Source organism: Actinia tenebrosa, unplaced genomic scaffold, assembly GCF_029948245.1.
Source record: "Actinia tenebrosa isolate PJP-AT-01 unplaced genomic scaffold, QUT_ActTen_1.0 PGA_scaffold0__85_contigs__length_37466705, whole genome shotgun sequence".
In the NCBI taxonomy this organism is placed as follows: Eukaryota; Metazoa; Cnidaria; class Anthozoa; order Actiniaria; family Actiniidae; genus Actinia; species Actinia tenebrosa.
In genome coordinates, this window is record NW_028292569.1 from 19,511,647 (window position 1) to 19,630,068 (window position 118,422).

General features: G+C 36.7%; 8 protein-coding genes across 15 annotated transcripts; 4 read left to right on the top strand and 4 right to left on the bottom strand.

The window, feature by feature from the left end:
* The first annotated feature begins 7,771 nt into the window (after window positions 1-7,771).
* Window positions 7,772-21,340, top strand: LOC116287030 (uncharacterized). 2 transcript variants are annotated; one of them, XM_089034720.1, is made up of 9 exons: window positions 7,772-7,898; window positions 8,700-9,160; window positions 9,704-9,821; window positions 10,780-10,905; window positions 12,521-12,595; window positions 12,880-13,105; window positions 13,845-13,911; window positions 15,734-17,145; window positions 20,926-21,340. In XM_089034720.1, the coding sequence occupies exons 2-9, from the start codon at window positions 8,756-8,758 to the stop codon at window positions 21,080-21,082; spliced, it is 2,586 nt and encodes an 861-aa protein (XP_088890846.1). In that variant the 5' UTR covers window positions 7,772-7,898; window positions 8,700-8,755; the 3' UTR covers window positions 21,083-21,340. The 2 variants fall into 2 exon arrangements, with proteins under 2 accessions (XP_088890846.1, XP_088890850.1); XM_089034724.1 differs by lacking the exon at window positions 7,772-7,898 and adding an exon at window positions 8,149-8,388.
* A 97-nt stretch (window positions 21,341-21,437) lies between these two features.
* Window positions 21,438-23,236, bottom strand: LOC116287031 (uncharacterized). The gene has a single exon (XM_031693643.2). It carries the CDS (start codon window positions 22,965-22,967, stop codon window positions 22,074-22,076), a length of 894 nt encoding a protein of 297 aa, XP_031549503.1. The 5' UTR covers window positions 22,968-23,236; the 3' UTR covers window positions 21,438-22,073.
* Window positions 23,237-25,211: 1,975 nt separating this feature from the next.
* Window positions 25,212-50,485, bottom strand: LOC116287027 (EF-hand calcium-binding domain-containing protein 14). Of its 3 annotated transcripts, XM_089034738.1 has the most exons (11): window positions 50,265-50,485; window positions 49,981-50,126; window positions 44,778-44,938; window positions 39,577-39,716; window positions 37,712-37,933; window positions 36,806-36,979; window positions 35,644-35,757; window positions 34,257-34,433; window positions 32,782-32,962; window positions 30,688-30,825; window positions 25,212-28,260 (listed from the first exon to the last, which is right to left on the bottom strand). In XM_089034738.1, exons 1-11 carry the CDS (start codon window positions 50,283-50,285, stop codon window positions 28,100-28,102), a joined length of 1,635 nt encoding a protein of 544 aa, XP_088890864.1. In that variant the 5' UTR covers window positions 50,286-50,485; the 3' UTR covers window positions 25,212-28,099. The 3 variants fall into 3 exon arrangements, with proteins under 3 accessions (XP_088890864.1, XP_088890859.1, XP_088890867.1); XM_089034733.1 differs by having other exon boundaries at window positions 49,981-50,485; XM_089034741.1 differs by lacking the exons at window positions 44,778-44,938; window positions 49,981-50,126; window positions 50,265-50,485 and adding exons at window positions 41,607-41,752; window positions 41,860-42,129.
* Window positions 50,486-51,043: 558 nt separating this feature from the next.
* LOC116287024 (uncharacterized) lies at window positions 51,044-83,766 on the top strand. Of its 3 annotated transcripts, XM_089034742.1 has the most exons (9): window positions 51,044-51,241; window positions 71,233-71,773; window positions 72,079-72,150; window positions 76,267-76,335; window positions 77,904-78,176; window positions 78,571-78,915; window positions 79,456-79,763; window positions 80,756-81,020; window positions 81,880-83,766. In XM_089034742.1, the coding sequence occupies exons 2-9, from the start codon at window positions 71,347-71,349 to the stop codon at window positions 81,930-81,932; spliced, it is 1,812 nt and encodes a 603-aa protein (XP_088890868.1). In that variant the 5' UTR covers window positions 51,044-51,241; window positions 71,233-71,346; the 3' UTR covers window positions 81,933-83,766. The 3 variants fall into 3 exon arrangements, with proteins under 3 accessions (XP_088890868.1, XP_031549494.1, XP_031549493.1); XM_031693634.2 differs by lacking the exon at window positions 51,044-51,241 and having other exon boundaries at window positions 70,927-71,773; window positions 80,756-81,069; XM_031693633.2 differs by lacking the exon at window positions 51,044-51,241 and having other exon boundaries at window positions 70,928-71,773.
* A 7,041-nt stretch (window positions 83,767-90,807) lies between these two features.
* LOC148913660 (uncharacterized) lies at window positions 90,808-92,951 on the top strand. Of its 2 annotated transcripts, none has more exons than XM_089034753.1 (3): window positions 90,808-91,106; window positions 91,307-91,532; window positions 91,615-92,951. In XM_089034753.1, exons 2-3 carry the CDS (start codon window positions 91,307-91,309, stop codon window positions 92,949-92,951), a joined length of 1,563 nt encoding a protein of 520 aa, XP_088890879.1. In that variant the 5' UTR covers window positions 90,808-91,106. The 2 variants fall into 2 exon arrangements, with proteins under 2 accessions (XP_088890879.1, XP_088890883.1); XM_089034757.1 differs by having other exon boundaries at window positions 91,386-91,532.
* On the bottom strand, window positions 92,761-95,635 carry LOC148913661 (uncharacterized). Of its 2 annotated transcripts, XM_089034747.1 has the most exons (4): window positions 95,338-95,635; window positions 94,944-95,137; window positions 94,652-94,815; window positions 92,761-94,460 (listed from the first exon to the last, which is right to left on the bottom strand). In XM_089034747.1, the coding sequence occupies exons 1-4, from the start codon at window positions 95,351-95,353 to the stop codon at window positions 93,278-93,280; spliced, it is 1,557 nt and encodes a 518-aa protein (XP_088890873.1). In that variant the 5' UTR covers window positions 95,354-95,635; the 3' UTR covers window positions 92,761-93,277. The 2 variants fall into 2 exon arrangements, with proteins under 2 accessions (XP_088890873.1, XP_088890871.1); XM_089034745.1 differs by having other exon boundaries at window positions 94,944-95,635.
* Window positions 95,636-99,097: 3,462 nt separating this feature from the next.
* LOC116287038 (uncharacterized) lies at window positions 99,098-103,961 on the top strand. Its single transcript, XM_089034764.1, has 6 exons — window positions 99,098-99,308; window positions 99,448-99,589; window positions 99,845-100,072; window positions 100,815-100,914; window positions 101,717-101,827; window positions 102,959-103,961. Exons 1-6 carry the CDS (start codon window positions 99,237-99,239, stop codon window positions 103,038-103,040), a joined length of 735 nt encoding a protein of 244 aa, XP_088890890.1. The 5' UTR covers window positions 99,098-99,236; the 3' UTR covers window positions 103,041-103,961.
* Window positions 103,962-106,490: 2,529 nt separating this feature from the next.
* Window positions 106,491-108,554, bottom strand: LOC116287035 (uncharacterized). Its single transcript, XM_031693648.2, has one exon. It carries the CDS (start codon window positions 108,390-108,392, stop codon window positions 107,424-107,426), a length of 969 nt encoding a protein of 322 aa, XP_031549508.2. The 5' UTR covers window positions 108,393-108,554; the 3' UTR covers window positions 106,491-107,423.
* Window positions 108,555-118,422: the final 9,868 nt, after the last annotated feature.

Below are 118,422 nucleotides of genomic sequence, written 5' to 3' on the forward strand. Positions count from 1 at the left end.
CCAAAGACTTCGTGTGGTCTTAACTGTTGATGGTAAGTTATATCGTATAATATTAAGAGAGAGCATGACAAGAAATATAAAGACATGGCTTTACTAAGTCTTGAGATTGGAATGAGCACAACTGAAAACCTTTAGGAAGGATTCATTGGAGGGCAAGTCTGGATTTTGGGTTCATACGGCCAAAGACTGCGTGCGGTCTTAACTGTTGATGGTAAGTTATATTGTATAATATTGAGAGGGAGCATGACAAGAAATATAAAGACATGGCTTTACTAAGTCTGCAATTGGAATGAGCACAACTGAAAACCTTAAAGGAGGATCCATTGGAGGGAAAGACTAGATTTTGGGTTCACAAGGCCAAAGCCTGCGTGTGATCTTAACTGTTGATGTGTAATGTTGTTGTTGATGTACAAGAAATAACAAGACATGGCTTTTCTAATTCTTAAAATTGGAATGAGAACAACTTAAATACTTTAAGGAGGATCCATTTTACTTATTGGATGAAGTGGAGGCGAAGCGCAAGGTTCACGTTCTGGATTTAAGGTCTCTCTTTTGCAAGCCAGTCCGAATCGAAGACACTGTCAGGTTGGGAGTTTGGCGGGGCGGGACATCTTTCAAATGATAACGCCAGGTTTGCTAAGGTGAGCTCAATGAGAACAGAAATCTCATGTAGAACAAAAGGGTAAAAGCTAACTTGATTTTGATTTTCGGTATGAATACAAACTGTGAAAGCATATTCACAGCGACGTTGCTTTTCGATGCTACAAAGTCGGCTCTTCCTATCATTGTGAGTCAGAATGCGCCAAGTGTTGGATTGTTCACCCACTAATAGGAAAAGTGAGCTATGTTTAGACCGTCGTGAGGCAAGTTAGTATTACCCTATTGATGAAGTGTTGTTGCGAATAGTAATTCTACTCAGTACGAGAGGAAGAGCAGATTCAGACAATTGGCATTTGCACTTGGCTGAAAAGGTAACATCTGTTGGATTATGACTGAACGCCTCTAAGTCAAAATCCGTGATAGAACGTAACGATAATTACCTGCAGATGATTTTAGGCGAACAACGAATAGGGGGCGCGCTTGCGTGGACCCCTGCGTCCCAACGTGACAAGGCGGACAATAAACGCCAAGGAACTAAAAGATATCAGAGTTTAAAATTTCTGGAGTAGCTTTGTTGTTACGATCTTCTAAGGTTAAGTTTTATTTTTCACCCAACAGAACATACTCCTCCTTGAGAACACTTGGCATATCTGGGCCTACCTTCGTCCTCTCGGGCGTCGTGAACCAGGCCCGGATGTCGCGTTCTCTTGGACGATAACTTTTTTACCTTTTTATTATCACTACGTCAATTGCCAACATACACTCATGTCATTCAGGGTTAGTGTTAAAAAGGGGTAATAGTATAACCGTGCTGATCTTTCCATCCAACGGTCTTTCTGGTTTGAATCAGCCGTACGTACGCTCTGAATATTTACCGCTGTGCGTGCCAAGCAGCGCCGGCGTCACTTCGTTAGCGATTACTCTCCTTTAATAAGTTAATCAAATTTACCTTCAGTACAGTAAAATATTCTGATTCAAACCAGAAAGACCGTTGGTGGACGTGGTAAATATATTCATATCGTACAGCCGATTCAAACCAGAAAGACCGTTGGTGGACGTGGTAAATATATTCATATCGTACAGCCGATTCAAACCAGAAAGACCGTTGGTGGACGTGGTAAATATATTCCTATCGTACAGCTGATTCAAACCAGAAAGACCGTTGGTGGACGTGGTAAATATATTCATATCGTACAACTGATTCAAACCAGAAAGACCGTTGGTGGACGTGGTAAATATATTCATATCGTACGGCTGATTCAAACCAGAAAGACCGTTGGTTGGAAAGGATGTTTATTTTTAAAGATAAGTGAACACTATTTAGTATCCATTTAGAAACAAACATATATCAATTCAATCAGAATAACTGAAACAATCACACATACATCTAAAACCCAATCCGTCTGTCCTGACGCTCGATCATTACTTGTATAGAGGATAGCGTCGTCAGCATAAAGACCATTGTCATAACAAGTCATGTATAGAATTTAACAAAATCTAGGGGACTTTTAGAATGTTCCTCCGCGCCGCCTCGTGTTCACTAGTTGCTAGTGAGTTATCATCCAGCATCAGAATTAACTAGGAAATTTCAGCTTTTACAAGGTTTTTCTATTTCACGTTAGCAAACTAGAATTAGGACCATACTTCCAGACATCGAGTGCTGAACCGTCGTATGGCAGCGCGAAGCATTTACGGCTACGCCAGAGATTTCGACCCCGACACCGCTATCCAGTGACTAATCAGGGAGCTCGGCCAAAGCCTAAAGGGAGAGGTTAGTCGGCCCCTAGACCACGTAAGATTAACCCCTTTTTGTTTTAGCTTCGCACCAGTGTCCCAAGATGTGCAAAAGGGACAGCATGGTGGTCTTTAGCAAGGGGGGGTCCTACATGGACGCCAGAGACACGCCGGGGTGATGAGCCCCGCCCCCCTACACACTACAGATTACTACAATAAACACTAATACAAAAAGATAATCAAAACATCATTTACATATAGAGTATCATCCTGGTCTACCTAGGATTATACTCATCAAAACACTTCATAGGTATATTCAAGCGAACACAACGTTTTCCCTTGCATAAACGTTACACAAGTACAAGTGAAAAGAAGACAAAGAAAACTACTTTTAGGCTGACCAGGATATAACAGTAATATCCGGAGAAAACTTTCCCAAAACATTCCAGGATCTGTTGAAAAAACGCCTTGATTTTCGACTAACCGAACGTTTAGAGTAACAGAGCAGATGGATATTAAGTCGTTTCACAACCTTTGCTTTAACCACAGAGGCAACAGGGAGAGTACCTTCAAAGCAATACTCATTCCTAGCCAACCACACAAAGTACTTCAACAGATTAAGAAAATAGGAAAAAACAGGTGGAATAATCTGCCGTTCATGATTGTCATATCCAAATAGCATATGACGAGATTGAAGGGATGGCGACAAGGGAGTAACACGCAGAAATAAGGTCTGAGCCCATAGTAACAGTTCTTGCATGAGGTTACATTCAAAGAATAAATGAACTGGAGTTTCCAAAGGATGTCCACAAAAGCATGAAGGATCAGCAATGTTCATGCCAAACTTGACAAGTCGATCACAGGTATAGAGCACTCCATGGCAAATCTTCCACGATAGATCACGAACTTGACGATCCAAAGGCATAATGTTCACTTGTGACCATGTGTCTGTCCAATAGAGCTCGCCAAAGATTGGGCGAAATTTCAGAACGCAATTAGGAAGCATAACATTCCTTTCAATGATATTTGAATAAACAGATTTTGTAGTAAGAGATGAGATAGACAATGCACTACCATCAGAGGACCGCAGAATAGCAAAAGTTTTCAATTGAACTGAGAAATGGCCACCGACGTATGCCCAAGCATCTAAAAGTGAGGCATAAAAATCCGGTAGTAAATGAGAAGGATAATATGCAGGATATGAAAGAACAGAACGTAAATCATCACCAAATACTTTCTCCACAAAAAAGGAGAAGAAAGCACACCATTTCGATGGGGACAGGGCCCACCGCTTTATCCACTGACAATGAAGTGCGCGCACCTTTGATTGTATATCAATTAAACCAAACCCACCTTGAGTGGTGGATTGGAAAAGGACGTTTTGTGACACCAAATGCTTTTTCCCTGACCAAAAAAAATCCAAAGTACACTTGGAAGCTTGCGCCAAGACCCAGTTTGGCATGGCTAGTACTGAGGCACAAAACAATAGACCTGCCATGCCAAGTGCATTCAGGACAAGAGCCTTACCAGAATAGGAAAGATTACGATGTTTCCAAGAATCTAGTACACTAGAAAGTTTGTTTAAGCGACCATCCCAATTTGGATGAGAGACATCATCATTTCCTATACATGTGCCAAGACAAGGAATACTGTCTGAAGACCACTGCAAGTCAATGGGAGGATCACTACGACCTCTCCAAGAGCCTGCCCAAAGCCCTTTAGATTTCTCTTTATTAATCTTAGCCCCAGATGCCTTTTCATATTCCTCATAGATGGAGAAGACAGTGGATATTTCATCGTCATCTGTACATAACAAGGTCGTGTCATCAGCGTATTGGGAAATAAGTGCTGGTTCATAATCAGGGTGCGGAAGAACCAAACCTCTTAAATAGATTGACGCACGGATACGACACGCTAAAGATTCGGCAATCAGTACGTAAAGGGGCGCTGACAGTGGACAACCTTGTCTTACACCCCTCGATAAATTTATAAAAGGTGTAAAGAAGCCATTTACCAATACCGAAGACTGAGGTCCAGTATAGAACAAGCGTACCCACGAGCAAAAGGAAGGTCCAAACCCCATGCCTTCAAGGACTCTGAGCATGTAGGACCATTCCACCCTGTCAAAAGCTTTTTCCTGATCCAAAGACAATAAGGCCAGAGGGGAATTAGTTATTTTGTAAGATTAACCCCTTGCTATGATTAGCGAAGGTTCCAATCTCTCACTAGCCACTACACTCATATGATCGCCTTGCTCCATGTGAGATGCCCATAGAAAATATAGCAAATCTGTTATCGACATTACTTAGACATGCGCATGAGTGAAATATGATAAGCATTTAGGATTGAACTAACGGCTGTTATTGGGGAAGGGGGTGGGGGTATTTATGATTAACACTCCAGCTGCTATAGCAGTGCCAAGGTCTGATTGATGGACCAACTGGGCACTCAGGCGATGATGAAACCATCAACCAATTCAGTGGAGTTCGCTTCAAGGGTCGACTGAGTATTATCATGTGCAGTGGTAAGAAATACTCGGGGATCCTGTGGAAGAGCTAGCTGGTCACAGAAAATGCTATAGTGACATTGTCAATGTCATAGTTTAGTGCGTTTAGTGCTTTAATACCTTGATCCGTCATGTTGTCCAGAGGAATTTCACGCGAAATGGCGCTTGCAAATACTTGGAACGAGATATATGTATCAATCATGTAGCAGTCATGTATACAGAGTCCCCCGGCCCTTTACTGCTTTGTCGTGGGTGCCAGTCCGCTGACCAAAAAGCCGAAAGACTCTGGGCTCGATATTTACGCGCACAATATTGGGTTATATTCTAAGTGCCGACAATACACATGAATAACTAATGAGATATGGATAGAGCTCGATAGTGCTCAGTGTTGACAAACCAGGGAACACGTGTTATCAGATTAAGCCAATAGTCTTATATGCCACGAAGCAGGCAGGTCCTTTCCTTCCATTCTCCAAGTAAAAAAGGGGATGAAAGGTCAGGCAGTCCCGCCCGTCCGTGTGCTTTCCTGGGGAATACCGTGCAATCTCTACCCATGTGGGCAGAGGTAGTATGGTTGACTTGTACAGATCAAGGGGGTGAAAATCAAACTATATCGGACTCGGGAAGAAAGTGGAACTGCAAAGATTGAACAAATAAGTAAAAAGTTATGAGCGCGAAGAGGTAAAATAGTTGTAATATAGCGAACATTATCATTGGTTGATAGATTTTTATATTTGGTGTTAACAAAAAGGAATAAGGACCATACTCAGCTTCCAGACATCGAGTGCTGAACCGTCGTATGGCAGTGCGAAGCATTTACGGCTACGCCAGAGATTTCGACCCCGACACCGCTATGCAGAGACTAATCAGGGAGCTTTGCCGAAGCCTAAAGGGAGAGGTTAGTCGGCCCCTAGACCATGTAAGATTAAACTCTTGCTATGCTTAGCGAAGGTTGCTATCTTTCACTAGCCACTACACTCATATGATCGCCTTGCTCCATGTGGGAGGCCCTTAGAAAGATTATTAACGAAAATCTATTACTTAGACATGCGCATGAGTATTATAAGATAAGCAAATGCAAACCAATGAATAGACCTATCCCGAATTCGCTTGACTGACCACGAAACAATGGTTTGAAGTTGAGACTGAACTTGATTATTTTGTTCATCAAGTTCAACCTCGACTTGAAACCATTGTTTCGTGGCTAGTCAAGGGGCGGATCCAGGATTTTTTCAAAGGGGGGGTTGTAGCATTGATTGAGGTACTTGTTTGACGGGAAAGTAGCACAGGGTTCCCAAACGGAAGTAGGTCTTATGGTAATGATTATTTGCTGCAGGCGAGCATAGTTGTTTCAGGTCCCACACACGGTGTATAGAAAAAAAAGCGAGCGAAATGTGTTCGGCACCCCTGTTTTAATAAAACTCGCAATGCTGTTGGTGTTGTCATGAAATAATGATAATAATAAAAAATCACGATGGCTTAATTTTTCTTTATTTAATTTAATTTTTAATCTATTTCTTTATATAGAAATATTAGGACCATACCTCCAAACATCGAGTGCTGAAGCGCAGTATGGCAGCGCGAAGCATTTACGGCTACGCCAGAGATTTCGACCCCGACACCGCTATCCAGTGACTAATCAGGAAGCTCGGCCGAAGCCTAAAGGGAGAGGTTAGTCGGCCCCTAGACCGTAGATGATTAACCCCTTGCTATGATTAGCGAAGATTGCTATCTTTCACTAGCCACTACACTAATATGATCGCCTTGCTCCATGTGGGAGGCCCTTGCGAAAATCTATTACTTAGACATGCGCATGAGTGTTATAAGATAACGACAAATGTAAGCCAATGAATTCTTGTGGTGCAACTAGATAACTCAAAATCCCTTGAGATATATATAAATAACAATGAAACAGCCGGCGTGTCAGTGGTTGATCTAACGCAAGAAAAGCTAATGAGGAGTGCTTAGTTATCGTTACCAACATGGCGGGTTTAACATTCAGCCCAACCCGCTGACCTGAAATAGTGACGTAGAAATGAAGTTAGGTTTCATCATAGTTAATAGAGGGGAATGGTTAGGGAACCTATTGTTATCAGGTCTTTGTTCGCTTGTGAAGTTGAACCGGTCTTGACCGTGCAATATGTTTGATTTATGCTCATCCGAAATTGCAAAATAAGTAAACATAAACTTTGTCTATGGGATTGTTGGGGAATATTCAAATATCTCTTAAAAATCTTTAAGTATTTTGAACAAGCTGCCAAAAGAAAGATTTTGGCCTGTTCACTCAATGTTCAACAATGGTCAAACAATGCTAAAACAAAGGATTGTGCACGGTCACGCTTGAAAACAAGTGAACAATAATAACCTATAACAATAGAATTTCCAAACCATTCCCCTCTATTAACTATGGTTTCATCAAACACTCCATTTGCATGCTACAGCAGTGCCAGGGTCTGATCGACCAAGGCTCGATACTCAGGCGAAATACACCGTCAACCAATTATACTCGGGCATCCTGTGGAAGACGGCTAGCTGGTCAAAGAAAATGCTACTGCGCGTGCGCGAATTACGTTATTTGTCGCTTCTCATGCCTTCCTCTGTCATACCTCTGTTATGATGTCCAGAGAAATGGGGGAGGGGAGGGTGCTGAGGGATTCGTCCATCCCCCTTTCACTCAATAAGAAATTCTAATTGAGTCAACAAACTGTAAAACAGCTTCCGTCAAAGTAAAAAGGTTTGACACAAAAGTTTATATTTTTACTGATGTTCCTGCCCTATGAAGCTCTAAATCGCAGATTTTTACCTCTTCTTAGATACGAAGAGCCGATAGTTTTACCTCTCTCCACAGCTTGACCTATAATGCCTTGCGTGCGTTGTTCAACAGGACATGATTGACCTCACGTCAAATCTCGTATTATTGGATGTGTTTGTGTCACAGCTTTCTAACTAATATGGCAATCCACCAATCCACAGTGGTATAGTTAGCTGTGAAGTTACTGGATAATTTTGTTGTCCCAATATATCTTGGCCATTGGCATCACATCGAGAGCACCCATATGTACGTATTCACGATCATATCCTTCATTATCTTGTTCAATCGTACAATGTTTAGTTTCAAAAGAAGCGGCGCCAACATAGAACAGCTCGAACAAAATATCCCGGAATAATTTTATAGTTTTGCTTCCATTATCAGAGAAAGCCATTCCCTTGATGAAACAATAATGATTTTGAAATATTCCTGATTTATAAAGTAGTGTCAGATGTTGTGGATGTAAGTTTATCTGCTAAACTGCAGCGATGTTTGTTGAAGACATTGTTAAACATTGACTGGTCATGTCGCTTCGAATTAAAATATGTCACTGATGTGTAAACTTATAGTTTGTCTTTGGATGCGATTTGAAATCCAAGCATTCCAGCTACGACCAGCAGTCTATGAAAGTTAGGCATTTATTCTTGAACTAAGACGATTTATCACGACAGAATAAGGAAATTATTGATGTTAGTGAAACCAATGGAAGTGTTTTAACACTGCGAGAACTAAGATTCTTGTAAGTATACTGCGTTACAGAAGAATTTAATGGTAGTATAGTTTAATGGTAGCTTCGTGACCCCGAAGGTATTACAAGATTTAGGATCAAACATTTCAAAGTTCATTTCATCAACAAAGTCTCGTTAAACAAAGCCGGATTATGAATAAAAATATATTTGTCGTAAAGGTTTTTTTGGTACGGCGTTAATCATTAAGTCAGTTAATATAATTAATCTTCCAAAATACTTTACATATTTTACGTTACATTATCTAGAATATTAACGTACACCTAGAGCCGTATCTTGATGTGGTATTTGTTTTGTTTTTTAGCACGGAATTCAAGTCTATAGATCTGACTAGCAGAACCTAGCAGGCTAGGGAGGATCATGTTTGCTTCTGGTTATACTGATGACTCTACACTGCCTTCAAGCACTTTAGATAGTGACACAGATAGCTCAACTCAATCCTTTTCATCTTCAAACGAGAGTCTGGACCAAAGCTTGATTTACTTTAATCAATCTTGGCCTTTATCGAGGGATAAGACTGCAAGTCTCGATCAACTCTCTTGTAAAGTTAACAGCTATTCATGGTGGAGTGACTTAAAGACAGTTAGCCGAAATGGCTCAAATGCCAGCACCCCCCGGACAAGACCAGATGCCAGCACCCCCCGGACGAGACCGGGTCAAACAGCAGCACGAGGGTGTAGTCCAGATGCCTCTGCACTGTACAGTAACCCTACCAAACACTATAACCCATCAGTATCTGGACAACATGCATGCCAGGAAATGTCTGTACGTATATGGGTATAATATAATACAGTTGACTCTCTCGTACTCGTAAGCGAGAATCTTGGAGTAAGAAGTGTTCACTAAAGGGAGATGGTCGTTTAAAGAGGGTTAGTTGTCTGTGCTTGAATGGTGTGGGGAAGGGGGCGGGGTGTGACATTTGTAAGCTGATTGACCAAAATGAAATATGAGTTTGATTGATGACCAAGTGACCGACCAACCGACTGATTGTCTGTCTGCTCGACTTATATCGACTCACTGATTGACCTACTGACCGATCACAACTGCAACATCAATCTACTGACGGACTGCCTGTCTGTCTATCCACGTCAATGACTGACTGCCGACTAACTTACACACCGACCGAATCACTGACAGACTATAAAATCACCCTGCTTCCTCTGGGCGACCTGACTAACAGATTGACCTAGTAACTAACTGACACACATATAGATTGAAAGAGTGACCGAATAGCTGACTCACTATTTGAATCAATTAAATGACCAACTTCGTAATTTAATCAGTACTTTGTCATATCTTGTTACTAAGGACTACCGTGAGTGGGCTAACACCTATCTTCAGTACTCTCCACACAACACACTCATTACTGACCTATCCAGGGACCTGGCTGATGGAGAAACACTGTTATACTTAGTACAAGTACTGCGTAAGTAATTCGTTAATCTACCTGTATAAGATAACCTAGTAATAACAACGCGAATGATGACGCGCGCTACCTCTCGGTGCTGATTGGTCGAAATGCCTTTGCAGAAAAGAGTATATATATAAAATTAATTATTTCGCTGTTGTATCACAGCGTGGGACAATCACAACAGAGCTAGGCTCCAAATTAAGTGAAAGTCCAAAGATCAAATTAGAATTTAATAGAAGTTGATTTTTGAGGAGGGAGGAAAACCAGAGAACCCAGAAAACCCTCGAAGCACAGGAGAGAACCAACAAACAACTCTACTCACATGCGATATTGAGATCGGCAGGACTCGAATTCGGGCTGCATTGATGAGAGGCGGCGCATTAGCAGCGCACGCCACCAGTGTTCCCCTTGATATTTTTGCTCTTGATATTTTATTTTTCGTGCGCTCTGAATTAATTTGGAGTGTTTGTTTACCTTTTACTGATTACCTCATTTTATTTCGCCTAATTCCTTTCCTTCCTTTCCTTTCCTTTCCTTTCCTTTCCTTTCCTTTCCTTTCCTATAAATCTAAATTAAGAGGGAACGATCAAATTGAAATACCATACATCCCCAAAACAGACTTTTTCAGGAGTAGCTTTTATTACAGAGGGGCTAAGATGTGGAACTCTCTCCCCTCTGAAATTAAATCTGCTCCAACAAAGAATGAATTTAAAAAACGTCTGATGAGATGGCGTGCTGTCAGTTCTCAGTAGGATTTTTCTCTTTGTTATTTAAATCATTTCTAATATTTTTCAACTTTTTAGGATTATATATTTATATTTTATTAATCAATAACGACTTCCATGTAAAGAAGTTTTATACTTATGGAACTATCGTTTTCAAATAAAGGTGTGTCTGTCTGTCTGTCTGTCTTTCCTTTCCTTTCCTTTCCTTTCCTCTTAATCAAAGACTGAATAATTTCAATTGATTGTAGTTGGTGTTACCTTGTACCCAGTACACATCAAACCAGCTCTAGATGTACAGAAGATAGAGAACACCCAAATATGCCTGGATGTGCTAGCAAGACACGGCATTCCAGTAAGCCATCTTTCAGCAGAAGGTATTTTGCGCGCATGCGTGACTCTGTCTCCCTTCGTCGCCCGCCATTAGCGTCGAAGCCATTCAGCTCCTCTTGGAACGATATAAGAATATGGCGAAAAACACTACTGATTTCTGCTAGAGAATTGGATTTAAATAGTGCACTTCCGGTTACGGTGGCTTTGAAAGTCGCTCGCCTTTCAAAGCCATCGATCGTAACCGGAAGTGCACTAACTGAATACGAGTTTGAAACGGAAAAAATAGTGTGCGAGACTTGGACCAAGTCTACCTCAAAACAGGCTTTCAACTCCATATTTCTTCCAACTGATCTTAGAAAAAAATTCTAGCCAATCAGAATCGAGAACATTTGTAAAACTGAGGTGTCACTTTTCCTCTGGAAATAATGGATTTACAGGACAACAAATGAAGAAACTTATAGTTGCTTATAAGCACTTGATAACAGTGATATGATAACTTTTATTGCTTCATGAAACTTCAGTTTTGTAGTGACTTCATTTCTACGTCACTATTTCAGGTCAGCGTGTTGGGTTGCATGTTAAACCCGACATGTTGGTAACGATAACTAAGCACTCCTCATTAGCTTTTCTTGTTAGATCAACCACTGACATGCTGGCTGTTTCATTGTTATTCATATATATCTCAAGGGATTTTGAATTATTTCATTGTTATTCATATATATCTCAAGGGATTTTGAATGATTTAGTTGCACCTCAAGAATTCATTGGCTTACATTTGCCGTTATCTTATAACACTCATGCGCATGTCTAAGTAATAAATTTTCGCAAGGGCCTCCCACATGGAGCAAGGCGATCATATTAGTGTAGTGGCTAGTGAAAGATAGCAATCTTCGCTAATCATAGCAAGGGGTTCATCATCTACGGTCTAGGGGCCGACTAACCTCTCCCTTTAGGCTTCGGCCGAGCTTCCTGATTAGTCACTGGATAGTGGTGTCGGGGTCGAAATCTCTGGCGTAGCCGTAAATGCTTCGCGCTGCCATACTGCGCTTCAGCACTCGATGTTTGGAGGTATGGTCCTAATATTTCTATATAAAGAAATAGATTAAAAATTAAATTAAATTTTAAAAAAATGAAAAGAAATAAAGTATAAAGAGACGAGCAAAACAAAAAAACACAAAAACAAAAAAACACACAAAAACAAACAAACAAACAAACAAATAACAAACAAACAAAAAAACAAAAAAAATAAAACAATAAAACAAAACAAAAACAAAACGAAACAAAACAAAACAAAAACAAAAAACAAACAAAAACAAAAAAAAATACAAAATACAAAAAAACAAAAAAAAACAAAAAAGAAAACAAAAAAAAAAACAAAAAACAAAAAAAAAACAAAAAAAACAAAAAAAACAACAAAAAAACAACAAAAGACAGTAAGCAAAAACAAAAAAATTCTGATTAATCTGCACTTTTCCGTGTCGAATCTTGGTTAAGTGTTAGACTTGGGTAATGTGTCGCATCGCTATATTGGGAGATGCTGGAGATAACTCACTAGAACTGAGTAAACGCCTCCCCTCAATATGAGCCCTGATCATTATGGTCCCTTCTACACCAGGTACTGCTCTCGTGTCTTAAAGGCTGTTCTTTTACCTTCTTCAGATATCGTGGAGGCGAACCCCAAGGTGACATTAGTCTTGTGTAAACATCTTGAACAGCACTTCGGGTCTAATCCAGGTAACGCCTTTAAACTAAACCTGGTTCAGATTCTACATCCCAGTTAAATTTAGTGGGAAGAGAGACACTCTGTTGAATCTCTGGTAAATCCACTCACTATATGAACCAAGTTCAAAATGATCTTCAGTTCAACTTGAGGTTAAACTGAAACTTAAAGAAGCATCTCGTATTCCAGCGAGAAAAGTGGCGGTATGATAACCTATATGTACTTCTTTGATATAGTCGGCACTAATCGTCGTATTAAGTAGTCACGTGATTTTAGGAATTCTGAACTTCTACTGTAGGTTCTCCGCAAGGAACATCGGATTTGATGACTGGCATCAGTAGACGAACACCGTCCCCTAGAACTAAACAAAGATCAAAGTCACCCACTGTCACTCTACCAGTCGGCGGTCACGATACACCCTCTCCACCAGCGACAAGTAGTCATCCAGTGATGGACATCGAAGATGTTGCTCTGCTTGACTGGGTGGGTCAGATGACTGGACAAATCGTTGCTGATTATAATAGGTAGTACATGCGTATCATTCACCCTGTGACGTAGTGAGGCACGCGTTTCCAACACAGTTTACAGTTGCAACAGATTTTCTCTACACTGCAATACACCAGATGGTGTGGGGCTATATGTATATATATATATCTCATCTCTTTTCGGTATTGAACTATCAGTATTCATTATTGTCTAATATTATGCTTAGTTCCTGGTGTAACATCTCTTCAATCAACTCCTTCTGACGCTCTAAGTAAGACTAGTAACGACATCGTGGTACATGGAATTGTGGGTCTGAAGTCAAAATCAAAGCTCTTTCATGTCACGTCTCCAAAACACAGTCTTACAGCTCTCTCTCTCTCTCTCTCTCTCTCTCTCTCTCTCTCTCTCTCTATATATATATATATATTAACCAGTCTTTTTAAACTTTGTCAAGGCGAACAAGATGCACGCGCGGTGGTTATAGGAGCTCAAAGTTAGGGAGATTCCATATATACTTTAAAATACTAAAGATCCTACTAGTCTTCCTAGATCTTTTGAACAGATTGAATAAAGCTCATGTCTTCGGCGGCCATTTTGTCTATCACCTTATCTTACAGTGATAGGCCCCTTAGAAATACACATGCTAATGCAAAACTATCGGTCGCTATTCTAATTGGTGGAATTACTTAGTTTGACCCGGACCGGGTTACTATAGGTGTGTGCCTATCATGGTGTGCATATATGCGCTTCTAATTGTATTCTTATTGGTTCAATCAGTTTGCAGGATGGCCATATCTTATGTTTACTGATAAACAGGTTGACTGATGGAGCCATACCTGATGTGGTAAGTACCAGTTAGATGATGCATGTTCTTGTATACAGGATATAATACTGTCCATCCCTCATAGAGATATAAGCCGAGTAATGTAGACTCCTTATGAAGGCATGCTATACTAAATATATGGAATGATTATCCAATGACAAGAGAATATGAAGTAAGAGAGCATATCCCTGTGACCCATGAAAGTTTCTTGAAAATCTATTTTTAGCTCCACGCGCTAGTCTGAGCTATTTTAGCATGCGATTCCTCATTGGTCAGATTGTAGTGACGTCATGGGTACACAGTTGACAAAACAAACTTGTCATACAGTTGACAAAACAAACTTTATTCAATTTGACGAGAAAATGTGTTTAGAGGAATTCCTTGAGAAATTCTGAAAAGTTTTTGAAGGAATCTATAAACAGCATATGTAAAAAATACTCAGCTGAATCAAAACAATGGTCGCTCGATTGAGACTCATTCATTTTGGAGTTGATTGCAGTTATAGATGAGACTGTAAGTTATTCCACAATTATCCAACTAAACTGAAATACAGTAAAGATTGCTGTATCCCAAGAACACGTACTTCTGACCTGAACTTCAGTGTTTTCAAAATGGCAAGTTATCTAATGGACATCTAAAATGAAGGTAGATTGGACTCGTTTACGAAAGAGCCGGATTTTCGATGAACAAACTCGTTGAATTCACTGAGTCAAAAGTTTAAAAACTTTAAACTTGAGAGAAAATTTAGCATTTACTGTTGGAATCAGTTGTTTACCAGTAAAAAGAAGAGGTTTTAAGAATAGATAGCTGAAAACAGTCAAGGTGCTTGGAATGGAAGGATTAAACATAAAGGCACAAATACGCCGAACTGAGAGCATCTGGCGGAAAATATCGCAAGTAAAATGCCCTTCAATCAGGTAAAAATAATCTCTTTTTTATTAGTTTGAATCCTCAAATACTAAGTTTGATTCACTTTTTGTATTTGGCCGATGTCGTGATTGTATTTCTATTGTCTGTTGGGGACTTGAGAGTTTGAAAAGTTAGGAAAAACGTGTGTGAATAAATTGAATTGAATTGAATTGAACGTTGAGGCGGAGCGAAAATTCATGGTGCAAAATATGAAAGCAAGTTCTGGTCTTAATAGTCAAACTTTTTCATTAATTCACCTTTTCTCAATGGGCAATGTCTTTTGCATAAAGTGACATATCGTATTTTGGCAAGCTAAACATATTGAATAATTGTGAAAAATCAATTCAGATTTCAGAGCCTCTTGTAGTTTTTTCCTCTGTGAAAACAGAAATTTTTCTTCGGTACATTTCGGTGCAAGTTTGTTCTGATTCGTGTGTGAAACAAAATACTGGTCTTGTTCATCGTCTTCTAAATCAATTTAACTTAACTTAGAAAACACTACGATAAATGCTTTTTTGGCTGTCTTCACTATAGGTTTTTCGCTATTTTCATCGCATTTTTTTAATCGCAGTTTTCTTCCCCATGGCGTCTTCGCTGTTTTTAGCGCTTGTTCGTATGTGACTGAAAATCATCCTGATTTGATCTTTTTCGATGTTCTTTTACATCAATTGTTAAGTTTAATTTTTAATTCGTCTATGAAGAACACGCGATACTTTAATTATTTCAAAACTTGCATTTTTCTCGTCGGAAACTAAAAACATTTTCCGCTCGCATTGAAGTCACTACAACTCTGAGCAATCAGGAATCTCATGCTAAAAATAGCTCAGCCTTGCGCGCGGAGCTAAAAATAGATTTTCAAGAAACTTTCATGGTTACAGACCCATGTATGGGAGATGTGCTCTCTTACTTAATATTCTCTTGCCAATGATTATAGGTACTAGAATATGGTCTTCCATCGGAGAAGGTTAGCCTTGCGCTAATGTTTTCAGAAGACGAACTTGGAGTGACTTCTGATCTCTGCCCTGATGATGTTGTGAAACTGAACGATGCTAGTAAGATGTCATCCTTTTTTAAAACACTACACCAAGTCTTTCTAGAGCAAGTACAAGACAAGGAACATCACTTGAAAATAAAGAAAATGAATAAACTGGACAGGAATTCCAGGGAAATAATGACCCAAGAAAAAGAGGTGAATATCGAGTTGGTTCGTAAAGCAGATATCGTTCCAAGGAATTTTAGTGAAGTAGAGACTTTGAAGGAAAGTGGACGTTATTCAGATCCGAGTATCCTTAACCCTTGTATACGTAAAGGCGAGGAGGGTAGTTCGATACTCAATGCAGATAAAATGTCTCCTCGTTCTTCATCATTGGCCAAAGTTAGGTCAAAACGTCGTGAAATTTTAAAAGAAAGAAACTGTTCAGGAGAAAACAGGTTTTCTTCATATTTACAAGACAGTACTGATAAGAGACCACGTGATAATCGATTTTCCTATTACACTGAAGATACTAGTTATCGTCTTGAAGACCTATCCAACATGGACAACTCCTACAGAAGTTCATCTTCAACGTCTCTTCACCATCCCTATCATTCTGTTGACGTTTCTTTAAAAAACAGTCGTAATAAATCCTCACCTCATAGAAAAATAGATGATGTGCCTTGTTTTGATGAAGATTTGATGTATGGCCTGTTACCCAAGGACACAGTTTTCGATTCTGACGACTGGACATATTCTTATACGATGCCACACGCGTCAAAATCATGGCAAAAAGAGCGGGGAAATGCTCAACATCAAGTCAGGGATTTTAGAAATGAGTTACAACGCTTGAAAGAGGAATACTTTAGACTGATGAATATGAAAGCACTAGAAACATTCAGCCAAGATTCCTTTACAAAGACAGAGAAACCCTTCCCGCCTAAAGTGTTTGTTTCAGAGGAAGATAGCGGAATTTTAAATATAGATAATGTTGATTGTAGTTCTGTTGACAAAAAGGCAAATAAGTGCACAATTCTAACAGAAAAACTGGTAAAGAGATCTAGTCAAACCAGTTCAAGTGTGATGGCTTACATGAACGTAAAGAAAGGAACCTCGCCGCCATACAGAACCTGGTCCAAGTATGAAAACACTGACGGTGACAGATATCGTTATTGCTCCACCAAGAAGACTCTCAAAACTGACAGGAATACAACACGAAACGACGCCATTACCACTAAGGTGGCGCACTTGGCTGAGGTGGCTGTACGTAGCTGGAATGGGATGGAATCGATGAAGACGTCTGTCGAGTGCCGAGGCAAGGGGCAAACAGACGACGTAAAACAGGTTATCTCGGATTCTAACTCCTTAGTAAGGTAAGAGGAGAAAAATTTCTATAATATAGAAAGATAAGTCATACATGTTTGGTATATAGAATAAATACAAACTAATCTCGACTTAGTCGCTGCAAAATCGCCGAGGATTTATGCACTAAACAAAATTGCAAAAATGCGCGCTAGAAGGTCTTTCTCCGAAGGAGAATTTTGGTTTTAGTACTTTCATTTTTCGCGTTCAATTAATATTCATTCTCGAGAACCTCGTTAGCGAGAAACGAGCGAGAAACGGGTTCCCGCTGATGCCAAGGTGGCGGCCTCGGAAAGAAAACTGAAAATGGGTTTCAATGTCAAAAGCAACCAGCACCGGGTATAGTGCTACGACGGACACTAGAGAAAAACGTTTGCGCATGAGTGCATTTCAGCACGTTTTCTAAGAATTTTGAAGAGTTTGAGTGAGAAAATAAATTGTTTTCTCCGAGTATACAAAAAAGTTCGCGAGTATACTTTTGTCAGACCAAGATACTTTCTTAATAAACACAATATGAAAGAATTAGCCTTAAGTTTCAAACGTGGACACTTAGTTTTGGCATTTTGTGAAGTCCAATTTATCAGGCATGTTTGAAAGTCAAATTTACTTATGTTTTGACTAATTTGCATAAGGATTAATAGCATGCGCAGACGGTTTTCACTTGTGACGAGTAGGATGCATAAGTCTTGTGCGCATGCCAAGAGAATATGAAGTAAGAGAGCATATCCCTGTGACCCATGAAAGTTTCTTGAAAATCTATTTTTAGCTCCGCGCGCAAGCCTGAGCTATTTTAGCATGCGATTCCTGATTGGTCAGATTGTAGTGATGTCATGGGTACACAAGAGATCGGTGTAGTGACAAAGCAAGCTTCACGCAGTTGACAAACCAAACTTTATTCAATTTGATGAGAAAATGCGTTAGAGGAATTCCTTGAGAAATTCTGAAAGGATTTTGAAGGTATCCATTGGCAGCATATGTAAAAAAATACTCGGCTAAGACAACATCATTCAAGCTTGTTTTTAAATCAAAACAATGGTCGCTCGATTGAGACTCAATCATTTTGGAGTTGATTGCAGTTATAGATCAAAACTGTAAGTTATTCCACAATTCTGCACCTAAACTGAAATAAAGTTAATATTGTTGCATCCCAAGAACACGTACTTCTGACCTGAACTTCAGTGTTTTCAAAATGACAAGTTATCTAATGGACATCTAAAATGAAGGTAGATTGGACTCGTTTATGAAAGAGCCGGATTTTCGATGAACAAACTTGTTGAATTCACTGAGTCAAGAATTTAAAAAACTTTAAACTTTAGAGAAAACTTAGCATTTACTGTTGGAATCAGTTGTTTACCAGTAAAAAGAAGAGGTTTTAAGATAGCTGAAAACAGTCAAGCTGCTCGGAGTAGAAAAATTAAACAAAGGCACAATTACGCCGAACTGAGAGCATCTGGCAGAAAATATCGCAAGTAAAACGCCCTTCAATCAGGTAAAAATAATCTCTTTTTCATTAGTTTGAATCCTCAAAAACTAAGTTTGATTCACTTTTTGTACTTCGCCGATATTGTATTTCTATTGTCTGTTTGGGACTTGTTGAAAAGTTATGAAAAAAATACCTGAACATTGAGGCGGAGCGAAAATTCAAGATGCAAAATTTGAAAGAAAGTTCTAGTTTTAATAGTCAAACTTTTTCATTAATTCGCCTTTTCTCAATGGACAATGTCTTTTGCATAAACTGACACACCGTATTTTGGCAAGCTAAACATATTGAATAATTGTGAAAAATCACTTCAGTGCCTCTTGTAGTTTTTTCCTCTGTGAAAACAGAAAATTTTCTTCGGCACATTTCGGTGAAAATAGTTTTTCTGATTCGTGTGTGAAACAAAATACTGGTCTTGTTCATCGTCTTCTTAATTACTTTAACTTAAACTTTATTTACTATAGAAAACACCACGGTAAATGCTTTTTTGGCTGTATTCACTGTAGGTTTTTCGCTATTTTCATCGTATTTTTTATTGCGGTTTCTTCCCCATGGCGTCTTGGCCGTTTTTAGCGCTTGTTCGTATGTGACTAAAAACTATCCTGATTTGATCTTTTTCGATGTTCTTTTACATCAATTGTTAAGTTAATGTTTAATTCGTCCATGAAGAACACATGATACATTAATCATTTCAACTTTTTACTAATTTTGAAGGCATTCTTCTCGTCGGGAACTAAACATTTTTCGCTCTGAGCAGCAATAAGGGATCGCATGTTACAAATAGCTCAGGCTTGCGCGCGCAGCTAAAAATAGATTTTCAAGAAACTTTCATGGTTACAGACCCATGTATGGGAGATGTGGTCTCTTACTTAATATTCTTTTGGCGCATGCTCATTAGCGGAACTACATGTACTGTGTTTAGGGACTGTGCAATAATTATCGGGAGAGGGGGTTCTAAAATCCTCCAAATTGGGCTTAAATTGAAGCTAAACCTTCCCCTGTGCTAAACGCAAAATAACTTCTCACCCCTCCCCCTTTTGAAATAAAATAACTATCAACCCCCACCCCCCCCATGCATCGCCACCAACGCCAAAAGCTGGCAAATCCTGCCCCTGAGGGATCTTCTTTCTTTGAAATTTTTTGTTGGGGAAGCCAAGGAGCTTCTGTTTTTACCCTTGACATAGCATTAAATACATAAATATCGTCAACATAAAGCTAGAAGAATTATTACAAAGCAAAACAAAAAAGACATGACATAGGCAGTTGTCTTATATACAGTCAATCAATGTGGCATAACTTTACCACAGAACAGTATAGAAAGTTGAGACTGTTTTTTTTTTGTATTGTTCTTATTACAAAGGATACTCAGTTTATACATTATATTTCAACACATATGGTTTTGAGGTTGCACCTGTGACAAGTTGTGTCCTTTATACAGTAAAAAATACTAACAGTGAATGTTATATGCATCTTTTCAATTTTATAGTGAACAAAATCCCAAATTGACTTATGATCCCCCCTCTCCATATTGACCCCCCCTATTGATTTTAGAACCCCCCCCCCCCCTTCCCGATAATTATTGCACAGTCCCTTATAGTATTTTTGTTGTGGATCATAGTAAGTTTGCAGTGAAAATCGATTTAACACAATATGGAACTGCAGCAACATGAAGTCGCAATAGAAATAGTCGATCAAATGGACACTAAAGAACCGTAGAACCCATGCAGAACCAATACGAAAATTCTGCTCAATATGCCATCAGGTGATAGGTCCCACTTGCACTAACAGGTGACGTAACACTAACTCCCTTAGGGCGAGCAGTTTTGTCCGAAATATATAAAAAAAAAAACAGAAATGAAAAGAGCATCTCGGCATAAGTTGGAGACGGAGTTTCAGCTCATAATGAACGAAACAGGAGAAATGGCATTAGATATGAAATTGAATGTATTATAAGGACTCGTATGGGAAAATGTGCGCGCTGGAGGGCAAAAGTTTACCAGCCAACACTTTTCCCATACAAATCCTTGTAAGATATTTGATTTTATATTAAATGTCATTTCTTCTATAGTTAGCATCTAGAGCTGAACCCTCTTACCAAATTTGAGGGGCTCTTTTCATTTCTGGAGTTTTTAAGGGGAATGGGGTCACGTGACCTGTTAGTGCAAGTCGTCTATTGACCCCACGAGTAGCGGGCAGTAAGAGGTGGTGCATAAGCAGTGCACACGACTGACCCTCTTTTGCTTTGAGTGTGCTTAACCGATCGAATCTAGCCATTCAAACAAGAACGATTTCCTCTTCTCTTTTCTTTCAGTTCTCCAAAGAAGGAAACGCAAGAATCACTTGACAAAGATGATGGACCAAGACGAGTCAGCAGTCAAAAGTTCAGCGGTAGACAACTTTATGGTATGACTGCACTCGTCAGACTGAGCTCCAAGAAAGCCAATGCAGTGTCTGATACTGACAGCTAGTTAACCAACCAATAGTACTAAAGAACTTAATTTATCGAAAAAATGAAACTAAGTTTCTTCAAAATTTTCCTAAAACACTTCCAGGGTTAGGTCACAGTCGGAAGGCTAGTTTTTTTCTTTCTCCTGCCACCTTTAACGTTATTCTTGTCTAAATTTTATTAATCGTTTGTAAATTATTGTATTTTCAGTTGTATACCGCATCTCTTGTGTAAATGGTGGCGAATTTATTCAACTAAATGAAATATTCAAATAGTAAAATGGACTCCGGGATATAATATTCTGATATGATAAGAAATAATATGATTGCATGATATGATACTGTATGAACTACTATAGTGCAAGTGGCGTGGTCTTTTATTATATATATTTAATATTCTTTTCGATCTCTAACAGCGAATAATCAGGGAGGGGCCGGAGCAGGGAGGGCACAGCCACTCCCCCATCGCTTTCCTTTTTCCCATACTCGTCTCTTATATCTTCCACCCTTAGCCCCATTTTCCCCATACTAGTCTCATATACATTTTCTAATCTTGCCCCTCCCCCCCTTATTAGGCTGCTTCACAGCCGCCCCAGCTAATGGTCACATTTCGGATGAAAGAACAGTAATAGCGTTTTGAGTATGTAAATTATGATCACAATCACAAGGGCGTTGTATTACTCATGTCCACCTAGCGCTGATAGGAAACGTAATGATATAATACGACGTAATCCGGCGGCTAACAGAGCCGACCCTGCCAGTGAGTACAAAGCCTTCAACATTACAGCACACAACATGGAATTTCTTTCTCTAGCCTATGATAGTTTTAACAAATTTTAGGTTCGACCTAACGTTCTCTCTGTTCAACAATTCTAATTCCCGTTAAGTTTTCTCTTCGTTTAAATCGGTTAATTTAGAGTATTTAGATCGTAACACAACCCAATAGAAGTCATACCGGCCGTGATGTCGACTAGCGCCGAAGTGGATCGATACAACTACACTACATTCAAGGTATTAATATTCTGGTTCATCATTTTGCAGTTGGCTTCTCAAACACTGGATTTCTAGCGAGAGTTTTTCTTTTTCCAACATCAGTTTTTCTTTTTCCAGCACAATCTTTTCTTTTTCTAAAATTAACTTTTCCTTTTGAAGTTGTTGTAAATCGAAAGATGTCGTGCCGTTAGCCATGTCTTGGTTGGCTTGTAGCCTTCGTCTTTTGGCGCTGTACAAGATAGATTGAATGTTGTTTCTCTTGGTTCTGAAGGCAATATTATTTGGTCTACGCATACTCTGTCTAGTCTGTTCTGTCAGGGCAGCAGCGGGTGGACCAGGTTGAACGACTTCCATCCCACATCCTTCAGCAGCCCTTACTTCTTCCATCCGTGGATACAACTGTTCGTTAGCGGGCGGTTCATGATCAGAAGTCACTGAATTCGACTGCGATGTTTCCATTTTACACAGAGAGTCGTCTTCATTTTGATGATGAACCAATTTACTGTGGGAAGGCTCCTCAGGTGCTGCCGAATTTATACTCCCCGTGGGGGAGGTACAGATTATTGGTATCTGCGAGGGATTATGTTTGGAGTCGCTACTGTATCCTCGCATAATCCTTTGGCTAACCTGTGATGGTGGCTTGGTTGGGTTATAGTGAGCCGTATCTTTTCGTGCGATTGTCACCATGTTTTTCCATTTTCTCCTCACTTCGTCCACGCTCCTTCTAACCAGGGGATTTTTTGTGTTCAACGCAACACAAATGCTCTGCCAGACCGCTAGTTTTTGCCTGTTCATTTCCGTACTGTTAATCTTCGAACGAAGAACTTCTTTATTCTTCTCGAACTCTTCGATCAGAAAGAGATTTTCCATTTCAGTGAAGTTAGGTTTTCTTTTCGATCTAATGTTTTCTTCCATGACTATGACTAGGCTTGAGGTATTACTAGAAACACAAAAACCGACGAGTTTTAAATATTCTTTTCAGTCCGCTAGTCTAGAGCTTAAACCAGCATCTGTTCTTTGTGATTACTTTTCTATCATGTCGCTTCGTAGTCGTGGAGAATACTTCCCAAGGTTTTGTAAAACTCTGAGATGAACGATACAAACTCTCGGTAAAGCTAACAACTGGGAAAATGAGCTTTGATTCACGAAGTACAAGCGTCGACTCGGCTAGCGCCAAGACAATATCTAATACCTGACTAAAGCGTGTTTGTGACTCGATCTATTCTCATTTGCAATGCTAATACCAACACTTGAAGACAAAGGATCGCTAATCCAGGTTTAGCCTCGGCTCAATTAATTAATCATTTTTCATTCCCTTCACTATTGTACATGGATTTCGCTCGCTTCTAGACAGTCTTAATAATTTTCTAAGGTTAAGTGTGGAAGATTTACCTTAAAGCTCTGAGATTATGAGTGATCTGTGCTTGTTTATGGAGACACGTTCGAGGGATTTTACAACATTCAAACGAACAAGACTAGAGGCGGTAATGAATAACAGGAAGTGAGGCCATATAATGTAACAGAAAAAACGGAGAATATACTATTAGAAAGACAGAATTTAGAGTATTTAATTTCTGTATAAATGTCTCCCGTGTAGGCAGGTACAACGACGTACTGAACTTAGCACATCACATTAAAGAGAAAAAAGAAATGAAGATGCGAAGAAGTCACCAATGTTCTACAGGGCGCTACCTGTTTTTATTCTGCTAAGATTCAAGGTGCTCAACGTACGTACTAAATCGATTGAAACTGTGTCTGAAATTCTAAATCCAGTCTATCTATGGTCTCTGTCTGTTACACTAATGATGTATACGATGACGATAATGATGATGATGTTGATAATAAACTAGGTGACACGTGACAGTCACCACTTAGCACTGATAAACTTGTGGCCCTCAATCACGGATAATGATAATGATAATATTAATGATGAAAATAGTGATAATGATGATGATGACGATCAGGATGATAATGATGTTGATAGGAAAATATATTTAGAGGGTGACACGTGACAACTTAGCAAGTACCGCGTGATAAACTTGTGGAATCTGGCGACTGGAAACATATTGTTCAAACTACTCATTAGCATTTTTCAAAACGGTTTCAACGTTTACTGAATGTTCAAAACGCTAGTTACTGAGTTGTAGAGCGTTTTTACGTGAGAAGGTACAGTTTTTGCCCTAAAAATAGAGTTCAATTCCCGAAGGGTAGAATATTTCAGTTCTTGGTATACCAACATGGCCGCTGTGAGGTCAGTGAAACTTGCCCACAGCCTACGACTTGGCTAATGAGTAGCGCCTGGGTAAGAGAAAGGGTGCACCCCCCAATACTATCCGCCCAGACTTGTCCCAAGTCTCTCTCTTGTCTTCCGCGATAGTACTTTATTCAAACGAAGCGAGAATTTGTTGAGCACAGCGATGGCGCAGAGGACAGCGGACTTCGCGAAGGTCTATCCGGCACCCTGCGTTGACCACTCATTGTACTTGAATGCAATGCTTTATTTAAGAGGCTTTGAAACAGAAGAAAGTTCAGGGAATAATAAGCTGAAAAAGAACTCGAAGTGTTCAGGGTTTGAGTGTCCTGAATGTAAGATGACTTGTGTATGAACGGTTTGAATAGGCAGATTAAGATTCCCGTTTTTCCTTCCCGCAAACGGCAAACGTGACCACATTTTCATCGTTTCGCTACATTTCAATTTAACTTTTGCAAACCTTCTCGACAAAGGCAAGTATCCATTTGTTTATTTACTACTTGGAGATTTTTGTGATTCCTTTTCATTAAAACTGACGTTTCACGTTTGCCGTAAACGAGAATCTTAAACTCTTTGATAACGTTGCAGCATGAGCTCTTGTTATTTTCTTTTTCACAACCAGCTGGACAGAAGATTAAATCATAATCTTGTGAGCCGCAGTAATGAGGTTGGGTCTTTATGGTAATCACAGCAACAACCATTACACATTGAACTACACCATACAAAAAATAAATAAAACAAACAAACACACACAGAGACACAAAGCAAACAAACAAACAAACACAAAACAAAATAAACAAAACAAACACACACACAAAAAGCAAACAAACAAACACAAAACAAAAACAAAAAACCATAAAAATAAAAGAAAAGGAATAGAAAGCAAAAAAATAAAGATAAATCATATCTGTTATAAATGCAAATAAGTTTTTTTTATTCATGTTCATAGCTTATTTCTTCTATCAATTCATACCCCCTAGTTTTGATGATGGAGTGGAGTGCAATTTGGTCTGAAATCAAACGCGCGATTACAAAATTGCACGACCTTATAGCGGGAGTGCGATTTGTAATTGCAAGTTTGATTTCAGACCAAAATTGCGCGACACGAAGTTCAATTACCACTTAATCATATCCTTTTTTGAAATCATACACAAGAAAGAGACACAATAAAGAGTGCAGAATAATCAATTTAATGTAGTAGAAGAACTAAATGCAAACAAAAAAAACATCTAAAAAAAATTGTTTTTGTTGATTTTTTTGTTTTATTTTATTGTTTAAAAAACATATTTTTACGATGCGATTAAGAGCTCCTAAGGATGCGATTTGGGAATTAATCGCACTCCTTTGAACCAATCAGATTGCAGGATTTGGTAGTGATTACAAAAAGGATATGATTACGTACTAATATCAGGCCGAGGTCCATTATTTATTTAACTAGTGGTGAGACAAGTGGGTTTTTACAGACAGACCACTAATCTGAAGAAAATGTCGTGTTGAGAATGATCATGTCATCAACCACTTTTTAAGTTATTTAATATCCCCCAATTACAAACACCTTATCAAAGGCTGCAACACAAAAACAAAATGTGAACAATAATAGGGAACTGTTAAAAAATGCCGGCAACATCTTTTTCATATTTTGAAGTACCGTGTCCCGTGAAATAGTGACGTAAACATGACGTCACTGCAAAACTGAGGTGTCATAAGGTCTTTGGAAATTGACAAGAGAAAAATAAAAACCTGTCCCCCATTGCAATAAAAATACAAAACTAATTAATTATTATTTAATATCCATTTTGGATTTTCGCTCGAGGTGATTATCGTGTGATAGTGTGAGTTTCTTGACCAATCAGCGCTCGAGATTCTCTATAATCACCCGCGTATTTTTACTAAGTCACTGTTATCAACCTCTTATTAACGTTATTTTTTTTTCGTTTGGGGCCTGGAAATCTGAATACTTTAAGAGGAAAAGCGACATCTCAGTTGTGCAAATTTTCTCTATTCTTATTGGCTAACATTTTCTCACAGATCAGCTGGCTGTGCTACTGTCTATCGATGCCACTTGATTGGTGTAAATAGCGATACCCCATCGTTTTCACGGGTCCCGAGGGACTAGGCTGCCTCTCAATACAAGAATTTTGCAGCCAAAAATGTTTCTTATAAAAAGTCCTTTGAGCTTTTTAAAATTGCCTACCCGTTCTACCCGAGCATTTCACTACAAGGATCACGAGCTATCCCCACCCCCTTCCCCCAAAGAAATTCCTGGATCCGTTATTCTGCGGAATAGGTTAAGCCACGTTCAACTTGAACGTAATATAAATTCTAGAACAATGCTACATTTATCCACATTACATGTAAAATACCGATTCGTAAAAATAGTGTCCAATCCTTTCATATCTAGCGATCTTTCATTTTATCGTTCTTATAACTCAATTGTAAATGAAAATTAACTATAAATTTTGAATCCCCCCCTTAATATTCATAAACGATTATGTACACTTATCAACATAAATACTTCGATTCTTAATGGCTACGTCACACGTGACTATTGCAAACCATGCGTTCTGATTGGTTAAGCTACCTGTCAGTAGTAAATGATAGGAAAAACTCTCAGGTTTAAAAAAACCCCAACTAAAACCTTGAATTTTTTGGTCATCCTTACGAGTTTAAGACTATTATAATGTATATTTAAACAAATAAAACCCTTACTCTCATCAGCTACGGTTTAAATATATAGCACACTCAGTTGTCCAGTTGTCAGTGTCTTATGGGCAGTTGACCCGTAGCTCATGAGGTACAAGGGTGTAATTGTCAAACAGTCTATAATGAAAGCCCTTTATATCATGGGGGAGCATAATCGTTCTAATTCTCTTGATCTTCTCAAATGAGCTTTCCTTATCGATTAATAAACAGTATAATACTGACTTTCACATAATCCATAGACCATATAAAAAAGGGCAAAAAAACAACAACAGTGCTTTCATTAGAAAAAATATACCGGAATTATTGATCTTGCAAAATTTCAGTGTAGTATCATTTAAAGATAAAAAGCTACAGCAGTTTGAAATTAGAAAGGTTTGTATGGAAACAACAACCAAGGGCCTACCAGCCTTGCTATCATGTTTTCGTTACTTTTTAAATGCTTATAGCTCTTCAGGGATTTAATATATGACAGCAGAGATTACCGAAGTTGCTAAATTAGACATGACATAGTAGTAATGGTCTTTCTTGTAATGAAAAAATATTTTTGAAATTTTTAATTGTTCGTGGTGCTCGTTCCCAGTCTTACACTCGTTTTTCATATGGTCTATAGCTTAGCGCCGGTTATACACCTAATTCAAAAAACGTTGTCATCGCCAAAGGCGATAGGCAATAGGAGATAGGCGAAAAGCGATAGGGGATATGTCATTCCAAGATCCAAGAATAGCTGTAATGACTTGTGTTTCTTCTTATTATTATTCTCGTCAAGAACATGGTCCTTCGTGTTGAGACTGATCGATTCGATGTTCTTTGTATTCAACGAAACCATTTCCATGTCGGAATGACCTATCGCCTATCGCCTTTGGCGCTGACAACCTTTTTTGAATTAGGTGTATACACTTTCCAGAGCACCGAACCAAGGATGCACTCACAATCCTCGGATCTCATTTGAGATTTGGATGATATTAATTTCATCAATCTATTTACAAATTATTTATTACAAATTTTGAATTGAATAAATGTTCATTTAGTATATCTGCTAACAAAACTTAGGGTCAATTTAATACTTTGTTTTATCGCTAAAAACATCACCATCTTAAGGTAGCTGGTTTGTGTCATCCTCATTCCATGAATCCAGGTCAATCTGTTCATCTGTCATACGTTTGTTTTCTTTCAGAGTCTGTTCTTCTTCTTCTGTTGTTGGAGCTACAGTAGCATTAGTGGAAGACGCTGGTTTTGATGTGGTGCTGCTAGTGCCTGGAAACAAGTTAAACACGATTAAAATCACATAACACAAGGAAAAAAATTATGGAAACCAATTTCATAGTAACATCTTAAATAAATAATAGTAAATAGAAGAGATAACTAGCTAAAAACTAGTTTCAGCTGCGTCGGTGTTTCTGATGAAACAGTAATGATGAAAAGGTAAATTATACACCGTGAAAAGACGAAAAAACTTACTGACGTTTCGGACGCTAGTCCTTCCAGCTCTTTTACTCCGATGAAGGACTAGCGTCCGAAACGTCATTAAGTTTTTTTCATCTTTTCACGGTGTATAATTTACCTTTTCATCATTAATAGTAAATAGTTTCTGCAACGCAGGTTACCTCCAAAATTCGATCTCAGGGCTTCTATCAGCCATTGTGATCATAAAGCAGAGACAAGAATGTCAGAAAGATCCTATGTCTCGACATAGCAAGCCAAAATAAATCTAGAGTAATGATCTCTATATCTTTCTTTCTTTCATTGTTTTTTCACTCTTGTTTATTCGTTTCCATTCCAGTTTTTTCTTTTCTCCTAGTTCGTAAATCATTCCTCTTAGAAACCCTGATGGACGTTCATGGGCAAAAGAACCCATCGTCAGATACTTTTGAAATTTTGCATGATGACAATACATCATACTAGACGTAAAATAAGCAAATAAGGAATATTGGTCCCTACTTCGTTTATCACTCAGAATTCGTGAAAGTTCACCTTTTTACGGTAAAGATGTACCCAAACTAATTCTGAGCGAATTTTGGACAGAGTTAATTGTCGCTCGCCTTCGCAAAAAATAGTGTGCCAATTTAACTGGATTTTTCATGTAATGTGCTTGGATTATCCTAGATTCTAACAGTGTGTTTTATTTTAAGATCTTTGAAATGTGTAGCCTATTACGGCCCAAAATCAAACAGTGCTATTTTTAGTTTTTGGCTTTTTTCTTCTCATCCTTTGGTACGATTTTTCTTAAAAAATTTCAGTACCAATCTCCTAGTACTAATGCAACCTGTGTGTAAATTTTGATAGAAAGTCTAGGGCAGAAAAAAGGTATGACGCCGCTTGAAAGTTCGATCCAATATCTGAAGCATATGAAACATCGCGCTGTAGAAACATTAACATTGAATGGATTGCCTTCAAGTTTTCACATATCTATTTCCAAGTATTGCGGATGAGCTTTAAGAAAATTCAGCATCAAATCTTGAAAACTCAAGGCATAATTTTTTTTACTAATTGTCGTTGTAAACCTCAAATATGAGAGTTTTGCTAAAAATCACATTTTCGCCGTTTTCTTCAAAACGGTTCCAAGTTTTTTCTTTAAACTTCCTACATCAATAGACCAGAGGTTTATCTAGATGGTAGTGAAATTTCTACGCTCGTCCTATCCAAATTTTGGAGAAAATGTTTTTTTTTAAAGCGCAATAGTTTTGCGAAGCGAGCAATAATAAAATTTTCCGAAATTCGCTCTGAATTAGTTTGGATCCCGTAAACATCAAAGCTGTCAATATTAAGCCTAGTTTACTGAAAAAATAAATTGTTTGTCCCCATTTTTTACGAAATAAAAAGGGGGTCCACGACTTTGTTTTAAAGCTAAAAGAGATTAAAGACGTTTTCATGATATTTTGCTCAACAAAACATTGGAATGACGCCAACACGTTTTAAAAGCGCGCACACTAAACTCATTCGTAGAAAGGAAGGATTAAATTAGGTAATTACAAGGGAGCATAGTTATATTTGTGCTCGCTTGGTAATAGACTAGTTTCGAATTCCAAATTACCGCTGTGTTTCTTGATTACAGACTCATTTGCACAGGGTTAGCCTCGAGTTTGTGCAGAATATTCACGTGTTACAGTCAAGGTCCGTCGAGTTTCAAAATGCTTGTATTGTTGAAGTTGTGCATTCTTTACTTTACCGTTGGTATTTGTGAATATTTAAACACTGATACGAGGCTAACCCTTGCAAATGAGTCCGTAATCAAGGAACACAGCGGTAATTTGGAACTCGAAACTAGTCTATTATTACCCTTTTGAGCGCTAGCCCAAAACCTGTTGGATTTTATTACGAGCACCAAATCCACTTAAGTAAAAAAAACAATTCAGATTGATTTTTATAGTTACTTTTCTAAACAGCAGTAAGAAAAGCTTCAATCAAGTTAGACAAATGATATTTTGCTTGTATTTAGGGAACTAACTAAACAAACCGAATAAATAATTTGTTTAAAAGTAAGTACATTTGTACGGAAATCCGAGAACATTGTCCGAACTTCTTGGTGACCGTAACGCAATCCAACACGTTTTATACCACGTGATGGCTAGCTTTCAAAAGGAGAATAATTACAATATTTTTAATTAATCTAACTTGATTTTAACTATTTAATGTCAATTCGCTTCTTTTAAATATTTAAATTCACATTTACTGTCGACGCACCTGAGACGTTCTTTTGAGCCGTTGTTGGTTGCTGTGAACTACTCGTTGCCTTAGTAACCGTGCTAGGTAGGCTACTGGTGGTTGGTTTGATCGTTTCATTTTCTGGTGTCGTGTCAGGGGCCTTTGTCGGTTCTTTATCTAAGAACATCAGGAAATAAATGTTATTATTGGAATAAACATTTGTTTCTAATAACCGTATGTTAGACGACACGTAAATTTTCTGAGATGCTTTCAAAGTTTTATATTTTTTCAATTTTAACTTAGACAAAACAGCAGTTTAAGACAATAAGCCACACTTGAGATATTAAAATTCTAACACGATACCGAGGCTTTCTGGAATAAATTGCTCAAAATTTTGTTAATTGCATCAACCTCAGAAAAAAAAAAAAAAAACCAAAAAAAACACCAAACCAAACCAAAAAACAAAAACAAAAACAAACCAAACCAAACCAAAAAACAAAAACAAAACAAAACAAACCAAAAAACAAACCAAACCAAACGCAACCAAACTAAACCAAACCAAACTAAACCACAAACCAAACCAAACCCAAACCAAAAAACAAAAACAAACCAAACCAACCAAACCAAACTAAACAAACCAACCCAAACCAAATAAAAAAAAACAAAACGAACCAAAAAACCAAAAAAACCAAACCAAACCAAACCCAAAAACAAACCAAACCAAAAACACAAAATAAACACCAAACCAAACCAAACCAACCAATCCAATCAAACCACAACCAACCAAACCAACCAAAAACAAAAACAAAAACAACCAAAACCAAAAAACAAAACCAACGCAACCAAAACACAAAATAAACAAACCAACCAAACGCAACAAACAAACCAAAAAACCAAAAAAAAAAAAAACAAAACAAACCAAACCAAAAAAAAAAAAACAAACCAAACCAAACCAAACCAAAAAACCAAAAAACAAAAACAAACCAAAACCAAACCAAAAAACAACAAAAAAAAAACCAAACAAACCAAACCAAACCAAACCAAACCAAAACAAAAAAACCAAAACAAAAACCAAAAAAACCAAACCAAACCAAACCAAAAAAAACAAAAAAACAAACCAAAACCAAACCAAAAAACAAAAACAAACCAAACCAAACCAAACCAAAAAAAAAACAAAAAAACCAAACCAAACCAAACCAAACACTAAAAAACCAAGCAAACACAAACCAAACAAACCAAAAAACAAAAAACAAAACCCAAACCAAAACAACGAACGAGAAACAAACCAAGCCAAGCAAACCAAACCAAAAAAACAAAAAACAAACCAAACCAACAAAAACATTAAAACAAAACCAACCAAAAACACAAAACAAAACAAACCAACCAAAAAAACATACCAACAAACCAAACCAAACAACCAAAACAAAACAATACCAAAGCAAGCCAACCAAAACTAAACCAAACCAAAAAACAAAACAAACCAAACCAAAAAAACCAAAACAAACCAAAGCATAAACCAAACCAAACCAAAAAAAAAAACCCAACACCAAACCAAACCAAAAACAAAAACAACCAAAACCAAAACAAGAACAAACCAAACCAAAAAAACAAAAACAAACCAAACCAATCCAAACCAAAAAACAAAAACAAACCAAACCAAACCAAAAAAAAACAAAAACAAACCAAACCAAACCAAAAAAAAAAACCAAACCAAACCAAAAAACAAAAACAAACCAAAACCAAAAATGAGAACAAACCAAACCAAACCAAAATAAAGAAAAAGCAACAAATCAGTAGATATTTCTACACAAGGTTCACGAATTAAAAACCAGGTCGAATATGCATTGCAGTGAATCATGGGACTTTTTAAGTTGACATATTTTAAGTTTATTTTGTCCCCTATAACAGCCCCTTTTTTGCTCATCCTCGGAATTGGAATAAAATATAGTGCCCCAGATGATTCTATTATAATATCATTGTTGATAAGTGAACCAACTAGAAATGTATTTGGTGATCCACGTGTTTGTATCAAACATGTAGTACCATTAGACTAAAGCTTTGCAATCAGATACGAATTTCAAGATTTGTAACTTGGCCTATTAAAATGAAATTCGAGTAGCTAATAGTCCTCACCTTTTTTGATAAGTTTTTGAACAGACTCTTGTAGCAACTCAAGGTCAGTCTTCAAGGAATGAAGCATCTTTTTGTCTTTTGACAAGACTGTCCATATACTATCAAGAGAACAGTTACATGACACGGTAGATGGTGGAACACGTTGATGTACTGTGAGCTTAATGCTTGCAATATCAATGGTCTGTAAGGGAAACAATATAACAATTGAAACAGCTAGTAGAGGAGGAATGGAAAACAAACAAACAAACAAAAAAACAAACATACAGACAGAGAGACAAACAGAATAAGCACAAACAAACAAACAAACAAACAAACAGAATAAGCACAAACAAACAAACAGACAAACAAACAGAATAAGCACAAACAAACAAACAAACAGACAGACGAACAGACAGACAAACAAACAGACAAACAGAATAAGCACAAACAAACAAACAAACAAACAGACAGACAAACAGACAGACAAACAGACAAACAAACAGACAAACAAACAGACGAACAAACAGACAAGCGAACAGACAAACAAACAGACAGACAAACAGACAAACAAACATACAGACAGAGAGACAAACAAATAAACAGACAAAAAAACAAACAGAAAAACAAACAGACAGACAAACAAACAGACAGAGACAAACAAATAAACAGACAAGCAAACAGACAGACAAACAAACAGACAGAGAGACAAACAAATAAACAGACAAACAAACAAACAGACAAACAAACAGACAGACAAACAAACAGAGAGAGACAAACAAATAAACAGACAAACAAACAAACAGACAAACAAACAGACAAACAAACAGACAAACAACAGACAAACAAACAAACAGACAGAGAGACAAACAAACAAACAGGCAGACAAACAGAAAAACAAATAGACAAACAAGCATACAGAGAGACAAACAAATAAACAAACAGACAAACAAACAAAACTAATCAGAGAAAGACTGACCAAATGCAGTGTCAATCCAATTGGTCAGGCTTATTCATTTTATGCACAAACTTGTCTTACTTTAATCTTGAGAATCAAGTCCCTCATAACAAAATATTCCATTGTAGTGTAAAATTGACCTATTTCACTATGACGTCAAATCAAATTCACCTATTTCACTATGACGTCAAATCAAAACAATCTATTGTTTAAACACAAAGGATAATCCAATAAGTGTTTGTTAAGATAATGGACGTTGAAGGGGGTGAAATCAACGCAAATTCACCGAAAATTGTTCTAAAACCCGTATCAATCCATGAAAAGCAGTAGAATAGCCAGCAAACGCTCAGAATATTTTTTAGTACATATTAACACATATTACATCTGAAAACCAGGCCATTTTAGATTAAACTGTTTCGCTAGGGGCAAATGTTGAATGTTCTATTGGATTTGGCGATTCTACCCCTCACATAAACAAGCAGTGACGTCATAGTGAAATAGGGCAATTGAACTACAGAACACAAATAATTATCGTTCTTACCATTTCTTGAAATCGTTGAAGATGTTCATCAAACATATTCCTAAGGCTTGCCACCATCTTGGTCAGGTTCTTGTACTGACTGGGAACATCTGTTGGGATGGAAGTCACTCTATTCTTCTTGCTAGCAGTTTTATCATTGTGTTGTACATTTGTTTTTATCAGACTGTCAATCAAGGCCTATAATTACAGCAGGGAAACTATTATGAATTATATTTATTTAGTGTTGCATTCATTCATTATTTATCAACCAGGAGGCCTGGATAATCTTGAAAATCAGTCTAGCAAAAGACCTCGGGCACAGTATTCTGACCGACTTTAGGATGGTTAATACCCTTTTCCTTCTTCACTTTTTGACTTGTTTAGCAATTCATTATCCCATGCGCACTTGCTGATGACGTCAGGATACAGGACTGCGGGCAGATACTGAGAAAATATTGCCAGCTTAATTAAACAGCTAATCAGAATGCACAATTTTTAGGATACCAGACCAGCAAACATAGTTACATTTCATGAACATGCTTTTATCAACTCCTTATTCACATTTTGTATTCGTTTTTCTATATATTTCTTTTTGTTCTGGTATGCAAGGAGTTGTTGTAGGTCAAGGAAATTAAGGTTTCTCCAAACCCCATTCTTAACTGCAACCCAACACCCTAAATAAATACTACGAACCTTCCCAGGTGATCTTGCGCACACACTTTTGGTTACTATGAACCAATCAAAAGTATTTTTGTTGCATTGCCAAAATTTCCATGATGAATTTCAAAATGGAGTCGTATTTTGATTTAACCTTTTTAAAATACATCCTGAAATATTTAGATTAAAAATTTTTGTTACATGTACCATAAAAGCTTCCTCTTGTCAGCAATCAGAATTAATAAAACAAAGCATACATGCAATAAAAGTAAACAAAATCTGTGTTGTCTTAATTCAGGGTTTGTGCTGAGGTAACCACTTAAAATTCAAGGACTATTCAAGGAGTATACAAGGACCCAAAAATGAATTTTCAAGGAGTATGTTCAGCTAAATAGTGCCAAGGTTTTACACAGTGGTTGCACATGGCCAACTTTCAGATTTTCCAGTCTTTCTGACTAGATCTATTTCAGAACCATGGTTTTCAAGCGCCCTTGAAAACGTGAATTAAATTTAAGGAATTTTCAAGGAGTTTAAGGAGTAGCACGAACCGTGTTAATTAGTTACCAGCCGCCATTTTGATAACCTTGAGATATTATGAAATAGGAGATCAGGGTATACTGTTTGATTTGACAAAAATCCTTTGCATGATCAGCTGGTCATGGCTAATCAAAATATAGCCAGTAAAATAATCATTGCTATGCGTTGCACTATTCCTCATGTACATGATCTATTTGACAATCCTATTACCTACCATGTGTTCTGAGACATTATTGGCCATTCCTGACAACCTAACATTCAGTTCATGAACTTGACTCTGAACAGTCTTGTTGGATTTTCTTACCAAACTGACCAGTTTTAATATGTCCTAGAAAAAGCAAAGCACTGGTCATAAACCAAGTCACCTTCAAACCAAAGAAAATAGCAAAATAGCATCCCTCGTCAATGTATGCTGACTTCATTTTTGAATTGCTTTCCTTTTTTGTGAACTATTGAGGAGAGGGGGGAGGGGTTGGCTCAAAGACCTTGTTTCCCTAGGAAATTTTAAATAATAAATCAGTTATCAGTTCAGTTGCAAAGTCATAAATTACATTTCCTTCCAGACATGCAAAGCATGCATGCACCCACAGACAAAACAAATTCAACCATTGTCAAAAATAAACTTATTTAAAAAAAATAAAATCAGATATTTGCAAACAAACATTCTCAACATGTTGTTTGAGACAAAAATTTGTTTTGCATTTAAAAAATGAAAAGTGTAAAACATTTATTTTTTTTCATATTAATTTTGGGGTGGAGCTGAGCAAAAAGAATAGATACAGTATCTACTGTAATATGACAATCATTTTAAAGAATATTAAAGTTGAAAATTAAGAAAAACACTTGGCTATGCATCATGTTCCTAAGCTTGTTTCTCTCATGCTCTACAGCTCACTGCATGTTCATATCACAATACCGAGACATGCTCATGCATATTATTATATATACAGACACAAGTAACCATTTCATATGGCTCTTTTATAAAACATTTTTGAGTGAATCTGCACAGCATGTCTCTGTCCTCTGATAAAAACACAGTAGCCAGCCAGTCAGCATAGATCATATCTCGAATATTTCATAAATATTTAATAGATAATTACTGAGGCACGCAGCATTCGTAGGTATAATGCAGGCAGCTGAGGGCGTAGGCCGAAGCTGCCTGCATTATACCTACGAATGCTGCGTGCCGAAGTGATTATCTAGTATAATTATTGTTCTCATCAAAATCCAATTGTTTTCTTTCTAGCTTGTTTATCATAGAAACAAAGCCAATAATGAATGAACTAAATATGTCTGATTTTCCTCTATGCATTCGTTGGGATAATGCAGACTGAAAACAATGGATTTTGATAAGATCAGAAATTATTAATTAATACCTTCCTGACTTGAGCAGTAATGTTTAATCTCAGTTTTTCAGCTTCTTCAGCATGTAATGTTGTTTTAGAGTGACTACCACTATCAGCACCTGGGACCCGAAGGAGCCATGGTTGGGTGGCTGTGTGTAACTGTGGACTTGGAGTTGGTTGTCCAGATAGCTTAGCTATTTGCACCTTAAAGCACAAACAGTTTGATTTGCTGTTAAACTTAGCATATTTGACCACAAAGGAATACCAGTAAACTGTTAACGGTATTTCAATCTACCCAGCAGAATATTATGCTTTATGATAATATGAGGGAAGCACCAGTGGCGTGCATCGCTAATGTGCCGCCTCTCACCAATGCGGCCTGAGTTGGGGTCCTGCCGATCTCAATGTCGTATGTGAGAAGAGTTATTTGTTGGTTCTCTCCTGTGCTTTGAGTGTTTTTCTCTGGGTTTTCCGGTTTTCCTCCCTCCTCAAAAATCAACTTCTATAAATTCTAATTCGATCTCTCGGCTTTCACTTAGTTTGGAGTCTAGCTCTGTTGTGATTGTCCCACGCTGTGATACAACAGCAAAAGCTTTGTAGATAGATAAAGATGTGCAAAACATTACTGTCCGAGACAATAACAATGTATAAATGATTTAGTTTAGTTTGTAGGTCTCCCTATTTAGTAAAGCACCTGTTCTGAACTAGAAGTCCTGAGACCTTAATAAAGCTTATTATTAATTATTTAATTGTACTTTTCATTATAAGATTTAAAGGAGTTGCTGCAAAACCTAACAAGCTTAATTCCAATTTCATTTTTTTAAGTTAGCCATGTTCTGATTTTGATCAGCCCACTGGCTGTCTCAAAATATAAATAAAATTTAAAGTTAGAAAATTTGAAAAAGGAAGACAAGCTTGGAAGATCTATTTACTTACAGAAACATTGTACAATTGAATCTTCAGGTGTTTAATGTTGGTATTTTGTAGAAGTGCAATCTTTCTAAGTCGATTGAACTTATCAGTGACCTCAGTAATCTCCCTACTGGTGTCTGCCATTGCCTTTTTAAGTAACTTAATGTCATTGTTGATTGACGATATGCTCTGGGGTGATTTCAGCTTGGACTGCAAATATTTCACTGTAGAATTAAGATCTTCGATCTGAAAAAAAAGTGAAATTTTTTTATCATTATCAATTTTTATTCACTATTTATTGTTAAAATTATTAATGTTATATATTTGTTTATCCTTGCAAGGGGCACACATTGACAAACGAGCGTGTGCAGTATATAAACCTTGCCAATAACCAAAATTAGGCCCAGTGAATAGAAGAATAACTGATTCTACAATTTCTTTGTCATTCAAACAATTTGAGAGCTTTAATAAAATCAATTTTTCTTCGAAGCATAAGTTTGAAAGAAAAATATTTGTACGATATTTTTCATTCATCTGTAGCCGAAAGTGAAAGATATAGAGCTTGAAATTTCCCTTATCCTCGTACCACATCGTCAGGAAATAATTTCATGTCATAAAAGTCGTAAAAGAGAAGAAACGTTTTCCTTTCAGAGCACCATTGCATTGAGAAAACAGACGTCGATACCAAAAAAGTGCTATTTTCGCGGTCAATCAAACACTATGAGCCAATCGCAAACGGTAATTCTTAGACGACTATCACCATGTTATATTGTCAGCTCTCTCTCTCTCAATCAAACTTATAGGAGAATCGCAAAACATTTTTGTTGTAATCAGTGAAAGTATTTCGTAAAAGAGTTCCACAGGCAAATCAAATGAACTAGAAACGTGATTCACAGCGGTAATGGCTGCAGGATCACAAAAACGAGCGAAGTAAACTGGTACTTAACTTGAACTCTGTGTCAAGCTCGAACTCAAGTCACAGAAAATCTCCAAGCAGATCCTTCCCCAAAGGACCTTTGGCTGAATTGATTCATTAGCAAAGTGATATATCAGCATGTTACTGTTTGTTGCAAAATGCTTATTCACAGCGGTAACAGTCGCAGGATCACAAAAATGAGTGAAGTAAACTGGTACCTAACTTGAACTTGGTCTCAAACTCGAACTTCAACTCAAATCACAGAAAATTTCCTAGCAGATCCTACCCCAAGGGACCTTCTGCTAAATTGATTCATTAGCAAAGTGATATATCAGCACATGACTGTTGCAAAAGGCCTAATTTGTGACCAATGAGAGTGCCAGTTTTATTATATTCACTTGTACAAAAATACTAATATTTATAATTTTTTCATTATTTTCAGTGATCAAAATAATGGTCCTTAACTTATGTTTGATTAGAAATAAATATAAAGGTTATTTACAAAGTTGTCAAAATAATAATTATTACATGGTAATGGTTATCAACACTATTGCTTTTGCTTTCTCTCTTTGCTTGTCACATGATCTTTTGATAGGAATCTTAATCTACGACTTGTGAAACATAAATTTATCAGTTGCTGCATCCAATCACTTACAGATCTAAGTGACAGTTGGACTATCTTATGAAAAGGGGATTAATACTTGTACTTTATGTATACCTCATATATCAATAATTTAGTTCTGTAATCATAATAACCACAGTTATCTAAATTTCTATCCCACACCAGCTAATCATAGTACTTTAATCAAAGAGAATGAAAGTTAAGATTTTCTTATCATGTTGGATTTTCATCTAAAATCAATCAAATCTAGTTCCTGAGTCAAGACAGTGGGTGTCTTGATAAAGGTTTATTAGCTATCTTGTACAATGGTATCTAGGTATGAATCAAGTCGGACACTCATCTTGTACTTACTCTTTTAAATAATAAATGAAAATTCTTTTCTGCTGTTTCTAAATGACCAGAAGAGGATCCTCTCAATAGTTCTAATTTCTTTTGTAAGTCTTTCCCCTGTTCCAAGCATTCTTTGGATGTACTTCTGTCAGATGTTTCCACTGGGAAATAAAAATGAAACAAAGAAAAGAAATAAGAAATGGTTAAATAAAGTTAGCACAATTCATAAGAATTTTTGGTTATCAATATATGGTCACAATATATGTAATTATACCTGCTTTATCAGTGACATATGACTATTTCTACCCAGTAGCCTACAGCTATAGTACTCTTTCAATAAGTTAGTATTTTTAGGTAACACTCATAAACTTATAAAATATTAACATTATATTTTTTCAATCAAACACACAAGGCTCCTTTATCTAATCTGAGTAAACAATAAATGTCTCAATATGTGATTTTACTTCCAATAATGAATTTTGCAATATCTGTCAAAATAAATCTTTATGAAACTTATGCTCGTACTTCTCATTTATTTAAATTTCAAGTTAAAAATAATTGGGAAGATTTTAAATGTGATAACATTACTAGCTTGAATCTTAGGCATGAGACAGAATAAGCGGCTGATTCAATATATTTATTCACCAAGTATCACCAATACCCAAATAGTAAGACCTCGGCTATTAAACATTCATTTAAAAACTATCCATTTCAGTGATCACAATCGTACAAAGCGTGATAACGCGTTATCACGAAAAGCCTTCCTCTTAAAAATATCCTATTTTTAGTAGGAGTTGAAAAGCAATATTTTAAATGATTTTGAAGACTCTCAATAGTCGGGAGATCTGTCGAGAAGCAAAGCGAAAGTGTTGGTATAATTATTACTATTTCAGTTTAAATTTTTATGGCCAGACGACAGGTTCAATAATGCGGAATTTTCCTAAAGTAGTTATTTCTCAACCTTTAAATCAGATTACTATACGCAGCTGTTCATATCAAATAAAGAAAACTATTATCGAGCTACAAATGAAGAGGAATAGAATATTAAACAAGTGCATTGTTTGATCTAGTGCTAGGAATCTAGTACCTGGTGAGTCTCGAGTTTTCATTCATTCATCTAATCAATATTTAAAAATAATTCTCTTGAAAAACACTAGATGACCAAAGTACTTCTAATGAAGATTCGAACAAGAATTGGTGCTTTTGAAGCGAGTACTCTAGCGCTAATTTATAGAAAACCATTCTGGAGAATGTTTGAATTAATCTCAATAACATCCACGCGAAATTATCTATGATTTATAATCACCAAAACGCGAGCCATTGGCTGGCATAGAAGATGGTTTGGATGAACATTAGTTTGAGTCCAAATTTTATATTTTTGCACCTGGCGAAAAACCGCAAGCTAAAACTACACGCTATGTTATCTCTGAAGGAATTCAAACAAAAATATAAAAGCACTAAAGTTTTTTTTTAAACTGGAAAAAATGACAAAGGGAAAGAGTTGACGTGTAGAAAATTATTAAAACATATTTAGCGAACTAAAATCAAACAAGCCCACTTGTGCAGCCAGCCGAGCAAGGATAACACATAAATAATTGATTACTATCAGTAAGCAAAGACCAAGGATAAAGAATGAGTGAAAGGTTTTGTTCATGTAAATGGTTTGTAATAGCGAGTAGAAAGTGAAAGAAGTATTTTGATTTAGTTCGTCTAAGCCCAGAAATAGTCTGCACGAAATTGTCTCGAAATGATTGGTCCGAGGCAAAAATTAGTCCGGAGCCAAAATAAGCTTAAAACTGGTGTTTTGCTTTAAGATAAAAGACTGGAATTTGATTACAGGAAGGGCGAAGGAATTCCTCCCTAAGAGTTTGAGTGTATGTCAAAAAATTATAATAAAAAGGAAGTGTTAATCTTCCGTCAGAGGAGAATTTTCAAAGCGAGCAAGCAACAGTTGTTAAATCACTCGCGCGTGAAAACCAATTCATTCAAATTCAATGCTCAAAAACGCTCACATTCAGCCTTGTAAAACCTGAAAGAACTAGCCAACCAACCTTCAGCAAGCCGTATTTTCAATAAGTCTAAATCTCGCTTTAGCCGTAAACTGAACCAGCCAAGAACAACAACACAGAGGACTGATGCTATGAGTATAAGGGACAAGACTATGGACGCACAAGTACGGCAGCATCCTGCTCGCTTTCTGAAACAAAATTACACAACAAAAAAACGTGAAAGTCCGTGCAAAAAATTACAAATAATTTCCAAAATTGATCAAAAACAAACCGAATAACCTGCGAGTTCATTTACCTGGTCACATATGGACTTTTACCGGGTTTTACGATTCTCTTTTTCGGGAGGGCAAACTCCTGTACATCCGAGTCAGAATCTCGATCTGGGATCAAAGTCCCATTTTGACGACTTGGAAATTTCATAGTTTTAAACTTGAGTCGGTGCTTGCCCATAAGTTCAGCGCCATAAATGTAAAGGAATTTAACGCTTTACAAATGAGGAAGCGATTTTTCAGCTGGTATTAAATTGCACCAGAACCTTTGCTTGTCTGATTGAAATGATGAAGTTGGATGTGTCATGCATACACTCACAAGTGAGGCTAATGAAAAAGTATTTCCGGTTAAAATTCCCTCCTACTTCCGGTGGAATAAATTACTTGTAGGTTTGCTGAGACAAAAGAAATTAAATATTTAACCGTTCGATAAAGACTAAAGTATTTTCGTTGGAAAATAATTTTTTTGTTAGAGAAAGATAAATATTGTATATACTTTGGATTTATGGTAGAAGGAAAAAGGTAAATATCCCAAATGCTCTTACAATGTGTAAAGATACATCTTGACATCTTTTGACCTCTTGTTGTACTGTCACCCTAAATCCTTATCCTATTCTTGACTGCACTGTTATGTATTTTTAAACAGTTTGCCCTTGCTATTGCTATTAGTGCAATAGCCCAGAGCGAAAGGGGCAGTCCAAAGCTTATTCTCTTACTACAATAAAAATGGCAGGAAAAAAATCCCAAAGAAAACAGATTTTCATTGTCTTTTTTCCCCCAAAACCAAAACTACTACTGTAGACTATGAAAAATAGACCACTAGTAACTTAGCCAATCACAACACACAATGTGAAATAGTTCACTAATTTGTTTATGCTAATATTTAACAATGGTTAAAATAAATATCGGGCCCGATATTCACCGAGCCTGAGGTGAATAATTGTCTTATTATTTTTAACACACACGTGAAGTCAATAAATAATGGAGAGAAAGTTTTTTCAAATTTTATTTATCTCTGCAAGTGGCAGATATGGACAAAGGAGCATGTGGGTTATATTCACCTGTAGGTTAATATAATGGCATAAGAAGTAAATTGTGACCAATGAGCACACTGGGTTTATTATATTCACTTGTTTAAAATATTAAACTACCATATTTTCAATGGTGGTAACAAAAACTTATATTCATGTCAAAAAAATGAAACAGCTTCTCAGGAATAAACACAGCTGAAGCAATTAAGAAATACATGTAATAATATAATAATATACTTTATTTCTAAAGCGTCATTTCCATTTTTGTCAAAAATACCCTAGTATTTAGGCCCACTCCGAAGGTAAACAAGACGCTCTTAGAGGGCATACTGGGTTGCCTTGTTATGATATCATTCCAATGTTTTGATAAGCAAAATCTCATAAAAATTAACGTCTGTACTGTAATCTCCGTGCATGTATAAACGAAGTCATCCACCCTCCTTTTTTATTTCATTTTTTGAAAATACTTCGTAATACCTAACTTTAGAGGAAAAATTTTAAAAATCTGACCATGGGATCAAATCGAAACAAGACAAAATTGAATCAGCACTTACACTCAGAAAAGTTTTATTTGCTTGCTGAAATAAGACAAGCTTTTCTACAAATTCCTTTACTTATTTTATTCTGGACGTCAAAGCTCCAAGTTTAGCTTCTGGTTTGACCGCTTTGATATCAATCAAGCCGTGGAACGCAAATAAACAGTGTTGCGTTATGCATGTCACACTATACTACTTAGCTTGCCACGACCCGACAATATGAAATTGCCCAAACTTGCCCGCGGTAAATGAACCCGATGGAAGAAGATATGTCAGTATTTCACTCATAAAACATTCATTTGCTCACTCAAATAAGCCAACTTTTTCTATGAATTTCCTTAGAAATATCATTCAGCTTGTCTCTATTTGGGTTTGTATATCACTGGTTGTTTTTTAGAGCAAATCTTCGAGTTGTTGACCAAGACTGCCTTAAGGTTCTTTTTTTGTCGCTTATTATTTTATTGAATTTTATCTCACTGAACAGTGAACACGAATGATAATAAATGACTTACTAGTAAAACTCCACGATGAAAGTCTACTGCGTGAAATTGAATGTCGCCAACTTTATCCCGATAAAAAGCTAAAGATATAAAATTTTGGCCACATATCCTCAAAGAACATGCACAATTCGATTTCACAATAGCCTGCAAGTTATTGACATGTAGTCCAATCCATATGTGGGTAATATTGTGCAATTTTTCCATTTTGTCGAGGAGGGAAAAAAAACCAGACGAATTTTAAGACTGGTTTGCCACAGGCAACCCAGTAAAAAATACAATAAAGCACAATTTGAAGGACATTTCAAGGAAACTTAGGAACAGGTTACCCTGTGGTCCTCAATAAAACCCATCTTATAGGGAATTAGACACTGATGAGCTTTTATGAAAATTATAGCTCTTCTTGTACCAAGTGAAAGATTCTGTTTTAGGGCCACTTTCTAATGTGTTTTCTAATGGCCTCCTTCATACAGGACCCAGTCATAATTACTCCACAAGTATTAAAGCATTTTTGCGCTTGGATAGTTATTAAATATGTGAATTATGTTCCTTGAGGTACCAGTCAGCAGTCAGGGAATTAAAAACACTTTACCCAACTATATCCTGCAATTTTTTTTACAAGCCTATACTAGCTACCTCTATAATCCCTGGTTACTTTAGTTAGTATGACACCTTAAAATATGTTATATTTTATGTTAAGTTAATCAATTGTAAACAAGATGCTAAATAAGGATTTGATTGATTCGATTGATTGATCTTCAAGCAATTGTTTTCGGAAAAAAATTTCAAGCTTCAATGTTTGGAATGTGTTTAATTATGCTTTTAATTGTTGTTGTGCTAATTTTTGTTTTTATAGATAGTTCATTAGAGGCATACTTACAAATTGACACTCTTTTTTTCATACTCTCTAAAGATGTCTTTAGGATGATAGTGAACCACAGCATCGACACCATTGAACCAATTACAACCACAACAAATAAAACTTGACAAAAATTCCACAAGGAGAACGAACTCTTTGAATTGGGAGAAACACGCACTTTCCTGTAAAAAAATATCAACATCATTGAGTTTTTACACTGATACAATATCAAGGATCCAGTCAACAAAGTTAACTTACTTTTTTGTCAAATATCTTTTACTCTTAAAGGACTAACATAATCAGCTTGTATAGCAGCAAACCTTTTACAAGAATTTTAAGTTTCTTTCTTATTCACTTATTGCAATAAAAACACCCACACAATTCCGTCCATCTAGAGTAATAATTATAGTCTAATATATCAGTTTATTATATGACCATGAATCTTAGAGCCTGGACACTAGCAAATCGAGCAATCTGATTGGATAGATCGCATCGCGGACTGGTCTAGATTCTCCAGTATTAACCGGTCCGATCGCATATTAATCTTACGGCGAAAACATTTTGTCCTTTTCAATGAAAATTGGTCATATAATAAAACTCTTATCAACCGAGCTTGGTCGGTCTGTACGGGATAATCTTGCCCTCGGTCGGGTACAGACCTCGGTCAAGATTATCCCGTACAGACCTCCCGCTTGGTTAATAAGATCTAATTATCAGCAACAGCATACTGATAACCATGGAATGCATGTGGGTTGCTAGGCTCATGAAAGTAATAGAACCACACAGAGCATAGTCAAGTGTTTTAAGTGTCTATATTTAGTATTAAGTAAAAGTATTTCTCATGCTTATGTGACCCAGAAACCTCAGATGCAGCACACATCACATCTTAAAACTTTCTGAGTATCATTTTGATTGATAGAAGGCAAAAATTTCCAAAACAGGGACAGCAGAGCGTAATTTTGAAAAATTTTAAATTGAGACCCTTGGAAGTGCAATTTCTAGTGTTTTGAGGGGCATTTACAACATATTTATTGCATTGGCTATTGATAATTTAAATAGAAAACAAGTACAGTAATTAAAATTAGTGGGGGCTACAGCACCCCAGCTCTGCAAAAACCCAAAAGTCAAAGAGGTTTCAGAAAAACATGAAGCAGCTCTAAAATTATGATCAAGGGCACCCAGAAACTTATAAGGAAGTTGAAATGTGTAACACTAGAACGTTTTCCAACAACCGGGGTTAAAAATTCTAATGAGTTTGCTAATATGCTAATGATCTACGTACCGTACTGCCAGCTAAATTAAACCGAAATAATCTGCGTGAAGAAGTTTTAACCTTAAAATGCTAGTCTTATTGCACTTTCTGTGAACTTGTCATAATTTCCAGGAATGTAAACGAACTCAACGTTAAAACGCTTGCCATTCTAAAACGTGCTTACAAAAATATTAACGCTATATTTGGTTTTAAGAGAAGTAAACTCGCTGTTGCTGGTGCTGGCCTATCTCCAGCTTTTCAGAAGTTTCATATATGTAACTTCTGAGAAGCCAGAGATAGGCCAGCACCAACAAGTTTACTTCTCTAAAAACTCACTGAAAAGTGTTACAAGATTTTTATAGAAGTTTTATTCAACAGCAACGTTTATAAATTACAAATCTTTTAGTAGAAGTGACAATATACCAGCTCGCTATAACAGTCGAGACTGAAGATTTGATTCCATTTTTTAATAGCCTAGTTATTCTTATCTAGATATTTGTCCACCTTGCTTAAAACGGCATCTACTTTACTCATCGTTTCCAAAGCCTTTTCGCACATTTTCTTATGTGCAGCTTGGGTTTCTGCTGCATTGTCAACCTTCCTCTTTTTAGATACCTTGTTCGTACCAGCAATGCAGTCATCTTTTTCATCAAACTCGCTCTCGCATGATGATGACGCAACATACTCTCCCTCTAATTTGTCCTTCACTGCTTGTCTTCTCTGGGAAGGTGTTTTCTTCTCTGCATACTTCATGGAGTCTATTGGTTCAGTCGGGGAAGCCAACATTTTCTTTAAAATGTTCTTCATTCTGGTTATCAGTTGACTTGCCAGTGGGCTCTCCAGACAGAGTGCCACAACATGATGAGGGAGTTGTGCCTCTAGGATTCTTTCTTTGCAGTACTGTAGGATTTCAGGCCACTCTTTGCTATTACATTCGTTGTAGCATTTAGAAATAAATCAAATTTCCTTTTCACCAACATTAGCACGCTTTGGTAGTGATCCTATCACAATTAAAATTACAAATCATAAGTTGAAAACGATAATAAAATTAATTTGTCGCAAAAATCCAGAAATGGGCTTTTTAAAAATGGTTTAGTTACCTAACCCATGTGAATTTCCCGGTATTGGAGAATCTTTTTGTGACATCTTGACAAAACGTTTATCAGAAATAATCAAGTAAACTAGCTAAACTCAATTGTCACTCGATAGGCACTGAATGCTCAGAAAATTCCTGAAGTGCAAAACTCTAAACAGCCTGGACTAATTTCAATAACGGTGTTAGTTGCACGCTTCGATTTTAATTATTCAAAAAATAGAAGTTTGACTGGTAGTTACTGTGAACTTGAGATGCAGATTCAGGATATACGTGTCCTGCTTTTGCAAATACTAGCAATTTTGATACTTCTGTCTGCTTTTCAGCCTCCGTTAAACATACAAAACGTGCCGTTAAATAGACGTCTTCTTACAGGCTTCCGTGGCAGTGGATTTGATGGCAGGGATGTGTTCTCTCTAATACAAAGACAGCCATGGTTGTTTTGGAGAAATACAGGTGAAACCCAACAGTCATTTCTGCAGCTAGTAGCAGATGTTTCTCCAGCTCTATTCCGTTTAACGAGGGATGGATTACCACGTCAACGACTAGGACGCTCACAACTCAACATCACGAATCAAGTTCTATTAGCTTTAATGTGGCTACGCAAATATCTGCATGTGGAAAGTCTAGCTCTGTGGTTCGATACAGACCCATCAACTGTTGTTCGAATTATATACAGAGTCATACCAGAGATGTGGAGGTATTTCCAAAATCAAATTCGCTGGTTAAATGTAAATGAATGGGCCAACATCAGGGGAAATTGGCCAGAATTCCCAAACGCAGTGGGTGCTATAGACGCAACCCCGCATGAGATATACCGACCCATAACAGAGCCCCAGAGATCGTTCTATAGTGGGCACCGTCACTACCACTGTTTCAACACCCAACTTATCATTGATAACCTTGGACACTTGAGATATGTTCAAGCCGGGTTTCTTGGTAGTACACACGATGCGACATCTAACAGGCTGATGACCCGCATCGGACCAGGACAGCCTCTGGACCTACCACAAGGTGCAAAACTTCTAGCGGACAAGGCTTATCCTGATGGTGGACCATTGCTGACGGCCGTAAGAGCAAATCAAATGCATTTGCTGAACCCCAGAGAAAGAAGGCGGGCAAGGCGCTTTAACAAGTGTCTGCGTCACGACGACGAATCAAGGTGGAGCATGTATTTAAAGAAATAAAAGTGTACAAAGCCATATCATAGTTATGGAGACATCCTAGATGGCTTCTTCCAGTATGTGTGGAGCTTGCGTCATTTCTTGCTGAACGTCGAGTACGCTTATTTGAACATTTATAACAAACTAAAAAGGTATTTCTGTGTACAGCCAATTTCCATGCTAGCTTAGTCCACTCATTTGCATTTTTTCAGATACAAACGTTGATGTTGAATAAAAAACAAAGTCTTGTAACACTTGTTGAGTTTTTAATAAATTTAGAACGTTGAGTTCGTTTACATTCCTGGAAATTATGACAAGTTCATAGAAAGTGCAATAAGACTAGCATTTTAAGGTTAAAAATTATTCACGCAGATTATTTCGGTATAATTTAGCTGGCAGTACGGTACGTAGATCATTAGCATATTAGCAAACTCATTAGAATTTTTAACCCCAGTTGTTGGAAAACGTTCTACTATAACCATGCTTCGGAATATGCACATATGCAAATTAGAAGTTTTGATACCAACCATATTTGGAATTTTGAGTTTGTTTCAAGATGGCCCCTATTCTCACTGACAGTTTTCAAAGGAGATTTACTGAATCTTTCAATCAAACATCTGAGATATCTGTCTTTAATTTAGTTTTGGGAATTTTTGAAGCAAGAGGGTGTGATTTACTGGAAGGAACACTTCCTGCACTTCCTCTCCTATCTAAATCCAAACCTACTGTGAGCTGAAACATGCCAAGTGTGCCAAGCGATCCAGGCATATTCTAACTTTTATTCATGTACATTTTTATAAAAATGTGTAAAAATATCTCTGCTAATGACTAGACTATTTGTTAACATTTGGTATTCATCAGATCACGTGCTGACTTGGCAAAAGGCAACCTGAAGATTTTATCTTTATGTTTTCATTGCCCTGATCAAATACTGTAAAAGCCTCCATTTTATTTAAATTTTGGCCTCATTGACTCAACTTTTATTCAAATCTGGCATTTATTCGGGGCCAGGCATTTATTCAAGTAAATACAGTACATTATGACATAATGCTCGTGATGATTCATATTGAAATATAATTGTACTTTGATACACATTATTATGTACATACACGTATAATATATGCAAAAGTTTTAGTCAAAATGAATGCAAAGTTCTATTATTGGTTTTTGATTTTGCAGTTGATTTTACTAGAAGGTATAAGGATAGATAAAAACATGCTAGAAGGAATATGTGATAGGCTATATGATAATGAATGATAAACTGTCATGACAACTATAATTGTCACGGTTGTTACTCATGCCAGCCTAGTACAATCTTTACCATCAGACAAAATGAATAATACTTATCACTTATCTGCTCAGTGGTTTAGCTATGCATTTGTATGAGACTAAAAACATTACTCACATAAAGATTATAAAGGTATGCAAGCCACAGTTCAATACATTAACCAATAACATCCTATCCCATTTTTACTGGTTCTGTAGCCATTACTGAATCTTACCACAAAACCCATTGGATCTGATGACAAATCCCTTTATTCTTAAAGGGCTTTTTAAAAATTAAAAGAATATCTGCAAAGTAGAGTGCGAAACCTGGAGCGTTACGTCATTTCTGTGAGGTTTCACATCTGAAACGCTTGACTAAATAATTTTGTACAGATTACTTTATCTGACAATATATCTTGCTAAAAGTATAATAGTAGTAATCATAGTTACCTAGATTTGGGTCTTCTAAGTCGAGTTGGAGGTAATTCTAGTGGTTCAACGCGATCGGAATCTGAGTCAGTCGGCTTTTCTTCGCCGGAATACGATATCAGGAGTTTATTTTCTTGGTCCTTTCGAAAACCATTCATCTTGGACTTCTTGGAGTTTTTAGGAAAATCCATTTTTAGTACACCAATAAATATTGACAAATAAAGTGTACTGATTCAAAAAGAATCAAACTCCAATTGGTGGTAAACTTCTTCGTCATTCATGTAATTTGAAGTAAGCTTAATTACCAGAGAATGGAGTAACTTCATTCACCAAATGAGCGAATCCAACTTCATCTTCGATTAACTAGTTGATGCCCAGTGATGTAAACCCTTTGGTCAATAGCTTCTTTTTTCTTGTTATTATGCACCAAAAGTCGAGAACTTTCGTGGGTTTTTACCGTGTAATTTTCAATAAATCTCCGTCAAGTCAAACAAGACAAACGTTCATCTCGATGCCATCTTGTATTTCTCTTTTAGACACTCTCGTGCCTCGACTTGGCACAGCCAATACCCCCTATCACCCCTCCTGGGGGATTACGAACCCTAACTGGACCCCAGAGGGAAAGCTTTTGAGCTTTATTATTCTATCTATCCTATTTTCATTATTTGTTAAATTTTGGGAAAGAAATTTAGAAGAAAAAAAGGATAATCATTTTAACTTATCAACACTTATCAATGTTTTATTTCTGTTTTATTTTTGTCATTTTTGTAACAAAACTAACTTTGTTTCAAAATCCAGAATTGTACCCTTAGAAGATATCTACTGTTTTAATTTCTTTGTTTTTTTCTGTCGTAAGAAGTCTTGTTAAAGAAAAAATGAAATGATAAGAGTACAAAGATAAAACACATTGGAGGGGAGGTAGAGGCAGTTTTGCTTTAAAATATCACTTTCCCTTGGGGGGTAGGAAGAGTAAGGCAAGTGAAGAAGAGAGTTGACTGGCAGATGGCCAAACGACCAAAGACCTTTTGATCTCTTCGTTCGTTGGGATTTTGACTTTTTTCCAAGTCTTGACATCCTTTCCTAGCCAAACCTGAAGGAAAGTCTAGTTGAGCATAGAAGTCAAGTTCGTTCTAACAACACAAAGTTTTTGTCTTTTAATGGAGGAGTTTGAGCTGGTGTTGTGGCGCGAAGCAAGGCGACAAATCAAGATGTCAGAGCCAACATTTGGTTGTATTTATTTGCGTTGGAGTTCATTTGGTGTGTGGGCCGCTACACGAGACAGGTATGTGCACAAAACACTTTCTTGTTTATCTCAAATATGTGTTCTCTTCCACAACTACTGTGTTTCTTTGAGCTAGCATTTTTACCTCTCCAATTTCGCTGTTGCTTATTTAAACAGTTGTGAATGAAGATGGAAAAGATGTGTGAAAAACCCTCACTAAAGAAGTGTTGTTTATTCGAAAAACTCCGTGCTGGGTGCAAGGGTTTTCCTAGTTGTCATACCGAAATTTTTGAAATAATTTTAAAGACGCGAAGGGAAAATTTCAGCAAATCGAACACCTGACTCTAAAAACTCGAATTTCAAAGTGTTTTCTTCGATAATTTTTGTTTTTCAAGGCAAACATTCAAGTAATTTATGCAAGAACCATTTATTCTATTGATATTTTATGTTTTTAGTACTCTTTGTTGATCTTGATAATTTTAGACATTATATTCCTTATATATGCTTAGGATCATATTTTGAGCTTATGTGAAAAGATTGTAAAAAATACTAATTATTGCTCAATAAATATGAAATAGTTGATATAAATACTCTATCCATCTATCTTCTGTAATGTGATTCATGAGCGTCATTATGCATGTGACTGTAGTAATACTGATATTAGGAAATGAGAAAACCTGGATTGGATCTAATGGATTATATTTAGCATTAAGATATTAAAGAAAGAAAACTTTATATTTGACCAAATATGTGAAAAAATAGAAAAATTGCAGGTATATGTTGTTTTGCTCACTGAACTGGGTCCTGATAACTGGGCGGTTATCCAAATTCTAGGCCACTTTTCAGGAATATGATACATTGTCTGGCTCAAGGCATGTTTCAAGCTCATATTATTGCCAAATATTTTCATTTCATGTATAAATCATTGAAAAGACAAATTTTTGGCTGACATTGATGTTTTTATTTAACCATGTTTCTATCAGTTGGACCTAACCCAGCAAACTAACCATTTGTGCTTTGTAAGATAATTTGTATTGCCCAATAGAGAAGCATTTGTAATACTGATACGCCCAGTTATTGGCTGCCCAGACAAGACAGTTAGGTCACTTTAGATAACCTTTACTGTTTGAATAATGCTAAGAAATGTCACCCATATATATCTTAGTCAACCAGTATCCAATAAGGTAGAGGAAGGACTTACTAAAGTATACATGATACTAATGAAGATATAGAAAAAAATGTAGAGATTTTAAAAATTGATCCCATTCTTACAGGGTATATAATTATTTTAACAACAATAGCCAAAAACATATTTTTCATTAGTTGTATATCAAATATACATGTAAGGAAATTTTTCTTGATTTTGGACATATTTTCTTGTTTTAAATAAGCTTATTAGATGAATAGATAACACTCTCTATATACAATCTATAGTATATCACCCTTACAGCATTTTACTACCTTAACACAAACTGATATACAATTTGGCTTTTGGGAAGCCTGGGTGGCACAGAGTTGAGAGCGCTCACCTTTGATCAATTCGAAATGGGTTTGAGTCTTGCTGGGCTCGGCATTGTATGTGAGTACAGTTTCTAGTAGGTTCTATTCTATGACTTGAGGGTTTTTCTCCGGGTTATTTGGTTTTCCTCTCTTCACAAAAGTTAATTCAATCTCCCGAATTCTAATTTGATCATTGAACTAGAGCCACTGAGGTTTCTTAGCCACTGGTTAGTTTTATGCTTGTAACAAGATCAATTTTTTTATATTCTAAAATAAGAGAACTGTATGATAAAATTAAATTTAGACAGAGACTTAGATAACTTGTGTCTGCATCTTATTGCATCATTAGGGCAGCCATTAGTATGGAGTTTGTTGGTTCTATATCTTACTCCAAGAGTTTTTCTGCTTTTGGTTTTTTCTCTGTTCTCTCAAACCAGCCCTAACTAATTCAAACTGGTTAGTACTGTTTTCTGGAGTCATACATTTACAGTATAGCAGCTGCCAGAGGCCTGTGCCTTTACACTGCTTTAATTAAGTTTGACCTTGTTAAACTGTTAAGCTGTTGTACACTGATGCACTGATGTGATTAAAATACTTACAGTAATCAAGTTTAAAGGGTCAGAAAAACATGTACTTTTGCCAAATCAGATATTTATGTGCCGTGGTGATGAAAAATTATCTAACTTTATATGAGGGTTTAAAAATATATGATCTCCAGCAAAATTGGCCTTACCCATTCAATGATGAATCACTTAACTTTGGTTAATAAATTCATTTTTTGATAGAAATTTTGTGATTTTTAAATGAGACATTAGGTGTTAATATATATTTATTAAATTAGACACGCAACAGCCGACTAATTTTTTACCATTTTTATTGTTATGGACTTATATTTTTCAGTCTGGGTTTTTCAGGCATTAAAAATCATTCTTTTGTGTATCATATTGTTGTGTGTTGGTATCCTGTAGATTCAGTTTGGGATACCTGTGGTCTAAACCATTGTAATGTTATGTGTGCGTAAAGCATGTTGTTGTGCATAAATACCCAGTAGCTTCAGTTTGGGATTCCTGTGGTTTAAACCATTGTAATGTTATGTGTGCGTAAAGCATATTGTTGTGCGTAGGTATCCTGTAGATTCAGTTTGGGATACCTGTGATTTAAACCATTGTAATGTTATGTGTGCGTAAAGCATATTGTTGTGTGTAGGTACCCAGTAGCTTCAGTTTGTATGTGTGCGTAAAGCATGTTATTGTGTTTAGGTACACAGTAGCTTCAGTTTGGGATACCTGTGGTTTAAACCCAACACAGGAATCCTGCTTGATTTTTAAAAAAACTACTCTGAAATGCACAGAAAACATCGCTTTCGCTTTGGGACAAATTATAGACCTAGAACAGATTTTAAAAACTACCATGTAGTGAAAGTTAGATCAAGAAGTATTCTTCAAGAATTCATGTGTGTGTTTTTTAGCAAACAATTACATATTTTCTTTGACAAGCAGTTTCTTTCCACAAATCAAAGACTTTCTTTCAAAACTTTTAATATTTTATAGATAAGCTTAATTTATTTTAATGCTGAATGAAAAATAGAAAGGAGCTTCAACAAATATTTGCCCTTTAGTTAAGGCTTTTACGTAAGGAATAAAAATATTTCAATAAAGAATTAGGATAAGAAAATTATTTTTTAACTGATGACACATTTGATTTTAACGTTCAGGGCCTTCATTTCTCAAGTTTAGTTAGTTAATGATCTCCAGCCAATTTTCTCTCTGATGCTACCAAAGCATATTTTATATTTTCTTAATTTCATTGCAAAAAAAATAGATTATAAAAACAAAAAGCTCTTTATATGGGATAACCAAACGTTGTTATGTAAAAAAAGAAAAAGTATTTTTTGCTCACCTTTTCTTAACCAGTTTTGAAGTCTGCCTAATGCTGTTCATTTGTTCATCAAAAGTTCGGAAATCTCCAAAATTTGGATTTTAATGAAAGACGTGTGAAGAAAATGATGTAGTGCATTTCATTATGGGGGACAACATCTTCATCCCAAAGAAAAAAAATTAAAGATTTTTTGCTCGATTTTATTTTTGTCTTTCAGATTTATCTAAATTGGCTCCATGTGCCTATTGGGAGCTCAGCTTATAGGCAGTGCCTGAATAATTATTTATATATTATGAATTTTTGTACATCAGTCATCAATTAAGCACCTGTTGCTTAGTTCTATCATTTAATTTTTATCAGTTTTGATTATTTGTATTATAGCTTCTCAGTTTCCCTAACTAGTGTGATAGCCAATTATTTAACAATTATTCGCCAAAGGCGAAGTGAATATCGGGGAATATTTGCCGAGACACGAGTCTTCGAGTGGCGAGGTAAATATTCACCATAAACACTGAGCCTGAGGCAAATAATTGTTTTAATATGAATACGCAGGTGATTCATCAAAAAAAAAGAAGATAAGATTATCGCTAAAAACATTAGTAAGCTAATTAGCATTGTATGGTGCCTTTTTAAAAGATTTTAGGAGAAATTTTCATTTTCAAGTCATGTGCTCTTTGGGCCTTTTAAATTTAAAATTCTTAAGAAATATCAAATTAGATTTAGGTTTTTATTTCTATTTGTGTGTCTGATCATTTGCATTCATTGATTACAAGTGGGTTTTTCTTTTGTTTTTGGCCTTATGGCATTGAAGCCTCTTGATAACCTCTTGATACTGCAGGTAGTCGAAAAAGATGAGTACATATACATGGTGTGATGCACTAGGCTGGCCAAGAGCTGTCACTTGCTATGATTAGTTTTACAATAGCAGATGTAACTGTTTATAAGTAGTGGGCTGAACATAGATGTTGGGGAGTTAATTGTGCATTTGTATAGGAAATCGCACGATCTCGAGTACAATTTGGAAATTAATAGACACGAGTAATGTTTTGAAAGTTCTTGTAATTGCACGAGCCTTTAGGTGAGTGCAATTAAAAAAATTTTAAAAACATTACGAGTGTCTATTAATTCCAAATTGTACCAGAAGATCGTGTGATTTTTTGTTTATAGTTCACTCAACAAAATTTCAGTAAAAAATTCGAAGCAACGCCGTTCATCTTTGTCTATTTGGCGGCCGATTTTCAGTCCATCGTGCAACTGAAATGCATAAAAAATATTAGTTCTTACGGCTTTAAAATTTTATTTATGTTTTTTAAGTACAAAATGATAGAAAATAATTGTTTTAACATTGTTTTGGCCTTGTTGCCATAGCGACTTAATACGGTACTCCTACGGAGTACGATTAACGCTATAATTGTACTCCTCTCGACCAATGAGAGTCTAGTAATTTTGTTGAGTGTACTATAAGACAAGTAATTTTTGAAAACATATTTTTTTCAAATAAACTGTTTACTGTAGTTGGAAACAGTACAATATTGGGTTTTCTTTGAGGAAAATGAAGCCAAGATCCAAAGTGCTTGCCAACCAAATTCTTTTTGGTTATGATTTAGTTATACTGACAGAGAGGTTGTTTTTCTATTTTTGTACATTTTCTGTATATTTTACTATTTCAAAGAAGAAACTTTTGTTTAAACTGCAGAAAGAAAGTGAAGGATAACAAAATTTACCATATTTTTAAATGTTTGTGAGCTGATATGAGGCAAGCTTTCAAAAGCTATCTTTTGTAAAACCCTGACCAGCTTTTGGCAATTGAGATTAGGAATGTTATATGTCTTATGTATTACTCCCATTCTGCACCTAAATGTTATAACAAGGGGTTACATTGAGTAGTATATAGGTAGTGTAGTATAATCCAATAACCAGAGTTTCAACTGAGCAGTAGTATTCTAGGTCAATACTTTTCCCATTTACAATAAGCTAGTCACAATTAGAAACTGATTTGACAATAGAAACTTTTTTTCAGAGATTTGTTTAATACAGGACTGACATTGCATATCTTCTCAAAATCTACTGCATCTGATTATATTCTGTATAATATATATTATACTGTAATATATAATATATATTACTGTAGATTAATGATAAAAGGGTAAATTTTACACCTTGAAAAGATGAAAAAACTTACTGATGTTTCGGACGCTAGTCCTCCATTGGCCAAAGTACTAGCGTCCGAAATGTCAGTAAGTTTTTCATCTTTTCATGGTGTATAATTTAGCTTTTTTTCATTACTGTTTCATTAGAATTACCCACGCAGCTCACACTAGTTTCTAGCTAGTTATCTGTTCTTACTGTAGATTATAGTATTTTATACTGCAAGTCCAGTCTACAAAAAGGTATCTATTTTAGCTTTATAATAAAAATAAAAAAACAAAAAACATTGAAACAATCAAGTTGAAAATAAAGAAAAAAGGGCAAAGTTCTAAAACCGTTTAATTTAATTTACTTTTGATGCATAATTAAATAGATAGATTCAATGTTGCCAGTGAAGAGATAAAGTGCAAAGCACCTGTAATACAAACATACCAGCCCTGTTCATTGCAGTGTATTATTAGTATGAAATAATATGCACATATACATAAAATTATTCTAAAACATAATCAAAAAATAAAATTCATAGAGTGCTGAGTTTGCATAAAGTTTAGATAATTTACATAATAGTTCCAAAGTCATCAACATACAGTTTTGAATGGGTACGAGATTATGAAGACCATAACTGAGTCTAGCTACAGTACTTCAAAAATGACAGCAATTTGGCAATTAGGGCACTGGACAAGAACCAGAAAGTGAGTCATTTATTTGATCATACAGCAAGGAAAGCAACATTTCTGTACTTATGTTGACTAAGTTTCTGGCACAATAAAAGGGGGGTGTTCATGGTTTTCATGTCATATTAGCCCTGAGGTGTGCAGTTGAAGCCAACTTCAATTGTCAGGAAGACAGCCTGATCTGGTGAGGTGTTTTGATGGATGCTCTTTGGAATTTGAACTCTTTTCAAATGGTGAGTTCTTGTTATAATGCCTATTTTTTGAAGGTTACTGTCAGTGTTTTTTTAGTCATGTTGTTTTCTTGCCATGGCATATGGTTCACAGCAACAGTAGAGTACTATAAAAATGACCCATCTCTAGAAGCCAAATGAGATGATTTTCTTTGTCTTGTATAACTGTCGACCTTAAGCTTAAACGTTTTTTGAAGTCCTCATTTACACTGATAAATGAGGATAGAAATATGAACAAAATGAAATATATAAAAAAGTATAAATTATATTTCAAAGCATACTTTGCCAACCAAGAAACCTTCGTGGAAGTGTGAAGAATTACACTTGCAGTTTATTTAATTTGTTTTTTTGCTATTATGAAGAGATTGATTGCTCCATAAACTTCACTATACGACAGAATTTTATAAACTCTTAAAGTTCCCTTCACTGATTTGTACCAAAGCTTTTTATGGCTTTACTTTACAGGTACATTATTAAAACAATTCCTGAACTTATTTTGCTTCATTGACCAAAAGAAACTTGGCCAATGTTTACAGGATAAAAGTAAATGAGTGGAAATGTCCACATGAGAACTAAAAACAGAATAATGAAAACTCTGTATTCTGTTCTTCCAAGTTAGGAAAGAACGTTATTCATATTATAGCATGAAAACCTAAGCTAGTCTATAAGGGCTAGGATGACTGACTTGATGAATTCAATGCATTTGAACGATATATATCTTTAATAGACCAAAACGAATGAGTTGGAAACTTTTCAAGCTAAAGCATCACACATTAAATACTCTTGATTGAATGATCTGGGATTGGTTTCATTCAAAAAACTTATTTCTTCATGAGGTTATTTTATTACATATATGTTCTGTATATTGTGTGCACTGCCAGTAAACCCACAGTATTTGAGCAAAAACTTGATTATCTATTTATAAATCTGCTCTCAAAGTTTCTCAAGTGAAAAATATCTTGCATTTCTCACTGTTTTTGAAATTGTAATATTGTATATTAATGTTGATTATGAAGCTAAATTTACCTACAATATCTTACACTTATTATTAAGTAAGTCTGGATTTTTCATCTGCTTGAACTTGACCTTAATTTTTTCTATTTTGCTAGACTAGTTCCTATTTTAGCAAATGTCATCATCTTAACTCTTATTGAAAAAAAACTTTCTTAATTATTCCCTTTTCATAAACTGTCATCTTTTTTATTTTTCTGTTATTTTAGAAAGACTATTTCTTATCATAAAAAAGCAGAAATCGAAAAGAAAAGGAACATGGTGTTATAGGGAAAGATTGATTTTTCATTTTTGTACAATTAGCTGGAATTCTTCACCTACCGAAAATTGTCTTCATAAACTATATTTTTACATATCTCAGAATGTCACTGTGTTGGTAAGGGATGCACACTGAATAACCCATCTCTAGACAATGCTGCCACTTGCTGCTACTGTTGTTTATAGTTAGTATCGCTTTTTTGTTACTGCATATTCATGGATTTACGACTGAATTTAATAAAAATTGAATTAATAATTCATTACGTCTTATATAACATTTATTAAATCGGGAGAGAAAAACAATGATTCCAACCACGCCCTAATATCTAAGATTGAACGAAAAGGTCTTCCTAGAAGATCATAGGTTTTGTGCATGTTATCTAGTCAGGATTCGCTATTTCATTTAGAATAGTTTCAAAACAGTTTGATATTAGAGTTGATGTGTATCATCACGAGATTGATAGGCGTTAATTGGTTTAATTAATCGACCTGTTTTCATAGCAGGTGGTATATTCTTTAATATCCAGGGTGTGGTATATTCTCTTGCACGGTGTTATTACTTTATCACAGCTGGGACAATAAAGCAGTTTTTGTCGTGCTATTCTGATTATCTCACTCAACATCTGCATAATAACAAACTGTGTTCTTAAAGTGCCGATTTGTTCTGGTGTCGTCTTAGGGATTATTTTTACGGGTTACGAGAAGTTTCTTTAGCAGTGCATATTAATGAAGTTGTTGATTTAGTTACCTAGAAAATACGCTTCCACCTTGATCACTTGGCTTCTCATTTATGGAATAATCGTTTTAATAATAATGTAAGCTATATATTGCTAGTGCATATGCATGAAAATAAGCTACTGATTTCTCATCAATGCTTGCAAGAGACCGGTTCTTTTTTTTTTTTTTTTAACTTTTTAAATATTTTTTATTTTAATAAATGAAACAATTACAATTTCTGATAACAAAAATACAACAATAATTTACAACTTGTCAAGAGACAGGTTCAATTTTAGTCAAGTATTCTAAAGGCAAGATTTGAAACTTTACAGCGTTCTTTCCCTGACAACCATCAACCTAAACCATCCATCAATTCAAGGAAAAAGCTTGCTATGGCAAAACTGTACCGAAAAACTAGAAAGTCGTTATGCATCTATTTATCTTAACCATCCATCAAATCAAGGAAAAAGCTTGCTATGGCAAAACTGGAGCTTGAAACTGAATGTAAGACAGGTGCATCAAGGCAATATCTCCGAAAATAGCAGTTAAAAATAAATAAATAAATAAGCGCCGAGCGCTTTTTCGCGAACAGCGTTCAGCAATAGGACCACCACTGCCCGTTTAAGTTACGTTTATTTTATTCATTTTCGCTCATTGTCTAAACTAGTGATGTTATGTTTTTAATGGGAACGAAGAATCTATCATGATGGTCAATTTGTCAGTTTCTTTGTCACCATTAGTTGTAGTAAGAAATATTCAGCTCAGAGTTAGATAGTACCATTTTCGCTGCCATGGTAGTATACGTTTTTACGGACGCAGCTAGAAACCTGTTTAGAGCTTGTAGGTCTGGATTCTCCAGTGTCCAACTTTGCCAATGATTCACACGAAAAAAATTATTTTGCAAATTTGACGCTTCGTTTTATTGAATGTTTTTCTGCTTAGACTTGACATGCCCATGCGTTTGGAATACTTTTTTAGTGAACGTACGACACTTTCAAAAACTGTTGGGCACGCCCTCATTTTTTTCACAAGTTGGAGCCACACTAGTTCCCAGTAACGCTGCGCAAGTCTTAATCAGTTTTACCTTTCGAAGGTGGACGAAAAAGCCTTTACAACCCACTTGATGAGGCTAGCCATAGATCGAATGAGAATTTAGAAGCTTATTTTTAGGAGAGAGGAAAAACTGGAGAACCCGGAGAAAAACCCTCGAAGTATTAGAGTAAACCAGCAAACAACTCCACTCACATACCACGCCGAGCTCGGGAATCTAACCCTGCTCGCATTGGTTGTATTGTCAGCGCACACCACGCGTCGCGCGATTCTCCTTTGTAAAGTATAAAGGATCTTTCGGTAACCATCCACCGGCAACTAGAGGTGAATGTGTCAAAAAGTGAGAACATACCCACCCATCGGACTATGGTACTTCATGTATTCCAAATACGTGGATCACCAAATACATTTATCGGTAGGAATAAAGAAATGTACCATATACAACGTTCCTACCTTTCGGTAATATTGAGAAAATTTGGTTGAAATGCTATAGTCAGTTTACTACTCAACATTTGTTTTGAATATTTTATTGCGGAGAGCCTTGGTTTTGTGCTAGAAGTGTAATATCTCAAACCTGCTCCATCGTCTTCTTTTATGGATATAGATAATTACATCGTTTTATGATATAAAACTATAAGCAAAGTTCGGCAAAAGGAAGTCAGCTTAAATTTTGTTCTAAATGAAAGTTTTTCATGGAAAGGCTCGATGATGAATTGAGTCATTTCAAAATGATACAGATACAACATCTACACTCAGTAGGCCGTTTGCATAATGGTGTCATTTAACTCCAACTAACAAGATGCTTGGCAAATTTTCTTTCTTATTCAAATTCACATTTCCTCATTCGAATAGTAAGACACTATTGGTGCAAATGAACTTAACGAAATAAAGTTTGCAAGGTATTCTGGTAGTTGTAGTCAATGACGCCATCATGCAAATGTCCTATTGCAAGATCATTGGTCGGCTTCAAAACACCGAAAGGTATACTGGAAAATGACCCAGTTTTATTTGACAAGACCATAGTTAATAGAGGGGAACTGAAAGACAATATGAAACATATGGTAGAAGCCTTCATTCTGCCTTCATGCTTTCTGTCTGTGCAACAATTTATGAACATTCCACGCGGAGTTTGATGACATATGCCAGTTATTTAGATATTGCTTCAGTTACATGATATTATTGGGAAGAAAATTGCATTCAAATGACACGTCTTTTTATTATTGCTTATTAGTCGTTTTAATATCATTTTGCTTTCAATTACTATAGATTGTATATTGTTATTAGTTGTTATTGACACCTTTTTACTTTTAACTACTCTATATTACTCCACACATACCTGGAATGATACAGGTCAATAAGTGCCTGTCAGCAGGGGGTCGCTGAATGGCTTTCAAACCAGTAAACCACACAAGTCTGTAACACCAGTTCATAGTAGTGCGGATTGAAATGGTCAATCGTTAAAGTCATTCCGGCGAAGGTCAAACAGATTTCAAGCATAGTTATCCATCTTAACGTGAGAGGAAAAACAAACGTGCTCGGACTTGACTCAGATCCGGCTTAAACACAGTTCCTCAGAGATCAAAAATAACGTCACTAGAGCTGAGTCTGTCTTGTGTAGTATTTCAGAGGCAAATTATAGACGTGTTTGTTGAAGATTTAAGTTATTATTGATTCTCAGTATTGGAAGGGTTTTTTAGTGTACGCGTGCATTGAATGCAGAAGACATTGGAAACACAGGAAATGATGTTACCTCGTAATGTGCGGAAAGTTCTTTTTCATATAGTTTAAATGGGAATCGGAAGTATTGAGTTATCAAGTATTAATAAGAGAGGAGAATCGGATGAAAGAGTCTTAGAGTGGGAAGTCAGAAGAAGGTTCTACAAAGAAGTTTTTTTTTTTGTAATTCTTCGATTTCTTTCGGGTGCCCGGTCAGTTTTAATTTTCAAATTCCCGGGCAAAACAGACAGCCACGGTGCAACCTTTAGCTCCGACATACCTGGGGAAGCTGGACTGTAGACCGGCATATCTGATGAAGATCCTCGGAGATCTTACGTGGACAGAACGGACGAGTATAACCCGATCCGCCGGGGTGTATCGAAGGTAGTTCGGAGTAAAAATACATACTGAAAAACGCGCGTAAAATTCAACGTGTTCAAACACGTCCAGTCATTGGATGCTAATCTCTGCGTCATTGCATCAGTGAACACGCAAACACCCTGAGCACAGGAAAACAGCTGGGATTTGAAGCCCTAAAGATTCATTGATTCAATGATATTTTACCCAAAACCCTAAGAATAAACAGCGGTAGATTTTTTTTGCATGTATTTAAGCATTGTTTAGATATCTGCATGCTATGACCACATGTCTGTACTATCGTCCTATGCTATCGTTGATTCACTATACCACGTACTAGTGTGTGTGATGACTTTGACCTTGCCTTTCTAGTAGACACTTTCACTTCACTTTGCATGCCCAGAATATTCTCGCTGAATTTCCCTTTATTCAAGAAACTAAATCAATTGGTTAAACATCCAGGATAAAGAAATCGATATTTCTGCCATAGATAGGACTTCTGAACTTGAAATCTCTCTATCTGGGAATGCATGGCGTTCACGAAGAGTTTACTTAATCTATTAATAGAGTGAATGTGCTAGGTGTTCCTGCTTAGTTGTAGCCTACACCCTTAAGTGCAGGGATTATTTTCAATGTTTGTAATAGTTCCTGTTGGTGGCCTCGTGTGTTGACCCTCTAGGGAAGAACGACTGACCGAGAGCAAGTCAGTGTTGAGTCGATTAATTACGCTTCCTTGTTCTTTGCCTACTTGAGAAAATAATCTGTTTAATCTTCTTATTAAAAGAAAAAAAAAAAAAGAGTTTCATATTTTATCGGTATCCAGATACAAAATCTGACTAACTCACAGATCAAATTGGAATTTAGCAGTTTACGTTATTCCTTATACATTTAATTACCAAAAGGTTATCATATAAAAATAGAACTAATTAAAAAAACATGGAAATAAATTAAGAGGAAAAAGTAGAAATGTTGTTCTCAGATTTCATTCTGAAGACCTTCCATTAAGATTGGTTAAAATATAAAACAAGTTTTGTACCACCATTACGCTGTTTAGAAAAATATAGATTCAATCTGCCGTTTGTAAATTGATCTTTTCTTATTTTGCTATTTTTCATACGAAAAGAAAAACATTTCTGTTAATGACTCAAGAGCCGAAAAAGGTTTGGAAATAATGATAAGAGTAGCAATGAAAAAAAAAAAAAAAAGGATCAAACACAGCTTATACAAGAAAAGAAATATAATAGTAGAATTATTGAATAAAATTTTAGGCTTGAAATTAGATCATAAAAAACATTGGTTTCGGTCCCGGAAAGTCCCGGAGACTATGCCGTCAATCGTCATGCAAAGGAAAAGACAACACGAGCTACCTATATACGGGACAACAAAACCTTTAGTTTGTCGTTTGAGTGTCCTTTTCTTACTACATTTTCTCTTTAGAGACGAAAAATGCATTACTACTATTATCGTTGAAGTGCGACTGTCGAAGTCAGTTCAATTTCTCGTTTGCAAGCTAGCATTCTGACAACCTTCAATTAAGGAATTGACTGATAAAAATAATATCTTGTGGTAGATTTTAGACTGAATTTTAATATTTAAAAAGATTTTAGAGGATTAGAGGGTTAAAATCTTTAATTCAGTCAAACATTTTCCTAAAGATAGAAATTTTTTACAAATTTTTACAAATTTCAGTTATTTGATTGACGGTTGTCGAAATGCTAGTCGGCAAACGAGACATTGAACTTCAACGATATATAATGGCAGTAAAAATACTTTTTAGCAAATGAAAGTTCCTGATAAAGTGAACCGGTTTTCAAGTGGGACAATTTCGTTACTTTTTTATGAGATTTTTATTAAAATTAAACAAATTACAATATACAACAACAAAAAAGAATACCTAAAAGAAGAAGAAGAAAAAAAATTGTATAATGTAGCTAAAAAAGGGTTAGGAAAAAAGAACTAGTTTTTAAAGTGTCATAGCATTTTACAAAAGAATGTAGATATCTTAAGTTATTCAGTTTTTGAAGTTTTCAAGCTTCCTTTTTATGCATGTAAAGCAATTTTCCATTTCATTTTTTGTCTGCCGTTAGGTGGTTAAGAACAAGATCACATATAGTACTAGTAGTAGTTTATATAGTAATAGTTTATATATGATAAGCACCAGTATTAAAAAACTTTACTTTAGGTATTGAAAACCAAGTTTACATTTACATCATGAAATTGATTTTCTGGTTTTGTCGTTTCTTAGAAGACATTCACAGACTTCCTTTAATTCTTCCTTAACCTCCCACCTACACTCGTGTTACTCAGCGGCATAGTCAAAGATATAGAACGTCAGTAGCTTACGATTTTTGTTTATTTTCTTTGAGTTTAAGAACAAAGCAGGGTTGATAAAAAGTTGGGCAATAGGATCCGGCTTAGAGTGTTGTGTCACAGATCCCTTGATGTGAGACCTGCATGTAGTAGTATAGTAGAACATGGCGGTGGGATAATTATAGAAACCTACGTCTTCCTGTAGGTTATTTCACTGTAGGATCGTTATTTTAGGTTTTCGTGTGTCGCAAGTCTTTTATATTTATATTGAGTCATTGGTTGTGTAATCGTTATTTCGATTGTCGGTCTGAAAAGGTTAGGTTAACTTTATTTAAACGCGCTTGCCCCGTCAACTGAAGCTGATTTCCACAAGGGGCGTGTGGATAAATATTACAATGAAAAGCTAATACTATTTTATATTCTAATCAATAATCAATCAAAATCAAAATCAAAATAAAATAAATATAACTGTTAATTAAGCTACAATAATACATAGAAAATGTCAAAACCAAGGGAATTCACTTCTCTGAAAGTATGAGCCTTGTTTGGATAATGTTTACAAATCTTTTGTAATCATTTAGATGTAGTTACTACATCAGTCTACGATGCACAGCGTGTAGGACAAGCGGGAAGTAAGTAGGATAGATCAGTGGACAGTAAGGTCATGGACTTTGATTGTCCACACTACGAAGCAAATGTCTGATATCTTCAATACGAGACCGTCCATTTTTTACCGTGAAGGAATTTGGGGGGGGGGGGGGGGGGGGACATCAGACTCAAGAGAGGAGGGGAGGGGTTACACAAAAAATCTGTGTCGCACAGTGCTTTTACGAAAAAACAGTGTGGAAAATATTTTAAATTCAAGAACAGGGGGGGGGGGTCAGTTTTTTTATGGGTAACCAAGCGATTCGTACGCCCCGCCCCCTTTTCCCTTCCAGATTAAAAATGCACGATCCCATAATTGAGATGCTGTCTTTGTTCCTTTTGGTTAGAATTAGGATTATTAACAAGATCGTTTTTATGGCCATTTTATGTTGAAGATTATATTTTAATCCCACTATGGAAGTTGCAATGAAATATCTCCAATATCTAAAAAAAAACAGGAATTCTAAACAAACGGATAGTGTAAACCCTTTAGACCAGTAAAAAAAATATTTACCGCAAAGCTATCGTGGAGTACTCTAATACCAATAATTAAACTGTAACCAAGATCTCTAGTTCTTCTATACTCGTAGATATATTAAGCATGCATTATGCTTGTAGTATTCAAGTGGTTTAATTAACTATTCGATCGATTAACTTAATTTATTAGTTAGTCGTTTTTCCCCAACATGTTTTAAGGATGCGGGTAATTTGAACTCAGCTCTGTTGTGCTAATACCTTCCATGTTCCGACAACTTCTTGGATCAATTTCACGGATAAAAATACGTAAATAATAAATGAATGAATAAATAAATAAATAGATACTATAGGTAAATAGCCCTTATTACCATCACACTCTCGCCTCGTACTGAGGATGCCGGTATTTAGATCGATATTCATGGTGTTCAGTATTCTTTACTACTGGAGTAAAGCATCAAAAGCCAATCATAGAAACCCATTATTAGGTCACTAATCACTGGTGTTGTTTATTTTATTTATTTTTCTCTTTCTCTATCACTTTCTGGCCAATTCCTCCTATTGTTTTGATTCGAATCATATTTGATGTCAGTAGTTATGTCTAAATACGTGTATTTTAAGCTAGTTTAATTGGGTTATTTGTCCCAACACGTATCACTTTCATCTCACCCTTAAACGACCACTTCATAACGTAGCCTTCCGCTTCAGAATGCATGCAAGAAAACTCGTTTCAATAGCTTACGATAAACTATTAATCAATCTGATAATACTGCGTCTGACTGTTTCGCAAACTATTTCCAAACTCGAGTTATTTTTATTTACAGAAACAACCTTATGTCTTATCTTAATCTTAACGCATATTAACATGTACTTGTTCACTGTTACATCAGTCCAGATGGTTTGTAACTTAAGGCTTGGGTTGTTATTCATTGCCGAGGGAGCCAAAGCCAATGGTATTCTTTTTATTTTCGTCATTTCTATAAGGGGGCGGCTATTTACATGCTCCCTTGTGTTGTCACGTCTTCAGACTTGATGTTTCGATCGTTCAATCATTTTTTTCGTTTTTCTTACTTCGTTACATTTCCTTGAATTAACTTAACTTAACTTAATTGACTTCTTGCATATGAAGTTAAAGCAGCTCAAGTTAGGAGGACAAAAAAAAAAAAAAAAAAGGAATTTCAATCTCCTGAGAAGTGGAAAGCGATTATCTCATCCAAATGCAGCTGCTTTCCAACGTGCTGCAAGAGATCTATTAGCCATGTAGTTTAATAACTCGTCCCAATTTTTATTTCGACCAGAATAAAAACTTTGTTTAAGGCTGTATAACCTCGACCTGAACCACTTGAATGCGAGGCTACGCGGGAAAGCCTATTCAGGTTCCTGTTAATATTGGTGCCGCGTGAGGTTCACAATCATACCATAAACCATTATGTAATATTCATCACATTCATCTCTCGTTTACTCCGATGAAGGACTAACGTCCGAAACGTCAGTTTCATTTTTACATACCATTCGGTGTTACAAATTATCTATCTATCAACTGTTTTACTGAAAACACCGACGCAGTTTACACTAGTTTTCACTAGTTTTCCACATTATGTAATATGCATACTTTGTAAAGGGCTTGAGAGCAGCTTGTTATACTATAATAGGTTTAGTTTGATTTAGCCATTAATAGTCGGTAAAATGTGCACTTACCACAAAGGTATTTGCATATGTGAGCATCACGTATGCTCTATTGTGTTTTCGCTTATTGTTTATCATCCCAAACAATTGAGCACAACACCGGTATTAAGGGGGGGGGGGGGGGGTGAGAATGGGTTGTTATCCCTACAGTAAAAAGTTTCTCGTAAAGCTATTGTGCTGTCACACTTGTTTTGTACGTGCTTCAATAGTACGTCTTAATTCTATCACATAACCCTTCATTAATACTCGTTTCGTCACGTGACTAGTCCGCCTGTTTTGATCTCGTGTTAGGTCTCTCTCTCATGTGACTTCTTACTTCAATAATCCTAGATTCGTGCTTGAGTTGTTTCGAACAAATACAAGGACCGTTACAGACTTTCTTGAATAGGATCACACACGTGCACTGAATCGAAACACAAGGGGAACACTTAGTTTAGCACACTATATGATGAATGCAAAGAATTCGACGCGAAAATACCGCGGTTAGCATTCTTCGATGTAGGCGACACACTTTTACCGAGGCTATCAAGACTAGATGTTAACTCTCATTTCTTGCATCTAACTGTTGACCCTCGGAATTTTCAAACGAGTTGTACGTAATGACAATGTAGAGAAGTGTACAGCATGGAAAGCAGGTGTGGTTGTCATCAAACACATGAACAATAGACATTTCTGAAGACTGGACTCACAACATGATGTTTACAAGACTCAGTTTTTTAACTAACAGATAGATTACTATCTTGTATAAAGCAGCTTAATGACCACAAAGGCCTTGTTTTGTTTGATTTCGATTTATGAGTAGAAAGTAGATTTGATATTCAGTAGATCTCTGTTTACTAGCAGTAGTTACTGATGGTTTGACCTCTTGTAAATTCATATCATGCACGTTCCCGAACCATTCATTATTTTAATGACAAGTCCTAACCGGTAGAAAAGCTAAACGATATGTTCTAGGTAATTATGATGCTCATGATGATATGACCTTCGACTTGGATTCGCAAGACAATAAGTATGAGCACAATAGGAACTGTGCTTGTATACATGACTATAGTTATGATGATGATGAAGATGATAAAGATAATGATGATATTGAGAATGATATTGAGAATGATGATATTGAGGAAGAAGAGGATGATGATGATATTGAGGATGACGATATGGAGGATGATGAAGATGATGATGATATTGAGGATGAGGATGATGAAGATGATGATGATATTGAGGATGAGGATGATGATAATGATGATATTGAGAATGATGATATTGAGGAAGAAGAGGATGATGAGGATATTGAGAATGACGATATTGAGGATGAAGATGGTGATGATGATGATAAACTTATAATTAAGTTTTCAATCAACAAATCAATAATGTTAGCAACATTGCATTGATGATTACCATATTTAGTCAAATCCAACCAGTTGCTGTCCACGCCTTTCGATAACCTTCGATATTATTAGTTTTCTCCATAATGGTATTCACGATAAGAGGCTTATTAATAATGCAATCATTAACTCATTATAAATTTTAGTTTAGTGACAATATAATATAGTGCTATCTTGGTAGGTGTGAAAATACTTCTATTCTGTTAGGGGGGAAAATGTTATTCGCACTTTTACACCCGTCAATATTCAGATTCAACAGTTTTGCGTAACAAAATATTTGTGCTAAGTATAAAGTCATATGCTGTATTACTTTATATGCCGGTAGGAAGTAATCATGATTTCCTATTTGTATGTAAGAGATACCATATTAAAGAATTATTCCCCGATGTATCCTTATTTAGGAACAGCATTTTGTTCGCAAGTCACAAGCCAACTATCTTTTTATTGTCCACGCGCTCAGTTTTCCATATTTGGTCTTTAATGCTGTAATACTCAGCAAAGCTTCCTGTTGTTCCGTCGATGCTTAACTGGTGGCGCGCTAACCTCGCTTCGTGATTGGTCCATTTGGGTTCACATGATGCGATAGTAGCGACCTTATGTCATTTGCAAGGTGTGACTTTAGCCGTGTCTACCACTCCTTCGAGTCACAAGACAGATACATCAGTTGTGCATTTCCTGTAAATCTAAACTAAAATACACTCGAGCTTGAACGAGGGTCAACTAGGCTGTTAAAGAGGCCAACATTTCAACATTATTTTTTTAATTGCTTTTCATTTGTTGTTATCGGGGTCATTGTTGTTTTTGCTGCAACGCTGCTATTCACGAAATTGTCGTCCATTATGAAGTCTACTGCCTATCTCGCTCCTTTAGTTGTTATGGAACTTTTTTTCGTTTTCCTATGCCTTTCAAACTTAAATTTGATTATTGTTTTAATTGAAAGCGATGAAAAAAAAGTCATCCCATTCTCTCAACACTTTATTCACTTTTCACAACTCCCGTTTGAAAGTAATTGTTTCGGCACGACTCGTTTGTCAAACTCCCTTCCGACCTCATTTCTTCTTCTTCACATGATATTTAGCCCCTGGATAACTGAGAGTTACGTGCATTAATGTGTCGTCCGCTGCGCTCGTCCGTAAAATTCAAGCTGTGAGCCGCTCATCCATATATCATTGTTAGCTAGCAACGATTCGCTAGATAAATTACTCCATCCCCATGATCCATCCTACATTTAATAAGTTAAGGATTTTGTTTGTGTAATTGATTTCGTTCTTTGTATCCTTTACATTTATCGAGTGCTCCTCGACAATTCGGCGCCGCTTCGTGAAGATGTTTATCTTGAAAAACAAATCGCGCTTTTTCACCGAAGCAAAAGGAAGTGTGGTTTTTGACTTCCGGTTAAATCCTTGTAATGGTCTGTATGAAGGCTTAGACTATTGTTGTCGAATAAACACGGGAAAAAAGTTTCTCTGAAATGGAGAAGATTAGCATAATTCATGAGTATCTGAATTAATTCAGTAAATAAGCTGAAGTGTCCAGTGGACTTTCATTTTGAATTCCATCGTCCTATCGCTTCTTCATAGCACTCCCCAAGTGTCAACTGTGGTTTCCTGTAAGTTCATAAGCTAGGCGTGGGAGAAATTAAAAACTACGATAGTCCTTTGCTAAACCCTGTTGTTCAACTTGACCAAAATGAGATCTCAGCGTTAGTTCCAGCCCTCCACGGCACATGACAGTATATTTGACATCCCTATATGTCAAATAGTGTGCTATGATTGGTGGATCGGTGACAGTTAGTCTAGAACTAATGTGTGTAGTGACAGTCCGTAAGAAGTAAACATACTGCGTCGATTACACATAGAAAAAAAAGTTCGCATGTAGTGCACGGATCGAAATGGTTCAGAATTAGGACAGCTTCTGAGCGCGTAACAGTTAGCGCGATGGTGCTTAGCGCTGATCATACCCCCACTGCCGACTATTTCGAAATGGCTAATCCCGGTGTTTTTGATCAACAGGATGAGATCCATTCGTTCATTGAAGCTCTGCTTCCCCATGTTAAGGCCTTTGCTTATACCTGGTTTAATTTGCAAGCAAGAAAGCGAAAGCATTACAAGAAACACGAAGTTCGAATGACACCGGCTGAGGAAAAGAGATGTAAAGAGGAATTGGATGCTGAAGCTCCTGAAATTAAAACTAAATGGGCCTCTAGGTTACTTGGTAAACTAAGAAAAGATATAAATGATGAGTGTAGAGAAGAGTTTGTCACTGCGATCGCCGGAGCGAAGCCCGGCTCGAGCTGTCGTTGTGTCATTTCAAAACATGACCAGAAAGGCAAAATGCGTCGAATCGATTGCCTTCGCCAGGCAGACAAAGTCTGGAGGTTGGACTTAGTAATGGTGATTTTATTCCGGGGAATTCCTTTAGAGAGTACTGATGGTGAACGGCTTGGAAAATCCGAATATTGCCATCATCCAGGGTTGTGTGTTTTACCAAACCACATCACAGTCACAGTCAGGGAACTGGATTTGTATCTTACCAATTTTATGTGCACAAGAGGTAGGTATTTCCACTTAATTTATCTAATATACTAAGCCAGCTGTCGTTTTAAGAACTTGATAAAGCACGATAAATTAAGTAAGTTGTAATAGAATTTTCCAAGTTGTTTATCTAAGCCACTTTACCTGCTCATAACACTAATCAACAAGTTGAAGATGGGGTTTCTGTTTAAAAATTTATTGCTATGCTGCGTTTAAGTTCTCATTTGAGTCCAGTTGCACACTTATTTGATGGCTATACTGTCTGGTAACATTTGCTTACCCAGATAATTAACCATCTTGTTCTTTTTTTCGTAATTTTCGCAGAGCATAAAGAAGATTCCGACACTCGGAGTGGCCACGGTTCGCCCGCAGACCAGCAAGCTCGAATACAAAAACGTAAGCATCAATATTTAATGTATACTTCATTGTAGCTTATTCTAGCTGGTTTTTACTTTGTTTATAAGCTTTAAAAGAAATTTAAACTTGATAATTTACGCGGATCCTGTCACTTCGCTTGGCTACCTCGTTTCGTGTTGTTGTTTTGACACAGACACGTGCACTCATTTGAACAGAATTAACTCACTCATTATGCTTTTGTTCCGATATTCCTGGCGCGTTTAGCGACTTATAGCCAGCTTTAGCCCTCTAAAATCCCAAAATGAACAACTTTTGAAATTCCTCTTACCAAATATCCGAAACCTTACGAGAAAACCTTGGTTTTGCAAAGTTTTGTGCGAGTTTTTGTGTGTGTTTAGGCAGTTGACGATGAGTATGTGAGCTCGTGTCGTCGACCCTTTCGAGGTCCTGCGACATAACAACTAGTTACTCTTCTTATGGACGGTCTAGGGGGCGATAAACGAGATAAAACTTTTATTTCGTCTCAGACAGATTGATACATGACAAAATTCATCAACTGGCATTGCAACAATAAACTAAGTAGTTCCCTATCACATTAACGCAAATATTTTTTTGCGTTTTCTCTTGAATATCATTCTTGAGTCAATCAATCTTGATGGATTAAACTAGCTGTTGAACAATGGCGTATGTATTCTGCGTGACGAACAGCCCTCTTAAGCACTATGATATAATCCAGTGAAGATAAAGTTATGGCCGCTTAGTGAAGCTCCATCTTGGCTGTAAATGCCCATCGAGGCTATAGTAACTATGGGTTGTTATGAAACTTTGGTCAAGCACTCAGGCTATTATAATGTTTTAATAACGCGTATTATTATCATAATACCTCATTTAGATGTTCGTAAATTATGCTTTTTTTTTATCGAGGACAACGTGGTTTGTGTGACAAATTCTAGCAAATAGTTTCACGTACTTATTAAAATCTTTGTAAAATTCGGCCGGAAAATAATCAATTTGCGTTGCTTTTCACTTCATAAATCGATTAGCCTCAAAGGAATAATGAATGTGTTTAGATACAATAGTTTAATATTCAGCGAAGCTCGAATATTCGCTTCAATTAAATTCTAGAATTATTCTCGTTTTGACTTTGACACACTGTTTTTGTCAGATGTCTCCTGTTGCGAAAAAAATTCTTGTGCACTTGGTCATCGTATTATAGTCGATCCAAGAGGTAGAAATGAAAACTAGCGAAAGAATATTTCTGCAGAAATAGGGTATTAGGACAGGAAAGCGTGGACACTGAGTGAATGCGCTGCAGAACACGACTTAGGATAGAATTACACTCCTCAACTACGAGATATAACGAAAAACTGTTCCACAGATAGGTGAAAAACTAGATTTAAAAAGTCCAACGTGCTTGCACTCTTATTTAATCATTTTCTGAATGATACCATGTAGAAGGGTTACAAGGAAGCAGAATGATTATGTTTTATTAGGTATGTTTAACGTGACTTGGGTATATGATATCTTTATTATTCTGGGGGATAATAATTTCCCCCTGAAGTCATGTTTGAGTGTCCTTAAGGGTCATGACATTCACTGACGTTGTATGGTTTTCTGCGTTGATAGGCATAGAAGCACAGCAAGTTGAGAGCATTAATCTCCTGCATAATCTCCTCTTTATACTTCCCAAGAAAGTAGATCTTATTGCCTTTGTACATGGAAAAGCTTATAAGAGCTTAAATGGGTATTAAATCATGTGTTTTTCCAGTGAAATAAGTTGGTGATTGACATCCAGGACAATTGTATCATTTGTGAAGTTGTTGCTCTTGTTTGTCTATTCCTCAACCCTCTTATTACAGATTCTATTGTTCTCGTACATACATGACTAGGCCTGTCAGTGGTCAGTTCAACAATAGCTATCAGTCTTCATCACCAATCACAATAGCTATTGTTCTAGTTCAGTCTTGCTTATCTTGCTCGATCATAGTAGTATGTCTTGTTAAACCTTTTGTACAAACATGTACATGTATTTTCTCAAATTTCCCAATATGGTGCAGCAAAACACACCAGGCAACTCTATTTTCTATTCTATTCCAATTCTATTCCAATTCTATTAAAAGAATAATGGTATACATATTTAGGAAATGATAATTTTACAAAGGAAATAGTGTTTAGTTGTGCCTGTAGTATATCAGTTTCATTGAGTATGTCTGAAGGTGTTGATAGAAGCACTAATATTACCATGAAGAGCTGTCATAAACAATGAAGAACAGATTGTTTAGGATGCCCCAGGGCCTGTTTATGCTAACAGAATTTCCTGTGCTCATGATTTAACTGCTCAATTTTGTGGTTTCGACAAGTAAATGAGGTTTTGTAAAACACCACAAACCCTGGAAGTTGTTTGACTTCTCTTAGCAGGTCATCCTCTCCTCATTGTTATAAAGCTTGTTATTTATAGATAAATAAAAAAAGAACATTGATATCAACACAGTATAAAGCTATGTTTAGTAATATGCTGATCCTTTTTAACCCTGACTAATACAGCTACTACAGACTTGTGTTTTCCAGATGTTACTCAATCACTAGAAATGCCTCTTTACTATAATGTGCTGAACAAGCTCAGTCATATTTCATGTAGCTTGGGTAAGGGTAAGGGTCGAGGTTTGATTGAAGGTATACCTTTTATTCATATAATGATATGGACTTGTAAGATAATTTATCTGTTTATGTCACTAGCTACATATAATAGTATGTTCCTTTTGATGGATAAATAGATTGTTCTCATAGAGATATGACAAACTATGCTTCCATTCTGTCTGCACAAATATCCTTATTAAGAGCACAATGCTGTTTAAACAATGGTATCTCTGTTTTAATCTTATTATAAGCAGTTAGTCGCAGGAAAAGCATGGAGACTAGAAACTAACCCTGTCATGAACTATCTTCACTTTGAAACCATAACTATTAAAATAAGACAAAACAACTGCTATCTACTGCAGTTTTGCCTTTTTCATATAGTATATGTTAGTATACAAAGGTGGATCCACTACTCTGGAAGAGGGACAGAAAAATTTAGCTTTAGGAAGCTTTCATTTATTAGTGCATGGGGGAGGCGGGGGTCATCAAAATTGTAGTGGGTGTTATATTATTTTAAGAAGGTGGCTAGGGGGGTTATCACAATTGAGGGGGTTGAGAACTGTTGCAGGGATTATGGAAAAGAGAGGGGGTTATGCAATGGTTACCTCTACCATGGAGGGGGGGGGGGGTGGGTTATGTTTGTAAAGCTTTCCATGTGCTTTTGCCAACCCCCCCTTTCCTCCCCAATGTAACAATGAATTTAAGCCCCCTTAGACAAATCTCACCACTCACTATGCAAAACAAAACCAGAGGAGGGCCTGGGACATGCTCACAGCAAAATTCTTGGGTTATCCTTCACGAATTTGCAAGATATGATCCTATTGGAGGGCACATGTGTAGAACAATAGAAAACAATGACCTTTCCATAACCCCGCCCCTAAACCTAACCAATCACAGGGGACGTTGCCTAAAACATTTGGTTTCCAGAAATGGTATTTCTTGCGTTCTAAGGATATTTTGGACAAAAAAAGAAAACTACAAAATTCATGGATCATAATATAGCTACATTAGACCTGTGGAAACCAGAAAGAAGGCTACAAATTCACTTCACAAAACAAAAGAAATGCATTTCTTAAACTTTACCATATGGAAAACTAGGGATGCATCAAAAGGACAACAATTGCAAATATTGTTTTTTTCATGTTTATTAATAGCACTTGAATTTAATGAATTGAATGACACGTCCTCATTCATGCTTATTAATTTCTTTAACCTTTCAAAACATTTAGTGTTTTTTGTTTGATAAGCTGGGTCATGTTGCTTAATGTGTGCCAGCTAGAGTTTCCCTTCATTTGTCCTACAAAACTAGCTATACAAGTGTTATCTTAGATAATCAACTTTTTTGATGGACACTTGCTTACTGGGCATTCAAGATTGAATCCAGCATCTTTTAAACATGTCTATGGAGGAGCATTTTTTGGGGGGGAGGGGAGGGGGGATAACATGGTGGTAGGGGAAGGGACCAGATGATGCTTACTACAAGGAAAATCCTTCTAATATGTTTTTTTTCTTTTCCAGTATCAAGGGAGAATAACCTTGTCCTTTCTGGTGTTTTTACAGTTCCAGAGCTGTACAAGTGTTCAAAAAGTGAGTAGGGAATTCTGCAGGTTACAAATGATATTGCTACTATATTTCTACTCTCCTATTAATATTTCTCATCTTTCTGATCTATTGTTTCTCCCATCTATTGTAATATTTTATTCAAACATTACTCACTTATAAGCATAGTTGGCCTGTTTTGCAAACCATTGTTATTTCCATTTTTACTCCATCTGCTGTTGCCCTCATGTATTTGGCACATACCGGTATATAGCCTTGTTTCCTGTCCCTGCTGTGGTAGCCACTTCCCAATACTTTAGTCATTGCTCAACCAAACATTCCATCTTTGAATTATATTCCTTTTCTTATAAGAAAGTCTCAACATTTGTTAGTTACTTTTTAGTTCCATGAAGTGGGCTTGCTCTTTAGGCATCAGCTCAACAATAGTGTTGTTAAATCAATATCAAATTAGTGATATAAGCAGGGAAGCCATTGCTAGTCTATCCTACAGTTTTTAGATCATAATCACATCGCAGTTTTGTCTTCAGCCAAACACTTTGTTATTCATCTCCATTTGGTTACCCCTTCCTACCCCTGCTGTGGCCACACCCTCTAACCCACCCCCTCATATGTCACCCCTAGCATGCAAGGTGTCCTAATAAACAATCTAGGGAACTCAAACTCAGTTTTGATGCACACTATGGAATGGTTAAGTATTTCTCGCAAGTGTTACTTAATATCTTTAGATAATTCCCATGATTTTGAAATGAAAGTTATCCTAAGTATGTGGTTTGACACAAGGTCATCAAAGCTAAAACCAAAGAATGTCTTTAAGGTTTAGTATAGCGTTCTAAGTAAGAGAGCATAACCACTCAACTAACCAACTGACCTCAGCATAACAAGCCAGCTTTGTGGACAAAATAAAGTTAGGCTTTGGAGTATATTTATACATAGCATACACCTCTTTCGTAACTATGAGATTTTAAAATGTGGTAACTAGATCTGGTTTCATTAAATCAGCCTACATCTTGTGAAAAAGCACTCATAAATCAATGAATCTAGAAAATCTGAATGGCATAGCAGCAAAACTCCCTAAGATATTGGAGATCAAAGCTAGAGAGTTTTCTGAGATCCAGTTATGCAGGAATGTATCAGAATAGCAAGAGTCAAACCAGAAGCTTTATTGCACATGCTATTTCATCATCAGTCACTTATAAGCCACAACAGACTTGATCTTTGATCATTCTTTAGAATTCTTTACAATTTTTACAATTTTACAATTCTTTACAAGCACCTTTATCATGACCATTGGGAGATGTTACATACACCCCTCACAAAATTGGATTACCAGATTAAAGTCTTTAAACTAGTAAATCAATTTGAACTTCAGAATATTTAGTTTCATAGGAAAGCTAGAATCTTTGCCTGAAAATCTTCATATGTTGTTTATTAGTCATAGTTATTTAGCATCAATAATTGTGCCAGGAGAGTGTCAATATTTTTAAAAAAGCCTTATTAGAGTGTCGGTATTCTAGGGCCTATTTCTGCATGGCAGGGCTGTGTGCAGGTTCCTTTCCAATCTGTGACTTATTAGTTGGTATCTTTGTTATTTTTAGCTCCTATCAATTATGGTGGTTCTAATCAAGGTCTGGTATTATCTGGCTTTGAAAGCCCACCCTACATGCCAGACACAAGCCTTGAGCAGCGATTCCCACAAGCTTTGAACATCCATCAAAGGTCAGACCCTTTTGAGATGCGCTACAGAAAGAAAAGCAGAACACTCAGTTCAATTTCTTCGGTTGATGAAGACTTGGGGGATGAAGAATATGTGCATTCACCCTCTGGTTTCTCGCCACAGACAAGTGGTTGGCCGAATGAAATGGATGGAAGTAAGTCATAGATTCTATTGGTTCAAATTTGCTGCACATGAGTTCATACCAGCGTTTGATTTTTATGTATGCTGACTCATTCTGCAGGGTAAATAAAGTTATTATTATTATTATGGCAGTACAATACTGTCTTGTGGATGCCCAGACCTAAGCTTTAAGGTAGTTGAGTGGAACTAACCAACTACCAAGCAGACTAAGACCTAAAAACTCCTAAGAATAAAGTTTACTTATAATAATAATTATTATAATAATTCAGGAATTGAAGAAAAAAACAACAACGAAAGGTTAAAAACATCATCATCATCATCATCATTATTATTATTGTTATTATTATTATTATCATTAAATTTAGGAAACTTGTATGTATTGTATTCTTATAACCTTCTTGTTGTAGGTGTGGTTCAATCTCCAGTTATGCCCTTCCCAGTAAAGATTAAACCAGAGCAGAACTGTGGCACCTATGAAATGATTGGCCAACAGTCGAATATTCAGTGTTGTGGTATGAATGAACCACAATCTCCATCAATGAACAGCTACAACACACAACAGCAGCAGCAGCAGCAGCAGCAACAGCAACAAGGTCAGCAAAGACCCCTGATATCACCTGATTTTAACAATAACATGAGTGATGCTTATTTACAAGCAATGACTGGACAGAAGAATCTTGGCCCTATGGGGAACATGCATACACAAGCACAGGCCTTCCAGTTCAGAATTCCAGGACCAATGCCAACTGTTGGTGAGTTTGAAATACACTATATCATAACACAAACTAGAGTAGAGTTTCCACTAATTTCTTACTTTCTTCATCAAAACTCTCTTTGGGCATTTTGGATGAGAATAGAAAATAAATGATGTCAGTGTCATTTCTCATGTATCACCTTTTGGACCATTTGTTTTCAGTATTTAAAAAACTCATAAATAATTCATGAAGGAAACACAATAGAAATCATGACCATGAAGGTGATTTTATATTTGATATAGATTCATCTTCATTGGCATAAACTTTAACTTGGATTTTCTCTATCAAACTTGGTTCATTTTGTAAAGAATTCAGTACAATATGAAAACATACATCATGAGTTTTTTAAGCCGTTCAATAAACTCGCAGATCGTGTTTTATCAGGTCTAAAAGCACTCAGCTACGCATCGTGTTTTTAAATCCTGATAAAACACTCCTGCGTGTTTATTAAACACTACTCAGTGTCGTCAGAGAATGGTCCTTGTATAATAGTTTGTTCCAGTTACATCATACTGAGGTAATCCATTATCATTTTAGGTTCTGCTCCTAGCCGCACTGGACAATTAGCCACAGAATATATTCAGTACTTGGACAGACCTCGTTCTAGTTCTGTACCAACCCCTCGTCAGATGGGTATGGGACCTTCTGCTGTCATACCACCCTCTTCACTAAGTAGGGCACAGAGCCACGGCAGTTCTGTCAATGCAAGTGTTAGTTCAAATAATATGGGAAGCACAGACCAAGTAGTGTCATCGGCAACGAGACAGTCACCAGTACCATCAAGCCCTTCAAGTAGAAGTCCAACTTCTGGTATTACACTAAAAACTACTTTACAAATAATACAGGTATGCTGTATATTTAAGTATACTCATAGTGCTAGATATGCCTTTTGTATTCAGTACCTATGTATTCATATGCTGGCCCCAAAGGGTTTCTAATACCTGGGCCCAGTTGTTCAAAGCCCGATTAGTGCTAATCCTGGGTTAACTCTTAATAAGACCTATAGAGTTAATCCTGGATTAGCGCTAATCCAGCTTTGAACAACCCGGCCCTGGGGTACAGAGGTACATAAGGAGTGGTAAAAAGAAATGTGTTAAATGCTTTTCTCCTGCTCTCATGGTGCACTTATCTTTAAACCTTTAATATCTTTAAAACTCAAGAAGCAAGGCAAGGGAAAAAACAACACATCAAAAATAACTTGATTTAAACTAACCACTAACCCTCAGCACTGGAATACAAACGATTTATTAATATGCCACCCTTACTACTCACTGGGTAGCTTCTCACTGCTGTGCTTGTATTTCGATGCCTGGTTCATATTGGATCATACATGAGTCGAGTTTGTTTGATGTGTTGTTTTCTTCCGTTTTCTTCACATTTGGGAAGCACTGGTGGCGTGCGCTGCTAATGCACCGCCTCTCACCAATGCGGCCCGAGTTTGAGTCCTGCCGATCTCGATGTCGTATGTGAGTAGAGTTGTTTGTTGGTTCTCTCCTGTGCTTCGAGGGTTTTCCTCCGGGTTCTCCGGTTTTCCTCCCTCCTCAAAAATCAACTTCTAAATTGTAATTCGATCTTTGGGCTTTCACTTAATTTGGAGCCTTGCTCTGTTGTGATTGTCTCACGCTGTGATACAACAGCGAAAAGCTTTGTAGACAAGGGTTTTTCAACAGTTTTCCTTCTTCATAAAAATCAATGTGACTTGAATGTTTCATGTCGTAAATATAACATGTAGTGGTAGTGCGTGTGGAGCGAACTTCGCGGAAGAGCCCTGTATGGGGAATGATGATTGTAAAATATATACGTTTATCACTAAGCTTTCAAATCCTTGATTGTATAGGCTGCTGTCAGCAACTCCCAAACATGTGCTCCTACGCTAAACAACCAGTCACAAGCGTATTCATATGGCAACTATAACAGCAATCAAGTGTCACCAGCATCTATGAGTCCAAACATACCGATGGGAATGGCACAAAGGTTCCGTCTACCTACACCACCACCACATTTATCAGGTAGCAACCCCACAGATGATGACGCAGGGGATCAGTACCAACAGATTGTACAGACTTTGAATGGCATGACATCTGATGTTACTATGCTAGAAAGTAAGACTACATTGTAGTTAAACCTGCTTGCCTTGTTCAGTTATCCCAGGTAATATGCAAGACGTCTGTCTAGCATCAGTACTGTAGATTACTGTTGACCCTCATCATTGATTTCTAGGATGTACCCCTTTCCTTTGGCCGGCAAAGTATTTATTGGGTTGTAACCACATGCCCCAAAATCCCTTGAGATATAAATAACAGACGCCATGTTGGTTGATATAACAAGAAAAGCTAATTAGAAGTGCTTTATTATCGTCAACCAACATGCCGGCTATGATGTAGACTAGGGAGGTGAGCACGGGAGCTAGGGGTGCTTGGCTAAGCACCACAGCGCACTGATTGGTCAGTTTGATTGTGCACCAAATGCTTGAAGATATATCTAGCTAAAAACTAGTGTGAGCTGCGTTGGTGTTTTTAATGAAACGCAATGATAAAAAGGTAAATTATACACCGTGAAAAGATGAAAAAAACTTACTGACGTTTCGGACGCTAGTCCTTCCAGCTCTTTTACTCGGACGAAGGACTAGCGTCCGAAACGTCAGTAAGTTTTTTCATCTTTTCACGGTGTATAATACCTATAATATACCTTTTTATCATTACCAAATGCTTGGAGGGTGGAGAACAGAACTAACTCCAAAACGCTCACGGCAAACATGAACCGAGATGCTGTGCTGTCATGGCAACCAAATTGTCGTACTTCAAATTTTTGACATTTTAAAAGTTCGTTTGTAAGTCAATTTTGATAGACAGCTTGTGAACACGTTTTTCTTGTTCACGTAATATCGCATATTACCAACAATTTTTGAATATTGTCTCTCTGTTTTGACTGGTTGTTTGCTTTTTTTCTCTCTCTCTCTAGATGAAAGGAACTACTTTCAAATAAGCAACAGTGTTTCAGGAGCGACTGCTTGAATAAAGGATATCTTCTTAAACAAAATGGTCCTAAGGAGCTGTACCTTTCCGTCCATGTATCTGAGTATTATCTAGCGGAAACAAAAGGTTGGTGGACTGAAGAACATGAAAGCTCTGCCTCTTACTTGGTTAGTACGCTTACCCTCGGGCTGGCTGGCACTTATTGTTGTGTTATGGCTGCTCATAACACAGATATTAATGACTTAACTTGCAAATATGAAATTTAGATTGTTATAAATAGACTCAGTCTCGTACAAGAAGTCTTTCTTAGTCTCTTGGCACGAGTTAATCACGCAGCACAAGCGCACGCACTCACTCGCACTCTCGCATTCTTTAATTAACGCATATTTAAGATATACTATACGTGATATCGTTTAGAATAATCCAAGGGCTAAAGCTTGTTTTTTCGTTGTCCTACATCTTCCTTATTTAGCGAGAAACCAGTCTTTAGACTGATTCGAATTTCAGAAAAATAATAAGGCACACGTTTAATAGCCTCGATGAATCTGGGATGCATGTCTGGAAATAACGTGATAATATTAGAGGAGAAAACCTCACTCTTGGGACGATGAATCGTCTTAAAGTATTATTCCCGTAAATTAGGTGTTTTAAAAATGTGAGCTCTAGAAGAGAATATTTGAATATTTTTCGTGGAAAATTTTATAGAATGAAACTATTTTCTTCGTGATTTAATGAAAGAAATTTGAATAAATTAAATATCAATTGCAGTAACACTGGAATACAACCATAAAAAAGAACCTGCTGTAATTGTTAGAAGTGCTTTTCCCTATTAACATGTGGCATTTCGGTTAAAACCAAAATATTTTGTAGTTTTAGGGGCAGGTCCTCAGTCTCTTCTTCGACTGTCTGTCTGTCTGTCTGTGCAATCAAAAAATCATTACGTTCCCAGGGAGCCTAGTTGATACTCGTATTCGTCGCTGTTGGGTCAATAAAAAAACCTACCAAAAGTAAAATTTAGGTGTATACTACATTTGGCTCTTTGACATTCTCGTTTCCAGACCCTACTCAGCCAAACCGTAGCCTACCAAATGAGTAGGGTCTGGGAACGAGAATAGCTCTTAAACAGCCGCGTGTCCTGGGAACAAGAATGCCATGCACTATTGATTTATCGATTGATCTTTTATCAAGTACAACCATTAAGATAAGCAATATATCGTGCGCTTTATTATAAATTTTCGATGTGTATATTATTTATAGAAAATATAGTTAAACGATGGTTTGTAGAGAAAGAATGATTATTTGTACTGCGCACTTCTTACACACCTTTCTAGTATCAAACGAATTATTTGACATGATTTTTATAAAGTAGACGCAGATATCTATCATATTTGGCATTCGTTTTTTATCAAAGAGTTATTGTTTCTTGTCTGTGCTGTAGCTACTGGTGTGTGTTTGTAAGACAACCATACGATCAGATTACTACAGAACGGCACACTGTTATGTCATGTAGTGACACCGACGCATTGTGCATCTTGGTGAAAAGATTTTACATTGATTTTAGCTTTGCACTCTCTCCTCCACCTCCTCGTGGTTTCTATAGCTTTTTTTGTGCCCTACATCTTCAGCCGTGTTTTATTAGAGAACATAACATAGCTAAGCCTGACCTATTTTGTTAAGTTATATGATGACCTTTACCTAGGGGACGGGTGAGGGTGCACAATGCAATATCTACTAAACAGTGTGCCTCTCTGTTGATGAGTAGCTTACCACACCCAGGCATGCTCAATCAGTGGTGTTGGTATTTAAGGGGTGTAACAGACAGACATCTTAAAGTATCTTGATTATAGTGCGGTATTTAACCAAACCATGTAAAGTGGTTTGGACATAGTGTTTTGAATACATAGAATAGATAGAATACTGATCAACACGATGATATTATCATTGTAGGTCACAGTACTAGTCTGAACAACTTGATGGACTGTTCTTGACCTGTTCCCTTGATCATGTTCGACCCAGCTTTGTATAGGTCTATACATCATGATATGGAATTGTTCAAGTTCATGTCTTTCCTTTTGATATGAACAATGCTTTATTGCACTGTTTTTTAATGGGGGGGGGGGGGGGCGTAATCTTAATTTGTATGGTAACCAGGGGGGATCCAGTAGGGGAGAAGCAAGGCCTTCTAGCCTGAAGGATTTCTTCTAAGGTGGCTTTATTTGGAACTCAAACAGCCAAATCACGCTTCTCTCCCTTTTGTTAATTTGCTGGATCCGCCTCTCGTAACTTCAATAAAGAGCAAATTTCTCATGACTTTGAAAAGGTACAGGCTTGCCTGATGACTTTGATTGGATGGGATCATGACCAGCAATATCAACCGTTGCTGGCTTCATTGGTTAATGTCCAGCTTTTCATATTCATAAGAAGTGTGCTCTAACAATAACGTACAATTTTGTTGTCTGATTGAGGTATCCTTAATTTACACATGATTTTTCGGTAATTACTTTGTATAATGATTTTTCTCATCATGATTTGGTGGGCCTTCTGAACTAATTATCTTATGAAGAGATCCAAGTTTGTAGTATAGTTTAATGTAGAGATCATTCCTTACAAATGAATGCATAATATAATATTGAGAATAATATTAATACTGCTAAATTCAAAGCAGATGATTTTTTTACACTGAGTTGTTAGATTTTATACATAGTCAGAGGATATTCTATGTTTTGTAAAAAAGTGTGTTACAATATACCCTGCGAGCAGAGTCTCCTTTTAACTCCTCTACGGGCGAAAAAAGGAGACTGCTCGCAGGGTAGTTACAATAATGTTTGTCTTTAGAATGTACTAATAGCAGAAACAGAATGAAGAATACAAGTAGAATCTCCAAGGCTTAAAAACATACAAAACGAAGTCTTTATAAGAATTTTATCAGTAATATATATATAAATGAACAGAAAAGCTGTATGTAAGTAAGAAAGGTTTGGAAGAGTTTTGTATCTTTTTGGTCACCTAGTATAATGTACCAGTTCTTAACAGGATGTGTCTTCGTGCCTTATTGGGAAATCAGGTCACGTGGTGTCGTTTCTATGGCAATCACGATGACGCAATCAACTTGTACGAGTGTGGAGAAAAACTGTTATAGACCCGTTCTTGCAAGAAAAGTGTGAATTTCAACTTTTTCCGAGTCTGATTTCCAAACGATAATGTCAAGATAAATCGATCGACTGAACGTTCCTTATTTTTGCACAACTTCAGTAATCAAATTCTCTCCTTATACGGTCTAAGTTTTTGCCATACTTGTACAGAGTCGCTCTGCCAGCTATAGCTTATTGCATTAGCGCTTGGTCAGTCCCCTACTTGCAGTGCTCTGCTTGTGTGTTAATTTTCCCGTCCTCCGCCTCTACGTAAAACATTTTGTGCAAGGCATCTAGATTTGCCCCACACTCTCCCCCCCCCCCCCCCCCCCCCAATGTCACTATTTCATGCAAGGCTGTTTGCGGTAAGAGGGAAGACTGACTATGCTTAATTGCTGCTCAAATCAAGGATCTATTCAAGTTAAACCCTGATGTTCCTTGCTCGAGCAGCCGATGGATCGACCTGTTTGTGACTGCCCATCAACCAAAACTCAACGTTTCCACGTGAAAACATGTTGACAGTGGTCTGCTGTTTGAAGTCCTTCGGAATACCTGAGATCTGTCTAGTGTTTTGGACTAGAGGTTTCAAACACGAGATCACAGCAATCGTTCCATCGACTTAGTCTGCGGCACAAGGTCCTTTTTCTTTTTCAAATTTTTGTTGCACCTAAGTCCAATGTCAGTGACTTTTGATTACCCTTAAATTAATATTATGGCTATTTCTTTATCTACTTTTCTTCGTTTACTGCACTAAGCGAGCACTAGGTAATATTGTGGGAATTTCTTTCACTTTCTATTACTTTTGCTAAGATCATGTGATCGCTACCACGTGATGGCGTAGCTGTTACGTGACCTGATTCCTTTGTAACATATCGCGCACTGAATGAATAAACCTTCCTTTGAATAACTTTTGTAGTGTATTTTTATTTGCCCTATAGAGCGAAGCCGCTAAACCCGTGAAATAGTTATTACGCTAATACACAGTATAATTTTAGACTCGAATATGGAGTTTCTCGCGCTGTGATTGGTCGAGAGAACAGTGATTCTGTGACGATAATCACTGCTCGAGTGATGGTTTCCCAAAAATTGCCAGAGCGAAAGTTAATACTAAAACGTTTTTTTTTTCTGACCTGAATTTCGTCTTTTCTCTGAAATCCAAGTCTATAAGATTATACTAAAGCAATCATCTCCCTCAGGCTCAGTGATCATTGCCGGTAAATATTTACACTTTTCCACAGTCTCATGCTCGTCCGTTCCGTCTCCACGCTTAGAGACTGTAACGGAGCTCTGTAACGGTATAATGACCGAAAGGACTTACGGGTCCCGAAAACTTGGACCCAGCGTGATTTGGAAATCAAAATACTTGTCCACAGTCTCTTTCGTTCCAATATTTCCAAGATGGCGGCGAAAACGAAAGAGATTGTGGACGAGTATTTTGGTTCCCAAAGCACGCCGGGTCCAAGTTTTCGGGACCCATAAGTCCTTTCGGTCACTGTACCGTTACAATCTCTAAGCGTGGTGACGGAACCGACGAGCGAGAGACTGTGGAAGAGTCTAATGAATATTCACCTCGCGACTTGGAAAATATTCCACCAATAATCACTTCAAAATTGTCAAATCCAAAAAGTGGTCTATCATCAATGTTGCATTCTTATTGGATGACCTACTACTATTGACTAAAACAATTAGTCCTTAGTGTTACTTTGGATCCCATCTTATTATTATTATTGAGTATTAACCGGAGACCATACTTCCAGACAGAATGCTGAACCGTCGTATGGCAGCACGAAGGATTTACGACTACGCTTTAAAAAACGTTTTCTCCAAAATTTGGATAGGACGAGCTGTAGAAATTTTACTACCATCTAGATAATGTAGAAAGTTTGAAGAAAAAACTTGGAACCGTTTTGAAGAAAACGGCGAAAATGGGATTCTTTGCAAAACTCTCATTTTTGAGGTTTACAACGACAATTAGTAAAAAAACATTTACTCGATGAGTTTTTAAGATTTGATGCTGATTTTTCTTAAAGCTCATCCCGCGCTACTTGGAAATAGATATGTGAAAACGTCAAGGCAATCCATTCGATGGTTAACCAATTTCCTCCAGTTTTCGTTATTTACCACGTGATTTTCGTCATTTAGCCGTCAAATGTTGTGGACTCACCAGACGTAGCATCCCAACTTGTTGTCTAACATGCAGCAACTAGTTTCTTATTTGCAGCAACTCCGCGTCTAAAATGCAGCAACTCGTCTAACATGCAGCAACTCGTCTAACATGCAGCAACTCGTCTAACATGCAGCAGCTCGTCTAACATGCAGCAACTCGTCTAACATGCAGCAACTCGACTAGCATGCAGCTATATTCGTCTAACATGCAGCAGCTCGTCTAACATACAGCAACTCGTCTAACATGCAGCAACTCGTCTAACATGCAGCAACTCGTCTAACATGCATCAACTCGTCTAACATGCAGCAACTCGTCTAACATGCAGCAACTCGTCTAACATGCAGCAACTCGACTAGCATGCAGCTATACTCGTCTAACATGCAGCAGCTCGTCTAACATGCAGCAACTCGTCTAACATGCAGCAACTCGTCTAACATGCAGCAACTCGTCTAACATGCAGCAACTCGTCTAACATGAAACATGAAACTACTATTTGAATTTCCTGACTTTCAGAGGAGAATTACTGAATCGAATTCAATCAAAAATTTGGTATATCTGTCTTTAATTTAGTTTTGGTAATTTTTGAGCAAGAGAACTTGATTTACTGGAAAGAAATTCGTCAAAAAAGATCGAATATTCCGAAGCATCGTATAAAAGAAATGTATTGTTGTTACGTTTCAACTCCTTTATGAGTTTCCGTGACAAGTTAATCAAAATAAACTATTGGTCGTGACATTCGAAAATCACTTAGAAATCCTCCCTTGAAAATCCTTACGAGTTAATTAATATTTCTAGCTCGTGATCGACTGACTTGCAGAACAGCGGTCAACGAAATAGAGCATGCGTAGCATGCGAAGTTCATAACTATGGACTTCTGCTGGTAGACATTAATTTGTCACGTGATCAACTAGCTCCGCCCTCTCTTAATTACTTGGCAACAAAGTGACATTGATTGACAGCTGGCACATCCGCAAAGGTCTCTTGGGGAGGATTCTGAAAAACCCTGATTGACAGCTGCAAAGGTCATCGTTCTTTGTATTCAACGGAATCATTCCCTCGAAATGACCTACTGTATCTATCGGCTATCGTCTTTGGCAATGACCACGTTTATTGAAACAGGTATAGTGTCGGCGAGCGAAAACGGTATGAAAACCCTAATGTGCTGAGCTTTAAATCGATGCTTTTTCGCCGAGACGAAATCTGTGTGTTAATACGCAAATATTTTGGTGCCATTAATCGTTAAACAACATAATTTTCATGTCGTTTAATTCATAAAATGATTTTGAAAATAAAAATGAAATTATTTATATTATACATACAGTCATTGCCATTAACGTCGTCCACCGAAAAAAGACATTTACACATTTTCACATTTAGACATTTAGACATTTAGACATTTAGACTACAAGAAATATCACGTGTTTCCTCGAACGTCCTGGCATAAAACAAACGCTGAAATACCTTTTTCCACCTTAAATCCTCACTAAATGGTCGGTTCATTCTGGATTTTCTATTCACGAGTTGAATTTTACATTCAAAGTTCAGGCTGACGAACACGTGGCAAAGAATGCATAATTTAACACGTGATATTTCTTTTAGTCTAAATGTCTAAATGTGTAAATGTCTAAATGTGTAATGTCTTTTTTCGGTGGACAACGTTAATGACATTGTGTAATCATAATTTTAGCCATTTTATGATTTAAACATAATAATTTGAGTTACATTTATTGTCTTTGAATAATTTTACTCAAACCCGACCAACTGATTATTAGTTCTTATGATTTTACAGAAAGTTTCATGTCCTGCTTATAAGCATCTTCAAGCTGACTTGCTGGGTGTTTACTGCGGCATGATATCCGTACAGCTGGTATCAGCTTTGCTTGTTGTTGGTAACCAGTAACTATTCATATAGGTATAGTACAGATATCCTCTCCAAGGGTCTACTCTAGATCAGTCTATTAGCGGTCTATTAGAGATCTGAGTAGCGGTTCATTGTCAAATGATACGGCATTTGGACTATCTTGAGATTGTCAAGTATCTTCCTAAGTAGCTTGAACTTCAATGCTGTTTTGTTTTGAACAAACAAGCTTTAAAAACCTGTTTCTAAAAGGCTTGTTTAGTATGTCATATAAGAATGGATTAATTGCACTGCTAATGAAGGCAGTATATACGATAACCATCTCCATCGAACGTGATAAATCAATATAGATAGCAACGTGGAAGAGTACTGAGCATGGAATCCAACAGATAGCGAACCCACAAACTAACGATAGCAAACACCTTGTAACATGAATCTCTTTCTTGACTAGAAAAGACCGATTTTGTATTGCATCAGGATTGATTGTTGTGGATGGCGGTGTTGGTTGTCCGGTCTTGACCACAGCATATAGCTTCCAGTAGCAGATTCCAGTCAGTGCTGATGGTAATATTACCAGGAAAAAATGAGAAAACGCCGTGATAATGCTTGATGTTGCATCAGTGCATATGATAAAATACACCACCCTTCCTGGATAAAACGTTGTCTCGATAGCGGAGCTTAAATGCAAAACAAGAAGAAAGACGAACAGAAAGATCCAAACACCGATAACTGTTCTCTTCACTGTTGAGCGATGAAAGTATTTTTTGTAGAGCAATGGCTTGACGACCCAGAAAAATCTGTTGATAGCGATCAAAGAAGTAGTGTAGAGGGAAACGAATGCTGATTGTGCAAAAATCCATCCAACGAATTTGCCAAGCTTGTCCGCGAAAATGTTCCGTCCATTAGCGGATGTTAAGACCGATGTTGGCATCACAAATATCGACAATAGCACATCAGATGTTGCGAGGGATATTAATTAAGTAAAGGCTTGTGGCACTACGGAGACGCGGTGTTTTGTAAAGCACAACCAACACGCAAGAATTACCAACGAAAGCTGTCACAGTAATCAGGATTAGAGTAGTGGTCTCTAGGAGGATTAAGGCAAATGGTCTGTTAGCTAATTCAGAGGTGAGTTTTTCTGTATGTTCTTGGTCAAACATGTCGCTCTGATACTCTATGAAGGTCGATACACAAATTCATTCCCAGCGGAGATAGATTTACTAGCCAGCCGTGAGATCAAATCATATTCACGTGAGGTAAATTAAGTAGGCTTGATAAAGTAAATTTTTCTGTATGTTTATAATTTCTAGAAATCCTCTTGTCCTTCACAGTGAGTCAAGCCTGACGCTAATTGAAATAATTAACGCTAAAGCTAACGGTCTTTGCTTTACCTTTGATGTTAGCCGAACCAATCCGGAGTCAGGTACACAGGTCGGTATTTTTTCCCGCAGACGGCAAACGTGACCACGTTTTCATCGTTTTCCTGTATTTTACTTTACCTTTTATAAAACTTTCTCACTACACACAAATAATCTTTTGTTATTCTACTACTTGGATTCTTTTGCAATTCCGCAGTTTTCAGTAATGTAAAATACTTGTTCACTGGTCAACTGACGTTTGACGTTTGCCGTGAACGTAAATTCAAAATTCTCTAATGTGACGTCAAAGCAGCTCGATCTGGGGGACAAAACAAAATAATTTCAATCTCCTGAGAATTGGAACCTATGGTTTTGTCTCCCAGATTGAGTTGCATTCCAAATAGGCCCTTTGCAGCTAGTGGTCACGTGCTTGGATACCGCTTAGCAACACAAAACTGGAGAGCAAGCCTTCCAGTAAACAAAAGTTGTAATAGGTCAAGCACGCGTGGTTTTATACGATAGTTTCATCGTTCAAAACGCTTAATCCTTTTGCCCTATCTACAAACACAGTAAGATAATCTTAAATTCTCTCCTTTGGACTCGATTTTTGGTTCGAAGTAACGATATTCTTCGCGTTATCGCGAAAAAATTGTCACCGCCGGCCCGCTCGACGGCTGAAAAACATGGCGACTTCGCAAGGTATGTACTTCAAAACTCTCCTTTTTTTTGGTTTCTTTTCAATTATTGGACTTCTAAAATCTCTAAAATAACAGTTTAGATTGTGAATGGTGATCGATTGTAATTGGACGGCATTTTAATGGACGATTTGTTTATTTTTTGTGAGAGTGATTCCACGTCTAAAGTCAAGACTAACCCATGTTTACATATATTCGCTGTAGATGTTAGAACTCCCGACGAGCCATCACATACCAAGAAAAATTCTTCGTACTGATATTTTTATATTTATTTTTGTTTTAGATGAAGTAGAAACTCAAGACATCTCTATCTTTCCTTCCCTCACCTTCGATGATGTAGGGAGCTACGCTATAGAGAAGTCTGGCTGCACAAGCACTTCGAAAGCGTACAAATTTATGGCGGAACCAGGCTATTTACATGACGTTAAAGGTACTTGATAGCCAAAATGTTTTTTCTATTTCATTATGATATGAATGGCAGACAATTCACACTAATTTTTCCAATTTTTTAGTGATATATACCGACCAGTGCGTGAGAGTTAAATGCAAGTGTTACCGCTCAATGAGGAAGTCTGAACCACCGCACATTTTAGAGGTGTCAGTCCAGAACAACAATTTGACATTGCTGTCTGGGCTGTGCTCATGTGTAGCCGGGGCAGGTGGATACTGCCATCATGTGATCGGGCTTCTTTACTATTTAGCCCTTCTTAAGCAACTGGGACATCGGACATTGCCTGATGAGCTAACATGTACCAGCATGAAGCAGCGTTGGAGCATACCTAGAGGATCCAAAATCGCACAAAAAGAAATACAAGACGTGCTAGTGAAAAAACCCCAACTTGGCGCTTCGTACAGTAGATATATCAAGAGTAATTTGTATTCCCCATCTACCCAGTATCCTACCCTCACAAAAGAGCACTTTAACGGCTTCCAACCACCTTATCCTCTCTTTACAACCATTCTGCCCAATCAAGATCAACTTGGCAATATCCCATTTGTACAGAGCAAGTTTGGAAATGTCCCAAAAGGCTGTGTCCTGTCATATCAACAAAAGATGTCAACTGACTACATCATAAATGATTTTACTTGCACTTCTTTCCCAGAGCTTCCCCTCTCAAGTGCAGAGGACAGATTTAATAACAATGTGTCAATCTGTCTTGACAGTCGTCAACAATCTATATTTGGAACATTGTCTGTGACAACAGAGTCATCACTGAGAGTGCAGCAGCAAACAGTCACTCAAAGTCAGAGTGATGTATGGCACCTGCTCAGAAAAAAAAGGGTAACAGCAAGCAAATTTGGCATTGTCGCTCGCCGGGTGTCACATTTTGACACCCTTGTCAATCAGCTAAACCCCACCAGATTTGTACAAACTGCAGCAATGAGAAGAGGCATTGAACTTGAACCACATGCTGCCATGGTCTATGCTAGCAATGCAAAGGGTGGAAGAGTAAACCTCTTCCCATCTGGGCTGATTGTCCACCCAAAGTGCCCATGGCTAGGTTGTAGCCCAGACAGGAAAGTTTATGACCTTGATGCCGTAAATAATGGTCAGAATCCCTTTGGCTTGTTAGAAATAAAGGTCGTTAAAGAGGGGGAAACATCATTTGACAATGTGAGGTATCTCACCAAGGACCAGAACACTAACCAGTACAAACTGAAAACAACAGACATTTATTATTACCAGATCCAGTGCCAGCTTGGACTCACAGGATTAGAATGGTGTGATTTTTTCAGTTACATTGACGAAAATTTGTTTGTTTGCTCTAGAATTAATTTTGATTCAGTGTTTTTCCAGCAAGCAAAGGACAAAGTTGATAGTTTTTTCTTCAATTACTATTTACATTAATACACTAAGATTTTTGTTGTTGTTCTCAAACCATGGCCAGATTTCTTATGATAACAAATATTATATTATTTTTATTAATGACAAATCAATTCATAATCTTAATTTATTTTTTATTATATTTATATCATATTAGTATTATATTTATTTGTGCTATTTAGATTTTGTGTTTGTTCATTAGTTTTTTTTTTTTGAGTTTTCATTTACAAACAAATTGAAATAGTTACAAAAAGCAATCCAAGACACATGATAAACCAACCTGCATTAAAGATTATCTAATGGGTTATGTAAGCCACATTAATCATACATTCACCAACTTCTTACAGACACTATGCCTCATTATTACCATTGGATAAAATAAGTGGGCCTTGAAAATTTGTAAGGAGGCAGGCTACAGTATATAACTGATTGACTAAACCTAAAGTGGACAATGGCACATCTGAATCAAAAAAGTGGTACTCTTTGACTCTTCTTATTGCCCTCTCGACATGAATTCTAAGACTTGCTAGTGTCTTTGTTTTTTGAACATCTGCGGCAGAGAATTGTTCCTGACTTTCAAGAAACGGAGGAATATTTAACTCTACCCGCTTCTCCCTAAGTAAATCTTCAATGTCAAACCCTTTGTCTGCCATGACTGAATCACCAGGTTCTAACAAATCTAGAATGCCGCTGCACCTTGTGATTTCCTTATCACTAATCCCCCCTGTGTAAAGGCTAGAAACGAAGCTAATAGCTCCATTAGGGGTAATGCCTATCAAACCCTTGAGTGTAGTATTACTCTTATAACTAGAATAAAGCTGCGACTGAAGTAGTAGGGAGGTAGGTGTTTGAACAAAAATCTCTGTACAATCTAAAATGACATGTGTGCTTGCATAAAGCTTTTTAAAACCTTCTGGCATAAACCTATCAACATCTTGCCTTGAAGGCCAGATCACTTGACTACCAAGAAGAAAATACAAAAAATTAGTCCATGTGATCAATTTCCTGCAAACTGACGATTTATGTATTCGGAACCTATGAGCTAAATCCTGTCCGAATAGACCTAGTTTGAGGCGTACACAAAACATAAACAATTCATCCACAAGAAGCATATTTCTTGAGTCTGGTCTACTTTCTCTTTCTCCAGAGGCATAACAATATGTCATTTGTGCAGCACATGGCTGCAAAAACTTAAAAAAGAACTGAATATGTAAATAGGATGGGAAACCTGTATAAAATCTTATGATCTCATTGTCTGTGCCAAATCTCTCAAGCCCAAATTTATTAAGTGCTAATTGTTCTGCAGCTTGCCTCTTAATGTCCTCAATTTCTTTTGCAGCTTCAACTTTAACCCTTTTTATTTCAGTGAGGGCAGCTGCAGTTTCATTTCTACTTTGTTCAAGTTGCTTTTGTGCATCTTGGAACTGTGCTCTGAGTGACTGGACTTGTGCTTGTAGGTCATCCATGCTGAAGGTTGTAGAAGTGCTGGGACTATTATCTTCATTGTCATCACTTTCATCTGTCTGAGTGTCTCTGTAAAAAGGTTTTGAAATTATGATGACACTCAGTTCACACTCAGTTCACACTAAATAAAAAATTATAAAAGACTAAATTATTAAAATTATAAAATTATTTTGGTTTAAACCAAAATAAACATCAAGTACAATTCCATCAGTCAAGTCTAAATGAAATGTATTGAAGTAGAAATATGTGATATTCATTACCTATCTACTTGTCGAATTATCTTTCTTCTTGCTTTGGATTTGGTTGACCAGTCAAAGATTGATGGTACAGCTTCTCTTTTTAGCAACTGACGTCCAGAATCAGTGGGAGGATTGTAATCTTCCTCAGTGAAGTGTTTTGAGCACACTCTGGTACTTTTGTTAACCTATTATAAATCAAATGTCCTTTTAATAACAATGTAACTGTATTCAACTATTTTTATCTTCATTACAGTTTTTTAAAGATCCACAGGCAATTCGTATTGTGCATTGATATTGTTAGATTCCTATATACCTTGAAGTGTGGGCCCACATCTCTTCGTATCTTCACCAGCCATTCCTTTTTCAATTGCTCATCCCTTGCACGGCCTGGTAAGCGGTGAAACTTTAAATCAGGATGATATCGAGAATCTCCGTTACACAAGGGAACACAACAATGGTACGAAGAATTTTTCTTGGTATGTGATGGCTCGTCGGGAGTTCTAACATCTACAGCGAATATATGTAAACATGGGTTAGTCTTGACTTTAGACGTGGAATCACTCTCACAAAAAATAAACAAATCGTCCATTAAAATGCCGTCCAATTACAATCGATCACCATTCACAATCTAAACTGTTATTTTAGAGATTTTAGAAGTCCAATAATTGAAAAGAAACCAAAAAAAAGGAGAGTTTTGAAGTACATACCTTGCGAAGTCGCCATGTTTTTCAGCCGTCGAGCGGGCCGGCGGTGACAATTTTTTCGCGATAACGCGAAGAATATCGTTACTTCGAACCAAAAATCGAGTCCAAAGGAGAGAATTTAAGATTATCTTACTGTGTTTGTAGATAGGGCAAAAGGATTAAGCGTTTTGAACGATGAAACTATCGTATAAAACCACGCGTGCTTGACCTATTACAACTTTTGTTTACTGGAAGGCTTGCTCTCCAGTTTTGTGTTGCTAAGCGGTATCCAAGCACGTGACCACTAGCTGCAAAGGGCCTATTGCTGCAAGGGGTCAATATTACTTATGCAAATTTGATTAATTAGCCCACGCTATGGTTACACACTGGAAAAAGCAAATTGAATGTGTGAAAAAGACTCCCAAACTCGAACTAGCTGGCCATTAAAATATTTGGTAGAGATGATAAATTCACAATAAAGATATTCCAGAATTCATGATTCATTTTCAGTAGTGATTTGTTGCGGCTAATTAGCATTGATTGTCTTGATGGCATTAGTCAATATTAAGGCTAATTAGCATTGATTGTCTTGATGGTGTTAGTCAATATTAAGACAAAATTAAAGTCGTGACTGAAAAAGCAAAACTAGAAATAGTAAGGTTATTAACTGTCCGTTAATCAGTTTTTATGACTGATGTATAATGTGGATAGATGTAGACTGAATATTGGATCCCCGAATTGCTTATTGAAGGCCTTGAGGCACGAGGACCACGAGTAAGGTAAACCAAAAGAGACAATTTTCAAGTGATTAAAGGAAGTTTAAGCATTAAGAGAGAATTTTTTTCGTATTCAAGCAGTGAGCGCCAAAATCTATTCTCTTGAAGAAAGGCTGTTGTACAAGGCTAGAATCTTGTTATTCAGAAAGTTTAACTTGTTAAGTGGAGATGACCGATGAAAGTGGGATCAAAGTGTTAACCCAAAGCAAAAATTTTATTCGAAAATGAGGTTTATCCTTCATTCGCTTCTTTCCCATATATTTTCTATAAAAAATGCCTGACAAAACAGCGTTCTAACACAAATGCAACAAAACATCTTTGTACAATTGAAAATAATGCTTCAAACAGGCATTTTATCATAGTACTTCAGTTTCTGACTGTTTAAAAAAGGTTTTGAGTGTCAACCCGAAACGAAAATTGGGATCAAAACTCCACGAAAGTCTAGTTCTGTCGCTTTTTGCCATTATTGCTCATTATTGAAAAACATTTTCTCTCAATTAAAAATGTGGACGCTCATTTTGAACCCCGCAAAGATCTATGTATGTCGTGGCGGAGCAAAATTCTTAAAACAGCATGGAAGAGCGTAAAAACGGTTGACTAGAAACCTTTAGCAAGATGTGCTTGCTAGAGCCCAGCAAACCTCGAACTACAGTTCGACGTCAAAAGTCGCAAGGCGTTATAACATATTTCATGTTGATGGAAGAGTCGCCATATTGAATTGCACTGATACCGAGTGTTTCTCCGTGTTTGTAGGCGTTTTCCGGGTCCCGATACTCTTGAGGCTAAGAATAATAATAATAAAAGCTTTGTTTAATGAAGGTTAATCTTTCAGTCATGGATTGGTTTACAAAGTGCCTTCCTAAAGATATAAAATACAATATAAAAGCTAAGCCAATCAAATATATATTTATAAAATAGCTAGTGGTAAGCGGTAGGCGTAAACCCGATGCTAAATGTTTCTAAATGTTTAAAGCTTAACGTTAAATGTGCCAATAAAGCCTGGCTTCCATTTGATCGCTGCGATCAAACAAAAACATCATCATCTTCAAACGTTTACATGAAAGCTACTTTAATAAAGTATTGTTTATTCGTTGCTTAACAACAAATGACTTCCTGCATGTATGACGTCACCAACCTTAACCAACCGAAATTTTTAAAAGAATAGGAATAATAACCAACAGAAAATAAAACTAAAGGACCCCTGACATATTGTTTATAATTTTAATTCCCCGCAAAGTTAACATTAGATTGTTTGAAGTTATTGAATAGAGGTTTAAGAGTATCGTCAATTAGTATGGAAAACCGATTGCAGGGCCGAAAAAAGAGCAGTTCGTTAAGGATTTTCACGTTACTATTTCTTTATGAAATTATCAGTCTTATTTTTTAAATTTCAAATGGAGGTTAAATTATTAAGAAAACCTTTTGCTTTATTTTATCCCGCTTTAATTTAGAGAGCAGCTGGACCCGGAACTGATATGTCATAACTTGACACTTTTAACAGTTCTATCCAAATCTATCCTTCTGTTAAATTGAGCTAACACAGCTGTTATAATCAAGTTTTTAAAAGTTAATTAAGTTTTTGAAAGTTAATTACTTAGCTGATTGGCTAGAGATAACTAATACGAGAAGTTTGTGCGTGTGTGTGTGTGCGGGCTGAATCATGCTTGGCGGAAAAACCAGAGAATCTGCGTTAAATTTTGTATTTAATATTATATTGATGATATGATTTTTTCCATCTTTACCATCAAAACCTACCTAATACTCAAATGAGAACTACTTTATTTAAAAAACACACAAAAAAACAACTAAAATAATAATAAATCACTTTTATTTAAGAGTCTAGTCGTTCTAGTGCCTTTTGTCGCGCTAACTGGGGACACTTTTCGCTCACACGCACTACCACTACATTTAATATTCTATGCACGCAACTCTCAACTCACATGTTTATTTTTACGGAGGGAGGAAACCGGAGAACCCGGAGAAAACCCTCGTAGCATAGGAGAGAACAACACATCAAACAAACTCAATTCACAAGTTGGACCTCACAGCGGTGAACGGACGACGCGTTAGCCGCGAACGCCACCCATGCAAGATACGTGTTCTAAAGAATTGGATTAAACTTGAGGAAATCTGAAAATATATTACAGGAAGCTTAGACTGATTCTATAAGTCGTATTTATCGCTTCTTTGTGATATCCAGAATAGACAAAAGAGCGAAAACACCGACTTATGGAATGAGTCTAACAGGAAGACGTATTGTTGCGCCCACATCATAAGACTCGTCCAAAGGAGTATATTTCAAATCTTTCCTCCAAGAGATTTTGAAAATGTTTATTTTCTTGCTCGGGATCGGAATTCCACGGAACCTCATTGGAAAAAATATACTAGTATCCAATTTATGGGATATCGATTCATTTTCGTGACATTAATAAAGTTATATATATCTTATATTCTAATAGATATCATATATATATATATATATATAAGAAATCTGTGAATCAATTTTCCGTAAAATAGTGCTCAATACATCGATAGAAGTAGAGCAGAATATTTGTTTGAGAAGAAAAAGTCAAGACAACATTTTTCCCGACAAGCCTGTTTCGTGAATTGCTTCACTCTTCAGGGGATTTAATGATAAGAATATTCGTTACTATCATTTATATAGAAAAAGTATACATAATTAATTAATTAATTATGTATACTTTTTCTATATAAATGAAATTAATTATGTATACTTTTTCTATATAAATGATAGTAACGAATATTCTTATCATTAAATCCCCTGAAGAGTGAAGCAATTCACGAAACAGGCTTGTCGGGAAAAATGTTGTCTTGACTTTTTCTTCTCAAACAAATATGTATATATATATCTTTATTAATCTAAGGGTTAAATATTTCTTTAGAACCTTATGCTCAAAGAGAAAATGAATTTTTTTTCGATCTATTCTCTCGTACTTCCGCTGGCTTGCAATAGCGCAGGCTTTGGGAACGATTCTATGGACGGGCTTCCTGTGTCATACGTAGGTTACCAAGTAAACAACATGGCGTTCTAAGGTTCCTTCAGATTTTTTATCATGTAAGACAGAATGGCGCAAGACTGCCATTAGATTTGTTATTTAACAGTAAGAAAAGAAAGATCAAGTGGTAATGGGTTCTGGTGCCTCAACAGATCGATCAGACATCGTTAGTCCACGGGTCCAGGGACTCGAAGGACAACAAGTGAGTACTTGAAAATTCCTCAAACTTTAAAAGAAGATGTATTGTAGTGTATTTTAACTCTGTTAGCTATTTAAGTATTTCTTCTTTTATCTTATAAAGTATAACGGGTACACGTTTTATTGATATATGTTTTTTCCAGTTAACTTTGGATTCACCAGCTTTGTTGGATCTCGGCCATGGAACGATACGTTATCGCTTACCAGACGAGAAAAGACAACAAGAAGATAGAAAAGTAAAGACTGGCTACTTTTACCATCCAAGGCTGGATGATTACAGTGAAGGTAACGGAGAATACTTCCATTCTCAAGGTTTTTTATTCGCCATGTATCTATAGGAGTATTAATTTTTAAGGCAGATAAACTCTTAAGAAATGTTCTTCCAAAAATTGAGTCTTATTCCTAAAAATTGAGGCATAAAAAATGCGACCCTGTTGACAACTATACTGTCATCTTTTTTTAGGACTAGAAATGTAAAATGAATAAACAAGTCATATGTTTGATTATGAAATTAATGCAGAATTCTGCATTTCTTTTCAGATGCCCATGTCTCCCCTGAGGAGAGGTTCAAGCTCTACTATGTCTTCAAAGGTCCCAAGAAAGAGAGGAAGGAAAAGAAGCTGCACTATGTTTATGCAACCAGTATCAATGCTAAAGATGAAGGCATCAAACACGAGGAATATAGACCACAAGGAATGGGCTATGATTGGCCAGAATCATACCGCAAGGCCAATAATCTATATTATGATCTTATGTTTCTTGAACAAGGTATACATTGATAGTATAGTTAAGTGTGCACATACACATTCAAGAGTTTTTCTAGACAATTGTCCTAGTGTTAGAACTGTTTTCGTATGACTGTGAAAAGTTCACGGCATCACAGTCGCTGCAAGACATGAACTCTTCATCCAATCAAATGCATCACCTGGCACAAACAGGACACAGACATGGTAACGACAAGGAAATGGCACTGCTGGACCAATCACATTGAGAAAGAGAAAAGAAAGCCAATCAAAATTCTAGGAAACATCACGATCGCGGCACGGCACTGAACTTTTCACAGTCATATGAAATCTGCTCTAATGTCATAACTTTATTCATGGTGAAAGTGTGACATAATAGAGTAAAGTGCACCCAAGTAACACTAGAAAGGAATAAATAGAAATATATAGATAGAAATCTAAACAGAAGTTGTAGTGTTGAGTCAAAGAGACTGAATAAAAATATTATGAACGAGTGGCCGGTTTTGAACACATGACCCTTGAATTAATATTGACCAATGCCCTACCAGCTGAGATACTAAGTCAGACTGGAATAGGTCATAGTCTTTATAGTAATGCTTGGAATATTATTGTTGGGTACGACTTAGCATTACATTTCTATATGTGGCATAATAAGCCATTTACACTAACATTTCAGATGATCCTATCCCCTTTAAACAGATGTGTTTTGTGAAATCTGTGTTGCATTTGTCACAATTAATTACCTTTTATTATTTGTGTTATTACAGCTGAGGAAGAGTTTTCAGATTCTGACAGTGAAGCTTCAGTGTCTTCACTTTCAACGACAGCTAAAAGTACAGCTGCCAGTACCACCAAAGACAACATCAGGTAAATTAATTTTTATGATTAATAATAATTTAATACTTATGCACTAGTCAATTGAAACCCCACCCCCGACCCCCACGAAATACCAGGGATTTTAACATTTGAGTCGTGTTAAAATCAGAAATTTTCCCTGGTAGTCGGGGGCATATTCACTGTTAAAACCCCCGCTATTGTGGCCCCCTTATTTTGGTTTAGTAGTCAACAAGAAACACATTTCACACCAACTCCAAATCCTTGTGCCACACAGAGCCAATTGTTGTGTGTTCCATGCACTAAATATTCAATGCCCAATATTTTCATGGGGTCTGAACCTCAAATCGTGCGAAAACGTTTAGGTTTACGTCTAGTCAGCTGAGAATTTAATGGTATTAAATTGAAAATGAACAATGCTTGTAATATTGCGAAGCAGTAGTTTTAATAGATTTATCAAGATCTGATTCTACATTCAAGCTGACCGAAACAACTGAACAAAACCCGTGTATGAGAACCTGGGTTTTAAGAACCTATTAAGGCTACAATTTTAAGAAAGGTTCTTATCAGTGGAGTTCAGTGTAAAAGTGTATAGGTAGAAACTGCTATAAGTTTGTTTGAGCATGTGTTTTGTGTAGAACATACTGCTCTGTACTAGGCTACGGGCTGCCTGTGCTTGGAATCACAATGCCTTCTTGGTATTTTTCAAGATGGCCGAGATCTTGTTTCCAGGCCCTTACATATTCAAACGAGCTGGGATCCCTCATGCATCTATCCACCCATTCTTGCTTCCATCTATCCATTACTTTCTTAAAAGATAAAACTATTTTTACAGGATGGTGTTGAGTAATTCAGAGAATGTTGAGTCTCTTAAAAAGAGACTAGCCATGAAACTGTTGATACCTTCTTCCAACTTCTACATCATACACAAGAAGCGTGAGTTAAGGTATAAAATAAAACTGTCAGCACCTTTGGTTATAGTTCAATCATAGTTAATAGAGGGGAATGGTTAGGAAACCTATTGTTATATGTCTTTGTTCGCTTTTGATGTTGAACCGGTCTTGGCCATGCACAATGTTTGATTTATGCTCATCCGAAATTGCAAAATAAGTAATCATAAACTTTGTCTATGGGATTGTTGGGGAATATTCAAATATCTCTTACAAATCTTTAAGTATTTTGAACTAGCTGCCAAAAGAAAGATTTTTGTCTGTTCACTCAGCCATTGCCAACAATGGTAAAACAATGGTAAAACAAAGGAATGTGCATGGTCACGCTTGAAAAAAGTGAACAAAGACCTATAAAAATAGGTTTCATAACCATTCCCCTCTAACTATGGTGCAATATAGAGTTAGATTTTTATGGATTCATTCCATGAAGCTTGGAAAACTTTACAGCATTCAGTTTAATTTGAAGTTTAATTTAAATGTAATCATTTACTAGATCAACCAAACAAGGTCCTATCCCAAGGACCATGGAACACCCTTGAATTTGTATATTAGGAAATCGCAAAACCTCAAGTATGAGTGATGCTTTAAAAATTCTTGTAATTGCATGAGGCTTTTATGCAAGTCCAATTGAAAAAGTTTCAAAACATTATGAGCACCTGTATTAATTATGAACTGTATGAAAATGTTGAATAAAATTTGTAGTACACAACAAATATTGAAAAGACAATTATTATCTGTCTCTTTTGACCAATTATTTTATTCAGAAAAACCTAAATAAAAACGAATAAAATGCATAAAAAGATTAGTTTTAAAGGTTTTGGTATCATATAAATTGTCTCGTAAATTAAAAACCTAGATATAAATTTTTCAATATGTGGTATCCATAGCAACTTAATAGGTACTCCTATGGAGTAATAGTAATGACTAATTATACTCCTCTCGACCAATGAGAATCAAGTAATGTTGTTGAGTGTCCTATAAAGTAATTGTAAGGTTACATTGTATTGGGTTAGTGATTTGGAAAAGGGCTCTCTCCCCCACCACTCCCCCCAGCATCCCCATCTACCACTTTGCACTCCCTGTTTTCTTGTCACTCATTAATGCATGTATGTTTTGCCTTTGTTTAGGGATGATGACGTTATTGGTGATTTACGGGGACCAGAAGAAGGAACATGGAGGAAGTTTGCTGTAAATTTACATCTGACATAAAATGCAAAAGACAGCGTAGGATTCCAATGTAGTTAATGTATTATAACAAGGCAAAGGTTTATTACTTTATGCTACAAAAAGAACTGCAATAAACCCTTTTATCTCGGGCATAATGATTTTCCATTTCAGACCATGTGTCATTCACTAGAGTATCATTTCTTTGCTTAGTGGTTACGCATGAAAAGATACATGAATATGAATACAACTCAAACAAATAATCTTATCCTCAAGAGGTGGTCTGAAATGGGAGAACATTATCAATGCCTAAGCTATAACGGTTTGTAGATATTGTACAATAGGGAAACATTAATTTACTCAATTTTCATCCTGTGTATATATATATAGTTTTCAAGCGTGTCGAATCTCATCAATGATCGTGAAGAAAAAGAGGCTCGTTTTCTTCTTTCTCCAGGGAATAACGAAAAAGGGTAGTTTGGGGTGCTTACTATTTAGCCGGAAAAACCGGTTGGAAAAACAAATAGTAAGTGACTGGCATTCGTATGTGCTATGGTATGTGTCTTACAATTGAAGTAATCCACGTTTCCCACTCTTTTCGGTTCTTCCGGTAGACGCGTGTACTATTTGCCGGAAGTCAAAGTTTCCCGCTCTTTTCTCACAATTAGCAAACGAATTTCTACTAACAGGATGTATTAGTTTAAATGGTAAGCACTCCTGCTTTCATTGTTTATCTGGGTACATGCCACCCTCGGGTCCAGAGGTTATGTATTTCTTGCTCCGGCGTTTGCTGTTTTGACGAGAAGTCACGCTCGCTCGTTAAATGGATGCGAAACAGAACCTCTGGAACCCAGGGTAGGTACATGCACTTGAGCAGCATGTTCAGCATAGTCATAGCACAAAAAGTGTAGTGTTCTAGTTCTGTGACATCAGTTTAAATTCGAAAATAAATCTATTTTTGATTCATTGTGTAGTATTATGTGATGGTATAGCCTGGGAAAACCGCGTCTTTTGCGACTTTGATCTTTCTTATGCACCAGTCATTTGACATCCCCCCACCCCTCCCCCCCCTGAAGCATACCCGGGGACTTCGCTTTTTCCCTCAGTGAAAGTTAATGAAAGCCCCGCTCCATGGGGAAGAAAATAAAAGTGAAGTCCCCGCGTCATCTTTTGAGCAGTTTATTTTAATGTCAACTGGATATTTCATATCTTTTGCAGCAGAAATGTGTTCGCCGACAAAGAAATAGATTTAAATGTTCAATATTTATTCCATGTAGTACCAGCTTATTTTCTTCCCTTTTTGTTTGTCTTTTTCTTTTTCTGTCTTAGTTTTCTCTATGATAGAATAGAATGAAAAGCCATTTTCCGATCGATGGCTTAGAAAAACAATTATTAAATGCGATGAAAATCTTCGGTTGGGCTTCACGAATTTGCAACGTCCCCTGTGATTGGTTAGGTTTGGGGGGGGGGGGGGTTGGGGAAAGGTCATTGTTTTCTATTGTTCTACACATGTGTGCCCTCCAATAGGATCACATCTTGCAAATTCGTGAAGGACAACCCAAAATCTTACCGTCTTTGTCTCACTCTTATGACTATGTAAACTCACACGAGAAGCTCACTCTGTCCCAGTCCCCAAAAGGGAAAAGTACAGTCCCCGGTCAGTCCCTGGGTTGCAGCCGAAGCTGTGAATTAAAGCGCTGTCACAGGGATTTGTGTTCCCCCGAGTTATGTGTTCCCCCGAACACTGAGCACTTGTGTTTTGTGTTCCCCCCTCCCCTCCCTATGAAACATCTTTTGACACGATTCTCTCCCCCAGGTCAAGGATGCTCTATAAATGATTGGTTTTCGGTTTACAAACCGGCTAAATCTTAGAATTTAAATTCTAAGATTTAAATTCTAAATTTAAATTCAACGAAATTCTTTAAATCTAAATTCAAAAAATCATGGAAGCTTCACAGTATGATAATGTTTTTAACTATTTATCCCGAAAGGAATATCCTTCTGATTTTGTGAATAAAGAAAAATTTGTTTTACGGAGAATGTACAAGAAGCTCTCGCTCGAACGGAAACTCACCAGCATCGTGTACTATGGTACGTAGAAGGAGTGGAAAAGAGAGTGGTAATCAGAGGACGTGAAGAGAAGCAAAGGGTCTTTGAGGAGTGTCATTCATCTGTTTTCGGCGGCCATGTAGGGCTAGATAATACAGCAAAGAAATTTTGCATATCTGTATTTTCATGTATTTTGCCACGAGACCAAGAAAAGAACTCGCTTGATTTATTAAATTCGGTAAATAAAATTTTATCTCCTAAAATACCAACCGCAGTAGAGGATCACGCGGTTATAAAATGTACGATAAAGATGTACGATAGAGATAATCCATTTATTTTTCGTTTTCAGAGTAATAGTTCTCTTTTTAAAATTAAAACATGTCCTTCACCTGGGGGAGAGAATCGTGTCAAAAGATGTTTCATAGGGAGGGGAGGGGGGAACACAAAACACTAGTGCCCAGTGTTCGGGGGAACACATAACTCGGGGGAACACAAATCCCTGTGACAGCGCTTTCCCCGAACACCAGGGAACCAAATATATGTGAAACTGGGGTGAAATCCTCGCTATGCCCCCGGGTATGCCTCGGGGGGAGGGGGGGGGGGGATGTAAAATGAATGGTGCGTTAATCGTTCTATTTTTACGAGCGGTAGGCACTTAATGGCGGTCCGGTATTCACCCGCAAAAAAATTTCAAAACAAGATAAAAAGAAAGTGTGAAAAAATTTAAAAAAAACTCATTTGGCGTCGGAAATTCGGTCTGGATAGGAAGAAATTGTGCCTCGGCCTTATTAAAAACAGGGTTTGACCTAGCGGCCTCAGTCTGTACGTATATTCAATATCTCGTAGCCAATCAATATCCAATAACAATAACTAGAATTTGTGTTGATTGCTAATTCAAGACAAAAAATCGTCGTAATAATGATATTTTGATCTTATTCGTTATCTAACGACGGTTGGACTAGCCTTCTACGTAGACGTTCTTAGTGTCTGTCACGCAACCTTCCACTCCCCACGAACGTGTGCTTGCTTGAGCAGAACATTCCGTTTCAATTGTTATCATGGGCCAATCGAAAACGACTAATTGTTTGTCGAGTAAAATTGTTAGTCCAATGAGTCTTCTAATTGTTAGTCCAATAAAAGAAAACTTTATTCAAGAAACAACGCATTGCTTACTCCTGTGGTTTTAAACCACCAAAAAAAAAAAAAAAAAAAAAAAAAAAAACGACGAAAGAGTGAAAGTTTTTCGAAAAAAAAAACAACATCGCTTGCTAAACATTGGTCTCGGGACCGAAATATTTAATACATCTTTGTAAAATAACATTCGTTTGCACAAATACGAAATTCTACAAGCGAAAACATCGAGAGAGAAAAACAACAACATCGACACATAGTGGTACGGCTTGGTAAGTTAGCGATAAACAGTTGGATGATTTACAAAATTCTCGTTTCTGAATCGTAAATACTTCGATAACTTGATTCTGATAAGAGCTCAGCTCATTAATTTTGAAAGTTTTATTAATTTAATTTAAGCATTGCATATACACTTCTACGAGATACGTAATAGACCGTTTTAGGATTATTGGTTCCTGGTGATTGGTCAATTTTTGAAGACGTTCGTGTGGAGGGAAACGTTGCGCAACAGACACTAAGAACGTCTGAGAAGGAAGCTACGGTTGGAACTCCACTGAATAAATATGATGCACTGTCAATGAGTGACCATCGTCGTCAGGTATATTTTTGTATCGCGATTCTCCTATAAATTTTGTCGGGAAAGAGAATTTTGCGCGAGCGTGTCTCTCTCCTCTGATATAGACATGGTGGCCAGCCAACTACTGAGCGCGTTATATTTCAAACATTTTATAATTGCTTATATATAAATATCGAGATCCTATGTCAGCATTGAAGCGTGCTTAATTAAAGAATTGGTATGCTGGGGAGAACAGAAGCCCTCCTTTAGTACTGATAGATGTCCAAGGCAGGCCTATGCTATCACCTGTTGACCCAAATGGACTGTCTCTACCATCCCTTTGTTGGGATCTCCTAGACATTTAACTCTTTGAATATCCGGCCTTTTCCCAACTATTAAACAACCCTCTCTACTATCTACGAGTCTCCCACTCCCTTGTAGGCCGGCGCTGGACATGTGTGTGATGCTTCGTTATGACTCACGTTATCAATCAACTTAGACTAATTAACTAATAAACGGCAAAGCGCCTTAATAAAGTCAACGTTCGAGTTCTGCCAACCTTGCTAGCTAGAAACGTTCTGTCGGTGCAAAAGATGTTAGGTGATAAGATACAAAGCTGGTGTGCCGTACAGCCATCAGCAGTCATCTCCTATGTGTTACAAACTTGAAACGTTCTTTCATATTATTATTCATCAGCGGATGTAAAGGGCACCTCCAGGATTTGTTATATGTTGCTGGTGATTGGATACAGAATCGCTACCACAAGGATCATGGGTAGGGTAGCAATTAGCTTTGTTCCCATCCAGGATAAACTGTGTACCGCCATTACGTGTCAGAGCTAATCCACATGCATGTGCAATCAAGTAATCTGGTGCAATATTCGTGCAGATTGATGTTATAGCCTTCACAACTCGACAGGTCGTAGTTCCTGATCTCCACTCCACAAGGCTCCCGGATCCTTCAACACAGGAAACCCAGTTCGTGATATTGGGTGCAAGAAGGAACTCGTTACCAATCTTCTTCCACAAAGAAAAATCCATGGCCGAGCGAATAGACTCACTTAGAGGTGTTACGGTCGATTGAGGTGACCAGTTGCTTGATGACCAATGAACAGGCCAGTTGGGGACCGGAGAAATGCTGTTTGCGTATGAAGCGAAGTTATTGAACTGAGTAAAATAATAGCTGTACACTAGTGTCCAGCCTCCTCCATCGGTGTTCATCTCGCAAAACACCCGAAAAGCGTCAGAGGATGGGTCATTTATCTTCATCCAATACACACCGGACTTCGACTGGTTGATAATGTTCTTTAACCATTTGCAGGATTGTATTGGATTATCTGGCACTGAACCGACCTCATCTCGCAATTCCATGTACATCATGTTTGGATGACTAAGAATCTTCTTTGGGTGTCTTGTCTTGGTAGAGTACTTCAGTTCACATGTCATGTCTGTCAGATTCATGTTGATGCTTGCACAAATGATGTTGTCCTCACACTTTCTGTAACATGCAAAGATAGTGTTTACTTTGAAGGACTCAAGAATGAATCCTTGCAAGTACGTCTTGAGTTCTGTATGGCTGGTTTCGGCCCACATGGAAGCGTAGGTGACTTTGTGCTCCAGGAGGAAGAAAGCAAACAATAAATGAACCATTACCTTTGTCATGATGGCTTTAACACCTGTTAACGGAACAAAAGGCTCATAATTCTTAATAATTTGAAGAACTAATAAAAGGTAGCATATTCATCCCTTCCACGCGAGACTGCCGATGAAATATTGGGCGGCAAAATATAACAAAACAAGACCAATATAAAAATGGGCGCTAGTAATGCCCGAAAGCTCAAAAATATAAATTATTATTATATAATTACCAATGAAATATCTATATTTCTCCTTTTCGAAAAATTGATATCTTCACACGTGAAAATAAATCTTCTCGTGTTGAAAATCTCTCACTCGTTCGCCGCGCTCACTTGTGAGAGATCTTTTCAACACTCGAAGATAAATGTCGTATCTCCGCGCGCCCATGTAATATCCTCTATTTATTATTTATGGTTGAAGAAGCACAATAAGTTTATAATGGTGACACTAATTAGCCATTCCGAGGATGAGGGAATCGAGTTGGCATCGCAGTGCATTGTTGGGATACTATAGGACATATTTCCAAGATGGCGTCTATTTCGCCTCTTAGAACATTCCCACGATGCATATCTTGAGTTGCAATGCCAACTTGATGTGTCTGTAAGCTCGAAGAAATAACTCTAGAACTCTGAATCAACCTATTTATTTAGCCAACAACATGGCGTAGAGCTACACGAGTTTCGATGTCTAACATACTACTGCGCATGCGCTCAGGTTACAGGATGATTAATATTCATAAGACATAACACAACTCGACCCAGTTTTTCCCTCAAACACAGATGTCTAATCATGATGCATCCCTCAAAACAAACTCGACGAAACCAACAAAGTTTTGCTTGGTTAGTCACTGATCATCGTGATGACGTCATTCGAATGTTTCAATTAGCAAAGTTAAGTATAAAAACTAAAATTTTTATTTGAACTTTTTGATGTTCTTATAGTTTTATAAAGCAAATATTGTTACCTCTATCTTTAATAGAGGATCGGCAAAACGATAAGTAATGTAACACTGACAAAAGCAGCAGACCACAGGTAGTCCAAGCTATGGTGCTACGTTATAAAAAAATGTATGGCGATACTTACAAACCCCAATAAAATCGTCAAAATAGGAAATAAAGTAAAGAAATTTTAGCTAAGCTTTGAAACGTAATACCTCTTTTTTCCTGTGTACTTAGACTTTGGATTTAATCAGTTTTAACGCTTTTTCCCTCCGCCATTAAGAAAGAAGAAAATTAACGCGTTACATTTCCTTATAAAATGACACCACAGAAACCTAGATTTGGCTAACTGTGAGCAGACAAACATAGCAGATAAATGAAGCTAAATCTAGAATCTAATGTTGGACTGCAGTATTTTCTCATTCTTTCAGTGTTTTTGTTTAATGTGTTTCCTAGTTAAATCAAAACTGGCGTCCAAAGAGAAAAGAGCCATTATTATTCACAGCGAGTTGATGTTCATGTAATATTTCAAAAACATACTGTCTTTGTATAATCTTTAAATATCACAATTCGATTATGGCTTCATAAAACAAGCTCAGTCTCGCATATAAACAGTTTCAGTTAGTGGTTGGAGTACGGTATGTGCGCAAGTCCGCAACTACCAAGAGTACACTGGCCAAGAAGCCGAGACAAATAAACGATAGCCGTAAATAGCTGAGAATCAGTTATCATTAAATATTATACACTTAATGTCTTTTCGCGAGGGAAATAGTTAGTTTTGTTTTCCCAAGAGTCTCTATGTTTCACGAGGAGAAGCCGAGGGAAACATCTAGACTCGAGGGAAAACAAAACTAAATTGATTGCTGAGTGATTGCTGCAAAATATCACGCCACCCGCATTTTTCACGCTCTCGATCACATGCACTTGTTTATTTTCACGATTATTGTCACGTGCAACATTTTTCCCTACCGGGAAATAAGTTACTTATTTCCCGGTCGGGATACATTTAGATTTAAGAGGGCGTCTCTGTAACAGCGTGCCACTCGATCTGGGCTCGAAAAATAGATTTCTTTTATATTCCTATCATCGAAAGTACTATCTATCCTCACTACAAAATTGCAGTTAGAATTGTTCTAAATTCTTTTTTCCACCCGCTATGCGAATTTTTGTTCATCGACCCCAAATCAGTGAAAGACGCCGATTTTCGCGGTCGGCCGAGTGCTATTTTCAAAATCTGGTTTCTCGGGTTTCTCTGCACATAAAAGCTAATTTTTCTATCCAGAACTTTAGTCTAGTGTAACTTCTGCATAAAAACAGTAATAGTTTTTTTGGAATGCGCGAATTCTGAAAAATAATCCTAACTTATCGAGACTACTGAAAGCGTGACATGGAAAGCTAAGATTATGAGACCTCGAATATTGCAAATTTCTCATTTGTGGCACCTAACCCAGCCCTAAAATATCATTCAACCTTGAGATAAGAAGCTATTTTATAGATGTGTGCAATAAAATTTGCGGCACATTGCGTTTCTACGAAATAAGCTAAGTTTCAAATTGTTCTATTTTCAGTTATTTCCTAGCGTGACACGACAGGCCGTTGGGTCTGTGACGGGTACTTCTTTGCTCATTATCCTCAATACCATTACCTAAAATATAATATGATGAATTAAAAACCTTAACTTTACAATATTTGTTCCATTATAAGAGATTTCAATGATCTACGGCTTCATTTAATAGTGTTTCTATAAGCTGTTTTGAAATTTCACCTCACAGTAATTTTTTTTATTTTAATATCTCGAGCTCCGCGGGAGGTCAATCGTTATTTGTTTATTTAATTATAGTAAATTTAGTAAAGAAATCCTCGCTTAGTAGAGTGCACGCACTAAAACCGTGAACATTAAATAGTACTAATTAGTACTATTTCTAACAGAATCCTTTGTTTTCTATTATTTAATTATCACTATTTAGTGCTAAAAATTAGTATTTGTTTCACGGATTTAGTGTGAGCACTCTAATATCTCGAAACACCCTATAAAGATCCAAAACTGAGAACTGTTCTTGTTTGTAGAGCGGAATATTTCTAGTTTTTTTTAAGTTCTAGGAAATATATCATTGATATCTTTGTCACTAGTCATTAACATTCTCGACGTTTATTTCCTTTATAAATTATCCATCATTTTCTATAGTGAAAAGGTATTTCGTCCTTCCGATATTTTCGAACTCCATATACTATCATTTTGTCGAAAAATACTTTGCAGTCTTGACTGTTCTTCGGCTGAGATGACGATCTTTGCAACAGGTGCAATCAAACGTATGAATTCATTCATAACTACAGAACAAGTGATTGTGAAAATTATGATCATACAGGGGCGGCGGTTCGGAAGTGGGGGTTGCGGGTAGTGGCTCCTCCAATAATTTTGAACACATAGAGCTACTCTGTAGATATGCTTCAAATAAACCATTATTATTATTATTATCATTATTCAATCAATGAATCAATGTATTGCTTATTTCTCTTAGAGAAACATTCAGCTCTCACTCTACTCGAGTAAGTTCAACTACTTTGAAGCCAAGCTATTATGGTTGCGTCTAAAGCATTCTTTCAAAATCTGTGATGGTTGATATTCCTGTGTCTTTGATAGATAATTCTTATTGATGTTTTTATTTTGTTGTTGTTTTGCTGTATTATTATTATTATTATCATCATTATCATTATAATCATCATTATCGTTATTATTATTATGATTTAATAATCCATTATTATATCGTCATCGTCATCGTCATCGTCATCATCTTCATTACAAAAGCAAATTCTTTGGTTATCTACATGAGTTCGGAACTAACATTATTTTCAAGGCGATTTTAAAACAGTCAATCAGTACAGGCTGTTTTGACGCGCTCCTCAAGTCCTCCAATGGATAATGTTCAGCTTCCGCCGCCCCTGTCGTGTACTCACTGAACTAAGATTAAATGCTTACAATGATCTTATGAATTTATATAGCGCCTTTTCTATATGAATAAAATCAAAGGCGCTTTACATTGAGTTTTTAATGACAGATTGCTTTTTGTGCAATCTACAAGCATGAGAGATGGTTAGTATGAAGTGTAGGCACTGAGAGTGGTCACTGCCAGGGTTTCTTTACGTCCTCAGTGGTTCTTTTACGTCCCTCCGATGTTGGTTAGTAATGATGATTGTGGAGGGACGAGACCGCCATTTAAAGTGGTCATCCGAGCCACTTGAAAGCCTAACCATTTGCAGATGTAATTACAAAGGCAGCACTTTCTTCTCAGTTATTTTAAGACCCTGAGTGTTGGTCCGGCTGTGACTCGAGCCACGACCTCCCGCACGAAAGTCCCGATGCTCAACCAACTAGCTGAGCCAACCGGTTTGCGGTATAGCTAGCTAGCACTACTGATTCTACTGCGGAGAACACTTGCATTCCTTAATGACTTCCCCAACCAAACGCAAAAAAGATCTAAGCTGTACTTCAAAGTGATTAAGTATTTTTTTCGGCATTGCAACATTGAAGGCTGATGAGAGATTTTCAACGCGAGAAGATAAATTCCGTATCTCCAAGCGCCCATGTAATATTCTGTTTACTATATAATTATCAATGAAAGTATGTTTTGGCTTTTTCAGGCAATTCTTTTCGTGTATTTTTGAATAGCCATCGCAATGGTGTTATTTTCACACTTGAAAATAACATGTTATTTTCACGTGTGAAGATATCAATTTTTCGAAATAGAGAAATAGAGGATATTACATGGGCGCGCGGAGATACGAAATTTATCTTCGAGTGTTGAAAAGATCTCTCACGAGTGAGCGCAGCTCACTCGTGAGAGATTTTCAACACGAGAAGATAAATTTCGTATCTCCAAGCGCCCATGTAATATTCTGTTTATTATATAATTATCAATGAAGTATGTTTTGGCTTTTTCAGACAATTCTTTCCGTGTATTTTTGAATAGCCATCGCAATGGTGTTATTTTCACACGTGAAAATAACATGTTATTTTCACGTGTGAAGATATCAATTTTTCGAAATAGAGAAAAATAGATATTTCATTGGTAATTATATAATAAAAATAGATATTTCATTGGTAATTATATCATAAATATTTGTATTTGTAATAATGGTTATTTGTATTATATTTAAAAGATGTATATTTAAAAAAAATATTATGCATTGCTATTTTGTTTTATTTTATTTCATTTTTTTTTTTTTTTTTTTTGCAAGAGCCTTCAATTTAGACGTACTAGTCTAACTCACTAGTATTTAGTACAAAGACATAGATTCAGTATTTCAAGTACTACTAATATAAGTATAATGTTGATCAATAACACAGTGAATAACGCTACTAACGCGGGCAAGTGCATCCTTTACTTAATACAATGATATGAATGATATGTTACCTTCAACTAAAAAAACTATAAATATTCAGCTCTACAGGCAAGAACAGTTCTCAGTTTTGGATCTCTTTAGTATGTTTCGAGATAAAGCGAGGATTTCTTTACTACAATTAAATAAACAAATAGCGATTGACCTCCCGCGGAGCTCGAGATATTCAAATAAAAAATATTATTGTGCGGTGAAATTTCAAAACAGCTTATAGAAACACTATCAAATGAAGCCGTAGATCATTGAAATCTCTTATAATGGAACAAATATTGTAAAGTTAAGGTTTTTAATTCATCATATTATATTTTAGGTAATGGTATTGAGGATAATGAGCAAAGAAGTACCCGTCACAGACCCAACGGCCTGTCGTGTCACGCTAGGAAATAACTGAAAATAGAACAATTTGAAACTTAGCTTATTTCGTAGAAACGCAATGTGCCGCAAATTTTATTGCACACATCTATAAAATAGCTTCTTATCTCAAGGTTGAATGATATCTTAGGGCTGGGTTAGGTGCCACAAATGAGAAATTTGCAATATTCGAGGTCTCATAATCTTAGCTTTCCATGTCACGCTTTCAGTAGTCTCGATAAGTTAGGATTATTTTTCAGAATTCGCGCATTCCAAAAAAACTATTACTGTTTTTATGCAGAAGTTACACTAGACTAAAGTTCTGGATAGAAAAATTAGCTTTTATGTGCAGAGAAACCCGAGAAAACAGATTTTGGAAATAGCCCTCGGCCGACCTCGAAAATCGGCGTCTTTCACTGATTTGGGGTCGATGAACAAAAATTCGCATAGCGGGTGGAAAAAAGAATTTAGAACAATTCTAACTGCAATTTTGTAGTGAGGATAGATAGTACTTTCGATGATAGGAATATAAAAGAAATCTATTTTTCGAGCCCAGATCGAGTGGCACGCTGCTACAGAGACGCCCTCTTAACTAGTGTCACGTGGTCATCTTTAAACCAATGAGAGTGTTTGTTATATCGAAAAAAATCGTAGCTATATAACAAAAACGGATATTCTTCGCCGACGCTTCATGTCAAGCGAAATCATATTGTTTAACGATAAAGCACACAAATAAAGGATCTAAACTGTATCATAATAAGTTTAAACTAACATGGCGTTTCGTTTAAGGTGGCTAACTTCTTTAAAAAATAATAAACAGAAAATTGAAAATTGAAACTTTTTTATTCTGAAACTTAATTCTGATTTCAAAAATACAAAGAAAAATGGGGTGTCCCGAGCTTGTTTTTGAGATAATCACTCTGGAATGACATGTGTTTGTACAATGTTGGAAGAAAAATAGCGAAAATCAAGTTCTGTACAAAAAAAATCGCAAAAGCCAAACTAATGAAGAAAGATGAGAAATTTTCTCCAAAGACGTAACTTACACTATATTTATAAAATACTGATAAAAGTTGTTTTAATAAGCTATCGTAGATGAAGGAAAACCTTTTTTGTTCAGGTTCTGCGGCGTGCAAGTTATTGTAAAAATTGAGCACAAAGCAAACTGAACGATTTTTTTTATTGTTCCGATAAACAGACTTTTAAAATTCTTAATATCTTTGCAGTGAAGTTATATCAGTTGAAAAGAAATACTGGCATAGGAAAGTTAACTGTGCTGTTAAGGTGGCGAGTTTGAAATTCAAACTATTGTAGTACTGAAATTAAAATAATTTCATTTTTCAACTTTTTCTTCATTAATTCTTGGAGGGCAAAAATCAAAATCCTCAAAACTCAAAATCCTTTGAAACAAAAAACAATGAAGTACTACCACCATGTTGGTTGATTTAACAAGAGAAACCTTTGTGGAATGCTTTATCTGGCGTTAACCTTGCAACATGGCGGCTATGACGTAACATACACCTCAAGAATCGAGAGAAAGAGAGGGCGTGAAGAATAGTAAGTCGAGAGATACTTTGTGTTAAGAAAACAATCGAAAATACAACATGGTTCTTCGAGCCGGATGCATAACTATGCATCACGTGAGCACAATCTTCTGAATTCTCGAATGAATATTGATCATCAATACGAAAGAAATTCCTCGAATATCACTACGAAGGACATTCATCGGATATCATTCATCGATATGGATCTCAGCAAAGCAAAAAAGCTACGAGATTATTCACGTTTTGATACTGCGCATGCTCATGCACAACCTGGCGTGCGCGCGAACAAAAACTATATGGAGCCACCTTAAGGACAGAAAACTCAAAATGTTTGTGCGTGAAAAGAATATCCAATGAAAGTACAACGTCGAGCGAACCCCTTGAGGAAACAATTTCATGGCACAAAATTTAATTACGAAGAGAAATTTAATTTCTCACAACGTCGATAGAGATTGAAGGAGTTCTGAATTCAAGACCCCTTACTCATGTTTATGACGAGATCAACGAAGTCTTGACACCATCACACCTGATCATAGGAAGACAAGTCGAGACATACTTTATGTTAAGAAAACAATCAAAAATACAACAAAGTGTTTTTAGGAACATGACATTCCTTAGTGTTTCCACGAGTGTCTCAGTAGCTCCATCTTCAGTATATATTTTACAAGATTAAAACGGATATTAATATATTATCTAGATTTTACATGTGAAAATGTGCTATGCTATAAATGCAGTAGCAGTTTTTATTCATCTAATTTCCTAACACAAACAATTACGAGACATACATATATTGAAATAAATGACGGTGTATCTTTCTCATTCACTTCTCGTCATTCATTTCATTATCTTTAATTTATGCTTTTAAAAGGTATGGATTAGATTGTTAGATTCTTTGGATCAGATCATACTCTTCGATACTATCTGATCTTTTCAAACATACGGCTTAGAATTTCGACCGGCTTATCAACTGAGTATCGTATATAACGTTGTCTTACAGGGGCGGCGGAAGCGGGGGGGCCGAGGGGGCACTGGCCCCCCCACTAGATTTTTTGGGGGGGCTTGGCCCCCCCAGAATATAATGCCTCACACAAAATGAGAGAGACACGCATGAGATTTGGTTATGATTACCATTATTTATTATTTTGATATTACATAATTTTCTGTATCTAAAAAATATACGATATATCTAGCGACGACTTGCATCATTTTTGTGTCTCTCAGCACAATTGCAAGTGGTTTAATGCGCGCAAAATGTTACTGATTGAAATATCACACATACACGTTTGTAATCAAGCTAAACAGGGACGGGGGGGGGGGGGGGGGTCATTTCAAAGTACTGTGAAATATTGGAGTGCCCCCCCAAAATTTTTCAGCTTCCGCCGCCCCTGTCTTATAATGTAACGACGATAACAGATCAGTGGAATGAAAAAACATTACGCAGAAAGGTAAAAAGCAAGAAGATATTTATAGAGATTCCTTACCCTTGCTTTATGTGACAGTAGCACCTTTTCGTTAGCTTTCTTTAAGTTTTTGGAAGTTTCTTTTGATTTCAAATATATTAATCGTAAGCAGAGGAAGCTATAACGTCATAAAATGTCAAGGAGACATTCTATTTTTTGACTATTCTCTAATATGATTGGATACTGATATGCCAATTGCCCTATATCACTGTGACGTCGCAGGACAAGTTTAGTATAGTTTAGTTTAGTTTATTTGTCACAATATAAACATATGCATTTTATAAAACTTGAGACAGAACTTTCGTCCCAATTGATATTTCCCCTCCATACGATTTACATACAGTACAAAAAGGCTTACTTCATTCATTTTACAGTGTATTGGTAGCTAGTTCCATAGTTTGATAGATCTAGGTAGAAATGAGTTAAGGTAACAGTCCTGTTTGAAGAGATTAAGTTTTTGGAAATTGTTTTCGTAGTAGTTTCTTGAGGCAAAATTACGTATAGGTACAGGATGTAGATATTGCTTAAGACTGGAATTTATTTTTCCACATGATTTTCATTAATAATATTCATTTTCGTTAAACATACTCATTATAACAACCTTTTCTTGCACCTGTTTTAACCTCAGATTTGTTTGAGAGCACCAGCTGCCCCGCCTACGTGAATATCTCTACAGGACATCCCTTCGTAACTGATCACCTTCGTAAGAGAATTACAAGGCATTTTTCTGGAAAGCCATAATGAATAATGTATTTTCCATAAGGTGTTTCTTTCTACACTGCCAAAAGCCTTCTCGCGTCAATGAAGCTCACACAAAGTCGAGGATCCATTGATCTCTTCCAAATTAAACTATATCTGAATGCGAGTGATCTGGTCAATGCTCGATCTGTTTTGACACATGCCAGCTGGTGGTCTCTAAGCATGGCAACTAAAGTCGTCGTCATTCTTTCTAGTAAGATCTTAATCAGAGACGGGGCTTTCTCTGGAACTGACAGCAGCATTAATCCTCTTTAAGAGTTATTACAGTCTGGGATTTCCTTTCTTAGGTATCTTTACGATAAGACCATTTTTCTATTCCTCCGGAAACTTGAACTTCTCCCACATCTTTGCAACAGCCTATGCAATATGTCCACGGACAACTTTTAAACAGTTATCAAAACTTCTGCTATAACTCTATTGTGTGTACTATTAGTATACGTAATAGCACGGTTTAGAGTTCAATTTGGGATAATTTGCACGAGAGTGTGTTTTTCAAAAAGTTGAAATTGCACGAGACCTTCGACTGCTATGTTTCATTTCTTAGAAATATATTATACGAGTGCAAATTGTTCCAAATGAAATGAGAAATTGTATTATTACTTAT

Coding starts and splice junctions, on each gene's coding strand:
- LOC116287030 (XM_089034720.1), top strand. CDS start 8,756: ATGTTTGCTTCTGGTTATACTGATGACTCTACACTGCCTTCAAGCACT. Junction 12,596..12,879: donor GCACTTCGGGTCTAATCCAG/GTAACGCCTTTA, acceptor CTTCTACTGTAG/GTTCTCCGCAAGGAACATCG. Junction 13,106..13,844: donor ATCGTTGCTGATTATAATAG/GTAGTACATGCG, acceptor TGGTTCAATCAG/TTTGCAGGATGGCCATATCT.
- LOC116287031 (XM_031693643.2), bottom strand. CDS start 22,967: ATGGAAGAAAACATTAGATCGAAAAGAAAACCTAACTTCACTGAAATG.
- LOC116287027 (XM_089034733.1), bottom strand. CDS start 50,150: ATGGATTTTCCTAAAAACTCCAAGAAGTCCAAGATGAATGGTTTTCGA. Junction 39,717..44,777: donor GAAAAAAAGAGTGTCAATTT/GTAAGTATGCCT, acceptor TTTATTTCCCAG/TGGAAACATCTGACAGAAGT. Junction 35,758..36,805: donor TTACTGCTCAAGTCAGGAAG/GTATTAATTAAT, acceptor TGCTTTTTCTAG/GACATATTAAAACTGGTCAG.
- LOC116287024 (XM_031693633.2), top strand. CDS start 71,158: ATGGTGCTTAGCGCTGATCATACCCCCACTGCCGACTATTTCGAAATG. Junction 71,774..72,078: donor CAATTTTATGTGCACAAGAG/GTAGGTATTTCC, acceptor TAATTTTCGCAG/AGCATAAAGAAGATTCCGAC. Junction 72,151..76,266: donor GCAAGCTCGAATACAAAAAC/GTAAGCATCAAT, acceptor TTTCTTTTCCAG/TATCAAGGGAGAATAACCTT.
- LOC148913660 (XM_089034753.1), top strand. CDS start 91,307: ATGTTAGAACTCCCGACGAGCCATCACATACCAAGAAAAATTCTTCGT. Junction 91,533..91,614: donor CTATTTACATGACGTTAAAG/GTACTTGATAGC, acceptor CCAATTTTTTAG/TGATATATACCGACCAGTGC.
- LOC148913661 (XM_089034745.1), bottom strand. CDS start 95,219: ATGGACGATTTGTTTATTTTTTGTGAGAGTGATTCCACGTCTAAAGTC. Junction 94,816..94,943: donor ATGTGGGCCCACACTTCAAG/GTATATAGGAAT, acceptor GATTTATAATAG/GTTAACAAAAGTACCAGAGT. Junction 94,461..94,651: donor ATAATTCGACAAGTAGATAG/GTAATGAATATC, acceptor ACCTTTTTACAG/AGACACTCAGACAGATGAAA.
- LOC116287038 (XM_089034764.1), top strand. CDS start 99,237: ATGGGTTCTGGTGCCTCAACAGATCGATCAGACATCGTTAGTCCACGG. Junction 100,073..100,814: donor TCTTATGTTTCTTGAACAAG/GTATACATTGAT, acceptor GTGTTATTACAG/CTGAGGAAGAGTTTTCAGAT. Junction 100,915..101,716: donor ACCACCAAAGACAACATCAG/GTAAATTAATTT, acceptor CTATTTTTACAG/GATGGTGTTGAGTAATTCAG.
- LOC116287035 (XM_031693648.2), bottom strand. CDS start 108,392: ATGACAAAGGTAATGGTTCATTTATTGTTTGCTTTCTTCCTCCTGGAG.